The 144,179-nt window shown below is 39.5% G+C and overlaps 1 protein-coding gene across 1 annotated transcript; it reads left to right on the plus strand.

Moving 5' to 3' along the window:
* Window positions 1-58,437: 58,437 nt before the first annotated feature.
* On the plus strand, window positions 58,438-118,363 carry SLC7A11 (solute carrier family 7 member 11). Its single transcript, XM_005144424.3, has 12 exons — window positions 58,438-59,469; window positions 60,903-61,029; window positions 65,030-65,145; window positions 73,075-73,200; window positions 75,431-75,530; window positions 78,639-78,683; window positions 104,106-104,229; window positions 105,402-105,505; window positions 105,997-106,093; window positions 109,047-109,196; window positions 110,890-111,067; window positions 116,112-118,363. Exons 1-12 carry the CDS (start codon window positions 59,193-59,195, stop codon window positions 116,177-116,179), a joined length of 1,512 nt encoding a protein of 503 aa, XP_005144481.1. The 5' UTR covers window positions 58,438-59,192; the 3' UTR covers window positions 116,180-118,363.
* Window positions 118,364-144,179: the final 25,816 nt, after the last annotated feature.

Genomic DNA, 144,179 nt, shown 5'->3' on the forward strand with positions numbered 1-144,179 from the left:
CCATTTTGGGTTCCTTTGCTGTATTTGCTCTTTGCAAGCGCTAAGGCACTGGAAGCGAAAGAAATTATTTTGGCAAGATGGAGAACTTGTGAGGACAAACTTGTGCTGTAAGGTGCCCTAGATTTCTTTTTGTTTTTCTTGTGAAGGTTTCAAGAATGTATTTGATGTGTAGAGGGAAGAGGCTATTTTTGCTTTTCAGGTGTAATTCTTAAGCTAATGTTAAAATGCTGTCCTTACAAAATGTAATCAAAGATAGGAATGTTTTATTCATGGCTGGGATATAATTTGGGGCCAAAAGGGACTATTATGATCATCTTAGCTAACCTCCTTAATTATTATTTGCTCTTGTGGAAAGAAAATAAAAGAAAAAAAAAGAAAGGAAAAAAAAAAAGAAAAGCAAACTGTACTTTTTTTCTCAGAAAAATCAGTATAAGCCAAGTGCAAGTTAAACTAATTTTAATGCCTTGCCCTATAATTACTGATTTATATATCATCGATTACAATGAAATTTGTATTCCATAATAAAGAAGGAAGTGCCAGGGGATAATTTGCAAGAGTATCATGTACACATAGTGTAAAGAAGCATAGATTGAATTTACATGCATGCAGCGGAATGCATGAAGTAATGCAGTGTCACTATATAAAATTAGGATAAAGATTTATTCTACACTACCATCTTCTCTTGCAGTGTTTTCAGTGAGATGATTTTCATTAAAGTAAGATTTTTGGCTAGGTCCTCTGAATTTGAGGAATACGGTGATTTGTTATTTCTTGCTATCCGTATAAACTACTTAGCTTTTAGCGCAGCTTTAAATGGCTGTTTTCTGACAAATGCAATAAAGGTGCATTTGTTCACTTCCCACAAGATCTATGAATACGAGTTGCATTTGTGGGCAGGAAGTTTCAAGTAGAAATATAACAAGAAAATATGAGATTTTGGTGGTTATCTGAAGATGCAGTGTGAAAGAAATCTTTCTCTGTGAAGTTAATACCCAGGTGAAAGGTAGGTGGTGTCTGCACTAGGAACTGTGTTTTGTAGAAATTAGTTGAACAGTTCCTTTTCAGATGCAAATCTTCATATAGCAACATCACCCATGGTAGGAAATTGTATATGGGTAGGGTTGCTATCAGCCCACTTTTTCTGGAGCTCTGTTCAGGCAGATTTATGGGACATTTGGTGCTTCATAAATGGGTGTTCCACAGTTCTTGCCAAAGGAAGGAACCAAGCTAGAGCTTCTGCAGAGATAGCCAGAAAGCTTTCAGGCTGTGGTGCCCAACATGAGGATGAGTGTTCAGCAGAAGGCTGCTGTTGTGTATGTAGAATATACTGAGCAGAAAGTACCTTTGGGAGGTCTCAATTGAGAGGCATGGTGGGGAACAAGGAGAGAAGTAAGAGAGCTCTGTACTGAATGAAGTGCTCATTACAACCTGATTGACAGGGAAATCTCAATTTTCCAACCTTTTTGGTTTACCTTTGTGAAGTCCAGTACTCACCTATTGTTCCTTCAGTTCTTGAAGCTCCCTGTCTCAGGTGAACCAATGCTGGGTTTCATACACCCGTTCTTGGACATGGTAATTCTGACCAGTGTTCCCAGGCTATGTCATGTACCAGGCCACCCATCACTCTCCATCTACCAAAGCTCGCTATGGACCTGGTGAGAGGGTGAAGATGGAGGTAGGATGTGGTCAGTCATGGAAATTGTCACAGATGGGAGTGTGACAGTAAGGACAAAGGAGCTGTTTCCACCAGACTTCTTACATCTTGCTCCTCACGGGAGGGGGAGGGGAAGAAAAAGTTATAACCATGTGATCAAGGGAATAAAATCACAGATAATGTGATCACAGAGGGGAAAAATGCAGAAGATTAGGAGCCAACACTGTGCTCAGAAGAGCAGAAGCTGAGGAACATCATGAGATACTACAGGAAGGGTTGATTCATCGGGATCCCATTTAAGAGGTGATTTGCCTTGGCAGTCTAAGAATTAGTTGTATTAGATAAGTTGACATTTTCAGATCCAAGTAAGAAGTTGTTCGTCCTAGTTCCATTCAGTTTGTTGTAAGGATGTCTTTTGAAAGGTAGCTTAAAAAGTGAGTCTTTTTTTACCTGCTGATGGTTTCCACCTCTCTTATAAAGGCCCACCTGATCAATAGCTGGCTTGTGTTTTTGTGTGCAATTGCCTCAGTCAAAGACAGAACCCTGGCAGCCTTCAAATCCTTTCTTTCCTGAGCTGTCTCTGGTGAAATTATTGAAATCTTGACAACTGTAAGCCTGACCCAAAGCCTCTTGCAAAGGCTGAGAGTCAATAACCTTGAAATCAGTATCCTAAGAATATCATTTCAGAAACTCTTAGGTTGGCTTATCTCCTAACTGTGACTCTACAGTTTAAAAGAGAGTTGTACGTCTAGGTTTAGTTATCCCAAATGCAATCCATTATAAATCATACAGATAGAAGCTTAAATGATATAACTCAAATTATATTCAAGGTTGAAATACACTGCAAATGGATCCACACAACCTTAATTCTGCTCCTTGGTGGCAACAGAAATAGCCACAATGTGCTTGTGCTGTGTTGTGCAAGTGCTTGTGATCCTTTAAAGAACTTGCAAGCAAAGGTGCACAATCAAACAATCACCCTGTAACCCCTGTGCATGGTTCTCTGTGAAAGGGAAGCTTCTGGGATCATTTCATTCACCCAAACAGCATCATCTGCCAGCATTCAGGACAATAAGCATGAACTGGTATATGCATCACTTAACATGTTTAAAAAACCCCATACATTAAACAGCAAGTAGTTTTGTATATCATGTTATCATGTCTATCTCTTCATCTGTTCTGCAGCCTGAAATTAATTTTCCTTTCAATGTCATCACAAGATTTATTTTGCGGGTATATATTTGTGTATGTGGGCACACAGTTTAAGAAAATATTTCTCCCTGGAAATTAAACTATTGAATGCTTGCAAAATGTACAGTCAAGTACCTGAAAAGCAGTGATATTTTTGACTTATTTATTAGAGAAATTGATTGAGTGCTAGCAAAGCATTTTATCTTAAGCAGTCTCTTTATCACTGAAATGTGAACAAAGTAGTACTCATTGCACTTGAATTCTGCTTCTAGGTGTTAACAAGAATTGGAATTAGCCTCTGTCGTGCTTTTTGATATCACTGAAGAGCAGAGGATTTTATTTTAAAAATAAAAATAAAAAAAACAAAAAACAAACCAACCCAACAAAAAACCAGATCCACAAACCTCTCTTTCCTGTGGAGATCTACACATAGGATTTCTGACAAGCTTTACTCCTGCAGTAATAGTCTGAGGCACTGCCATAGTGTCTGCAAATATGCCTTGCTCTAGGAAACAAGCCAGGAACTAATTTACAAGGTCCATGAGAAATTCAGCATCTTTGGCATTTGTGTTTCTAACGGCTGAAATGACACAGAGGAGGGAGCAGAGGAGGCAGAGCAGAGGAAGGAATGGAGTGGAGGGCATGGTACACTGCTTGTGCTTTCTTTGAAAAGTTATTTACACCAACTGTACATTAGTTTGGTTAGATGAGAAACTAAACAGACTGCGGAGAAATCTGTGCAGCAGTGGAATTTGCTTGAATCTTTCCTGGAAAGGTTGGAAATGCAGGACAAAGTGATCTCAAGAGCTACTGAGTAAAATTTCCTCTCATCACCAGCTCTGTCACTTAATCCTTCCTAAGCCCATAATTAGTGTTCTTTTCTATTTAGAGGTTTCATTTTTCCACTAACTTGCTTAATTCATTGTTTGTCTCCCTGTCGCTAACTTTAATTTAACCTGTCCCTAGTTTGAATTTCATAGACACAGTTGTAATGGGCATTAGGCTGCTGGACTTTATCCTTGAAGACCTACAGTTGATTTTTAATCAGTATTTTTATTTCTTCAGCATAGCAGTCATTCCTGGGAAATATATAGAAAAGAATTCTGATGTCAAATGGAAAACCTAATTCAAACAGGAGTTCTTTGTGCTCTATAAGTTCTATATATTAAGAAGCAATTCTATATGCCTTGGGTGATATGGTTTAGTGTGAGGTGTCCCTGCCCATGGCAGAGGAGTTGAGACTAAATGATCTTAAGGTTTTTTCCAACCCTAACTATGCTATGATTCTATGATTGTATGATTCTATTTTTGATTTGCTGAATTGCTTTAGTGAAAATTAAAATGCATAACATTTACTCTTGATATTTAGAGCTTGTATATTATATCTGCCAGTGACTGATTCATGACTATCACAAAGTAGTGTGTACTTTCCAAACTTTTATTCTGTTGGTTGTCACTTTGTCACTTTAAAGGCACTTAGCCACAAAGCTATAACATGTAAGACAGTATGGAGAAACTCTTCTCTTTTTTTTCCTTTTTACTTAGCAGAAATAATTGGCCTTTGATAACAAGGGCTGTAGTCACACAGCAGTGCAGGAAGGAAAGCTGCCTGCAGCAGAAGATGAAGCAAAGGAATCGGTAACTACAGTTTGTCCTTTTGTGATGGGTCAGGGATGCTGTCAAGACTTGGAACCACAGATACTGTTTCCCTTGCAGTAACCTCTCTGTTCTACCAGGGAGCTGCTGTTGAGCAACATTTGTGACACTATTTCGACTTATGTGATTATTATTTAGGAGGCAAAGATTATTTCAGTTTTTTGCTACTTGAAACTTAAAGTTGTGTCCTGGCTGCTTTTCTACTCAGCCTGCACTGGTTTTGATACTGTAATGAGTTCAGAGTATGAGCAGAAAAATATCCCTCTTGAAAGCTCTTTTATGTTTTGGCTTTTTTGTTCTTCAGTCAGTGAGCAGGGTGGCACTAATTATTTGATGATGGTTGATGACTGGTAGGACAGCTTTCAAAAGGAGCAGAATATCACAGGAAATTGTCCACCAATAAAGAAAAAGAGGAGAGAAGTGGTGAGGCTGATGCAGCTTCAGAAGGGTAAACTGTAATCTGAACTGGCTGAGGCAAGGTCAGACGTCTCTGCTTAGCAATGTCCTAATTAGTGAAGCTACTGATGAACGATGAGAGCAAAACTGCCTGTCTAATGTTAATCACATGAACCTAACTCACTTAATTGGATTGTGTTTTGGCACTTTGCAAATCCTAATTATACAAAGAGGCTATTTAGCAGCAAGCAGGCTTTAACTCTACAAAAGATTCATTTTTTTCCTTTTTTCCTGTCATACTGTTCTTCATTAAAAAAAGTCTCTTTCAAGAAGTATACTTGTGCTCAAGTTAGATGGCTTAAATGATGATGGCTATTGGGACTTTATTTTTTCACCTTAAGTAAATAGTTACTGGTAAATTCTGGCCAGTGGAGTGTTTCGACAGTTTCTAAAGAGTTGAGGTGTAAATGGAAGAATGCTGTCACAAGGCAATGATCTCCTGCCAGTTTAGAGAAACCAAGGCAAAGCAAAGTTATTGATTGCAAAGCAGGGGGAAATTGATTGTATGACAGTGTTTTCTTACAACGAGGTTGTAAGATACTCTTTATTTCTGTTAGTTCAAATGAATAATATAGATTTACCCATATAGTTATAGGGGTGTTTGTGCAGAAGTGATTACTGCACTATTACTATTTGTATTCTCTTTGGGCTATGAAATTGGTTGATTTGGGTTTGTAAAGGTAGAGGACCTAAGACTCTTCATTTCCATTGTGTCATTCAGCAAATCAGGCTATCTCCTGCATAAAGTTGTGTTAAGAAAAAGACTATCATCTTATCTCTTTAGGTGCTATATTTTTGTGATATTGAAGGATCAGAGGAAGTTTAGTGGACTTTGTTTCTTCTGGATTCCAAAGCTGAATTTCTCTCTTGTTTTTGCTTTCTTATCCATGTGTGTATCTTGACTTATAGTTTCTGGTCATCTTGCCCAGTACCTCTTACATGGCAACCAGCCCAGAGACAGGGTATGAAATTACTCTTCTTGATGGTATATAAAACAATCTGGAGAGTGCCTGCTGTATAGATGTGATTACCTTCCTGACAGCCAACGTGAAATCTTATCTTTTAAATTACTGCAATTGTTTGTTCAAACAAATGTCCTGCCTGGTTGTAGCTACCTGCAGGGTCACTGAGCTGGGGTTGTCCTTTCCACCATCTATTTAGTTTTAAACTTTTTTTGCTTATGTTGAGTGTTCGGCCCTAAATGTTTGTGTTTGTATGGTGGACTGATTAAAAGCTGCAAGTATTGGCACAAACTGGTTCCCACATGAAGATTGCTCTTGTCGAGCCTGGCCTTTGAACACTGAGAGGGATGGGCGCTCACAGCTTCCTTGGGCAGTGTGTTACAGTGTCTCTCCACCCTCACAGTAAAGAATTTCTTCCTTATATCTGACCTAAATTTCCCCTGTTTAAGTTTAAACCCCTTGTCCTATCCCTACAGTCCCTAATGAAGAGTCCCTCTCCAGAACCCTTAGAAGCCCCCCTTCAGATACTGCAAGGCTGCTATGAGGTCTCCATGCAGCCTTCTCTTCTCCAGGCTGAACAGTCCCAACTTTCTCAGCCTGTCTTCATATGGGAGGTGCTCCAGTCCCCTGATCATCCTCGTGGCCCTTCTCTGGACTTGTTCCAACAGTTGCATGTCCTTTTTATGTTGAGGGCACCAGAACTGCACACAATACTCCAGGTGAGGTCTCACAAGTATGAGATTCAGTGCCGTGTGAATCTGCCCTGGAAAGCTAGGTTTCATCACTTTGATAGCTGCTGTTTCTAGATGCAACTGTTTGCTTATTTCTACAAAAGGTAAAGGTCTTTTTTTTTTTTCTTTTCCAGGAACAAAACCGAAGATGACAGCTGCCATAGACAGCACTTCTGGTAGGCTTCTTATGTTCTCGGGAGTATCCAAATCTGTTTCTTTCACACACAAACCCCAGAATTTCTCTCTTAGATCTACAAAGAGGACTTTAAAGGACTGTGAATATTTATGAAAGAAAACCAGCCACAGTCAGCCAGTAAAGAACCACAAAAACACTTCTGTGGGTTTTTTAATTTTATTTTTTTGTTCAACACACTTATTTATTTTATCATTTTGGTTTTTCCCCCACAGAAGAAAAAGGGTTCTAGGAGTTCAAAAACTTTTTCTTGTATTTCAAAACAAAAACGATAAATAATCTGAGGATTTTTCCAGAACAGATATTGCAAAAGTTCTGCATAAAAGCAATACAAGTTAACTAAACAAACAAACAAAAAATTAAGAATTCTACCATTTCCTTTTTTAATGGTTTAACTTAATTCTTTCTTTTGGATTTTTGAAAAAGGACAGAAATTCTGCTTTTCAGTGTGGATTTTTTTTTTCTGTAAAGAAAGTAGCCCTAAATATACCTGCCTGCTGTTTCTTAGGTTCCTCTTTATCCTGGTTGTTGCTCACTGAGCTGCTTCTAATGGGATTGTTCATCTTTTACTACTGGAGATTTATAGCCTCAGAGGCATACCTAACTGTACCCTCCAAGTGCCTTAGGCGAAAACAAAATTGTAAGTAATCTAAGGGAAGACGGTGAAAATCCGTAAATGGTAGATTTCCAGTGAACTCTGAAATCCTTTTCTCTTTCCTGACCATGTGCATTGCCAGTCTAGCCAGGGAGTGCCACTGCTCATTCCTAATCCAAGTGCCTTGGTTTCCTGTCCCTGAAACCTGAGCAAAGTGAGGGTGTAGGAGAGTAGAAAAGTGCCTTTTTGGTACAGTAAGCTATCCATATCTTATCCTGATGAAGGGGTTTAGATGTTCTCTTGCTGTCTACTGTCCCAGTTGTAAATGCCCTTAGTCCTCAGACAGCTGCCAGGCATCTGTGTCTAATTGCATTTTCTTCTCTTTTGGTATCTACCTTTAATTTTTCATCACATACTACCAATCTAATCCAGTTTATGATATTTCAGAAGAATTTCTCACTGAAACGTTTGAAATACCTTACAAAACCAGATGTGAAGAGGGGTAATGAGAGGTAATAATGAATGAGGTCAATTACTTTGTCCTTCCTTTTCTCTTTTTTTTTCTTGTTATATTCAGCTTGTTATTTCTATAGAAGGTTTCCTCAAAAATAGTATGTGGATTTTGGTATCTGAGAATTAAGTACAACAGAGCTAAGTGTGATCTCCCTTGGCAGGTTGCTCCATATCTTATTTCCTGTTTTTTCAAATGATGTTATCAGATTAGGAACAAATGACCCTCTCCAGTTGTGGCATCTCCAAGATGTATAATGATGTGTCTGAAATGCAGTGGATTAGTCGCTTTTGTGTTATTGATGAGCAATCACACCAGAGTAACACTCCCCCCCCAATAGATCCCCCACATTCCCTCCTAAAGAGAGGAGTTAAAAAGAAGAGAAAATAGAAATGAAAATTGTAAGGTACATACCTGTACGTTACAGTTCTATTAGAATGTTGCTTAGGAAATCTTCTGGCATTTTGAGAACTGGCCAGTTTCAAGGAGTTTCAAGCCCACATGTACCAGAAAAGACCAGCCATGAATTCACTGGGCAGGCTTTGGGGCAGCTGCTACTGCTGACACCATTTCGACCCTCAAGTTTAGCGCTGGGCTTGCTGCTAGAAGTCAGTATGAGATAGGCCTTACTGACCCTTTAGTCTGTGTCTGAAACTGCAGGTTTAAGGGCAGTGGTGGTTTAAGGCCTGAATGTGAATAGCATTATCATAACATGTTTTGCAAAGGCCAGCAGAGGAGTTAAACATAGCATACTATATGTATTTCTGCATTTATCTACCCGTGCTGTGGGAAGTGAGATATGGATCAAAAACAAATAAAAAATTCAAACACCTTGAAAAAGCAGTGTGTTAACCTAAAATTAATCACTCCTAAATAAATCTGTAAATACTTCTGCATTTTTTAATACTGTTAGAGTATTGGGTTTTGGTTTTTTTATATAAATCCTGTGTTGAAGACTACCGACACGACTGTAGGCTGCTTCCTCATTAGGTAAACAACCCTTTCCTCCTGCCCTCAAAGCAAACAGGCATTTGAGAGCAATAAATAATTTATGGCAAAGAAGCTGTAATTGTAGGTAGAATTTTTGCCTTGTTAGTGTAAAAAAGGTAACCTCTGTGTTAAGAGAAGTGGGCACCCACATGACAAAAATAGCCAGTACCTTAGGAAGTGATGCAAATAGGTCTGATGCTAAATAGTGAGCATAGGAACAGGTAGTTCAAAATTGTGGAATAGAAATAATTACTACCCTCAGGCTTCTGGATACTTGTTTAACTTAATTCTTATGAACATGTATGTGTAGAAGCACTTATTTAGGCAGTGTCTGGGTTTCCAGTGCCTATAGGGTGAAGTGTTTGACAGTATTTGTATGGTGATGCATAATGACCACAGCCAGAGCCATGGGTTCTCTGTGGGTGGGAAAACATGAGCTGTAGAAAACAGTCCGAGCTGGAGTGTTTTGTTGTTAAGTTTTCATCTCTCAATTTAATTCACTAAAATACGTTGGCTTTTGGAAGTATGACATAGGGTTATGAGGCACTTATTGTCAGTTCGGTAGGATTGGACAGGTTTTGCAGTAGCAATCAGAGAAAGTGAAGTAGTGGGATATATCAGACAATAACACAAAATAACACAGGAAATATTTAATTTGTGTTATCGAAACAGAGACATATCTTTCTCCTAACCTTGAATTAGTTGCATTACAGCAGAGGGATATGGCAGAAATAGAAGTGATTCAGAAGGCAAAGGGAATTATTAGAGGCAGAGGGGCTACTAAGCAGAGGTATTTTGTAAGGCTTGCCTGACCTAGTTAAGGAAGGAGGACACAGTAAAACGTATTAGGAGTGTATGAAATATGAAATGGTATGGAGAAGCTCAATCAAATGCTTAGCTTTTTCACATAACAAAAGTACAAAGGGATATTGAAATTAAAAGGCAACAAATTTAAAACAGATGAAGAAACACATTTTCATGCAACATTTATTTAATCCATAGAAATTGCTGAGGCAGGATGATGTTGCCAATAGCTTATTTAGGTAATAAAAATGACGAGACACACAAGAAAAGGAATTCAGTTACACAAGCAGGAAAAAAGTTACATTATATGAGCAATTAATCAGACTTCAAGGGAAAAATCATGATCAACTGCTGGGTGAAGGAAGAAATATCTGAGCCTTGAGTTCTTAAAAAGGAAGAAATTCTCTTAAATTCAGTAGAATTTGGGCTAATTAAGGCCTTTGTGATTGGCTTCATCATTCCGTCCTCTCCACATGATTGTATAATTAGGAAAAAGTATATTTAAATAAATACCACTTGGTGCCTAAACACGGGATTTAATGCTAACATCTGTCTGTTTAGCTTCCATTGTTTAGGAAAATGTTATTGTGAAAAAGTCAGCTAATACTTGTCTTAACATACCATAGTTATCCTGCCTTGTGATGTTAAAGCCAGCTTGCACTAATAGTTTCAACTGGGCCATACTTTTACAGAACAGTCTTAGGCAAGGATCTGGGCATAAAGTCCTGTGTGGAGTCATGCTAATGGCTGAGGCTTCCTGCAAGAATGCAAAGCCACAGGGGTTGTAAGTAGGAGGAGAATATTTATTAGCTTATTTTTGCTTCTGGGCTACACAAGCTCTGTCATGTTGATATGATACCAACATTTTAATTAGAAAATTCCAGAATGAAGGCTTTTAGCAGGTATATGCTGCAGTATTATCCTTTTATTCATATAAAAGCCCCCTACCTTTACCTACCCATGATGCAAAATCCAGTGAAATTACACTGGAGGAATATAGATCTACCTGCATTGTGTTAGTAATAGCTGGTGTTAAAAAATATTTGAAATATTTAAATTATTTTGAAGGGAATTCCATAATATTCCAGTTTTTCACAGTATTATTTGAATGAACCGTTAAATAAAAAAGATTCTGTCTCTTATTGTCTCAGGTCTCCTTTATATTACCCTGCCTAAATTTTTTTAAAACATAGTTGGTTTATATGGGAAGTATTTTTGAAGCTGATCTTGTATCTTTAAATCCTCTTTTAAGTTTTCAAAGCATTTCTCTCGTGAGGATGTCATGCTGGCCGTTTTGTATCCCATGATGGTCAGTAGCAATTTAGCTTTCTACCTCTAAAAAGACTTTTCAGGACCTCATTTTGTATAGACTTGTGAAATGAATGGGTGTGAAAATTGATGTGATTGCATGTATGAGAGTATATATCAAAGATAAAATAGTCACCACTGGATTTCTTCTGTCTGTAAAACAAGAAGGTCTCAGATTTGACAGGCTGCTCACTTATATCTGATAACTGACAATTTCTTCTCCCTGTTCGGTCATACTGTGAAGCCTTTATTATCCTGCTATTGTCTTATAGGTCAGAGGCTGCAGAACAAATTATTGTGATAAATGTCAATAGTTAATTTAACTCCCATTAAAATTTTCTGTGTCGTAAACCTTAAATTAAAGACTAATGGCATCTCTTTTATTATTCTCCATGGCAGTAAAAACAGTGTTACATCTGGCTTCGGCTTGCAGGCAAAAGATGAAGTGACTTGAAGCACTGTTGCAAAAAATATAGGGGCAGAGAGTGATGGCCTACTGCTTTTCATGATTACCTGACACTCTGCCCAGCACTTTTGATAAGAAGGTGGCTGATCTGCTCAGCCAGATCTTGACCCTGCCCAGTGGCCCCGCAGCACAGCTTGTGTCCTTTGGCACAGGGAGTTGTGCAGGCACTCAGACCTGTCAGAGCTGTTTGAAATTCCTGAAGGTGTTGCTATTAACTGTAGTCAGCCATAATGAGCCACACAGAAAGTTTTCTCCCTTGTTCCCACAATAAGATGGAAAGAGAACTAATTTTTGCTTGGATTTTTGTTTATGACATGGCCAAGCAGAATGAGCATCTCATTTTACAGATAACACAAACCCTTAAATTCGTCCTGGAGCCACTTTAATTCTTCTTGAAATTCTAACTCCATTTGCTGAGGCTGGACTGGAACAAGGTTTTAAATCATTTTTATCTATTGCCTTTGTGCAGTGTCTGTCTCTGTTTTGAAGAACTGTATTTTCAAACTCTATCCTTCTTAAAAATAAATGTGCTCTAAGAGGGTGATCCCCCCAAACTCTAGAATGCAGACTGGGATGCTTGTGTGGAGGGAAAAGGTCTATGAAGAAAAAACCCAACCAAAACTAAGGTAGCTGGACAGGGATCCTACTTTCTCATTGGCACTTCTGATTTTGTGGCCTCCCTGTGACTTGGAGTTTCCAGCAGAATGGGAGGTGCTTTTCTCAGTTTAATAAGTAGCATTTTAAATCTTAATGTTAGGGTCTGTCTTGGTTTTAATGTAGCCACTTAGAAAATATGAGTCTAAGCATGTGAGCAAGGCATTGCCTAGTAATATCCACCTATTTTTCACTTACAGTTTCACTCAGTATGGAAGAGCCATAAGGCCATGATTCAAACTGAAGACATTAGGTAGGTCACTTTGCTTCATTGGGAAAATGCAAGCATGTAGCAATGGATATTTGTTGTTGACTTGTCCTCTCACAGACTGCATGTAATGAGGCCGACAATGCTGTTAGCAGGTGCAGTCAGATCTTAATATTCTTGATTATAAGCATGTAAAAACCCATAGAAAATACAACAACAACAACAACAACAAAACACAAAGAAAAAAATCATGGAAATGAAAGGTTTATGAAAGACCAACAGAGGCATTCGCTTTCTTTGCAGATGACAAACCCTGACCTGGCATTAGGTGTCACAGCAAGGAGATTGTGTGTCAAAGTTTTTAACATTAAAACTTTGTGACATTAAACACAGAAATCTTAAGGTAATCTCAGCTATACGTAATGTTTAGTTTTCAAGATAGGCAGAAAATTAAACCACAAAATAACCAGCTAGACCTTGAGCCAGTGCAGGTAACCTAAAGCCTTTAATGAAAAAAAAAATCCTAAAATAACCTTCACATTAAAAAAAATAACTTTAAGTTAACTTTAAATTTCCTTTCGAAGGGTAGTTAATTACTAACAAATTATCTGCACCTGTTAACAACAGTAACTGAATATAAGTTCTCAAAAACTTAATTACAAGATACTTCATCTCTAACGTAGTAACATAAACAAGAGATGATGGAGAAACACTTGCATGAACCAGTCATTTTGTCCTTGAACCCATAAGGGTGACAGACGACCACCACTGGAGACCACGGTGGCAAAAGATAATTTGATAGTTATGTCATAACAAGACACAACAGTATCACACAATGTTGATTTTTCTTCTCTGTAAGCTATCTCTGCGGTAACTTACTCGATAAAGCACGTGAACTTGGAGATAAAGGCTAAGCAAAAGGGAAGGAATACTGTTGTGAATGGTTTTAATGTCACAGCTTTGCAATAACTGATGTTATATCATTTTCTCATTGCCTCTCCAAGGGCCCTGTGATGATGCAAGGTTTCATTTTTCTGTTCTCCAGCCCCATAAGTTCTTTTTTGTCAGACTGCAGCATGTTTGTTAAACAAGGATGAAGCTCTCAGTGGAGTGTTAGAGCAAATTTGTTCTGTGAATCTGAAAGGTCTGAAATAGAGGAGGTCTATTTGGCTTCCTCCAATGTGTCTCTATTGAGTTGCCAGCAGGTCTTTCGTTAGTGTTTTTCCATCTTTTTCCACCTTCAGTCTGTTCAGAGGTTCAGAGTGACCAGAGTGCTCCGCTGCTGTAACCAATTTGTTGTCAAGTCCAGAAGGAGTTGAAGAAAATAAAGTGAAGATCCATTCAAGAAAAATAATCAAAGGATTTGGATGAAACAGGTAGGGGACCCCATTCCCTGTATGTGTGCATCCCGCTGGCACATCTGCTTTCTGTGTTTTCCCTGCTATAAGGGGAGATCCTCATTGGCACTTTAACTTTTAGAAAGTTTGAGTTCTAAATTACTTGTGTAGCCCTTGTGTTATGCTTCATGCAGACCTCATAGCAGCCTCCCAATATCTGAAGGGAGCCTACAAGGATACTGAGGACGGGTTCATCATCAGGGACTGTAGTGATAGGACAAGGAGTAATGGGTTCAAACTTAAACAGGGGAGATTTAGGTTAGATATAAGGAAGAAATTCATTGCTGTGAGGGTGGTGAGGCACTAGAGCAGGTTGACCAAAGAAGTTGTGAATGCCAATCTCTGGCAGTGTTCAAGGCCAGGTTGGATGGGACTTTAAGCAACCCTCTTGTGGGAGGTGTCCCTTGGCAGGGGTTCTCTTCCAACCCAAACCATCCTATGATTCTATGTACTGATCTCAACCTGGTAACCTGGGCAGTTGTCTGTGGATTTGTTTTTTTAAGTTGTTATGTAGGAAGAATTTTAAAAGGTGGAAATATGCCAGTAGGTTCAACTGTGTGGGTTTTATGTGTTTGTTTTAAAATGCAGCATTTATGGCAGTATTAAATTTTCAGGAGACTTGGAATGTTTGATCTGAAAATGAGAAAACCTCCCAGACTTTGGAGTCAAAGTAACTGATACTGGAAGAGGATGAAAAAATAAATACTACTGAATTTTTGTAAAATATTTTGATATTGTGGATGAAATATTTCTGTGAATAATAACTAGGGCTAGAGTTTTCTCAGCGTTTGAGCTTTTTGTTTCTAATGCATACATTCTCCTTTTGAAATATACATAGAAAGTACTAAGGTAGTCACCTTACTCCACAATCTATTATTTGAAAATGGGCAATTAGGAGAGCAAATAATTTAATATTACTTGACAGATCGTTAGCCTGTAAGCCTGTAATACAAAAAGGAAGAAACGGCAGCAGCCTAAGGAAGCAGCAGATATATTTGGACATAAGGAAGAAAAAATATCCTAATAGTGAAGCTTGGTAACAGCCACAGCATACGCACAAGAAAGCAGAAAATTGCTGGTACACGTAAAATTTGGACTGTGTGTTGCCACTGAATCTGAGTCAGCTTGAACCTGAACACTAATTGGCACTCATAGGTTGCTCTCTGTACTTCTCCTTCATGACCTGAACTTGTCTCAGGTGATGGCATGTGCTGAGTATCTGAGTGAATGACAGTTGTGATGGGCAAATTTGGGCCTCATTTCCCAGAAAGCTGGACCTTTATTGGGAAAATGTGCTTTGAATGACTGAAAATAGATTCAAGTTCTGGTGAAGACAAAATAGCTTGAAGATTTAATGTGCTAAGATTAGACTCAAACATCCTCCCATTTCAGGAGGAAGAAAATGGATGTGTGATGCAGGGGGTACAGCCTGGAAGGTGAGAATGAGTCAGACATTTCATGAGATTCAAATAGGAAGCTGCACTGTCCCTTGAGTAGCCTTGTTAAAATAGAGATTTTCTTTTAAAGAGTAATTTAGGACTATCCCAAATCTGTAATTAAACTCCTTGGATTTCTAGATCACATAATTAATACTATGGGAACAAACCTTATATCAAACCTTTCATAATGAAGAAGGAAAGGTATAGGAAATACCTACCCATGTCAAAATTCTGCCAGACCTGCGAATGGTAATACATGCCCTAACTGTGTGAAAACCATTCCAGTATATAACAGCAGTAGCAGCAACCAGAGATGGATGTCCGAAGGCAGGGAATAGCACTTTCAGCAAGAAAAAAAGGATATGTGTTTTTCTTGCAGGGATTTACAATGATGTCACAGTAAAGTCTGGGCTGGAACTAATAACTAATCATTTACTCTAAGCAAGTCAGTAAAATGCAATCTATTGTCAGTTTTGGGGGGGGTAATTTTATGTATGATAAACCTCCAACTGAACAGTCACTACCTGAAATACAATTTGCTAAATATTACATTGTGATTTTGGATGGCTTTTAATTATAACTAGCTATAGTCAAAATAATAAATGTCCAAAGTATTTTTCTTTTCTTTTCGCTTTTCTAAGAAGAAAGCAAAAACTTTTTAATTAAATTAAAATAGAAAAAAAGTTTGTTCTTCCTCTTTTAGTGCTCATTCAGAACACTAATCTTTGGTTAGATTTTCTCCTCTTCTCTTTTGTCCCAGTATTAATGGTTATCTTTAATTAATTTCCTTTTCTTCATGGCAAATTATTAGCAAGTAAAATCTGTAGTAGTGATTGATATAAATGTGAAGTCTCCTATATTCTCCTGGAAACTTGGATTCTGAACAGCTTAGAATAATATGCTACTCTTGAATATTATCTACTTATATATATGGATTTTTGGGGGTTTTGGTTTGTTTTTTTGTTGTTTTTTTTTTTTTAACAAATCCCTAGGAGAATAGAATCACTCATCTATTTATAGTTTAAAAGTTCTCATCCTGCAGATGTTTGCGTAACAGTTTAGTAGCTACTAACGGTTTATGAACTATATACACTTCTGAGTTTCAAGTTCTTTTTCAGAGAGGCCATTTAAGATGTCTTCCAGATTGCTAGTTGGATATTTAGTTATGTGAGAATCTTCTGTGGACACAGTTTAGTATAGATGTCATTAAAAATTGTAAATATATATACATATACATGAAGCATATCCTTCATTTAAAGTAAGGAATGGAATTTCAATTACATGTTTGGACTGACTTTGCATAGAAAAATGGAGATGAATAATAAACATAGATTTATGGATGAAAGATATTTAAGCTGGAGAACAGGAGAAACAAATTTGATTAATAACAGTATATCTGTTCAAAATCTGAATGGACTGTAAATATAATGCAACATTTGTGGAAAAAAATGGGAGATCTTCTGAGCCATATGGTATCTGACAAGGCTAAGACCTCTCGGTAAGACTTTTATTCTGATTTTTTCCTTCTGTTTCATATTCTCCATGTGTATATTTAAGATTGATGAAATCCGAGACTTCTGTGCTGCAACACCTTCTGGCAAGGTTCTCCTTCAGTTGCTTACCTGTGCCTCCTCTCAGTTGGAAGAGGTCTCTGCCTGGGGAGTGCTTACAGGTGCTGGGATTCATCTTACCTGACTACAGGGGTCAACACCTGAATCAGAGGCAATCACATGAAAATCCCTGTGTATTCAAAAGAGAGAAACATGTATTTTTGTTATGTGATTCCCCCGACCACTTTTCAGTTCTTTCTGACCTGTGCACGTTTATTGACTGTAATGGAAGTCCAGGAGGGTATGGGATACCACATGTAGGTATATCCCACTTGCCAGAGGCATAACATGTTTCTGTATAGTAATTTGCATTTTTAAAGTGTGTTGTCTATGTGTACTACTGTCATTAATAGAGGACAGCAGAGAAGGTGAGGGATCTTTTAACACCTATTTTGTAGGTAGGTAAACAAATAATTTCCCCTAGAATTTAATTTGAAATTAATGTTTTTGAACACACATATCTCAGCTTGTGATGCTTTTTTTGTGCACATGTACAGGGTTTTTAATGAATAATAAATGGTTTAGGCCAAATGAAATCCTACAAATTTGTCCTACAACTTTGTTTCCTATGTGTTTGTGGGGGACAGATTTTCTAAATTATTTTGGGTTTGCTCAGGTGCAAAATACAGGTTCAGAGAAGTATTGAAGTTCAAGGTACCCTACAACTATAGACTATAGCCACAAAACAGCTGACTGAGTTGGGATTACAGATGACTGAAGTCTTCTAGTGAGTGGAGATGGACAAGGATGGTCTGTACTTTTACTTTCAATTAAGGATAATTAAAACTTCCTTGTCTGTTAACTTGTGAGCTATAGAATTATCTTAAATTCAAAAAATGTAAATCAGACAACTTTGCTGAAATGTGGCCTCAGTGCTGGAACCTCCTGAGCTAGTCTTAATGGAGACCATTAATCAGTCTTTTTGTATTTAGAGAACTGATATTTCAGGCTGCAGAGGTTTACCCTTTGTGCCTAGAGTGAGCCTAATAATTTATGCTTGAATTAGAGACACCTGCTTTGTTACAAAAGCCTGTTGTGACTGGTTCTGACTGGCTTATGGCAGTCTCTTAAAGATGCAGTTCTCCACAATTCTCCACTTCTGTCACACATAAAAATGAATTTCTTGTGTTTTAATTGTATCATGGATTCATATAAAAATTTTACAAAACTACAAGCTAATTTAATGCCTATTGTAAATGTCATTCATCATGACGCTTTCGTGTCAATATTAGTTTCACCACTGGTTTCTCTCCATGATGTCAGAGAAGTACATGAGCTGTTAACTAGTGCCAGTATTTCATCAGGGACCTCTGCAGTTCTCTGGAAGCCCTGACTTCTGGAGGAGAGACCCTCATTTTTTATTAGAGAAAGAGGAGAGTGTGTGTTAGATCTCTTGGCTCAGCTGTTCTGCAGGGAAATGCCTGAAAATAAGAGCATAATTCCTCCTCAGTGTCCAGACACCACAAGACAAAGGATCCATCATGAGAAAGATGTTTTTAAAAGGCATTTGAGGAAGGGTGTTGTTTCAGAAGGAGTAAAGGCTGACTGATGAACTTATAATGCCTAGAACTGGCAAGACTGCCTATGTTATGGAACTGAGTTCAGCCTGTACAACTGGAGACACAGGAATGACTTCTCCCTTTTATCTTGTGTATGACAGCTAACAATTCAATCTTCTCTGTTTGTTGTGCAGGTTGGATGTACTTCCCGGTTAGTGGATTACAACAGGAGAGAAAAGTGCCTGTGCTTGCAAAACAATTACTCTGATCCTCCAATTGTTTATGTGTTATAAAGCAAGGTAATCTTTCAGATATTATATAGATGCATTTAGATTTTGAATTACTTGATGCTCAGCAGTGTGCTGGGTGTTCTGATCACTCAGTTTTAGACCTGCATTTCATTTAGATGTCACCTTAACAGAAGGAGATGTCATATGAGCAATAACTTGTTGTGCCTCTTTATCAGTTGCTTCTGCAAAGTTACTTTCATTCCCTTTCAAATAAAGTTCTTGCTGACATACAAGATATGAGGTTTGCAGGAGTCTTGTCTAATTCAGTGTTGGCTATTGTGTAAAATAGTGTTGGCCATGACTACAGCCTGTTCTGATGCTTATACCTCCTCTACCAGTTTGTATAACTTGAACAGAAACGTGTGAGCAGGGATGAATTGACTGGAAAGGATTGGAGCTGGATTTTCTTCAGTGCCTTTTTGTCCCAAGTGCAATGACTGCAAAATGAGCACATCTTCTGCCCTCTGACAAATGGGGAGAAGATAACTCTTTCTGTAACATTTGTTTCCTTTGAGCTCATCTTGTTTGTCAGTTCAGTTGCCTCCTTCTCATCATGTCCATCGTTTTAAAACAGTTTTGATTCAGTTTGGTTGTTGGTGGACAAAGAAGGGAAATAAGATGTCATGTTGGTGAGGGAGGACTGAGCTGGCAGAATTGCAGCACTGCTGGCTGTGCAGGTTGTCCAGGAACCGTCAGCTGATGCTGGCACTGCCAGAAGTTTTAGAGAAGTCGATGCTGGTGGCATTTTACTTTAGTCCAGATGGAGACTGAATTCTCATATAGATGCATGTCACGATGGCAGCTGAGGTTGTTCCTGGCCTGCCGTCCTCCTTCCTGAAGAGCCCTAGTGGCTATTGCCCTCTGAACCAAATCCTTCCCCAATTACCCACACAACTCCCTAATAAGCCAGTACAGAACAGCTATCACATTGGCTTGCACAGATGTGTGCTTGCAATGGAGTGCAGGCCTCCTTCATAACCTATCCACTCTGTTTGGGTCAGGTTCTTTAAAGGTAGGTGCTTCAGTAGTCATTTACTGTCTTGTCCTCTCTGCATCTCCTTTTCTTGCTTTTTGAAGGGTATCAGCTTATACGAGGAGATGAAATAGACATCTGGCCCCATTAGAATTGCCACACAAATTGGCACTGTATCATTTCCTTGTTTATGCCCAGATAAACTTTCTGTCAGACAGGGTGAATAAAATCTGACAGTGTAACAGAGCACTTGAGACATGAATAGTACGCTTTAACACTAGGTTGAATTCACTGGTTCATTAAATAGATGAAAAGCGTGTGCCAGTCCAAAATCAGATTGTCATGTTTGCAGTGACTTGGATGCTCTGATGCCTCTGTGTCTCTGTGCTTTTCAGGGAGTGTTTAAGCCACAGGAAAACCACTTTTACTTGAGCACACCCTGGCTTCCCCATTGCTTTGGATGTCTAACCCCCAGTAGTTGAAGCTTATATACTCAAAGTCTAGCAAAACTCATTGTCTTTGTAGTTTCATTTGTTCTCATTAGTATGTCTCTGATATAGAGATTAGATATCCACATGATTAGAAAAAGGCTCAGCTCTGTGCAAAACTATTCCTTCCCCTTGAAGGGTGGTGGATTAGTGTTGTCTAGTTCCTTGGCTGGCACTCTCTTTTTCTTCATCTTTTCTCCTTAGATACTGCACTGTCAGAAGAGGGACTTCAGGGAAAACATCACTGGCTGAGGGCACTTAGTCCAGATAATTTTGATTTTGTGGCTTAACATAGTTTTTTAGGGCTATGCATAAAACCAGTGATGGTTTTATAGATGGTTGGAGGTCCCAAAGGTTTATATGGGATATGGTTTAATTTTTCTGGAAATGAATCAGTTGGGATAGGAGTGTGACTATTTCTTCTCATCAATCTCTGTGCTAAAGTCCTCATGCTTCTGAGGAAAATGTTTGACGTTTCAGAGAAGGAACTAGAAATGCAAGAGAGTTTGTTCTTTTGGTCATCTGGGACAATCCAGCAACACAATTAACTGATTTGTGCATGTTGTCATATTCATGTGAATTTGTTATAATTTTTAGGTGGTATGATTCTTAAAATAATTATAGTTGTTTCTAATCAGTTTATTTTTAAAAAGCTGTGTTCAGTTCCTCTCTTTAGCTTTTATGCTGACACCACAGACAAGCTGTAATGAAGAAACTTGGTTTGTTCTTCCATATATGATCAGTTATAGACGGGGTAGGCTTCTGACTTACCTCTGTGTGTGTGTGTATATATATATATGTACAACATATATATTCTTGATGAAATAGGTAACTCTTCGTTGTTTTCAGTAAGCCTCACTCATAGTCCCATTAAGTCTTTATTTCAGTAGCCTGCAATAAGGACTAGCTGAAATCACAAGACTGGGATCAGAATTAGAAAGAGTATTAGGAAACTGAAAACTTTTGTTACTTCCCTCTCTCATACTGAGCTCACAAGGGAAAGCTATCCTGTTGAGGCTTGTTTTCCTACTACCTCACCAAAAGCAGCTCTGAAATCATTTTTATTGTGTTGTACCTGAAGACAGTGATTAAAAGCCTCTTTGCAAGTACATTGTGTTAAGCAGACAAAAGACAGTGCAAAGACTCTGAAACTACTTTCCATTTTGCCATTGGTAGGAGATGGGTTTGTTTAGCCATAAAGATTACTAAATGTGCAACTCACACACTGTCTTCGTCTTCTCACTACAATTACATACTCTTACACACATGCCATCTTGTATAGAAGACCTGTTTCCTTACTAATAAACTGCAAAACCCCTTCCAAAGCTACTGTATGCAAGGAAAACTGTTAGTGATTTATCTGTAATTCCTTCATATCGATCACTTGCTTGTATCTCATATTTATTATTCCTACGAGGGGATGTAAGGTGGGTCATCTTTCCTTTTTTTTATGCAGGATGGGTTAATTTTCTGGTCATGGAGTATAGATATGAAGGGCTTTTGTTTATAAACCCATTATGTAAACTCTTCTGCCTGCTTATAGTTTATGGAGCATAGACAGCATGATTCTCTTCCCACTTACATATAAGCCTTTGACTGCTGTAACTCACAGGAATTCACTTAAGTTATTCATGGTTTACAGTACTGTAAGAGCTAGAGAATACTTAACTTGAAGAAAATGGAACATGTTTGCTGTTCCCTAATACCTGGCATTATACACTTCTAAAACCTTAAAATTACATGTGTGTTATAAGAAGGTGGGGTTGTTTTTTTTTCTTTCTGTCAGAATGCTGCTAATGGCATTTAGTTTGAAATCAAGAATCCACACCATTCAAATAGTAAGCTTCCAAGTCTCCCACCTTTGATCTGAAGTGCAACAAAGTCTGAAGAAGAGTACATTTATTTTCTCAGCCTGTACTGCTTACTTTTGGAGCTTTTGGATTTCTGCTAGCAAGGTTTGCATCCTGGTGTCCATAGACAGGAAAAAGATGTGCAGACTTTATCAAAGTTAAAAGCAAATTTGTTATGTGCTGATATTGCTTTTATGAATGCTGCTATGAAATTGCCTGTGTTTTGTACAGGACTCAGGTCTTCATAGGTCTGGAAATGGTGGAATATGGAGACTTCTCAGCTGCTACTAAGCTGACTTGGTTAACGGACACAAATCTTTTTGGTATTATCAATATCTGTTGCACCAAAGTTTGAGTTAGTGTGTAGACTGTTAGGGGTGACTGTGTGAGTTGGGTGGCATCATCTGAGTAACCCACCACCACTTGTGCAGTCATTGCCATGGGCAAGGAATCTTCTACTCCAGATCTGGCAGAACATCATCATTCACATTCTCCCCTTCTTTTTCTCTGTTTTTCTTGAGTTACCTGTTTTGACTGCACAAATCAGGGGTCCTTCAGGAAAGCCACCTAGCAAGATCATCAAAGCACTGACTTGTGTTAATAATAAAGTGAGATTGTTAGTAAGTCTGTATTTTCTACAGGAAATGCATAGAGAGCATAAGTTTCTGAACACCTGGAAGGATGTTTAACTAATAACATTACATCATTTTCAGAAAATCACTTCTTTGACTAGTGTGTAGTCATTTCATGCATGACCCCTGTATCCTACTGGTCTTCTTGATATGTTTTTCCACCATTACTTGTGCACACAGTGCTTTTCTGTTGCATTATTAATGGTAACCTTTTCCCTACAGGCTGTCTTGTTAGTCAGCCATTGTTTTGACCTCCTGGCCTGAGTTATCCAGGAAGAAAATGTCAGTGGACAAACTTGTAGCCTTTTTGGTGTCCCTTCAAGAATACTTTTGTTGTTTTGTGAGGTTTTTTTCCTAGCTGTGGTAATATATAGCAACTGCCACCCTCAAAAGTGCAGAGCACAAAGGTGAGCTGATAATTATGGCTAAAGGCAGACCCCTGAAAGCGCTGAGTTCTGCCTGAGTGCTGTGGTTTGCATCAGAATTTAAAACAAGGCAAGTCTGTCATCTAGGAGAAACAAAGCAGCAGCAGGAGCCCATAACCAACTAAACAACTGACCAACACAAACCCGCACTTGACCCAACTCATTTTCAGAGACATGCAAATACAAAAGCTTTCTTTGGAGAAGTATTTGTGGATGGTAGCTATCATTTGTCTTGTGTCATTGTATATAAGCATAACTGGTTGATTGAGGTTTGCTTTTTGTGCCCACAGGAAGCGTGTGATTGCCTGATGGTCACCAGTGTTTCTTGCATGGTAGCTGTTCACCTGCTGGGCATTCCAGGTCAGAATAATACTTGCAGGATTATCCCAGCTCTCCTGGACAATGTTACTTTCCTAACACTTCCCTGAGATTTGTTTGAAGTCTTTTGTGAATCTTTTCCTTAGAAATCAAAAGAAATACTTGTTTTGCTCTTTCAGGAATCCCTTGATAGGAGAAGAGGTATGAACATCAAAGTTTCTACCTGAACATATTTTCAATCATTTACTTTTGCCATTTTCCAATAGACACTTTGTTGTAATATTAGTGAAGGCTTAGGCATATGATGACAGGAAGTGGCAATAAATATCTGGAACTTAATGTTGAGCTGGTCCAGAAGACAGTGTTTCTTCTTGACTCTGGTAGCTTTGAATCATGACCTAAGTGCTCTCTCAGGCTTTCAATGTCTGCTCATCTTTCCAGTAAAATCTGATGACCTTAGAGTAACAGAAAGGCCGAGAGTATCTGAAGAATAGGAATAAAAGGAGGAACTGAATTATTTGACAGTAGATCTGATGGAGAAGGAAAAGAAGAATGTTGTAGGAAAGAAGATGTAATCTTAAATATTTACTGCTCTGTTGTTGATGTCTCTGGACTGATTTAATACAGCATTATAAAAAAAGTAAATTGTGCCAGACACACTTTCATTTTATATGAAAAAATAAATTTAGCTGCAATTCAGTAAATGTTTAGGAAAGTAACAGATATTGTCTTGTATAAAGAACCTAAGATCAATAGCACTAACTTTTTAAAAGGACCTAAAGTTGCACTTTTATTATATGTTATAAATAATCTTGTCCTTAGTATTGTGTCCCCAAGCAAACAGATCAGGAACTCTTTAAGGAGGAGATTGGAGTTCAATGTACTCAGGTTTTCAGTACCTCTAGATTCCACAAACTTACATGTTCTTATTGTGTCTGGGTTTTTTCCCTAAAAAAATTTACCTTCTTTTTTCGGGATGATTGTTTATTCCACGGTTGCTACTTTGGCCCTGGTTCAGATAGATATAGCTAAAACCAAAACAATGCCTTCAGGATATTCCTTTTAGGGCTAAGCAAGGATACAGTGCCTGGGATATTATATGGAAATTAGGCCTTGTCCTGCTAAGCACACAGCTGTTTAAATAAATGGGTAGGTTGTGATTTCTGTACTGCTCAGATGCTTATTGGGCTGCAATTGATATGTAGATACAGATCAGTAAATATTAAGTTTATTTCTTCTTGTTCTTCTTAGAAACTCACCATAACACTGAATTATAGCATAAAAGGACATGTGTTTTGAGTCAAGTATGTGCTTAAAGCAGAGGCTCAGCATTGGTGCAGTCTAAATCTCCCTGCCCCTGTGAATTCTTTCCCAAATCACTGTCATTTTTGGAGCCCGGAGAGATTTACTGATAAGGCACAAATTGGTGCTTAGGCAAAGAAAGTCAAAACGCCCTCCTCTGCTGGGGCTTGTTTCCAGGGGGGGACCACTGCCATCCTGGTCCTCCTGCACAGCTGGCCGCTCGGTAGGGCCAGCGGCTTTGTCAGGAAGATGGCTGTGAATTAGCATCAGACAGCTAAAGCTGTTACTGCCCGTAGCTGTCTGCTCCACCCCGCTGGTGGTAAACCCACTTTGATGTCAGGTTAACTCAGAATGCCGGGCTGAAAAGTGGTGTGAGTTAGGAGTTGATTCATGAGTGGATCAGACATCCCTGCCTTGGGGGCAGCAACATCTGTTAGGCAGGTGGGGAGGAAGGCAGGGAGTGGTATCAGCTTCAGCTGTCCAATTTTCATCTGCTGCTGCATGTCCATCAGAGCCCTGCGGTCACAGGTTGCCCTTGATTAAAATGTCCTTCCCAGCCTGAGCTATGCTGCTCCTTGTTCTCAATGGGAGTGAGGTTTACAGGATCAAAAGTTCTGGCTTTTCTTGACATATGGCCACAAGCTTATTGCAAAAGCAAACTCTTCCAACCATATGAGCTAGAGCTGTGTGATGCTTTCTCCAGCGCTCAGCATGGGGATAGGGAAGACTGCAGTTTGAAACTCCAGCAGCTGCCTTTTCCTTCTGCTTCTTCAGTTTTTCTTTGCTGGATTTGCCAAAACCTGCACTCAATTTTGCAAATCACAGTAATTTTCTCTGTTTACATTGCACTACATTTTTCTAACATGTTTCAGGAAATCTTTTTCCCTATTCAGACCTTAAAGGCAGCTGCAGTTAACAGCCATGCAAATACCATAGGGTTAGCCTGGACAACAGTGTGCTTTCTTTTAGGGTATCCCAGTTGTTCTCCATCTAAGGACTACCTGTTATGGACAAAAATCCATGGTCAGTCCTGGACAATGTAGGCAAATACTTAACTTTAAAAACTTGTGTGTAATTTGTTGTTTGTGTTTGTTTGTTTGTTTTCTGCTTTGTTTTGTGGCTTGCTTTTATCTGTAGGAACCTCTATATGGTTTTATTAAAAATGATGATCCCATTTATGAATGATTTCCTGATGTCTTGCAGGCTGAGCTCTGCTGACCATCTGAAAAGTCTCGCCAGCCCCTGAGAAATTTCATAGACAAAGTCTTTATTAGTAAAGCAGAAATTGCTGAAAGTTGACAATTAATCTTGTATTTTTTTAGACCAGTCTCCCAAATTCAAGATGGAAGAAGTTGTTTTGCCTGATTAAATTTATCTTGTGGTGTGTCAAAGGACTTTACATAAACTGCACCTAGACAATGTTCTGGGGTCACCTATGGAGTATACAGGTGCCCTTAGTGAAGAAGCTATATTTCAGGAGTGGCTTGGGACACATGGAGATGCAGAACTCCTGCTTTGGAGTGCATGCCAAGCTTGGTAGTACAGATGTAGCTCAAACCTCTTCTGTTTCTGCTTACGATGACAAAAATGGTATTGCTAGATAGTCCTACCTTTCTTTCTGGCATGAAATCCATTAAAAATAAATGAAAAGCACTTGTTCTTATCTTTAATGCAGAAGAAGCTAGTTGCATTGGAAGCAGTGCTGAAAGAAGTAACCTCACTGTAGGTTCTTCTGGCAGTACTTGCTCAGCAGATATGAATAAGGAAGGAGAACACCAGAATGCAGAGGACATATGGGTGAGTGGGATGTGCCATGTCATGAAAACTTTCATTAGAAAATGGATTTATTCTTCTGGGTTCTTTTAATATCTTTTGTTTATTGTTTTCTAATAAACAAAAAAGATGTCTCTCATTTATATGTATTAGTGAGAAGCACGGGAGTAGTACTGCTGTACTCAGCCCATGCAGAAGTGTAAAAGCTGAGGTGGAGCTGTTTTTAACTCCCATTCACTCTGAGAGCTGGAAAAATAAAAATACAGACGCCCAGAACAGGCAGAAAAAGAAAATTAAAAAATGAATAAATCTGTAGTTCTGCAGTCCCAGTGAAACTCACCCTTGTACTCGCAGAAACTTTGTTCTGTCAAAATCCCCATGCTTTTCCTATGGCCAGTTAATATCCCATTATTTTACACTTATGAGATTATTATTCTTCTAAGGTATCAAATCAGATATATACATTAGAATAGGAAAATATTAGGAATTATGTATCCTTTCACTCCTTTTTAGTTTGCTGATAATGAGCCAAAATTGACTTGGCTCTGTAGAAGTACAGGTCCGGATTCAGATTAGTTATATGCTAAACACACTTTTGCCATAAGAAAAAGTCAATGCGAAACTCCTGAAAGACGTTGCTAGTCCTCTGAAATAAAATGTTCCTCATCTATATTTTCATTTGCTCCTTTTTTTATTTCTTTTCTCCTTTTGCAGACCCCCTAAATGAATGTGGGATTGTTTGTTTTTTGTTAATTAAAACTATTAACTAAATTATTTCATTATCCTAAGTTTATTGAATCACTCTGATTAGGAGTGAGTAAGAAAGATTTGATCAGGTAAATATATATAGCTGAGGAAAGTATGTGTTTAATGTGGGAGTTGGCATGGGTTTGTGCCAAATGTTATTTTGGTTTTATTTTTTTTAATACAAAAGGTGGTGAATAAAGATAGTTATTTAATCTGTTTCTGTTTCTCTGAAGTGAGTGCTAGTGTTGCATTGGTCAGGTACAGGGTTGAGTGTGTTCTTGCTCCTTCCATTGTTTTTCTTACTCCTTTCCTTCCAATCAGGGTGTCTCTCTTGTTCTGCCTCAGATTAGTGGATGAAGGAAACTAAAGCAGCTTCTGTCTCCTGTGCGCTTGTGTACAGTTTAGTGTGGAAAGGGGATTACAGCCACAGAAAGACTTGCATTAGACCTTTAGCAGGCTCCCTTGAACCTCTTTGCCTTGCTACACAGTACATCTCAAAGTGTCTACTCGCAGTATAACCTGGGATTAAAAAAACACAACTGTGACCTGCCTCAGAAACAGACCAGGGAAGAGGGAAAGTGTTGCCAGTCCCAAAGTGCCCTGTGTTTCTGAATCATATCCTCCTAGGCAGTGTTCTCCAGCTCCTGTTTTCTTACATTCAGCTCAGTATTTTCAGCTTCCATTGTGAAAACTGATACAGAGGGGATGTAAGTGAAGTTGTCAAGCAACTGTTTTCATTATTATCTTTGAAGTTTTGCTATTTCTTACCCTCTACCGTTTTTCTTTCAAATTTCTTACTCTAAGCACATGCCTCAGGAAAGCATTAAAATAACATATTGAGTCCTGCAGCTCCTGCCTCTCTTCTTTCTCTAACAAACATTTATGCAGATTGGAGACCAACACAGGGTACATGGAGCCATCACACCGATGGCTGTTGAGCTCGGTTCAACTCCTAGACTTTTGTCTGCTAGAGCCTGCTCTCAGACTCTGCCTTGCTCTGACTCTTGCACTCTCAGGAATGCCCAGGCTGCAGGCAGAGACTGATGTCTACCCACACACCTCTGCCTTACCTCTGGTCTTGGTAATCTGTTTCCATCATGCTCTTGGTTTCCTTCCTAGTAATTCCTGGTTTCAAGCATTTTCTGTTTGAAACAGAAAATGTTTCACTTTGCTGTCTTCTCTGTTCTCAGATTTCTGATTTATGCAGATTCTGGGGATGCAGAATAGAGTGTAACACAGACCCTGCTGGCAGTCTCCCTCTGCTGCAAAAACTGGCCCTTTCTTTTAACTGGTTATTAATCTAGGAAGGGATTTTCGCTCTCTCCTGGGTATTTTTGTATTTTTTTATTTGTTTGAAGTTAACTGGAAGTTCAGGTGTAATTGAAGGTAAACCTTGGGGCCAGAGGAGGAACTTAAAGAGGACTGAGGGCTGAGAGAGTTGTGATCGCTCACCTTGGAAAAGACAAGGCTCTGGGGAGACCTCTTATTGTGACCTTTCAAGGCTTATAGGAAAGATGAGGACAGACTTTTTAGTAGGGCCAATAATGATAGGACAAGGAACGAAAGTTTTAAACCAAAGGAGGGGAGATTTAGACTAGGTATTAGGAAGACATTTTTTTACTATCAGGGTGGTGAAACACTGGAACAGGTTGCCCAGAGGTGGTGGAAGCCCCATCCCTGGGAACATTCAAGGTCAGGCAGGACAGAGTTCTGAGCAGCCTGATCTAGTTGAAGATGTCCCTGGTCATTGCAGGGGAGTTGGAACTAGATGATCTTTAAAGGTCCCTTCCAACTCTAAACTATTCCATGATTCTAAATCAGTTAAGAAAAAGGAATCTGGATTGTACTTGTCTTTTCTTCTTCAGGATAGAAGTTGTGAATGGGGTAGAGCTTTCCAAAATCATGAAGGAACAAGATGATAGCCTGCGCAGGCAGAAGAGCATACCTCTTTCAGACGATTCAGTCTTTGTTGTGGTGTCTTGGAAATAGCATGCGTAATTCTGCTAAGCACACTGAATCATTAAATACTGTAAGCTCTTTCCATTATTAATTGTTCTCACATTCTATAAAGCAGGAAAATAGCCAAAGGTGCATAATCTTAATTCCCAGTCTCCTTATATAAGTTAACTAGTGTTCAGTGACCTTTAGCTAGAGAATGATTTTCCAAAAGCCTTTTCAAAATCTATTTTTTTACATGACGTCCATACTTTCAGCTACTTTCAGCCTGAGTTTTTTTGCCAAGCATAGGGGAAGGTCAGGGTATTATATGAAATGGATCATCTTGCTTCTAGCCATGCTCCAATAAAGAAATAAAAGAGATCAATAAAGCGTGTTGAAGCCATGATAATCCAGATTTTGGAAATTCCTGTTAGCAGAGCACTTGTGGGTATTAATAGAATATATACTTTCTTTAAGGATGAGTACCTGCAATAGCTGCTGTCACTGAGTGACCGAGAGCTTTCTGTGCATGCAGATATCATGCCCAGCTCACAAAAGCATTGTTCATGTGGCAGTCTTGATATGTGCCTTTTTATGGTCAGATCAGTAAAAGGAGAAGTATGTCAAAACTCTGATCACCATTCAAACTACATTAACCTTTGTTTTGGAAGCTGGGAGATATTTTCACTGAGAAATTTGCATCTGCTTAGTTCTGTTTGGGCAACCACCTTTCCCACCTGTCTGTTAAGATAAAATGTGAACCTCTTTAAACTTTCTTTGCTTAAAGATACTGGTGAACAAATAACAAATACCTAAATAATAACAAAATCATCAAATTCAGTAATATGCCACCAGAGATTCAAACAGCAGAATTCACTGCTCATTTTCAATAAAAGTAAACCAAAATCCTTTGTGTATTCCAGGGTAAGGTATTCCTCAGGGAAAAATAAAATCTAGGGAGTGCATAATGCTTGATGTGCTATGGCATATATCCTATTATAATAATGAAAAGTTCCACTTGTCACCTGCTGTATTTCCTATCTGTTCACATTTTATATACAGAAGGCTTCAAGGGCAAGTTCAGGAAATTAAGATAGAAGAAACAGAAAGAGATCTATATTTGCTATCTTTTGTTTAAAAAATAAGTTTTACTTGGATTGAAGAGATGCTGTTATGAGGTATGTCCGTATGTTGTACATTTTGAGCTACATCCTAGGCTGATCATACATATTTCAAAGAAATGTGTAGAAATATGGGCAAGAGAGATTGATTTATTAATTTTTTAGGGGAACTATTCTATCATACATTGTTCATATAAGAAAGAAGACCCCAAGTGTGAATCAGTTGCAATACAGTGAAATTTTCTACCAAAAAAAAAAAGTTTAAATCAGCATTATTTTTGCATAGAAGGTATTGTTCAAATTCCTGTCCTGGTGTTGCTCATAGAAATGGAGGCAAAATTGTATTACTCTGTTGTGAGAAAGCCAGCACTGGGTAGTAAGCAAAACAAATTACTGATTTCTGATTAATTCTAAAGTAACAGAGATAAAGCTGCTATAGAACTATGTGTTTATTTGTTTATAATGTTCCTGGTCATAGTGTTTCGCTGAGCACTGACATGTTGGGTAACTAGTGTTGTAGGTCATGTGTTACTTTCTATAGTGCTGGTAATTATAGGTTTAAGAGGCATATAAAGCATTAAAATTAACTCCTCCTGCCAGGTGAGGATTGTTTTCCAGAGCAGACTAACTACTTTGTTATGGTATTTAATATCTTAAGGGTTCAAGCTTCTAGAAGAGCATTCGAGTCTATAACTGTGAGAGCAGAAGAAACCTGGCAAAACAAAGAAGTCAAGCATCACCCCTTGAGCACATGAGCTGTGGGCAGGAAATATAGTGCATTTTCCTGTTCTCTATTTCATCCCATTATTCTCAGCCTTGTTTCACGTTAGTTCTTGAAATTTAATCCTTACACATACAGGTAGTTAATCCTAATGGGCATCTGAAGGGTGAAGCATTATTTACTAAAATGTGGTGTCAGACCTTGAGGGTATAAAGTGGGAGTATCATTCTGTTCTTCCTCAGGAGACAATGGGCAAAGGCAGTCCTATTTTAGTGTTCTGCTGGGAGCAAAGTACATGACTTTCATGTTTCTGTTCTAATGCCAAAGGCTAAATTTATAGGTAGGACTGACAGTTGCTATAGATGTAGCGTTTGTGGAGTGATCAGATTTGTTCTGGAAACTGCTGACAGGGATCTCTAGCTCAACAGTTTCTGAAGTTAATTTTTTGAGTGAAGTCTCAACATAACTGCTGGAGATTTTAACTTGCAATGGATTTGTCACAGGTTGGAGACATTCCTAAGAGAAATGCCCTCTAGATTTTACATGATGTCACATCCAAAACATATTCCCTGAAAATGAACACACTCTAACTTAGAGGAAACAAATGCAGAGAACAGACATTTTTTACTATTTATTAATAATTTTAACTTCAAAACTCAAGTACATTTGAAAGAGTAAAACATGTGCTGCTGCAATAAAGATCCTCAAATAAGTCCTTCTTAATAACTAATGTTCATACTCCCATTAGCACTTAAAGCAGATAGAAATGAATCTTTTAAGTGCCAGAGAGAGAAGATTAGGAAAACCTTTTCTGTTGAAGTCACCAGTTACAAAATGTTTCCTTTTTAAAGCACGTCCAAGCATAACAGCAGTTTCTTTCTCAGTAGATTAAGTAATCTTTTTATTTGAAAGACTTTATTTAATTGTGTACTGTTACGGGTGATTTACTGTTATCCACTATTTATAGGGACTTTCATTGCAGGAAAGTTTTTAGTTGTTGGGTTTTTTTGGTAGGATTTTTTTTTTACTTCAATTCCAGAAATCTTTAAGTGTGGGGTCTTGTAAACTAACCTGTGTTTTCATGAAGAGATATGTAGACAGATACATAAACAGACCTGTCTTGTAGAAATGAGATACAATGATCTACAGCTGTGAAGTTAACACTCTGTCAAGCATTAGGCATTTAAAAAAAATAAGTTGTTTGCCCTTAAATATCCAGAGGTACTGAAATACAGGTTTTGCACCAATTTAAAAGTCCAGTTCTGCAGTACAAGTGGTGTTTATTTACTTTTCCTTGTCACATATACTTTAGGATTATGAATAGTATCTTTTTTTCTAGACATGTAAAATATAAATGAACCTTGAATACATGTCTGAAAGCATTCTGACAGCAAGCAGTCATTGTAAATAGTGCATTAGTGGGCCTCACTTGAAGCTGAATAGTATCCGACTGTTTATATTCAACAAATAAAATTAAGGTACTATTTCCTGATATAGAGGAGCATTCTTTGTGAATGTGGCTTTGCAAGCAGAGCTGTCTGGAAAGCAGAACTTAGTGCTCTGAGTGCAGCACTCTGCTGCTCCTGTGTCCCAGACTAATTTTGCTGTGTGGCTCTCTGCTGCTGTCTGTCCATATGCCAGCTCCATCACCACTAGCTCAGGGATCTTCACCCAGCCCTCCACTGCGAAGTGGGAACTTGCCCTTTGCCTCTTTGAGGGGGATTCATTTGCTCAAATGTAGACCTTTATGGAGTGTCTCTATCTGAGGAAACTGCTAAACTCCATTTGCAGGGAATGGAGCAAGGATGAATGATCCTGAGGCCCTAAAAATGCCTCTTTCTTTGTCATTAACAGAGCCTATGGTGCAATCTATAGTTGAATGTTATGAAGCATACCTTACGTGACCCATTAAAGCTTAGTCATCTGAACCTAAATGTTGGCAGTTAAATATATGTTTTGGGGAAATTCAGACTAATCATAAACCCAGGAGCAGTAGTAGCCTGAGGAGCATAAATCTGTAAATTTTCACCTACTGGAGGTCAAGGCTGGCTTGAAAGTGTTGGCCTTTCTCAGTTGCCATCTTATAAAGTATAATAATACCGATTTTTAATTCCAAATGATCTTATGCTCTCCATAAAGTGAACCAGGCCTAAAGCCACAGTCGTATAAGAAGTACACCACCAAGGTATGACAAGTCTTACTCTCTTTGCACTGGCCTTCAAAGATAACTTGATACAATACCTGATGTGTTAATCCTGTTTTTGTTGTGTGTTACGGTCTATACATCCAAGAAAATAGGATACTAATTACCTAACAGCTATTTCTGAAAGCAGAGTAAGTAAAACTAATATTTGGTATCTCTTTCCCTTCCCTTTCTTTCAAAATGTATGTATGGAATTCGTCCTAAATGGCTCCACCTAAGGAAAAAGCCTGAGGGGTACTCTGTTTCAGGATGTGTCTATGGAATAAGATTTGCATCTGTGTGATATTTGCATTATAATGCAGCTCTCTTGAATTGACCTTTTGGGTCTGGGCAATGTTAAAAGTGCTGAATTGCCTCTTAGATGCAAAACAGCAGCAGTGTCTCAAAAACAAGCTAAAAGCATATCACTAATAAACAACTGTTCTCTGTTAACAGAAGCAGTCTGAAGCCCTTCATCCAATTTAAGTGATACCTGTAATAGAAGTTCTCAGTTTGACCATTGGAATCTAAATCACACAGGATGAAAGCACATTAAAATGGAGAACTAATATAGCTGCTTGAGAGTGCGAGAAGGAAAAATTAATAAGAGACCATGGGATCAAGGTTGGCTAGCTGTGATTGAAAATTAGAAGTGTTGAGCACTGTGTGATTTCTTTGGTGTAAATGGAATGAAAGCAATTTTGAAAGCTTAACAAGTCTGTCTCCCTGTTGCTCTTTGTAATTCAAAGCAAGTGTCTTTGCTGGTAATTTCCGCCAGTCTCCTGAAACCCCAATAGTTAAGGAGAATAATTCTGTTTGTTTTCTAAATGCTAAATTTTCTTATTCCTTCTGCATATGGAGTTCAGGGTTAATTTTAGAAAGGAAATGCATGTTGAATGTTACAAATAGTGGCATCTAGGTAAGTGCAGAGGAGCTCTACAGCATTCCCCAGAGTCATGGATCCCCTTGCAAGATGCCTGGGAGAGCTTGCCAAAGCTTCTGGCAAGTCTGGGTGCCTAGATATCCTTTTTGGTAGAGTTGGGATGCAGTTGGCCCATGAGCATGAAAGCTGCGATTTGATTCTTAAAATTATGCCTTGTTCTGAAGCACCTTGCAATGCAATCTGTCCCAGTCTGATACATAAATTTGATAATAAAATATATTCTTGATCTCCAGGGCAGTCTAACTTCCACCTGTTTAAATCCTGCATGCCTTTTTGGTATCTCATATTATACCAATAATAATAATAATAATAATAATAATAATAATAAATATGACCTTTTTATGAAATGGAATGTTGAATATCCCAGTGTCCATGGATTGTGTTGGACAATGCAGTATCAGTAGTACTGATACGAGGAATGTTTTTACAAGCTTACAGCTCGCAGGCAGTGAAAGACAGATAAAAATGATTCAGATGCTTAACTGTGATAGACACCTGTACCTGCTGATGCAACCTCTGTATGGTTGGCTGTTGTGATATAGGATCTATGGGATACCCATGACCAGGTTGAATGTCAGCTGAGGTGGAAAGATACCTGAAGGCATTTCAAATGAATAAGTGTCTATGCATGTGAATTCTTCCTAAAGCTGTGAGAATTCAACAGTGACCTCCTGGGGCCCTTTATTAAGCTCCTTAGTATGAAAGGTTCTGATCTACTTTTCCCTTACTGGCAGAGTAATATTTTATGTCTGCTAGCACTTGTTTTAGAAAGTCAGCTAGGCCAAATTTGAGGGTAATATTTTGGCTATAATCATCATAAGGGAACGATAGTTGGGTTGACACATTTTAACTGTAGCACAATTAATACTTGGAACTCATGATTTCTGTAATAGATAGATTTTCATGTTGCATTGGTTTTTAGTTCACAAAGAGGGGCTATATGATCTTTAAAATTGTCCTATGTTTTTTCATAAGATGAATGGAAATAAATAAATAAGAAAACATTTAGATGTGTGAGGAAATTTTGATGTTTGAGGGCCTCATTAAAATAGAAGCAGAAACTTGTTTCCAGACCTAGTGAGGAAAGGCAGAACTACTCGGGTAGGAGACTACTACTTGGAATAATACCTTGATAATTCTGTTTGCTAATTATGTGTGCATTTATTGGCAATTGTTGTTATGATGCTCCCCCACCTTGCCCTGAACCTTCTTTGTCCTTCCCAGTTTTTCTTTTTAATTAGTTCTGTTCTTTGGTCCTAACATGTAGGAGAATTAAACAAGGCTCTCCAGGCTGCTAGTAAGATCAAAATCTGTAAAATGAAATGGAAGATAGAAATGAAACTTTGTTTGAACATTAAACAAAGAAAAATAATTATGATGAAGATCATAATAAGAAGATGAGTCTTCAATTACCACGGCAGTCTGTTCATGAAACTATAAAAAGGAGAAAAAAAAATCTACCCTAGCATCTCTCATTTTAATTAAACTGTGTCATTTTTAAGTGCTGCCATAAATTTTACTGCCAGGTTTATAAATCCTGACTTTAGGCCGAATTCTGATTGCAGATCAGGAGGTGCTATGTCCACACAGGTTTCCATGGATTTATTTCAGAATAACTTTGATGTAGGGAAGGACTTTTGCTTTTTGTGTAGACCAAAACAAATATAATACAAATAAAGCAGTAGTTGAAAGAAAGTCTCTGCAGAACAGCAAAATATCAGGAGCCTGGATTTTAGGTGATACAATTAAAGTTTTTCAGTTTATGTGCCTCTCTTCAGCATGTCTATGGTGATGTTTAGTTGCTAGATAGGAGGGGGGTGTATAGAAATGAATAATCTGTGAAACCCACTGGAACTGGGATGTGCTAGGAGCTCATAAGTTCTTCTGCCTGGAGCCCGAAAAAGGCTATTTGTAAAATAAGATAGGCAATATTAAGAAAAAAAACACAGTAAAATTTGCTGCAAGTTATCCTGTTGGAGATTTTTCTATTTTTATTGAAAAGTTTTGAGTTAAGAAAGAGAAAAGTTGTCCCCAGGGCAGTGTAAAGATAACAAAGTCATTCCTCCAAGTGTTTATGGTGTCTTCTGAGAGAAAAACTTCATATTGGTGTGCTTATTTGGTCTTACTGAGTTTCCACATCACATGGGAAGACTGAGCTATACAAATTTAACTTGGACAACTGCTGAAATGCAGATAGTCTCTTAAGATTGTGCTACTGTATTGACAAGTTTCACAGGGGAAATGGAGAAGGTGGGAAGGGAGGGGATCAGGGACATCACAGGAGCTGCTGGTCATTGACCTGAGCAGAAAATTATTAGGATGCTCTCACTGACACAGTTGATTTTATAAAGTTCCTACCTGATCTTTATTGCCCCTAACTGGACTCTGAATTTATCCTTGCTTTGAAAGACCAGCTCTTTTGTGTAATGACTGTGATGTGTATTTTGGAATAGTCCTAAGTGGTGGCTTTGGGATGGGGAAATGCTCCTAAAGCATATGATCATTCTGTGTCATTTGTACAGACAATAGATGGCTTCAGTTTTCTCTCTTAATCAGATATCATCCTTTCTTTTGTTTTCATGCTAGAAAACTGCCTCTGTGACAGTGTAGAGTTGTTGCTGGTAGCTCTACAATAGGTTAGCGGAACACCATAAAGTTATCTTTTGGCTCATCACATCCTTCAGGTATGCAGGTAGTAGTTTTTCAAACATTGCTCCTGTGTTGCAGTCAGCATGTTTGCAGCCTTGCAAAATGAAAGAAGGCATGCACACTTGTTCATCTTCAACAGGCTTTCATCTTTGTGGTAAGAACAACAGCCTTGCTGGATCTGGATTACCATAGAATCATAGGATAGTTAGGGTTGGAAAGGACCTTAAGATCATCTAGTTCCAACCCCTCTGCCATGGGCAGGGACACCTCACACTAAACCATGTCCCCCAAGGCTCTGTCCAACCTGGCCTTGAACACTGCCAGGGATGGAGCATTCACAACCTCCCTGGGCAACCCATTCCAGCCCCTCACCACCGTAACAGTAAAGAATTTCTTCCTTATAACCATCTATGGACACCATAAAAAACCCTGAGATTCACTTGTTAAATCAGATCTTCAATACATAGAGGTCACTTCTTTTTCTGCAAGTAAGAGACTAGCACACCGCTGTAGGGCCAATGAGATATCTTTGTTTTAGGAGTATTCTTATTCTCCTCAGGGATTTTTTATATTTATGCAGGGATTTTTACTCACATAAAGATAAATTTAATTTTAAGCTTTTTATATTTTTGTCATCTTATAAGCCTTCTAATGGAAACTTCAGATCTGTACAGCCTTCTCTCTTTTTGTGCATTTGGGATTAATTGGAGTTTTTCCATCTTTCTCTGTTGGAATTTCAAAGTGACACCATCTTTCCCTTGCATCAGTGCTGAAAAAGCGTGTTACAACTGCAGACTTGAGTAATGACTCAGTACCCACCCTCATCTCCTGTTGTGTTACCAGAAGAATAATGTAATTGAACTATAACATCATTCTGGAAACTTATCAGTGGGATTAAAGAGAGATCAGGCATATTTTGTCTAGTGTGTGACTTTCAGAGATACTTCATACATTGCAGAAAGTTATTAACAGGTTGTAGCAGCTATGGAATGTATTTTAAAGGAAAGCTAACTGTATAATTACTTGGCTTTTATGAAGCTCCTACTGGTGTCAGCTAGCACTGAACTCAATGCTACATGGAAGCAGAATGTAGATGGTTTACAATCTTCTGTAGCCCCACAGCTAGAAGTGCTGATGCCATTGTAGCCTGATATCACTTAACACACAAAAAATCACTGTCTGTTGTAGTAAAAATAACAATAATTAATTAAAAAACAAATAAAAAAAGTGCAGTCAAGTGTATTAGAGACTTCACTGCCAAAAGCTGCCCACAGGACAGAAGATCAAAAGTACTTATTGCCATTTCCTCATTGCAAAGGTTGAGCTTTACCACTTACCTCTCCAGCAAAAAAAACTAGCTTTGGCATCCCCTGCCACAGAAGCAAGGCAATTTCACAGCTTAGCTTTTTGCTCTGGTTGTTCATATGTGACTAAATATTCCCTTGCATGATGGATTTTTCCATCTCTTACTGTAGTTACTACAATTTTAGAGTTGCTAAACGTTTTTACCTCAGTTACCACCTAAGCTAATCCTCTTTGCTTGTATTCTAGTTTGATTTTAAGTACCCAAAGATAAAGAGCTGGGAACATGACTATGACAATTAAATGTTCTTAAGATTTCCTCCTGCTATGCTATAAATTAGTGAGGACATGTATATGAAAAAGAAAATATTAACATTAACATGAAGTGGAGGTAAAACAATCAAAAAAGTACAGTATTATTTAACTACCTATAAAGATGATGAATAATTCTGTAACATCTTCATCTGGATTTGGAGTGTGCTGAGTGTTTGATGGACAAAGAAGTGCTAACAGCGAAGTTGGAACAGGTAGAAATGCTTCCTCATGGACCTCAAACATTTCTGAATTGACATGCTGTGATATGCAGTTTCCAGAAAGAAGACCAGAGTATGAGGTATCTGTCAGGGGAAAGTGAGGAATGTAGGCATGTATTGTGTTATGCTCTAACCTTATAAAATGTCCATCTCCCACACTTATTCACACAGAGTTTTCAGCAGAGGAGGTGTACAGAAGCTATGCATTGAAATGTAGGCTTTCAGTGAAAAGCATCTTCTGGCCTGTTTTATGTGTTGTTGTTAAAGTAGACCTTTAACAAAGAAAGAGCCAAGCTTTAAGCAGAAGAGCTATCCTGCAAAGAAATTCTGTAAAAACCTGAGTAATAAGGTGCTAAAGTTGTCTCAGCTTCTCTTAAGTATTTGGAGCATATGTCCTTAGAGTTAAAAATCAGCATTTTTAACATAAAATCCTGCTAGCCCTGAACAAATGACATGACTCTGGAAGATGTGCTGTGTTGTGTGGTCAGGTAGTCAACACATTTGTTTAACTCAGTGCTACTTGCTGTCCACATACCACTGTTGTCTCAGATGCTATGTGCGTTCTGTTAATTCCTCCAAAGTCAGTGATGACTTTGGGGCTCATCATTGACTTCTGATGTAATTGGTGGCTTTCTTTGAGGGCAATGGCTGGGGAGAACAGAACTGCTAAAAGAAACAAAGCCAAGAACTCTTTGCAAAACTGGGAGCTGTTGTTGGATTGCATAAACAACATCAAAATCTTAGATGTAGAGTAAAAATGGATCTCCAGTTCTTCATAAAGCCGCAAATGGTAATAAAAAGTATATTTCTGGAGATGTTCAGAAAGGGTATTCTAAAGTTTGTAATTGAGTATTCTTCCTCCGACTTTTTTCATGCATTGACAGTTCTTGACTTTTGCTCTTCCTCAGTAACTGTGGTAATTCACAAGACATGTCTGTTAACAGATGGTCTTTGCCTAGGCTCAGTTCCATGTTGCTCCATACTTAAATATTACTATGACTTCAGAATTTATTTCTCAGAATTCTTAGTACTTCTGTGCTGTCATTAATTTCTCCCCTTTTTACCTCATTTCCCATTTCATAAATGAACACAGCAAAGAACATTAATGCTATTACAATTCCCTCAAGTATACTGCAACTCAATGATCTTTTGCCTTAAACCCCACTCTTAAGTTTTTTAATCTGTAACTGAACTTTATTTTTCCAAGTTACTTACTTTATTGCATTGAATGCAAAAAAGATCTGTAGAAGTCTTTTTGAAGTGCTAAATCTACCTTCCAGCTTCTGTTTCTCTTTTGGGAATTCCTTGCACTTGTCTACAGGAGGAGGACATCTCATGCTCAAAAATTTCTAGCAAATATTGTTGTGTATGCATTTTCATGCTGTCTACAGGTCAAGTGGTTGTCATCCTACTAATGTGAAGTAGTGTGCAGTTGTGTGTTTATACTTATATATTCTATATAAAGTACCAAGAATCAAACATTTAGGAATTTTGCGCACATGTTGGGTTTATACTCTAAAAACACAGAGAAAACTGACTGCAATAAATCTATTATCTCAGGGTCTACCCACAGTGGTAAAGACTCTACGATTTTCTGATCCATTACAGTGTTTCTCATTGTCACCTCTTGTATTCTGGATACATCCATGCACTATTATGAAACTAATTAGAAAGCTGGGCTGTTTTTTGAAGCTAGCTGTTCCCTTGCTTAACTATGGCAGAGTCATGCAGCAATAATTGTATCTTCTTGTGATTTTTCTTGTGTTCCCAGGGTCTGCTAGCCCCAAGTATGAGAAAATTGTTCCTAGCCATGATTATTTGTGTCCTGATACTTTATTTATTATTTTTTCCCCTTCTTAGGCAGCTTCTTGCATTTTTATGTCTTAACATTTTCTGCCAAATTTTGTCCATCACTGTGTCATAACAATATATAGTGTTAGCTCTGTGTACCTAGAGAGAAGTTTGCTGTAGATTTGTGTTTAGCATAATAATGTCTTGATGTATTGTAGAGTACATACAATTACTTTAACTAATAGGTAACATCCATGGGAAAAGATTTTCCTAGAGAGATAGAACTTAAAAATAACCAGTGACCTCTGAATCTCTGCGTGGCTGCACCTGATTTATAGCTGGGCTGGGTAATGCTAGATAAGCAGAGGAAGTACACCACCTTTTGTTGTGAGGGCCTTTTGTAGCTCAGAAGGATTATATGGACGTGTCTGAAAAGCAGAGATGCTCAGGGACAGGTCAGAATGACAAGCCCAGGGATGGGAAATGATGCAGTCTTTTCAGGTGGTTCTTTATAGTAGATAGGTGTGCCCTCCAAACCCTCTTTTTTTCCTAATGTTGTTTCCTCAGTTATCAACATTTTCTCTGTCCAGAGATATGTCCATGCCAGTATATTTGGTAGACTACTGGCTTTACTTTAATGCTGGGTATTGTTATGTTGATGGGTGGCCTTGCTTCTTGTTTTTGTTATGCTGCCATTATCTGACCCTGGAGAACTGTAAAGCAGATGTACTCTGTGAGCTTACCTCGCCTAGATGACTCCTTTTACAGTTCTCAAGTGTTATGGGATAGTTCACCTGGTAAAAACCTCATTTTGCCACCTCCTCTTCTGAAGGCAATTTATCCCTCTTGTTGATGCACATACACACACGTCTTAAATGGGTTCGTAGGTAGTCATTATCTTGAAGTAGCAAGCGGTAATTTCTGTATTAAAATTCTATGTAGCTTGTTTGCTGTGCAGGATTGCAGCAGTCATATGTACCTTTGCCAGCAAGTTGATTAGAAATGCCTTAGGCATCATCTTTCCCAATTATAAAATATTAATCACACGTAGTTTTCATATGAACTTAGAACAGGGAAGGGAGGAAAATGAGATGGTTCTGGGATTCTTGCAGCAGTATGCATTTTCTGTGTCTTTTTGTGAGCCCAATCTAACCCCTGTCTACCTCTGATGACCCATACCTGAAACAAAACAAGGAGAAGTCTTGCAATGAATCCACCTTCTCCAGGCAGGGTTTCTATTCCTCTTAGAAAAGATAGCAAAAAATATTGGAGTTGCTGAGCATTTGTGTTGACCTTGCCAGCACTGGAAAGGCTTTAGTAACATATGTCACAACGTTAACACGGTGAAGGTGGAGGCACTGTCTAGCAGAACTGCAGAGTGTTTGCATAGTACAAAAAATGACAAATAACATAACCTAAGCCTGCAATAGTACTCAGCAGGGTGTTTTTATTTGGGTTGACAAAGTGATTTATTCTCCTTTCCCCTGTCAGTGGGTGTAGTTGTAAACCTCATATAGACAGTGTCCTCTTGGAAGAATAGGAATTGCTCTCGAAAGTGTAGGAATTACAGCAGTTTAGTAGGCTGGTTTTGTATATCTAAATATTGGGGGACAGAGAGGATTCCCGTGTTATGAGGAAGTCTTTGATTTGGGTCCATCAGTAGAGATGGATAAGGTAACTTGTTGTACCATGTGGCTTTATTTGCCATAGCATTGGGTCCATCTGGGTTTCAAGAACTGACTCTTCTTGATGTGTTTATATTACAGCTGGGAGAGATGCCTCCCATGTTAATGGATTGGTGTGGCCAGACAGTGGCACTGGAGTAAACCATGGCAGCATGAATACCTGGGATGAGACAATACCTGCAAATGCCCATGTACAGAGTGATCTGAGGAACTTCTGTTGTGCAGTCATTCTGTTCTGTGTTTCTTCTGCGTAACTGCCCCCAGTTTATATAGTGGGCATGATGTGCTGTGGTATGGGATACCTCTCTGGCTAGTTTGGGTCAGGTGTCCTGTCTCTGCTTCCTTCCAGCTTCCCCTCCTCCCTGGCAAGGCATGAGACTGAGAAAGTCCTTGGTCAGAGTAAACATTACTGAGCAGCAACTAAAGACATTGGTGTTATCAGCACTGTTCCCAGGCTGAATGTCAAAACCACAGCACTGCACCAGCTACTAAGAAGGAGAAAAATGACTGCTACTGCTGAACCCAGGACAGTTGATTCACATTTGTAAATGAAAACCTAATCCCTGCCTTAAAGGATTTGCAGCCTAAATCCTACTGAAATGCATGGGAGTCACTGGTAGGCAGTGGGACTTGTGATGTTAGCTGTAAATACAAGAAAGTGGAGGTGGCAGGTGGTAAAAGCAGAAGTCACACTATTCTCCTGTGGCCCACAGTCACTTGGAGGCTATATGTTTTCCTCATTTTAAAAGCAGAGTGAAAATTCCCTTTTGTTATTAGCGTGGGGGGAATTTTTGCAAAAATTACCAAAAAGTTATGTTAGAAAAAACAATGTGCTCTAAAATAAGCTGACTTTGCTGTTTATAATTCACTACTCTGTAAAGATTTTCACGGCAAACAGTGATACCACCAGCATAAGATTTTGATGAAAGTTATGAAAAAAGCAATAAAAGCGAATTACATATTAATAATGAATACTGAAACCAACAGAAAAAGGAGAGTGGACTACTTTTATTTAAAACAAAACAAATTGCCTGATAACCATGTAAAAATAAAATGATCATTACCATCAGCATCTCTGTAGTTACATGCTGAGATTAGCTGATGATTACTTCATTGGTCATGATTCTGCAATAAGTGTAGTCAAATCACATAGATTCAGTCATGCATTTCTTTCTGCACTGCTGTGCTTCCCTTTTCTTTCATGCAGCTTGTGTAGTATGATAAATAAATTTATTGTGTTCTTGACTACTACTGCCAGCTGGAAGAGTTACTTTTGCAGTGGAGGGGGTTTATTTCAAGGTTCAGCATTTTCTTCATGGTTCATGACAGAGGTTTTTGTGCAGTCAATGCACAATTCTTTGAACAACTGGATAAAAGAAGTTGCACGTGGACTGTCACCTCCACCTCCTTCCAGGAGAACAGGAAGCTAATTTTTGTCTTCCTTTTAATTTGATTTCTCTGGTTTTCAAGGGTAAGGTAAGTACCAAGAGTAATAAAGTTACCAATTTCAGTGTTGTCCTGGTCTAACCCCAGCTAGTGACTAAGGACCGTGCAGCCACTCTCTCAATCCCAACCCCATGCGCCTGGTAAGATGGGGAGGAGAATCACAAAAAGGTAAAACCTGAGGGTTGAGATAAGAAAAGTTGACATAAAGTAAAATAATAATAATAATTATTATTATTATAAAGATGATGAAATAGACAGAAATAACCCCCCAAAGACAAGTGTTGCACAGCACAGTTTTTCACTACCCACTGACCAATGCCCAGCCTGTTCCTGAGCAGTGATCAATGGCTCCTGGCCAACTACTCCGAAAACTCCCCAGTTTCTATACTTATCATGATGTGCTGTGGTATGGAGTACCCCTTTGGCTCCTTTGGGTCAGGTGTCCTGTCTTGGCTCCCTCCTGGTTTCCTTTGCCCTTCCTCACTGTGACAGAGCATGAGAGACTGAAAAGTCCTTGATCAGGGTAAACCCTGCTGAGCAACAGCTAAAACATTGGTGTGTTATCAGCACTATTCTCAGACTAAAGCCAAAACATAGCACTGCTCCCAGCCAAAGCCAGGGCAATGTACAAATGTTATTTGCTTCAAAATGAAGATCTGCAAACTTTAAACCATGAAATCTGTCCAGATGCCTTTTTAAAAAAATTAAAAAAAAATTAAAAAAATTGCTGTTGGATATACATTGAAAAAGTTCATGGTGATAATCTGCTAGAGTGGTGATTTTTATGTTTAGAAAACTACCTCAGTAAGCAGGAGTTTAAGATCTCTGTGAGAACTGAATAGCGTTTAAATAGTTAATGCCTTAAGTACAGCAAACAGATATATCTTGAAGGGTATTATGTGCTCATTAAGGTCTGAAACATAGATAGACTCTCTGGTGACAAGTAGTTGAACCAAGAATATATGAACTGTAAGAAATTAAACAACTATGGTGGGAAGAAATCCCACAGACTTTATTCTGACATCTAAATTACCCCAGGTTTTGCACCCCTATCTGAGGGCAGTGTTGGCTCAAATCAAGTTCATTTGCAAAAGGGCATGAGAAGATATTACACTAAAGCAATACTCTGTTGGTTTGTAAGTACAGTGAAATCAGTCTCTCACTGTTGTAATGTGCCACTTCTTATGTGAAGCTCAGCCAACTTTGTACTTCAAGTTTTACTAAAAAAGTGAAATACTACTTGTTTGAGGTTTTCTAGGGGTATTAGTTTGACATATTGAGGCACTACAAAGGTCTCTGACCTAAATGAATGGTGTAAGAGACCCAGGGGTCTCTTTTACCTTTGGCTTTTTTTTCCACCAGGAGATAGCTTAATGTAATAGATACAATATGTTATAGTCTATCTCTTGGAGGTCCCATGCAGAAATCTATCTTCCTCATCTCTGGCATTTAAATCTGACCACTACTTCCCAAGGAATTTAAAAGGGAAATGTTGAGATGTTTATAGTTGAAGTTCCTACAGGTGTCAAATTGCTTTGTGAATGATGTTCAACAATGTAAATGAAAAAAGAAAAAACAAAGTCCTATGAGAGAAATTAGTGAAAATTAAGATTTGTTGGTTTGGGTTTTTTTTTACATGTGTCCTGAAAGTTGCTGAAAAATACATCTTAGAAAACTGCCCTCTAAAGCAAGACATTTAAAGAGCACAGTCCCTTGGGGGTTTTATTGGTGTGGTAGTTTGGTCTTTTATGTTATTTGTTTATTTGTATGAGTCAGTGGTCTAAAAGAAAAGGAAAACTTTCAAGCAAAATTAAAGAAAATGTTGGGTGGTGTTTGCTTGGTTGGTTGTTTTTATTGTTTCTCCAGACTTGAATTATGTCTGAAAAACTTGTGCAAATTCATGCTGGAGGTGTATTCTGGCAATTAAAATAGTTGTAATTCAGATGCAACTTTTATGTCAAGAGGTATTGGAACTGCAGCTGTAGTCAACACTTTGTGGCCTGCAGATGGATGGTGGTTGTTGGGAAACCTGGTTTACCAGGACTTGAAGAACTGCGGTAGTGGTGGCGTTGAGCCAGTATACAGCAGTTACTGAGGTAACCAGAAATTACTTCTTTGTTGTGAAAAGAAGTGTTCCTACAAGAGAAAGGTGGATAACATTGAGTCAGTATCAGCCACAGACCTCTGGACTCACTCTTTTTCCACTAGAAAAAAAAACCAACAGCTAACCTTAGTATCTTTCTTTTCTTTCCCTTAAGTTTTAGTTGAGAGCACACCAAGGGAACACATCCATTCATCATGGCAACACTTCAACATGAAGAAGTATACAGCTAATTGATTAAACTATTCAAACCTGGGGAAAATGATGAGATCTGTTAGTTACAATGTTTGTTTCTCCAATTTTCTTTCCATACTCAACCAACCTACTGTGTGTGAATAGTAATTCTAGAACTGGGCCAAACTGTGATATCATTAATGCGTTGGAGACATCGATGAAGTTGAAAGCTGGCCAGATGATGGGGTGAGGCTCTGCAGCATCCAAAAGCCTTATTGGATGTGTCCTTAGTGTGATTCACCCAAAGCGTTTTTATTTTCTTTCTGTCTGCAATGGCTTTGGATGCTAACCCAAAGGTGGTTTTCTGATTGAACAGGTTTTGCTGATATATACACAGGGGATAGGAGAGAAGGCAGAGATAAGCATGCAACAACTGAATTGTGTAAATGAACAGTTGCAACCCTCAGTTGTTCCATTGGTTCTCTGATTTAATACACTCTGCTTTGAGTGAAATTTACTACACAGTCTGTATCATCAGTCTGTAGCACAGAATTTCATTCTGCTAGATGCATGTGTTAAATGACTTCCTGCTTCCTTTATGGGTTATTCCAAAAAGGGGAACATATATAGAACTGGGGGGGGGGGGGGGGGGGGGAAGGGGGAAGAGAGGGTAGTTTATTGTAGGATAGAAAGAAAGGAGGATTAAAAATTGGAAAGAAAGAAACTGGCATTTGCTAGTTGGCTGTTCATGTTAATCCTCTTTAACACACACGTGACTTCAGCTGGAAAACCTCTCATTTTTCAATCTGCTGTGGTGCAGCGAGCTTAGTGACAGTCATAAGAACCTTTAGAAATCTCTAAGCAGTTTGTAGCCCCTCTCAGTGTCACTCTGTAGGCTGGCAGACTGACACTGCTCAGAGATGTACGACCAAATGATAAACACTATTGCCGTTTCTCCATATTCAAAATAGTTTGTAACATGAGTAGTGGTTCAAAATGACATGTCAGAAATTGATGTGTGGACTTTAATGCCATTTTTGAAAAAAGAGACTTAAACAGAACTTTTAATTTCAAAGTGGAAATTAATAATTTGTAGTGTGTGTCATAAAAAACATACTCTGGAATTCCCAGATTTCTGTAGTTGGGATAGTTCAGAGCACAAGTCCCAGAAGGACAAAGCATAGAATAAGTATGAAGATTTCCCTCTTGAATGACCATAGTGGCAATAATAAAGATGCAGTGCAATAGATAATTTTCTCTCTTGTGTTGTCAAAGTTGAAGTATGTTTATATGTTTTCATTCACAGTACTTATCCAGATTAATTTTGGATGTCACGAGGAGCTGGATTTTACTGCCATATATGCCCAGAGATTTCAGTTATTTTTCTTTACTGGGAGATATCTTAAATGGATTATCAGGAAATATGGGCTGAGAACACTTCCACAAATAATTATGGCTTCCACAAACAATGTGTGACCTGACAGTATGGAGAAACTGTATGACAGTGGTTTTAGAGTTAAAAATTAAAGTTTGGCCTTTGACAATTTGGGAGAAAGGCCAAAAAGCTAGAAGGGAAAGTAAGTTATCAGGCTTGATTGTTGGTTGGGGTTTTTTTTTCTACATCATACTTTTTTCTGTATTATTGAAGTGTAAGAACTGAAAAGAAGAGCTGACTGCCTGAAATGCTACTGTATGCTGAGCTCAAGTGGAGTTTCTCTCTTTGGTGGCATCATACTGTCTTTATTTTGCCTAAATTTTTAACACAGTGATACTGTTGAACTTTACTGCTGGTTCTTTTCATATCGTAAGAAATGAGATATGTAACTGTCTGGAAACACAAAACAAGTCATTATTTCACTCTTCACAGATTTAATCATTTACAAGAGCTTGGATTTTGCTGTAGGTGCTTCAGTTAGATTGGTTGCCAATAAACATTATGAACCCATAGAAACTGAACGAACGGTGAAACATGAAGAATATTTCTGAAAAGTTCTATTTTGCATTATGATTGTAGGATGAAATGTCATGAATATGTGCAAGGATGTAATTTATCATAGCGAGGTATTATCCTTAAATCAAATTTTGATTAATTGATGCTGACAGACTCTTCTGCTACTTGATTTCCAGGTCCTAGCTGCTATTAATGGGTGCCATGACAATTTTAGTACTAATGTTATATAAATGTGTGTCAGTTATGATTTCCTGCACAGCTTCTTCATTGCCTCAAAAGCCCATCTGTAAAAGTCACATGTGCATGTAAATATAAAAGAAACTATTTTTTTCTTCATAAAATGATGCAGTGAGAGTTATTAAAAAGCATCCTGGAAAGTAAGATGTCATAAACCGAGGGAAAACCTTTTGGGAATGCGATCCTGAGAAATCTGGGAACCTGATCCACATGATCCACGAAAATTCCAATGGCAGGTAGTAAAATTCAGTGTAAATATTGAATTGTTTTAAATTCTTTTTAATGAAATAATAGTAAAACAATGTATGTCTGCACCTAGATAAAATTTGTGCTAGGTGATATTTGAAAAATAAAACTAAAAAGGAACAATATATGAATGGAAACAGCCAGGCAGGCTGGGGGAGTGGCCATCAATTTATGCACACAACTGCATTTTCAACATAATTAGCTGTCTAATTGAGCATTATAATTTAACTGACACATTTAAACATGTAATTTATTTGAATGCACACTGCTTATAATCTATTTATTATGTTTTGCTCTTCAGGATATGTGTCAGATTCTAGAAGATAAGAACATCCTTCTGATGAACACAAAAAGGACTAAAAAGTATATATTGAGGAGCCCGGAATGCAAATAAATTTTTGTAATTTTAAGTCAGAAGAGGAGTATGGAAGCAGAACATCCATGCAGGTGAAGTTAAGTACTGAGCATACCTGTAAGCAGAATCTTAATTTAAATACCAGAGGTGTTGTACTGCACTACATGCTACCAGGTTATCATGCAAATCTGACTAGTTTAGCTAACAGCTAGGTAGGAAGGAGATTTTAGTATAAACCAGAGGTTTAAACTGCACATCTCTTTTGGCTGGAGGAAGGAAGCACCCCTTTCTCGATGTGATAGATGTTGCCAAAATGTCAATGTTTATGCAGGGGCAGGCTCTGAACCTAAAGTTGACAAACTACAAGGTGACTACGGTTCTGCACTGATTGTGCTGGAGTGGTCCAGGTGCCTGCCTGCCATTTTGGCTGCTGTTTGTTGTCTTGCAGTCTTTACAGCAATGCCTCAGATATGTTTGGCTCTTTTCATACCTAGCAGGGACAAGGTCTTGTAGTCCCTAGGCTCTGTTAAAATACATACAGAGAGTACCCTGTCAACTGGTTGCAGAGGAAGGATCCAGAAATCCTTTTGTTCATGCTTGCATACTCCCTGGTGTGCCAAAATGTTCACTTTCTGGGTGATAGCTTAGCACCTGGGCATTTATTTTTTTTTCAAGGAAAGAAACAAACTGATGTATGTTTAGGTTTGTTCCCAGAATTTATTTATTTTTATTTTTTACTTTCAGGCTTTATTTGCTGTACAAAATAGTTGCAGGTTTCCTTTTAACCCACTAAACTTTTGTACTGTTGCACCTCATTACATATTTGGTGGTGCTGAGTTTTGAATCTGCTGCTTCAATTACAGAAACTGCCAACTGATATATGAACATCCAGAATACAGAGGCTGAAGCATTCCTGCTTTTTAGCTTTGGAATGACTTTTGCATGCTCTGACAATTTCCCCTTGTAAACTAAGTCAGTGATAGCTACAGTTATGGAATGCAAGAAAACTAATACAAAATTTTGCTGCTGAAATAGAGAAGAAAGCAACATTTTCCGAAATAGGTTGACACAATCCTTGGCTTTTCCCCCCACCTGTCTCTCTGCTCTCTGCTTTCCCAAGTCACTCATTATCAGAAGTGGAGAAGAAGGAAATACAAGCCCATGCAAGAGGACATGAAAATGCACGGGTATTTTACCCTAAGGAGTTGCAGCTTGCTTTCCAACAAGACATATTGTGATTTCATGTCATTTGAGTTTATTATGCTCAGCATAGCATGAGAGGTGATGGAAGAAGTTCTGCCCCTGGTGTGTGTGAGGTGAGGAGTTTTTGCTTCAGTTTTTTAGCCTAAGAGATTGAAAATTGCATCTGTGTTGTTTGTTTAAATCAAAAGAGAATGTATGAAACAGATTATACATTGGGCTGTTTGGAGTGGGAAGATTAATTCATTTTCAAATTGAACACGATGAATTCACTTGCTAGGAGATCCTGAAGCTTACAGAGGTGATTTTTGTATATCTGGATAGATAAGGCTGGGATAGAATAAGCTCACAAGATAAAATTAAAACAGGGCATGTAAAAGGGTCTCCAAAACCTTGGAGAAAGTTGCCTATGGCTGTGGCTTGGCTTTGCTGGTGCAAAGGTTCCCAAATACATGTTTGTATGTGCTTGCCATGCAGAAGGCAAGAGGAAAGGGAACTCTTCCAGGAAAACTGGACTTCATACCCTCTATGGGATGATGAAGGTAGAGTTAGGAAGACAAACTGTGGCTCAGAGAGTTTTTTCCTCATTTCCAGTTCTCTGACAGAATAATTGTCAGGAGGTTGAATTTCTGTTTTGTCATCCAGTGTGTTCAGAATAGCTTTTGTCAGGAGAAGCAATATTAGAAATATAATGTGAAATACATTCTGTAACATAAAATTCTTTACTACTTTGACCTTTCAAGACTTTGCACTGTACTTCATGGTGATATCCTCCATTCTGAAGATTAGCAAGGCTGTCCATATGAAGAGGAAGGCCTATAAAAAAGAGAAATCTTTGCTCTGCCTGCAGGATCTGTTGGTATTCGTTAGTATTTTGACTGTTAGCACCTATTCTGTTCTTCCTTGATGATAAAGGAGCAATGAAGCCTTTTCCATTTGGAAGGGGAGGACTACTGGAATTATTCCCAAATGACCTATAATAGAGTAATTCCTATTTTACTGATACTGCTTTTTCTTTCTGTGTTGTCTAGAGAAAACCAGAAATTCCTGTCTTTGTATCCTGAGTAGAGTTCACTCTGCACTGAATGGAAGTGGATGTGGCAGACCCCAGACTAGCTAAAGAAATTGCATCAATGCCAAAAGACAATCTGGTAACTGCTGTTTCCTCACTAAGGTTTCTGCTGGGTTGTGCCCTAGTGTGCACAAGGCTGGCTCAACCGACTGGTTAAATCCTCCTCTAGTTTGTAAGGTTAGCATAGCCTGAGGGGCAGGCAGGATGACAAGAAACTCTGGATTAAACTGCTTGGCTTGTTGGAGGCTTACCTGAGACATCTGGGATGATAGGTACCTGGATCAAAGAGTAAATTCTATATTATTCCTGGAGATTTACTGAGAGTGGTTATTCATTTCCTCCTGGAAAATAAGAGGAAATTCTGAATATCTCCTACTTTAGTGTAGAATTTACAGAGTGGCCTTTAATTTGGAGAAAAAGTGAGAAATAAAGGCGAAAAATTAAAATAAAGCAATAACTAATGGCAACATGTCTCTCATGTACCATACTCATTACTGTTATGTTTGAGGAGGTACCTTTAAATTGTCATTGTTTTCAGAGAAAGGCAGTTTGGGACATGTTCCCTAGTTTCTCTGAAAGGGTTTAATTATTTGAAGTTAATTAATTATTAATAAAAAGTATACTGAAATGATAAGTAGGATCTCTCCTCTTGGAGTATACTCCTGTCCAGATTCCAATTTTTTGTTTAAATTAGGAATAAATAAAAGCATGCATTGTGTAACCTGAATAGAAATTGATACAGGCTGTTTTCCCTGATTTAAATTTCTGTGTTACTTTTGACCTATTCTCCTGTAAGTGCTCACAAGTTTTACAGTGCAACATCTTTCTGTACTCCCTCTTCAAGCCTTCTGTGTGAAAAATTAGTACCTTTTACAGGAAGGTGTTGTGCTACTTCGAAATGACCATAGTTTCTTTATGTACTGTTTTCACCAAGTTTGTACTTTCAATAAAGCTGACGGGGTACTCATCAAATAATGGAGATATCGATATACTCAAGGGAAGATCCCTCCTGTGTGGGACAGGTTATGCAGTGGGTAGGATTTGCTTTTGCTGTAAAGGTGGCTGACTGTATACATTTTCTACTGCATGTATTAGCTCCAAATTTCAGCAGTGTGCAAGGGAGAGAGGAGTGTGGGAGTCTTTTGTCCTGCTGAACCCCTCTCTGCCACCCTCCCTACCGTGGCCTGAAACCTCTGGAAAAGTGTGAGCACTATTGACTATATCAATTTATTTTAAGGCTGGAGTCATGAAAGTGTGCTCTTATAGGGTCATCTCAACTCTCCTCCTTGAAGTGCAAGTGAGATACTAACAAAGAAGTATAAAACATTCTAGATGGTGTCCATTTTGTTGTAAAAGAGCCTATGATAAAAGTAGAGGTATTTGGTAAAAAAGCTTTCTCTCTTAACCTTTGGACTAGATGAAACATGGAAGGGATAGTAAAAGGCTAGAATTGGTGCATTATACACAGAAGGGGTTGAGCTGTTGGCTGTTTGCAAGCTTATATGTGAAACACGAATTTAAAATGTACTTAGAAATCCATGCCACTACTTTTTGTTGTCTCGGAGACTTGACATTTGATGATCTGGATAACCTCTGCACCCCTGCAAAGGTGGTAAGGGGGAAGAGGGCAGATTTCTGACATGATGGCTGTTTTGTACAAAAGTACAAACTCTAGAGTAGACAAGGAGGAAATACTCGTATCATGCCCACGCGCTGCACACATCTGCTGTACGTTGGTTTCATAATCTTCTTACCAAAAGTCACAAAACCATTATAAAATTACTATGCTTGAATAAGCAGCATCTTTGAAGAATCTATTGTAAAAAATGGAAAAGGGGGACTTTGTTTTCAAAGGAGAAAGAGAGGCTGACTTCAGCACTAAGATGCTCCTCTCTGCTGAAATGTGGGAATAATATATGGAGCTGCACTAGTACAAACTGCTGAAGCACCTTGGCTGTGCTCCAAATGAATGCCCTTTCTGACGGGGTTTTTAATACTTCAAGAAGACATAGTATGTGCGTTTAGATGCCAATAAAATGATTCCCTGTGGGACCTCTAGGCTGCATTTCAATGCTAAATTACAATGACAGTGTAAATGATTGACCACCAATCACTAGTGAAGCATTTCTGCACACACGTGCTTTTTCTTTTGCTTTTCTGCAATTTAATCCCTTCTTGTGGTAAACTCTGTCACCACTTCAATCCCTAATTGAGATGCTTCTTTCCATGTGTCTCAATGCACGTGTTGTGCCATTGCCTCTGATGCTAAAGCAGCCCTAACCACCTGGCAGTTTATTGACTGGAGCGTGACCTAGTTGCATTCGTGACCTGCAAGAGGCCATAGCCAAGAAATGTTTGGTCTCCAGACAAAAAACTACATTAAATGAACCAAAAGAGAAATCCACAGATGAAACTTTTGACGCATCTGGCAATTGAGAGAGGAATGAGAACTAAATGGGAACTAAAAATCCCATTGCAACTATTCTTGGGTACAAGTGTAGTTTTCTGTTTCAGAAAAATCAACTAACTTTGAGTGTGTGCTCCATCTAGTCTGTTTTATGCAGCAGGAGGGGAATGAGCTTGCTAAACCTGACAGGAAAGAAGGGTAACCACTGTTAAGGGTCTGGAAGTTCAGGAACTGGTGTTCAGACTAAGAGAAGTGATCTGAAAAGTTTCCCCATGAAGTGGCCAGTAAATTAATCCTTTAAGTTCTTGAAATTCTCTTTTTTAAGATTTTGGATAGATTATTTTGGTAAATGAAGTCAGTGGCTGAATCTGTCACACCTGTGATTTGGGGAAGTATCATTAACCCTCTTTAAAAAAGAAATATTTGATTTATACTGGAAAAACATGATTCACATAAAGTACAGTACCTGGACAAATAGAGGAGTAAGGCAAATACTCCACAATCCTGTTTCTTGTACACATAATACTGTGTAAATCTTATGAAAAATACAGTAAAAGTGAGTAAGGAGTAGCTAAATAACGGGACCTAAATTTGATAATCTGAGCTGCTGTCGAGTGATTTCTTCACATTACCAGCTTTTTATCTAGTGTGAAGAATTCTCATCAGGAAAATTGAGAAGGGAGCTATGAAAGAAAACATTCTCGGTGCTAATTCTGTCTCTATCTTTTCTTGTTTTGAATTAGAAATCCTAATTTTTTTCTGATGTGCTGATTAATTCTGTTCACATGCCTAGCCTAGCCTGAGAGAGCTCAAGTAAAATCCTCATTCCCTGAAGCCGACAGCAATCTTGCCATTGTGCCAGGTATCTGGCACATGCAGTTTTGATGGAAATTTACCCTGAGGACTTGATTTCTTGAAAGCTGTGGGGTACCTCAGTGTTTGCATCCAAAAGCTGAGGAACAATAACATAGTGACTCTGGAATTTGTTGTCTCATTCTGCTGATGAGAAATGCAAACACAGAAAACTCAAGAATAATATTTATGTGCAGCATTGCTTAGGTTATAATTGCATATATTCTCAATAAGAAAAAGGAGGTGGTATGAAGCACAATCATGTTTTCACATACACAGGGTTTCAGTAAGAACTGACTTCTTACATGTGGAGCTTTCTTGTGTGGTACCAATGATTGTTGTCCACTTAAAAAAAAATAACTAAAATGTCACAGTATTCAATAGAAATCCTGGTACCCTTTGGAATATAGCTCTAATAATGAGAAAAAGAGGAGTTATTTCTGAATATTCTATTTTTTTTCCCAGCTGGAAATTGACTGGCAGCTATCAGCAAATTGGAGACAGGGAAAATTTCAGTAGTATTTGCTTTCTAAACTGCTATCATTGCCTGCAGTCTTCTTGGAACCAGATTTCTATTTGCTGACTGCATAGGCATTTTGTAGGAAGCTTTTTACTGAAAATACAAAAACCTAACGTTTGAATTGCTTTTGGATTTCTTATAGGATCTTGTCTTATTTTGAAAGCCTCTGAGCTGGACGTGTATTTCATTCCTTTGACTTTTTTTCTTCTTTTTTCTTTTTTTTTTGTTTTTCTTTTAAATATCTTCTTTGTATCCTGCACCAAATGGAATGCAAAATAATTAAGCAAGTAATTTGTGAATCTCTGACTACAAAATAACACTTCCCCCCCACATTCTCAGTAATTCCATTTTTAACTAAAGTTTGGCCTGTAGTAGAGACAGTAACAACTTGTTTTCATCTTCTTAAAGTTCTAGGTTTGCATTATAACTTCAAAACCTAGTCTCAATCTAGAGGTTTTTGTAAACTTCATGATACTATTCACACTTAATTCTTGATGACACCTTAATTCTTAAATTGCTTACAGATTTTTTTCCTCAATGCTAGTTAAATTCTTTCTTAACACTACAAAAGGAGCAGAAAATTCCCAGTCAGAACTTTTCAGTGTTAGATTGCCTACATGAATCAAATACTTTTAGGTATTTTTGCCCTTCTTTGACATTTGAAACCAGACTACTGCCTTCTTACAGGGCTGCTTTCTGAGTCTCACAAACAGCTCGGCATTATACAGAGAAGACTCAGCTCAGTTTCCCAAACAACATTTTCATGCCATGCTACCCACACAAAAGAGTTTGGGGCTTTCCTCGCCTCTTCAGTGTTGATACACTTCCTTTCTTATTCCCGAGTCTCGAGTCTGTGTGGCAATGTGTGGCCTGGAGGCTTGGCTTGTGACTCTTTGGGTTTGCTGGATTCAATAAGCTGATACACAAATGCCTGGAAGGACTGTTAAGGTATGCTCGCTACACCTAGAAATTATGGAGTTTTTGTGGGCTTGAGAAGTGGAAACTCAAGTCCAGGCTTGAATTTCAGGTGCTTCACTTTGCTCTGTGTGTGTTGTAGTGTTCCCATAGAATGCTCTGTGTGTGTGTGTGTTTTGTAGCACTCCCCAGGGGGAATACCAAAACTGTACCTTTGGAATCAGAGATTCGGCTGTGCCCCAGGTATGTGGTACGATCTCTACTAGTATGAAAAATGGGGGTAGCCCTGTGTCAGGCATGTTCATCCTGCGAATCACTGTGGTATTGTTGTTTCTCTGTGATGCTTGGGTATTTCATTTGCTGGAGTAGTGCAGTGCAGGTTCCCAAAAGTTATGTGAAAGGTCCCATCAACGCAGCCAGTCCTGGTTGTCAGAGCCCTCTGGCAACCAGCATTGATGGGAAGCTGACCCCTTCAGCTGGTGGTTTAGCTGTTTGCTAAGAGTGTGAGAGTAGGAGGACTTAGAAGCTAGTGAGAATTTCAGTTTGAAGCAGACAGTGGATGGTTCAGTGAATGGTGAGATTCAAAATGGAACCATTTCACAGTTACCATCTCAGTTATGTTTTAAAATGTCTGGGAGAAAATGTCTATGGATTTGGAAAAAACCCCAACCCACTAGCTAGAGAAAACAAAAAGTTGTGCACAATGCTAGCTGCCATTGAAGGCTGAATGTTTCTTTTCAGAGCATTGTTTTTAGAAACATTGCTTCAAATAATTTCATCAATCTAGAGAAAATTGCTCCTTGTATCTTTTTCTGTTTTCAGAGTGGATTTTTATGGAAGAACAGGGCTGTGCTGAGTCTTGGACAGGTTAAGCCCTTTGCTTTCAGAGGAGCTCTCTGAAAAGGCACAGAGCATTTTATGTTGCAGTTGCATAGTGATACCCAGTCCTTGCTTTGTAATGAATAATTCAAATGAAAGCGGCTGTTGCGCTGCAAAAAAAGCCAGAACAGATTTTGTGAGTATGCTGTATAATGGGGGACAGCAAACAGTGGTGGCCCTTTTCCAGTTTTGTGCTCTCCTCAGGAACAGATTCAACTTATAGAGAATTCTATAAATTTCCAGAATACAACAAATAATCCCCCAACACCAAATAATTATTCCCTATCCTGGGTGGAAGTAAGGCTTGAACTCAAAGGAGAAAAAGTGCTCTTCTTTCTTTGTTTATTCTTAGGGGATAGTGTTGAGAAGCAGTATAACAACAGTACTCACCAGGAAGGCTACAAATAGCGTGGTCACTAGTAAGCTGCCAGTTTTTAGGAACAAGAGCTTTCTGCATCCAGCTTTCCTTAGTTCCCAACTTAGAAATTTCACTGGGATTTTTACATGGTCCTAAGCTTTGCATCTGTGTTATCCCTATACCACAGAATAAGCAAGCACCCTTTTCCTTGCATGGGAGAGCATTAATAGCTATGTCCAATGGGCAAACATGCATTCTTCTAGTGAGTGGTCAAATGAAATTTGAAAACCATTATACTGTTCAGTGTTTCTACTGAATAGCTGGATTACTGGGAGCTGCCTCAGGATCATCTGCGAGGTTACTGAGCTTTTCGTTTGATCTTGGACCCATCTTCCTATCTAAATAGGGTAAGCATTAGTTAAGAATGATTAAAGTATTAGATATTTTAAGTTGTCATGTGTTTCTTCATTAAACAGCCTTTGAAAATTAGAAGAGAAGTCATCAGCCCAAGCAGAGTTCTGTGGTTAATGCTTTTTTCCTGTTTTGATTTCATCTAGTTATTCCCTTCAGGCATTTATAATCTTATTGGGGGACAGCCTATGAAATGTACTACCAAGGGAAAACAATTCTGCATAGCACACCACCTACTTGTGGGTTTACCTGTAACTGCTGCTGTGAAAACTGGCTTGGTTTGGACTGTGTGGTGACCAGAGGAGGTCCTGCCCATGGTCAGTCATCTGCAGCACCTGCTGGAGGGGCAATTGCTTCCCCAAAAGGTTGGGCACATGGGGCAGCAACAATGGGAGTGTGAGCTGTGCAGGGAAGTGAGGGATCAGCAAACAGGGAGAAGTAGGATGTGCTCAGAAAATAGACAAGCGCTACCTGTATGCAGTCAAAACCTGTAATCACTTTTTTTCCTACTTGTATGCATTTAAACCAAATAAGCTTTTTTAAATGCCTTCTTTTATCTCAGTGCAAATTACTAGGGGTGAGTTATGACTGCAAATAGGAGGCTTTAAAAACACTGACGGTTTACAGCTGCAGAGTGTTGATATTCCAGGATCTCTTTCTCACATAAGTTTGAAAGCAGGGTAGTGCTCTGAGCTTGGTGCCTGCTTTTGAAGTGATAAAATGTTTTAACTGTGATTCCCCCCACCTCAATCCTAGGTCCTAATTAAGGAGTAAGAGCAGTAACTGCAGTAATAATTTCTCTTTGCACTGATCTAATCTGAAGTCACGAGCAGCTGCAGTATTTATGCTACGAAGGATTTTTCCCCTTTGGCATATATTGCACAGGCTGTCCCTTTATTCAGTTACAAGTGCTTGAAGGCTATTGATTTTTACTCTGTTTTATGAGAATGCTCCTTTTTAATTCCTCAGGTTTGAATTTGATTGATCAAGTCATGCAATAAAAGTATTTATGCATCTGATTACCTGTTTATCTGGTCAGAGAAGAACTAGGTATAATACAAACCCTACTTTCTGATTCCTGAGCTGCTGAAGATCCTGGGCTCTGGGGTATTCTCCTCCTCCTCCTGCCAGATCACACTCATGAGGTGGCTGTAAACACGAATGATATTTCTTAAGGGGAAGTGTTGTAGCGGCATTGCTTAATGACATCCTAGAAACGCACAGCATGTGTGAAAATTACTGTACCACGGAAATAACCCCGGGTGTTCATTAGGCTGATTTGGGTGTGTTGCTAGGCAACTCGGGGCAACAAGGGGGATTTTATGTATTCCTTTGGTAGGTACAGGTCCCTGTAGAGATTTCCAGGTAAGAAGCAGAGCTGTGGGAGAAGCTGATCAGTTAAGCCCTGCAAACTCAACTTTCGTTAAGAGGAGTTTTTCAAGGAAGAACCTGGATTAGACCCAGAGATGACGTACCCTGTTTGATTTCTTTTCTCCTTGCACTCTGACCAGCTTTGTGTTTAGGCAGGCTTTTGTTTCTGGCTCCGAGTGTGTCTCGGGGTGTTAAGGGTGATGTGCTTAGCTTGATTGGCTCGGCTTGCTTGGGAGTGCTTTGTTCTTCCCACCACCCTCAGGTCAGTTGTGCAACATGCCCCTACTGCTCAGGAAACAAAAAAAAAGGAGAAAGGAAAAAAAAAGAAAGAAATGCTGAGTAATGCCAGAGGTTTCTCAAATGGCTGATGCAAACCTGGAGAATTTGCATCATCATTCAGCTGGAGTAACTTGGTATGACAAGAGCTTAAATACAAGTCCATGCGGAAGCTGAGCTGGTTCCCAATGATAGGGCAGTACCAGCTCGCAGTGTGAAAGTGCAGGTGTTCCTGAGCAGTGCTCTGATTGCAGTAAAGGCTCAAATACACTTCAGGAGCTCTCTACCTGTGTGTAGGAGCAGCTGGAAAGATAAGAGAGGGCAGAGGAAGAGACCAAGTGGTTGGCTACACAGAGGGGGAAAAAAAAGTCTTGAGTTTCTGCCGAAAACTTTTTTCCCTGTGCTTGCCGTCGGTGTGCTGGTGGCACTGTAGCATGTATAGGAAAGCTGCTGTAACCACGGTCTCTAATGGAAGCTACTTTCAGGGGCAAGCTAATGGCAGGTTGCCCTCTATGGACAGCGAACAGCCAGCCCAGGAGGGAAAAGTTGTGCTGAAGAAGAAAGTGACACTTTTGAGAGGGATATCCATCATAATTGGCACTATCATTGGAGCTGGCATCTTCATCTCTCCCAAAGGCATCCTAAAGAACACGGGCAGCGTGGGCATGTCCTTGACTGTCTGGACAGTGTGTGGTATCCTCTCGCTCTTCGGTAAGTCCCTTAAAAGTTTCTAATTAGTCCAGAGGGGGGGTTGGTGGATTATTGCTATTATTTGTCTGATTTTGTCATTGGATGTCAAGGAACGGACTGGAACTTAAGGACCAATAGGGCTACAGAAGGTTTTTTGCTGTGTGATAGGTTGTGTGGAGGGCGCAGAGGTACGCAACCACTGTCCCACTAGTGCCTGGTCAGTCAAGTTGGAAGCATAAATTCTTGTTCCTTAGGGTCCCCAAAGGAACAGGAAAAGTAAATGTCCAGTTTATGCCATGCATCATGCTGTATGTATAGTGGGTTTTTTTTCTGGATGGAAAAGGTAGTTTACAATTTGCCTGTAAGGCCCCCAGCAGCTGGGGATGGGGGTCACTCCACTCAAACACCAGGTGAATGTTTAGCCATCTAAATCTAGTTCCCTGAAGGCTAGAGCAAGGTCTGAGAGGAAAAATCCCCTCTGGACCTAAGCTGTATAGGCATAAAAAGGAACACGATAGTAGTAACACTAATAAACCCCTCTTGCCAGTCTTTACTTAGTTCCTTCCTCATGATGTAGCTTTGAAAGACTGAGCTGCAAAAAACAGCATGATGGAAACAGGTTTGTAATGCAAGTTTTTTTGCTGACCTGCTTACCGTGACAGGCCAACAATTATCGTATTTTACTAATTTTGTGTACTTTTGAAGAGTGTTAAATTCTGAAGAATGCCAGTTTATTTGTTCTGTACACAAAGCCTCCATTCAGAGTGGCAAACCGTACCTTGGCCTCAGTGGGACAGAGGGGTCCGCTGACCTACTTAATGAGCTAATCTCAAAGAGGCTGAAGAACTAGCAGGAATATCTGCTTTATCTAAAACAGAAATGACTTGTTTTCTGGCAGGAGGTAAAGAGGGCAAAGACTGGCTAACATCTGTCTGCTCAATAGCTGGAACATGCAAATGCCACCCTGCGTAAATTCGCTCTGAGCTTAAAAGAAACATGGGCTGTTTGTAAGCTGAGCCCACCTGAATCAGATGGACTGAGTTTAGGACCTGTTTTGGTCACATGTTAAATGTACTGGTACAATGTGCAACGTAACCTGTTGATCATCATTTGATAAGGCTTTCACTTAGAGGTGGCTGGGTGGGGAGTTGGGGTAGCTGGCATGACACAGCATTTTGTTGTCCCTCTTCATGAGATATGAATGAGTAATGAAATGTGTTGATAGCAAACACTTTCTCCAGTGGCTTTTCACCTAAGTGTAACCACATACATGTACAGTTTGGTTAACTGCAAGCCTACCTGAATGAATTAAAACTTACCTAATTGCTTGAAAAAAGTTATTAAACTATATCTAAAGTAGTTGTGATACCACAGCAGCTCTGTTGTTTTGCTTATACAAGTTTTGAAAGGTATTTCTGGATATCTCTTGTGATGCTAAAGTTTAATACTCACAGGTGCCCTCTGCTATGCTGAATTAGGAACATGTATTAAGAAATCTGGTGGTCACTACACCTACATCCTGGAGGCCTTTGGCCCCTTGCCTGCTTTTGTGAGAGTCTGGGTTGAGTTACTCATCATTCGGTAAGTTTATTGTGGTTTTTCTGTGTTCTTTTTCTGACAGCAACACATTTCTCAGTCATAAAGAAAAACCTCCACTATGTGGTGGGCAAAACAAGTCAAATATACCTTGATCAATGAGCTGCTTTATTTTAGTATGGTTATTTCAGATAACACAACAACACTATTTTGCTTGTCAGCATTGAAGCAGTCAAGGAGACATATGTACATGTATGGGGGAGAAAAAAATGATGGAAAGAAAACTGCCTGCCACACAAATTCAGCTACTTGCATTAATTTTTCTAAGCTTACTGTATCCATTAATGTCAAAAATAATGTCAATATCTGTGTCTATGTATCATATAGTGGAAGAGGGAAGTCACCTTTATATTTTCTCAGTCTTGCCACTTTGGTCTGTGGACACAGGAATAACTCCTGATGAAGCTATTGCCCAGTAGTTTTCAGATTTGGGTGCCATGTGTTCTTCATATGTCAGTTCAGGTCCCCATCTTCTGGTTTTGTGGGATGTTAGAAAGCTTAAATCCTGATGACTATGAAAAGCTCTAAATGGCCAAATAAAGCAGTGCTAATTCTTTACATATCTAGAATGCCCAAAGTATTGTTTTGGTATGAAAGCCTGTGACTGCTGCAGCTCTTGACACTGTATAGGTGAATTACAATATGAAGATGCCAAATCATGTCAAATATATTTTTGTAATTTAAATGGATCTTTGCAGAAAACTCAAATGTGGCCCTTTGAATTATTTTCCTTTTTTATGGTGTCACTGAGGCTGGAGGGCTTGTTACAGGTAGAACAGGGGCAACTCACTTATAAAATAACTTTGGGAGTGCTCCAGCCCTGCCTCAGGCTAGTTAGCACTCCTTTCCCCTCTCTTCCGCAATCAGCAAATTAGTCACAAAAGTGCACACCTCATTTCAAATCACAACTATGTTTACATAATATCAACAAGTTCTAGCATAGACTGGGGTTTAAAAGCACTGACAGTGCTGAGTCATTATGAATCTAAGGATCTTTATCTTGTTTTCAGAGGAAGTAATCTTGTATGTCAGACGGTCTCTTACATCCTCAACCCCCATAAGTAAACTTTACATTTACTCTGTAACTTCCATCAAATGTGATGAAAGAGCAGATGCCTTAACCCTATTAACTCTTGGACAAAAGAAAAACCAGACAGGAAGCATATCTATTTTTAAACTGTGAGAATCACAGTGCTGAAATCATGGCTATGTCATTACCCATCCCAGGATCAACAAAAGAGTCTGAAATATCTCCCTCTTAACCTGCACCTTTCTAGGCAGGCAGGCCTTATGAACATAGGCACAAACACCAATGAGAAACCAGGCTTCATAAGTTCCTCTCCTTGCAAAATTATTGCTTTTTTACATATGACAGTGTCCCAGGAATGTCACAAAAACACTCTTAGTCACCATGATCTGCCCCACACCCAGTAAATAATCATCTTGCATGGGAAGGAACATCAGTGAATTCTTTAATCATCAAATGTGAGAGGCAGCAAGCGAGGTGTACTTGTTAAAACTTGTGATGATCAGAGCAGCTCTGCTGGTGCTCTGTGTAGGGTTTTACATCTGACTCCTGCATTGGTAAACTAATTGGCTGCTGCTATCAAAGAAGTTAAGGACTAATATGTATCTAGGGTTTTCTTTCAGTGGATGAAGTTGCAGACACTTCTCAGTTAAGCCATTTTTGACTCTGAAAGATCACAGGGTTATCACACCCACAGGCTGGCAAAGAAGCCACAACCAAACTCAGCATATCCTGCTCTCAAATATCTTTTCAGCCACTATTTTACAGTCTAGGGCACACTTAAACTCTGCCCATGTGCTGATTAAACTGTGCAAGAATTACCTGCGGTTTAGATGTACCTTACACTGTGTTGCTCCTCATCCAGCACAAGTAGGAACTTCTTTTTTCCCCAGAAGTCAGGTTGCAGGTATATTACATGCCTAAAAAAGAAAAAGGAGGCTGGTTTTCAAACAAGTGAGTAAGACTATGTGAATGCATTGGCTGTAGTGATTAACTATACTCGTTGCTACATACAGGTTGGGTAGAGCAAGCTACCAAGCGACTGACTCACCTGTGGTATGTGCGGGGGCACTATACCTGCTCCTTAGCTGGTGTTTTTTGTGCTCCTTGCCCTACAAAGAAACGAGCTGTTGCCCTTCCTGTCCACTCCTGAACACACAGTAGTTAGGGGGCTGCTAGCCTGTCCTTAGGATTGTGAACAAAAGGAAAATGTCCCATTCCTTCAACTTCCACCTCCACTGGCTAACTAAGCTGCCAGCAACATCTCCCCCCAAACATGTGAATGTGAGACACAGCTATGAGAAGTACAATTTAAGAGCTATGTTTTTAAAAGCATAGTGGTGTGGATAACAGCATCTGCCTCTTTAAAAAGGTGTGTCTTAAAATGAGAGGGAAAAATCCAATTTCTGGAAAAAGGAGCAGGGACTGAGGGGAAAAAAGCCTGGGAAAGCTCCAAAGATCTGAACTTTCATCTGATCTAGGACACTTCAAACTACTTTTGGCAGCCTGAAGTGTTGAAAAGCTGGAAGGAAGCCTGGTGATCTTATGTAAATTAGAAATATTGCACCCAGGTAAAGTCATAAAATGTCTGTGTAAATCCAACACAGAGGGCATTTGGTCCCTGAACAAAGGCAAACACTGCAAAGCCAGCTGCTGGCCAGTGAGAGGAATAGTCCTCATGCGTGGGGGATGCACAAACCACAGCCCTGATTTGTCCACACAGAAACTTTCAGAGGAAGAAACTTCTGGTTTTTGCCACTCTGCAGTTTGATTCAATGCAATGTGTGACATTTTGGTTGAGTCATAACACTAAGAAAGTCGGTTCTGTTTCAATGGTAAATCTCTTCTGTGGAAAATTCCTTTATTGTCTGATGGAGACTAATAACTTCTCTGCAGAATTTTTACATTGTTCCATAGCATATTTAGCAACTATATTTCTATTCAAATTCCGTAAGATGAGGCATTACTTTATTAAATGCTCTGGATCTTCTTTTCCACAATAAATTTGCATGAACTCTTGTTTAACACAAAAATCTTTTAAGACAGAGTCATATTCCCTTTTTGCCCTTATTGTGTGTATGTGACGAAGCACAGAAGCCACCAGCTGTTGTGAGAAGGGTGAAAGTGTCCTCCCATACCAAACGTGAGCAGGTCACTGGAACTGTTGTATGCAGACAATGTCTGATGTGAGACATGGGGTAATTTGTTGTTAATATGTGCCAGTGCCAAAGCTTCTGGCAGACATTTAGCTCATCTCAAAGGGAAAGGCTGTGTGAACATTGTGTATTTCAAATTTGTAAAGGTGACAGCTGCATGCCTTCACATTTCTCCCTTTCATGGTAGGTGCTTTCTGTGCTTCAAGGAACTTTGATTTCACTTGCAGTGCTAGGAAGTTGTCAGTCAATAAAAGAAACAAATGCTGTTTGCATTTTTGGAAATACCATTTTCATTCCTTTGTTGCATGGTCTCAGATTTTAATAACAGCTTTGAGTAGGTTTGAGATACTTATTTCAATATAGCAGAATTCTCAGCTTGATTGGAATTAATTTGCTTGTGTCTGAGGGGTGGTGAGATATAACTGGCCACTAAGATTCACTCCTCAATGACTTTTACTTGGAGTTTTGCCCATGTAATCTAATTCTGGCCATGTTCACTTTGAATAAGTGAATGAAGATTTTTATTGATACCTTTCTTTTCTGTTTACGGCTGCTTTACAACATGGAATTTGCAAGAATAATTCTGGTAAGAAGTGCTGCTGTCAAGATCAGAACAGCTGAGCAAAACTAAACTGCTTATGGTTCCCTGATACATTCAGAGATCACAGTACGTGACAGCAGGTTACAAGCACCCACCAATATTAAGTATGATTCACAGTTCTGTGATAATAAAGCATGATCCCATAAGGATATTATCTATTGCAGATTAACTTTGTGATTTTTCTTGTTGTTTTTACTCTAGCCCTGCTGCCACAGCAGTGATATCATTGGCCTTTGGACGTTACATTTTGGAACCTTTCTTTATGCAGTGTGAAATCCCAGAACTTGCAATTAAACTTATTACAGCTGTTGGCATCAGTAAGTATCTAATTTTAGGTTTAAGGGAAGGGTAAAAATGATATAAAGTGAGGGAGGGGGAAGTAATTGCACACTGAACAGTTATTTACAGGAGGATTGTGCTTCCAGTGTCAAGGGCATTGGTGTGACATTTTGCCTGGGTATGTGTGTTAGTGAACATACACAGTAGTAAAGAGAATAGCAGCCTTTATTAACGGCAAGCCAAATCTATTGCCAAGGCTGATCCTGTTGCCCCTTGAATTAATGGCAGAACCCTCATTACTTTTGCGTAAGCAATTACGGTCCCTAAGAGATGGTGAGCCAGTGCCAGAGATATGGAAGAATGACTGCCTGATTTTAAGTGCTTTGCTCTACCTCTGTTTTAGGAGGCAATAGAGTGCCAAGTGTGATGCCATGAAGAAATGTAGTTCCGAGTGGTGCACAGGCAACAGGAGCTCATCAACCCTAGTGCCACTCTGTCCTTCATAGCAATACAATTTATTGGGGTGCTTGCAATTTGGGAAGCAGAAACACAACTGATGACTTTGGGAGAAAGGTGTGAAGCTTGGTGGAAATGCATATCTGTTACCAGCAGCTCTTCTTACTCTTGCTGACTTTGAAATTAGTGTGAAAAGGACCTTGTAGGGCTACAGACAATCAGTAATTGCCAGTGGAAGGATGCAGGCTACCCCGAGACCAGGAACTTTACGGTATACCTGGGCTGGTGTGGGTATGAAACAAGAAAGCTCAAATCATGATGCAAATGGGACTCTGGAGCACTTTGCCTTTAGCACTAGAGGCTTTTTTTCGTGTTCTGTCTGGTCCCTGGCTGTGATGTTCCTTGCACAAGTATGCACACAGTCGTATTCAGCTGTGTTGGGAGAAGAGTGCTGAGTTGACCTGAGTAATTAGTAAGGGATCGTTCCATTCAATTTGGTCAGTGCACATCTCAGAAACAAAAGGACCGGAAAAAGGAATTAAGACACACAAGATGATCAAAGGCACACAGGAGACTCCTTCAGTTTTCCACAATAATAGTTTCAGATGCCTTTTTCTTTCTTTGGGGTGGGGAGTTCAATTGACATTGAAATTTCCAGCCTCCAGGTTACGGTGGGTTTTTTGTAGGCACTCTCTTAAGAAGAGTTCCCTTCTGCCCAGAGTGTTAAAAAAATCATTATGTGACCATATTTCTTTCTAACTTAATTATGCACAAACTATAGGTTTCATAGGAATAATTGAATTAAGGGCTTAAATTTTGAGGTCAATGACTTTTTATAGCTACATCTGTCTAAAATATTTCAGTGCAAGATAAGGGTGAAACAGATGTTCAGCAACTTCAAGATCACTGAGACAGAAGGAATGTTAAGTGAGGACCCCATCAAAGCATTTTGTTAAGTGCATGTGATTCGAGCACAATAAGTGAACAATTCAAAATAGGTTTTTATTGCTTTTAATTTAATTGAAAATCCGTGTGATAAGCCAGGGCATTGCAAAGTAATTAAACATAGAAGTAGCACTGGGGGGTGGGGGGGCTGGCCAGGGTGGGGCTGTAGAGGAGTTGTACTGAAATAATTAGAGCATAAAGGGAGAGAGGAGTTCACAGTACAGCGCTTCTATGGTGAGCGCAGGTCTGTATAGCACAGGTAGGGTGAGCTGCCATGACACTGAAAGAAGGGATTCTTGTATAAAGTTTGTAGTGATGAATGGGACAGCGCTGAGGAAGAGAGTGGCATGTCAGAGACTTGATTGTTATTATTTGCTGTATACTCTACAGTGGACTTTCGTTCAGGACAGTTTTTGATTATATGCTACACTCATAGGGTTACTCTCATAGGGTAAGAATTAGTTGCTGTGGTGATAATCGTAGAACCATAGAATAGTTAGGGTTGGAAAGGGCCTCAAGATCATCTAGTTCCAACCCCCCCGCCATGGGCAGGGACACCTCACACTAAACCATGTCACCCAAGGCTTCATCCAACCTGACCTTGAACACTGCCAGGGATGGAGGATTCACAACTTCCCTGGGCAACCCATTCCAGTGCTTCACCACCCTTACACTGAAGAACTTCCTTTAATTAAGGTGGTGTTGAGCTGAGTAGACACATTGGAGCCCTGAATAATCCAATTTAATGGTGCTAAAGGTAGTCTTTGCTTCCACTGAAAAGTGCAAGTTAATCAGGAAGTGAACTGCCTTTTGTCTTCTTATCCTCTCTTTGTCTCTTTTCCTTCTTGTTCCTCATGACAGAGTGCTCATTGCATATCTGTCTTTATTGCATGAGGGAAAGGTAGTGGGAAGCAACATTAAACTCTGCCCTTGGCTGAGACTTTGTTCTGTAGTTTTTACCTTGTCATTTCTGACCATACTAGAAAGTGCAGGAAGAGATTCTGAAAAATATACAGGTGATCTCCTGCCCCCCAACACAACCAGTGTATCTAAAAGGTTTCTGAGAGATCTTTGTCTAACCTGGTCTTAAAACTTCCAGTGCAGGAGCTTCTAAAGCCTCATCTAATATTGTGGCTTGATTTTTTTCTGTCCTTATCATAAGGCATCTTTCCCCCTGCCCTTCCTTTTCTCCAACTTAATCCTATTACTAAAAGGTTACCCAAGATAGATACAACCAAAATTATGATGGAGAATGGCAAATACTGTTGCTCCTCTGCAAGCTGCAAACAAGTACTTCTCATAGAGGGGCTACAACTTGTTCTGATCCCCACCACTCCACCTCAGTGTCTTTGTGGTGCAAAAGGAACAGTGGTGCTGCAGAGAAGATGTAGATCAGATGAGACCTAAAATGGACCTTTTGGAGAGGGTAACCTTTAAAAACCCCCTCATTCTTGGTTTTGTATTTATAGGGAAAAAAGTATACACTGGGCACAAAATTCCCCTCAAAATCATTTCTGTTCTGAGCAATTTTGAACAATCCTTATTCTGTTCCACAGTATGATGCTTGCTTTTCTTTTTTTTTTTTTTTTTTAATATAATTATTAAACCAACCAACCAAAAAGTCCAGGAATTTCAGGGGCTTGGTAGAGAAAAGGATGCTTGTGTGGAGGTTCTCTGCAGATACGCCAGCTTTCTGAATCTCTGAAGCAAAGGCTGCCTGTTCTTTTCAACCTTAGAAATTGCTTTTATTCACTTGGTATTTCTCAAGTGTACCCCTGCAAGGAGAAAAACCTAGGCAAACGCTGGATATGAGTATCTTGGTCAGTACTGGAGAGAAGAACAAACAGCTCAAAGACATCTAATTACTATAATTTTTATGAAAATAAGTGGCCAGGTAGAAGAGAGAGAACCTGGATGCGCCCCAGCATAAGGAAGGACAGCTGAAGAAAATACAAGCAGGAGGAGAGGCCTTTTAAATGCCAGCTTTGCTTGAGTTGGACACAACAGCCCCAGAACACAAGGCGGAAGGGATAATGTTCACATTTGTTCTGATGCTGGAGATGGTCTGTTTAGAAGAAGAGATAAAATTCATTTTTCTATCTATGTGAAAGCTGGTAGACTGCATATTTATTGTTTCTTCCAATGAAGAAACATCCTATCATGATTGCAAAGCATGGTGACCGACAGTGCAAAACCTCCCTATTCATATATTGCTTTATCTATACCTTCAGTTCTTCTGCTAATGGTAAACTTAAATACATTGGTAACAGGAAGGGGTAAGTTATACTGTGCAAAGTTATTGAACTGTACTATCAATATATACCCTGAAGAGATAAGCAATCTTAACTATTATAATCTTTATATCAGAAAGCAGATAAACAGGTTTCAGCTATTAAAAACTGAGACAACTTGCACATGCTTTTAAAGTTTTAACACTCATTCATGTGTATTTTGGGCATTTTACACTACAATAATATAAAATACACCCCCCTTTTTCTGGAGGTCTGCCAAACCCCCTCAAATATAAGGTTGTTAAAAACTATGGCTGTTAGAGGCAGTGTTATGCTTGAAAACAAAGTTCAGCTGTACACATCTATCAGTGCCTGCTAGCAAATACTCCATCCCAAAGCTTTATTGGCATGAATTTGGTGTGTATGTGAGTCTATAGTTAGTTGCTTTTTTTTTCCCCATCATGGCCAATGTTGCTCTCTACTGCTGACAGTTTTCAGACAAGCAGTTCAAATTAAGACATCTCTTGGCTTGCAGGGATAGCACAAGCAGCTCTGGTGGGTGCTTTTGTGCCTCCTGTGACTGTTTTAATTGACACATTAGGATCTGCAAATTGAGGGTATTTTCTTTTTTTTTTTGCTATGTGTGAATGTCTTGACCCTAAAAGCCTGACTAGTGAGGGGAGGGCAGTTACTCTGGTTTCCTGCTGAGGCAATGGTACATATAGTCTTGAAAAGTAGGCCAGAATGTCATGCCTACTGTTAGTTCTCCCATTAGATTTCGTTATCCAGCTATAGCTGTGGCTGTGTGAAAGAAAGGGATTTCGAAAAGCAATATGTATCTTATTACCACTGTGTTTGGCTGCTCATGAACCCCATTTTATTTTCCCTCCCTATTCTGATTGGTCAGGATTCATTTTCTGCTTTTAGTTAGGTGTTTAGTTTAAGGTACTTTTCTATGCTCCCTGTAGTGGATAAAGAGGGGAAGAGACGCTTCCTGAAGACAACCCACCTCATCTGAAATGGGTGTCTGAAAGAAGTGTTATTAATCCTCTGGAGGTAACTGTATCCTCATTGGAGATGCAGTCATGCTAGATGCCTGACTTCTAGTTAGCAAAATTAGACATGAGTCCTCCTTTCGCTGTCCTTTTGTCTGGGGAGTTGCTGCTTCCTTCTGATCTTTGATGTGATTCTGTATCAGAGTGTCTGCAATCAGTTTCTTGAAGTATCTCCATAATGCCCTATTCATAGAAGTGATGTGCTCAATAATCATAGAAACACAGAATAGTTAGGGCTGGAAAGGACCTCAAGATCATCTAGTTCCAATCCCCCTGCCATGGGCAGGGACAACTCACACTAAACCATATCACCCAAGGCTTCATCTAACCTGGCCTTGAACACTGCCAGGGATGGAGCATTCACAACCTCCCTGGGCAACCCGTTCTTGCACCTCACCACCCTAACAGTAAAGAATTTCTTCCTTATATCCAGTCTAAACCTTTCCTGTTTAAGTTTCAGCCCCGTTACCCCTTCCCAAGATACAGTTTCCCTCTTGAATCCTGGCACAGCTGTCATTCTCTTTTCCTGGTCTTTAGCAGCTTTCTTCATGACTCTTCTGTTTCCTTTTGCTATCCAGTTGCTATTACAACCAGTATGGTGCTGATACATGATAACAGTATAAGCCCTATATCTCTGTATGTCTGTTATGCGCATACAACTGCTAAGACTAAATAAGTAGGCTGTAAATTCCTGTAGCCTATGAAGTCCAATAAAATGATATTCCCCAAAATACCAAATCAGTCTAAACCCTGCAACCTGAATTGCTATATTTGTGTAATTGTCCAACACTGCAAAGGGCTTACTCTTACAGAGGACCATCAAAACTAAGGGCATGTGCACTGGACTGTGCAGGTGTATGGTTCCTTCAGCTTCCCAATTAAATGAAGGTTCTTGCAGTGCCCATCTTGCATTCACTATTTCATTAGAAAGCCTCAGATGAAACATTTGGCTGGCTTGAGCTCACGGTTGGGAATGGAGAAGTTTTAACACTGCTTGTGATCAGACTGCCTTCATGAAAATACCAGCCTGCATTTTATTTTCAAGCTAGTGTAGGTCTCCAACAGATCAGGGGCTGTGATCTGTGGGTGGCTGGCCAGCAAGGAAGGTTCTGAGTTTCTGTGTGAGTTGACCTTAGTTTTTATACTAGTTTTCTATGCAGTGACATTCTTGTATGTGTATCAGAAAGGTGAAGCAGATGCATTAGAAAACCTTGAGGGGGGGGCTCTCAGCAGGGAGGTTGCTCATGCTACCTATTCTGACCTGTGTAATTTAACAGACAGCTACAGTCAGCTTGAATGCTGAATAAGCTAGATGTCAATATCTGATACTTTATTACACTTAAAACTCTTCCTTGATATCTTCTTGTAGCCTGGTTTCTGACTGGGCTTCGTCTTCTGTGAAAGAAAGGTATGATATCCTGAACTTTCTAGGAAATTTGAAATGAGCCAGTGCTTGTTTATGGCATTGGATTGTCTTTATACGTCCTTCATAAATAAACACTGTTGGTCTAATGAATATTTTGAATACATTTTGCTTAAATAGCAATTGTTAACCTTCCTGGTAACCAGGCCCTGAGAAAAAAGGAGGACCCTCAATCAGTGCTAATATTCAGCAGCAACCAAAAAAGATCTTTTGGCATTTAAAAGTGAAGGTATGTCAGAGACATCAAAGTATCAGGCCCCTGGGTTTTTCTTTTTCCTGGCAAGTATAGGAATACATGGAAGTAATAAAGCAAAAAATAAGTATTTGGATCTCAAGTGGAACTTTGCAGAAGTTTAAGTGACTACTTTGTGACTTAAATAAGAATGCCTCAGTTCCAAAATATGGTGAAATACAGAACTGAAAAAGCATTTTGACCTTTAAGATAATTTTTGGTGAAAAATTCGCATTAAGTGATGCTGCAAATATATGTTGACTTTTGTAAATTGTACATTTGAGAGTGAGGCCATCTCCTCCCAGATAAAAATTCCAGGAAACACTGTTATATTTTTCCTGGAATTTTTATTTGATTAATAATATCTAAAAAGTACATTGCAATACAGATTACTTGGAATTTTCTTCTTTTTCCGTTAAGCTTTTGTTTAAACTGAGAAGTTTTTATGATATGTATGTTTTGGCTTTGCTGGTGAACATAATCTGTATAAAAGACTTGGGATAAATCAGTACGGTTTGCTGCCAGAAAGTTTGTACTATGCCAGATTTACAATGCCAGCTTGTACAAACTAACTCCCAGACTCTGGCAGGAGATAGCAATTTGTGTTTTTATGTGCCCCAGGATGTGTTGATATGGCTGATGATATAGGTGAATTAGTGCTCTTGAAAGAGTTTGAAGTATGGGAGGACTCTGGTGAGGAGCTAATTCATTAGCTCCATATGATGGCAAGAAAGAGGAGATAAGTCAGCAGGCTTGTTTGACTATGTTCTCCTTTCCCAGCAGCAGACGGGGAGCAGGACTTTTTATCTAGTGAAATGACTCATATTTTCCATTCTTTAGTCACTTTTAGAAAACCCATAATGTAAACTCCTTTATTGATTATGTTTTTCCAGGGTAATAGTTTAAATAAGCTAGAATAACTGGCACTCAAATGGTAAGACTTACAGTCCTTCTGTCAGTCAGTGCTGTAGTGAAGGCCAGAAGATGCCCTCCCTGACCCAGAAGGAGATGTGAGCCAAGCAGACAGGATGTAAAAGTCCTTATCACTTACCTCTCTACATGTTGCAGACCTGGGCTTTGTTTCCAAACGTTAAAACTCTCTATTTCTTCACCAATTACCAGCAAGGATGGGCATGCTACTTGCACTCTTGCCTTCCTGTATATCTGGTGGTACAGCAGTAAGAGAGAAGAAAAAGTGGAAAAGAGGAGCAGAGGTAAATAAGGTAGTGAGTGAGTGACCAATTTATGTGGGGGCTAAATGTGGGTGTGAAAATTTAATATGATCATTAATTGTTGTTGTTTTCTGAAAATACAAATCTCTACCCAAAGTGGCACTGATACAGAAATCTGAATGACAAGGGTTGGGCAATAAGTTTCTTTTATTGAAGGCAGTCCCCTGCCAGCCAGTTGTTTGCCAGCAGGCAACAATTCTGGGTAAAGGAAGCTGTAATTTGATGTGGAGGGAGCAAGGCAGAGAACAGCAGAAGCTGGAGAAGGTTATCAGGATGTGTTTCCTTTAATGCATCAGGATGGAGGGAGTGTGCAGCCTCTCTGCTGGTGAAGAATTTTGTGACGATTTCAGCAGCATGACTATTTCTTTGTGATTTTTCCTTTTCCCCTTGCAGCGCTGGTGATGGTCCTGAACAGCACAAGTGTCAGCTGGAGTGCCCGCATACAGATATTCCTTACCTTTTGCAAGCTTGTAGCAATTCTGATAATTATAGTCCCTGGAGTTATCCAGCTAATTAGAGGTATGAAATGAAATGTAAATGCTTTTAAAGTGCTTTTATCTTTACCCTCCCCAGTCTTTCCCCACCTGCTTCCACCAAATAATGCTTATAGCAGCAAAATCTCTTAATTAGTCTGTGCTTGCTTAAACTGAAGCTCTGTACTGTCGTGTAATTGATTAGAAGTGGAACTACACTGGGATGAACTGGTATTTCCTTCAGCATGCCAATGAGTCTATTTAGATCAGAGTCATGTTTTAAATATGCAACAGGATTGTTCTTCTCTGTAATTTGCCTTTGGTGTGAACTTTGTGGCAGGGGCAGGATGGGTTTTAATGACAGATGGGTATATCCCTCCCCAGAGCACATTCCTATTTGGGGCAGAGTATGTCTCCTTTAACTAAGCTAGTGCCTAGTTTGTTTGGTACTGGCTATGTGGTGGTGCAGGAGGCCCAGTATTGGGGAATATATGAAAGAAACAGTATCATGGATGAGGTTCTACCACTTTGGTGTTGTAAATTGTGAAGTTAAAGGTGCTGTACTGGCAAGAGAAACTGTAGTCAGAGAGTGCTCTCATGGGCTTCCTGCTCACAAGTACTGGATGCTTGTGCTGCAGGCACGCTTTACTTCTTCCAAGTGAAAAACTAAAGCATACAGCTAAATGAAATAGTCTGAGGCTAAACCAAGCATAGGAAAAGAGATCAGAAGTGTTTGGAAGGACAGAATGACTCTACAGACTTTATCAATGTTGCTGTATAAGCAAGGAGTGTGAAAACACACCTTTGTTCTCCCCAGCAGCACCCAGCATGAACACAGCTGTGGAGGCCTTTCCTTGGCTCCCTGGACGTTGTCTGGGTAAAGCCATGTCTGCAGGGAAACTCTTCTCACTGTTTTTACGCTCAGCTACCTGAAAAGGCTTTTCCATTCGATGCCTGTCAGCAGTGGCTGTGAGATGGGGAGAAGCCCTAGCTCGCTCTCTAACGTTACAATAACACTAGAAAGTAACTACAGGGATCCCAAGAAGCCATTCAGCGCACAGGACCAGAATGGGGAGCTCTTTGTAATTAATTGGTGGCAGATTTCATCTAACAAAACCTGCCACGGCTGTTGGCTCTGTCGCTGGGATGCTCTTCTGCGATGCTGTGCAAACCCTCCTGCCCGAGTCAACAGCGCAGCGCTGGGCTCTGGTGAGCTCAGCTGCTCAGGGACAGGCGGATCTCTGTGGTTAGCAACAGCCTCTGAAATAAAAGTGTTCCTGTGTAGCACTCCACTGAGTCACTGTTTCTGTTTTCGTGTTTTTCACTTCCTTTCTGGCAGCTGCGGTGCCTCTTGCCTTACCTCCTTTCATGTGCAAAATGCCCCTCTGTTCCCATCTGCCCCATTTTTCCTAGACCTTTGAAGCAGGCCAGACCCAGGCTTGGATGGGGCTTGCTGCCCTTAAGTAGCTTGGATAGTGTTCCTGACTCCCCACTGGGGTCCTACCTCTGGCTGCAGCTCTTTCCTTACCCAGAAAGCCCCTTCTTTGGTGGGAATTTAGACTGAGGGTTCAGTAAAAACTGAGTAAAGGGTAGAGGATTTGACCTATTGTTAATTTAAGTCTGAATGAATTCTGTTTCTTCCTGTTCCTTTTCATTGGAGCATCATTGCTTCTCAGGAAATCTGGGATATTGTAGGGGGCTCTTAGAAACCATACCAGACTTTGTAAACGAGTAAAAATACAATATAACTCTTACATGTTTGCATTTATAGGTCTGTAATTCTTACTTAGTGTAATATTAACACAATATTAATTATAAAAGGAATTACTAATCTTTCACTGGTATATATATTGGGTTTATTTGCCTTAAAAATGGTTAAAAATGAGTGAAATATTAGCAATGTTCCTTCTGATTAAGATGTTAAACAAGTGAGATTTTCCACAGCATAAAACAACAGAGCTCATTCTGCTCTTCCATGTTATAAGTCACTGCTGGAGATGACAGTGAAATGAGTGTTATCAAGCTCAGAATGCTTTGAAAAGAAACTAATAGGTCAAATTCTGGTGTTGCATGACTTAGTGACACCACAAAACCTTTACAGTCAGTGGCAGCTTACAGCTGCAAGGGTTGGGTCAGAAATTAAGGTCAAGGGCAGAGCTGGGAGTTAGTGAACCACTGGGTGATTGAATGTTGCATGGTGTGATATACTTATTTGTTATAAAGCAGGAGATGACAAAAGAGCTTATTTTTCAATATGGTTCTTGTTGATGTTGCAGGAGAAACACAGCACTTTAAAAATGCCTTTGCGGGGAATGATGCCAGTGTTATGGGATTACCACTTGCTTTCTATTCAGGAATGTATGCCTATTCAGGCTGGTAAGTTGCTGAAACCTGTGAGTATTTATCCTGAAAACAAACACTACATATGCTCTAATGAAGAGGTTTATTTATATGAAGAAATGAGCATCATATTCGAGCTGCATCATGTAGTAAGGGTAGATCTCACCACTGTTCCATATGCTCAGTAGTTATTCTGCAGGCAGCTCTGCAAAGGATTTTTTCTTCTCCAGTGTGCAGTAAGTAACCATGCACTGAACACTAAAGAAACCCCCCTAAACAAACCCTCAGACTTTTATTCCTGTTCTTAAGATCAGGAATAAAGGCAACAAGAAAGGGACGTTTCTAAATTTTCATCAGGTAACTGCATAAAAGGATAAAAGAGATAATGAAGATTTAATTTTTGTTGAGCAAGTAAGTAATTACATGAAAAAGTAATTCTAGAGACTGTTACAAAGTTGTGTGGACATCAGCCTTTGCTTTGTAAAAGCAGCATTTGAAGGATGATAACATCAGTATAGACCACAAAACAAGATAAAATGACAGATTCTTATGCCTTTTGCTCTGGGAGAACTGGACCTCACTTCACAAGAAAAGCAACTGGCTTCTGTGGAAGTCAAGTGCTATTGACTGTAAGCAAAGATCTGAGAATCTGTCTTCAAGTGCCCTACTCAGAACTTCATTTCAAGCTCTTTCCCTCTCCCCACCAAAGTACACAGCAACTGGTTTGAAAGATACTGCTGCTTCGAATCTGCCTTACGATTTATTCATGCTTAGTGAGGGCTCCACACTACACAGCGCCAACATACTCTTGCAGCAGCAGTGTGGGGGGAAAAAAGACAACTACAATGATCAGAGTGGGCTTATTCTGAAGCAGCTTTGTCTGCAGGTCTTCCTTTTCCTTTCCATAGCTTCACAGGCAGCCAAGTCCCTTCAACTTATATAAAGAGGTGAGGGCAGAGAGATAAGGGATTTATATATTTAATTTGGACAGACAATGGACTGAGCATTTGAGTTCTCTCTCTGTCTGCAACTCCCAGATTGCAGGAGTATTATAAACATGCATGCTGAAATACTGAACAGAGCTTGTATGTTAAATGGTGATGGTGAGGGAATCCAAGAGAGTCTAAACCCTTTATCTGTGAGATATATATATATATATATATATATATATGTGTGTTAACTACATATAGATGGGAGCCTGGTATTTTGAAGCCTCAAGGAAATTGGACTCATTATGCAGACAGTCTCTACCTTCTTCCCTCTCTCTCACACAACTGCCTTTGTTTCTCACATCCATACATGTGATGGTTTCTCACTTTTAAAATTTTAACGTAACTGTACATTTCTGTATGATGGCAATTCTAAAAGCACTTTAATATTGTTCATCACTGAGGTATGGTTTGTTTGCTGTAAAATGCTACATTAAAAATACTGTTATTCTGTTGCTTTTTCCCCATTTCTTTTCATTTTCCACCAAACATTCCAAATCCCTACAATAAAAATAATCTCTGTTTTTCCTTTGCACCTTCTGACTTTTATTTCAGGGTTCTTATTTGCTACTTATAAAAGAAATTAGCAGGAAAAGACCTAATTTGGCTAGTGGTTCTTCCCAGCTGCCTATTTGTCTTTGTCACCAGCTCAAATTGATTGCCTCAGAGCATAGGAGAGCAGACCATTAAGTGGAGTGTCAATACCCTTGCACTAACAGTTTCATGGGGCTAAATCAATCCAATAAGCTGAATGTGAAGGAGTGTTACAAGTGTTGGGGTTATGTCTGACGATATAGGCAAAGTTTTATGCATAGCCTATGAGGCTATTAACTTGTAATGACACAGCTTTAAAGAACAAACCAAAGGTGTTATCTCTTATATATCTGTGGGCTCATTCATGTGAAGAGCAAGTGTAGACTATCTGATATATAAAATGCTAGGTGAAAAAGGACAAGTAGAGAAAAGAATGCAAGGAAGCATGTCTCTGCATCACTGATGCCAGGCTGTCAGGTTATTTCTGTCTAGAGAAGGACTAAGACTAGAAAAAAGTAGCTGAATATCTTACTCTTTGAAAGCCATTTCTCCTTTGAACTACCCTAACGTCTTCTTTTGTGCTCTGTGCAATATTAAGTTTAGAAACAAGTACTGAGGTGGTTCTATAAATGGCAAATCTAGTTTTTACAGCATTTGGTGCTCAGTCACAAAATCATATTTTTTCAAAACCACAAGCCAGTGCTAAATTGTTATGCTAACCCAGATCTGCTCCAAGACCTGTGATGGAGAAAAGAGCCACAGACTTTCTGCCAGCTCAGGTACCATCTCTTTATCCTGCATAAAAGCAGAAAGCCAGCATAAGCACTGTATTGACTGCTCTGTTTAATTAGCCAGGATGTGACTTTGTGTCCACATCTGAGCCAGGCATATCTGTATGATCCAGTGATGGGCAGACCTAGTGCTAATAAATGCAGAACAGAGGGTTCAGTGACCTTGAGGCTTACAGTTGTTTTGTATGCAGGGCTGTGCCCAGTGAACAGTTCCTATGAATTCCCATACATAGCTATTTCTTGTATGCTGTTGGAATATGACCAGAGAGCAACTTGTACAGGAGGCTATGCAAGAGCACACAGGATTAGCAGCCTGGGTTTGTGATCGCATATGACACAGTAGCATCAAAATACTGGGTTTAGGAGGGTTTTTTTGAAGCCTCATTATTTTATTGTAAAGAAGTCCTTGCTGAGTACCTTGCTGAGAATTTTGGCCAATACAACCTGATATTGTACAAGGCCACAACCACAAATGGAATATGATGCTTTAGGGTATGCATGTGCATTTGTGTATAAGACTAGGGTAAACCATAATATGCCTAGTATGCCAGGGGAAAAAAATTAATTCCACACTGGCACTGGAGAGCTTTTGTCTTTTTTTTCTACTTTATCTTTTCTAAGAATTCCCTTCCTGGGCATGGGGCTGAGGGAATGTGAAATCTCACACTCTCCTTAATCCAGTCATAGGTCTGCAAAGTTGGCTATAATAAACAGTGGTGCTATAATAAACAGTGGTGCTTAACTAGAAGCATCTTCTTCATTCTTCGGGAAAGAAATACAGAATCAAAATCTACCAAGCCCTTCTAATAGATTTTATAATTCTTTTCTAGGTTTTACCTCAATTTTGTTACTGAAGAAGTGGAAAACCCTGAGAAGTATGTACCTAATGTTTTTCTTGACTTTTGAGAAATAGTTGTAAATTTAAAATGCTTATAAAAGCACTGATCTTCAAAAATTCTGCATTCTGGTCAAGTTGCTTGCTTTCCAGCAGATCTGCTATCTATTTGAATTGCAACTGCTTGAAGATTTGCTATTTTCGGCCTGTCATGACCTTGTTCTGTATTCTGCTTTTATGTGCACAGAAAGCAGAAAACTAAGTAGATCTCCAGGGCTCTGATTCACCCCCTCAGGATACAAGTAACTATCAGTGGCTCCTTTCAGTGGAAGTTACTGGTATCCTGTCAGGGAAATCTTGCTCAAGAAACTTATCCCCTGCAATATTTGGCAGTTTTACTATGTTTAAATATTAATCAAATACTTAGTTCTACTTGTTTTTAAGCGTCTCAGAGTTGCAGGATCTTGAATACATGTAGCACAGCATCCAATCCAATTAAGTGCAGAGGGGATATTGGTGGGAGTTTGTTTCAAAGCAGAAACAAATACACTCACAGTGTCTGTAAAATATGGCAAGAAAAGCTGTCCTGTTAGGGAGAGTTTGATTTGGCAGACCTATTTTGGTAGATATGTTTTCATACAGACAGCCAGTAATAATATTAAGCTTCTCTAGAAATTATATAAAATACTCTTTGTCAAGTCAAATTGTGTTCTTTGAGGAAATTAACAATGTACTTGATTAAAAATTAATGGGTAGATGACATTTTCTTAGATGTTTAAAATAAAATGCCTGACTGGGTACCAAAGAACTTACTGTTTAAAACACCCTGAGCTCTGTACACACGGAGAATGTGAAGCTATGTATCTGAGACATGTAAAGAAAGAACAGGGAGCATGCAGAAGATTTGTAGCTGGTTCCTCAAAGTCTGAACCAAGCCCAATGTTGTTTGGTGTTTTCTTCAGAAACCTGAAAATAATTATAAAGACATTGGTGATTAAACATTGAGGATGGCAGAATGACTGGCAGATTTCTATTGTTTCATTGCCTTTGAGAGGGCTTGAGTGTTAGCAGGCTCTTTAATGTGATCAGGATATGTATACAAAGGAATTTATGACTGGAAGCTGAAACTAGACAAATGCAGGTAGATAGAACATTAATATTTAACACTGTGTTTGGCAATCATTAACATAGATACCAGTGTACAATTGAGATTTTCATTGGCAGCCTTCAGACAGAACACCTTTTTAGGAGCTGTGCTTTAGTAAAACACAAGTAATTTGCCTCAGTGGAGAGCATCTGGTTAATGCTTTCTAGGCCTGGGACACACAGCAACTCAGGCTAGATGATCTAGTAGCAAATTTGGGGTTAGCTACCAAGGATCTGTGTGCTTTATAAAGCCATGGGAAGGCAGACATTTAAAAAACCCAAACTTTTTTTTTAATTATTATTTATTTATTTATTTACTTACTTACTTTTGAGAAATCTTTGTATGGTAAATGGGCTTAGAAGGAAATATGAAACTAAGAAAAGGAGTGAAGTGATTCTGGTCCAAGTCTTCTACTGCTTCAGGAAATTCTGCAGAGATAGGTTAGGACCCAAAGACTTGGTGATGTGATCAAAAGTATTTGCTAGAAGCAATATAATTTGTAAATTATCACGTGGTTACCATCAATACTATGTAATATTAAGTGTGCACATGCCTATCACCCTTTGGGACTTTTCATACACTGATGTGTCTCTGCAGTGCCTTTAACTGTATGACAATTAACTGAAATTAATGGTAATATTTATTACAGCTATTGTGGTTTATGCTGACTTTTGCCTTGTGGTTTAAGTCGTATTTTTGAATGTTTTGTGCCCTCTGCTGTGTAGGACAAAAAGGCATAGTTCCTTTTTTTGTATGTCTTTAACTAAGCACCCGTTGAAGCATGTTGTATGACAGCTAAGAAAAGTTATATGGATTTGGGGTTTTTTTCATTGCAGATGGGATGTGAAGTAGAAAGACACTGTCTTTTCTGCCTACCATCTTGGGAGAGATTCTCTGCTCTCCAGGTTACCTTAGATTGCTGCTGAAGTTAATAATGTTGCTAGTGAGGATGCAGGACTGCAAGCCACATAGCCTGCCTGGTTCAGGGTATTCCAGGATGGCTCTGGAAAAAACAGCTCAATGTTACATGTGCAGTGTTGTGGTAAAGCTGTTAAAGCTTCTCTTCATCACTCTTCCTCCCGGGGCTGCAGTTTGAGAAGATTATGAGGGAAGATGTCCAGGTTTTACAGCAGTGTGCCTGGGATCACAAACCATGTAAAGGCATAAATATATAGTAGAAGTTGGGATTTTAAACATTGCTCAATAAGTAGCAGGTGATGGCAGGGCAACTGGATTGCTACCAGCTGGGCTGGTGGAGCCTTTTGCACCACCCATGAATAGGAATTCTGGACTCTGTTAACCCAAACCAAGCAATTAAATTAAACAGAATATTGTTTTTATCCAGTTGCCATCTGTGAATGGCTCTCTTGGAAAGACTTCCTGCTGAACAGAGACCTGTTCCACCATCATTCCTAAAGATCCAAGACAAGGGAATAGTGTAGACCAATCCCAGACACAACTGCTTCAGCTCCTGCCAAACAATGCATATGTTAGATGAGCCACTATTGTTCTGCTGTTGTAGGCATTCATTAGAACTCAACTGCTTTTTTATTTGTTTTTTTTTTAATTTATTTTTATTTATATTTTTACCATAGATCACAGGATTTTAGGATCTTTTATGCTGAAAGACTTCTAAGATAATTGGCCCTAAATATTAACCGAGCACTGCCAAGGCCACCACTAAACCATACCCCTAAGTGCCAGATCCATATGTCTTTTAAATACCTCCAGGGATGGTGACTCAACTACTTCACTGGACAGCCTGTTGCAATACTTCATAACCCTTTTGGTAAAGAAATCTTTCCTAATGGCCAATCTCAACCTCCCCTGGTGCAACTTGGGGCCGTTTCCTGTCTTTCATTCCTCTTGTATGCCTTATGTGAAAGGCTGATTATAGTGCTGCAGAGCTATTATGTAGCTGTTTTTAAAAGAAGAGGGAAGTATAGGCTTGAACTACGTAGAGTCTGTAACAGCTCCAGGTGCGCAATTTGTAATGTTTGTCAGTGGTTAGGGACACAAATTACTTACAGTGACTGAGGTGAGCGCGGTAATGCCTTCTGTACTGAGTGTGCCAAGGTAAATGTTTTCCTGAGAATCAGTCACAGTTGCGTATTTCCAGGTGTGTGGCAGCTTTTGGAGTAACTGACAGGTGGTGCTGAGATGAATGATCAGCATTGTCCCCACATTAACCAGCCTGCAGCAAACTGTCCTGGGTTCAGCAGTAGCAGTCAATTTTCTCCTTCTTAGTAGCTGGTGCAGTGCTGTGTTTTTGACTTTCAGCCTGGGAATAGCGCTGATAACATCGATGTTTTTAGTTGTTACTATGTAACGTTTACTCTGACCAAGGACTTTCTGAGTCTCATGCTCTGCCAGGGAGGAGGGGAAGCCAGGAGGAAGCAGAGACAGGACACCTGACCCAAACTAGCCAAAGAGGTATTCCATACCACAGCATGTCATGCCCAGTATATAAACTGGGAGCAGTTACCCGGAAGGGCTAGATCACTGTTCAGGTTGGGCAGGGTATCAGTTGGCAGGTGGTGAGTGGTTACATTCTCTTCCCTTGTCTTTCCCTTATCATCATTATTGGTGGCAGCAGCAGTGGTTTGTGTTATACCTTAGTTACTGGACTGTTCTTATCCCAAACCGTGGGAGTTACATTCTTTTGATTCTCCTCCCCATCCCTCTGGGAGCATGGGGAGGAAGAAGGGTGGGAGTGAACAAGTGGCTGTGTGGTTCTGAGTTATCAGCTGGGCTTAAACCACAACACAAGCACAATAATGTGGTGTATCCCAAGAGCTGTGGGGAGGATAGATTCTTAGAACCATAAAATGGTTGAGTTGGAAGGGACCTGAAAGATCATTTAATCTAGCTCCAACCCCTTCCACTAGACCAGGTTGCTCAAAGGCCCATCCAGCCTGGCCTTGAATAACACAGTTGCAACAGGGGGAAAGGAGAAATGATGTAGCAGGGAGAGGAGTTACAGCAGAGGTGCCAAGGACCTGCATTCGGGTAGACCTGGCTTTAAGCCCCTCTTTATGTGGTGAATTCTTGACTCCCTCTCTGTGGTATTGTGGAGGGTGAGAGAAAGATGGGTCAGGGTCCTAGGATGTATCCTGAAATACACAGGAAGGTGGAAACATACACTTTTATATATTAAAGTTTTTCAGATAAGGTTTGCTTTGTTTGCTCTTGTGTGTGCAACACCAAGAGAGCTTGCTAGAGTACAGCGAATGCCATTGGAAATGTAGGAGAGAGACAAGGGAGGGGGGGGTATGTTCATGACCTTGCCCAGCTGAAAGCCGCCTTTGTGTTCCAGCAGAGCTGCTGTTTGTACTGGCAGAAAGGGCTCCTGAAAGCTATGGAAGTCTGTGTAGGTGCAGCAGTCTGTCCAGGTGCAACAAACTGCAGATTTAGGTCTATAAATAAGATGAATACTATGGGCCTGAGGCACTGAGATAGCTAGGTGATATGAAATCCTGGAGAGAGAGCTGAGAGTGAAAATGAGCCAAGTGGAGAGGAAGAGCCCTTTAAATTATAGAAGGGAGAGTGGAAAAGGGGGGGGGGGGAATCTGAAAGTGAATACCATTATTTTTCTAACAGATTTTTGGAACTAGTGCTGAATTCTCACTTTGGAAACCTCAGTCTCTTTTGTATAAAAAAAAAGGACATTATTATGACCCCAATTATCATAAGAAGTAAAAGTAGCTGCTTCAGTCTCCTGCTAATCTCCCTTTTGGTGTCTCATTTTTAAACCTGGACTCATTTCTTTATTCCTCTTTGTGAAAGTGTTTCCTTCATGCAGCATTATTAGGACCTGAAGCAACACAGTGTTGATGTTTGTTTTACAAGGAGCTGTGGTTGCAGTGTTCAGCTGCTTTAAAGTACAGTCTTTTTTGAAAAGAGCCTGAAATAATTTTATTATTAAGAATATGTGGAACAAAGTTGAAGTGCAACAGATTGCTTTTACTTTTGAACATGATGCTTTGTGCATGTGTGCTGGGTCATTAGTGATTGCTGTTTGAAATATTCCTTAAGGTCTTTTCCAGACCTAACCATCCTATGATTCCATGAATACTCCTTGAAGCAAAATTTCACCAAAATAACCTCATGCAGCCACATCACATGCAGCTTTGATCTTTTTGATTTTCTTACATTATAAGGATCAGCCCTACCCAAACTGAGGTCGTATTGTATTGTCTATATGATAAGTGAATGAAGGAACTGACGGGTCTCTGAGAGAGAATTTGTCACCTGAAAATTGACAGGAGCTGTGTTGCCTGGAGCAGTAAATTTAGAGGACTGGAAACCAAGCATGTTGAACTTTCAAACTCATTTCTTATGCATAGTGTTTGAGCTCATCTGTATTCTCAAGCATCCACTCTGTACTCTCAAGATGAAGTTTTCTCAATAAAGACCCTAAAAGCAGCTCATGTCCAAGCAGTACTTCCCTCCTCCTTTCCCAAGAAAAGCAGAGCAGAGCCTACGATCAGTGCTCAAGTTTGCCAGGAATTTCAGTGGACTCCATATGAGAAAATTACACAGGAATATTTTTGCATTACAGCAATGTCTTCAGAGCCTTGTCAAAATCAGGGCCAGACTGCATCAGATGCTGGCCAAAAAGAATCCTACTTTAAAAAAATGATGTTCTTCATCCTCAGGATGAGCAGATGATGAACCCAAACATTTCACCTAAAGATAAGGCTCTTGTTGGAAGAGAAAGAAAATATTATTTCACTTTAAGGGAAAGGAAACTGAGACTTGAACTCGATTATGACATCGAGGCAGTCTGTGATCAAGTGGACAGCTAGGGGTATTGATGCACAGTCCTTCTTTAAATCAGTCATATTATTTCTTTGGCAATGCAAGTTTTTGTTTTGCTGAACTTACAAAATATTTTTCCTTTAGTGGTCTTCTATTTCAGTTGTACAAAATGATAGATAGGAGATATTTAAAGGGCATGTTTTCTGAATATATTTTATAGCAAAAAGTTAGATTCCTTTACAGTTACATAGCAGTATAACTGCTGTGTGGCATAATATTTTCCTCCTTTTTTTATGTTTCCTTCTTTTTCCTTCCCTTCCCTTATTGGTTCATTTCATTTGTATATATTCTGTTTCTGTTTGTAAAATAACTTTGGTTCAGCCCAGGCAATCGATCATTGTTTAAAAAGTTACACAGTGCAAAGAACATATTATTGAGATGTATAATGTTTATAAGCCTGGTCTCAGATTGATAAATCATGTCTTGTGCTGTTGAAAAGCCAAGAAATGAATTGCTTTGCTATGACCTTGGGGTCTGAGATTAGTCAGTTTGTCTATTAAATTTTTCCAGTGTTCTTCTCACTTCATTTATTCCTTCTTTTCCAAGGAACTGAGAAGCAGTAGATGTATAGCATGTCACCGAAGCTTGATGTCATTGGACGTTTTGTAAAATCAGGATATCAAAATGCTTGATAGAAACTGGTTTTATATTGGGTTTAAATAATGTGAGTGTCATGTCTAATTAATCTAATGTGTACCACCCATTTGTATTAATTAAAGTTTAAAGTCACACTTGGCATGTATGAGGACTGAGAGAAATATGGTATTAGTGATTTTTTATTTTTTTAAGGTTTTTATGCATTATAGTGGTGCAGATGAATGGGAGGGGAATGGTGGCTAAGACACTAAAACTCTTGCAGCTCCCTAGCTGTTTAAGATTATATGATTTTGGCACTTCACATTAGGATGGATCCCTCCACTCCCTTCCAATATCAATCAGAAACTTGTATTGTACTGTTTCTCACTTACCAGCCTAGACCCTGACTACTCATTCCCAGTAATCATAACACTGAAATTTTTTATGTTAACTGGGAGAATGGAAGCCTTTGCCTTTTCTGCCTCTCTGCCCCTTTGTTGTTTTTTTGTTATTTTAGAATTTAATGACAAACTCTATTCTAAAGAGGAACATTAATGTTGATATTGATTATCTTAGGCATCAGAAAAGGAGTAAAGTCAGAAGTTTATCTCCCTGCAGTGATGCTGTCAATCATTTCAAACACACCTCATCACTGCTTTCTATTCAGGAAACACAGATGATGTAGTTGAAGCAATGAACAGGGACTCAGGATAACGGGCTCAGACACAAACTTATTGTGAAAATGGAGGGCAGGTTACTTTATCTTTTGTGTTTCCCTCCTTTCTCTGCTCCCCTTCTTTTCTCTGTTCACTTTATGGAGTGGGGGGTATCACTTCCTGGCTTCATTTTTGGGGTATTTATGTCCTTCTAAGGTCAGGGGTAAGCCATGGGCTATGGGGAACCAAAAAAAGTTTATTTGGATTTAAAACTCTACACAACTATTTCTTAAACTGTAGCCTTTAGCAGATTTATCAAACCCTAGGTGTAGGTTCTGTAGGTCCTGTAAAGTCTCTCATAGTATCAGTGGAACAAGGAAGTATGTGTAGGTGCCTACACAAGTAACTAGCACCTGGGGGTGTTCCCCATGGGATTGCAATCTAGTTTTTAAATAAGCTTTGGACAAGCCTTTCACACAAAAAATGTGGGCATAAGTACAGTTTCTTCCTTTCAAGTGTAACATTGGATACAGGTGTCCTGCCTAGACATAAGCAGAATATGTTTGGTACCTGGAGTTTGAAATCTTTCTTACATTATTCTGTTTCACATACCTGTAAAAGATACATTTGACTCCAATTCATTTTCTTCATGTCAGGCTACAGTGCCAAATATTAGGTGCAGAAGCTACAGGATTATGTTGTGATATTTTATCTGAAGATAATATAAAGAAACAAATGCTAAACTGTCAAACATTTTGTAAAGCCCATTTGCTCATGCAAATTCATCGGATTACCTTAAAGGGAAAGCCAGTCTGTTAGGTGAGAATTTGCATTTTTTTTCTTCAGTATATTATTTGTGTCTTGGGTTATTCTTTTATTTGAATACTTATTCTCCATGATAGAATAAGGATGTTCTAATTACCCTCCCCTCAACTATTTTTGTGTGTCACTTCAGTAGAAATCTTATTCTCTCTAAATTTTATTCTATCTAACAGTATAACAGGCTCTCTGAATTCCCCTCAATTATCTGCTAAGCATCTCAGAAGATAAGGTGTCCAGACACTGGTGAATCCAACATAATTTCCCACAGTTTAATTGCACCCTGTGTGAGGGATAAAGCAATAGATTCACAATCACGTCTTCAGAACTATAAAATCCTTTAATGTAGAGATGAATCTGCTAAATAAAGAAAATAAATTAATTTACTAGGCCAAATACACTTAACAAAACCAAGCATGGGTTTTGCTGTTTGTAAAGTGTATGAAGAAGCATTTAATTAAGAATGTAATTCAGTAGTATTTGTGTGTATTTGAGAGGGAGAAGCAATTAGTAGCTCATAGGGGAGATGTCTCACCAGAATGAAACTGTTCTTGATAAAATGAACTTGCCTTTACTTTTGCTTTCTCACTAACTTTGTTAGCTACTTACTGCTTAAATGCCCCACCTGGTCAACACATTCATTATAGTTTTCTATAAAGGACTGATAATTTCTAAAACGAAGCATTTCAGTCTTGAATACATGCTTTTGGTGGGTTCAGGTTTCTGAAATCTCAGTATAGAAACTGATTTTTTGCTCTTCATGAATTATTTATTTTAATTAAAGGATATTGTCTCTTGCTGCAAGCTAAAAATTCTCTTATGAGTGGGATACAAATATTCCGAGTTGCTTTGCTTTCATTTATTTCTTCTTTTTCACTAAAACTCCTACTTTGGGAGACTTTAATCATCCTATAGTTTGGTATACAGGGGTCTCCCAGACTGTGTCACTTGAAGACCAAGACTACAAAATCAGGCTCAGAATTGCTTGACGGAATATTATGTGGGAGGCAATACAGGCGTTAGCTGTGACATGATACGCTTCATAGATACAACTTGCTGGTAGGAAATAATAATTATTACTTTATCTTGCACCTGATCTCAGCTGATTTTTGGTAATAGTTTGAGTCAACTTGGATTCAAAACTAATTACAAAGCCAGGAAGAAGTATTGAAAATACAGCTATGATCTCATCTTAGACACAATAGTATTGCAGTCAGATTTTCTTGCAATGCCTCTTAATTCCTACTGGAGATACTGATCAATCAATAAGGAATAATATGCATTTATATAAAGCCAACAGACTTCCTTCAGGGCATATTGCTTTTGCTGCTACACTGTCCTGCATGTCAGTGAGTGGAACTTTTAGAGACACAGGTAAAATGATCTTGAAGGAAAAGTCTGTGCTGGAGCAGGAGGCACTGTGGCAAGTCCAGTTCTCTTCCCTTCTCCCCTTTTCATTCCACCCCCTATGAGACATGCTGTAAATGCTATAAATGCTCTAACCTTGACAGTCTGTTGGTTCTGCCAAGGATGGATGCGATTAAGTAAGATATGAGACATGCAAATGTTTCAGGGGCTGCAACTTGCTTGTGAGCCATGCTTGTTCTGTCTGTCTGTGATAGGATTTAGTGAGGGGTCACTGAATGCACAAAAGATTTGCAACCAGCTGGAGTGAAGAAGCAAAACTGTGATTTTAACTGGGTTAACAGCTTCAGTTAAAACAGGGAAAATATTAGGGTTCTATTTGAATTGGTAACATAAATTAAAATCCAGGTAGCTGGGTTCTTTTTTTTTTTTCTCTTGTTTCTTTTTTTTTTTTTAGATTTGGTAATGTGGATTATCCTGTTGTCTTGTAAAAACTTTTCTTTGGACCTAGCACACTAGCTACCATACATAATATCTCATAAGTACCTGAGGATGCAGATTCAGTCCTTGAGTTCTTGTTTTCCCTGTTAGAGGCTGTTGAACACACATTCATTCTACCAAACTTGGAAGTCCCTTGCCCTGTGGGTGCAGTGTGTCCTCCTCAAAAGCAGTGCTGTGCCATAAGAGGGAGAAAACAGAGAGCACAGCTGTAAAATATGGTGTACCATGTAGTTTGAGTCCAGATGTATGCAGAAAGACATTCTGTAAACCTAAATCCCCCGCCTTGCTTTTGACACATGCACTTCATGTCTAAGCAGTGCTTTGAATTCACCAGAGCAATATATGCAGACAGCAGAGGGGCTGGGGAGATGACTTGCTGCATGAATTCACCTGTCATCTGGAATGGGGATCTCAGAGAGCAAAGGCTTCCCTGCAGGGATAACTAAAAGGCTGCAGATTTCATTGGGTATTCTTTGTCTTCCTTACCTCTGCAATCAGTCAGAGATAGCGGCTGTACTGTTGTGTGTGTGTACTTTTTTTCCAGAGCTTGCATGCTTTCCTTAAGCATGCAGTTAGGGACTGACTTAATGGATACCTTTACAGTCTGTATGTTCAGGAATGTGTACATGGCATGCATTCAACATATGCCATTATTACTTCTTCCTTTTCTCTTGTGCAGTTTCATGATTGTTTTTTGTTTTTTCTACACCCCGTGTTTTTCGATGCTTAGTGCAGAGTCCGGTGGAGCAATTCCACACCAGGAGAGAGAGAGATGACCTTAGGGTGCAGCTTTTAGGCAGCAGAACCTTGTCATTGGCAGCTGCTTTCTAAACATCAAGTTAGCATTTAAATTGGTTCAGCTGATCTCCAATCTTCCTGTCTCCTACTCCCACTTTATAATCCTTCTATTTTAATGTAAAAAAAAGAAATGTGATTGTTCTGTTTAGCAACTGATTGAAGTGAAGAGCTACCTGTTTAAACTGATATGCCAGTCAATATGTGTAAATTAGAAAAGAGACCGATGTAATCTATAGTCTGTAAAGGTTTCAAAGATGTACCTTGATCATTAATTAAGACAAAAAGGATGCCTCATAAAATTACAGTTGAGGAGACTAATAATGAAGAAATGCAAGGTCACTTGTTTAATTACCTTTTGGAACATTTATATTCCTTTATAAAATGTTTCTACTGGCACAGAAGTTGAGCTGATGAGCTGATGGCCATGGAAACATTCAGGACTAGGAAATGCAGACTTCATACCTAAGCTTTAAGGTAAAAAAACCCACCAAAAGTGTAGTTGCATTTTTCTATCTAATTTCTGTTTGATTTTGATTTTGTAGTATAGTTTACTATTTCATACAGTCAAAGTTAACTTACAGCACATCTGGTGTGGGTATTCAGGAAGAGTTATTATAAAAAAGGAAGAACAGAAATGAATGCTGTAGATGCAGGGTTAAATCAGTATCATTGTGCTGGGTTTTAGCTATGGATATGTGTATTAAAATAAATAGTGCTACTGCTATTCTTTTTCCCCTAATTATCTAAGATCTGATTTCAATTTGTTTGTCTGATTTCAATTCCTTTTATTTCTCAAGAATGTAATAAAGGTATTGCAAAGATTTTAGTACAGAAATCAGGAAAGTATTCACCCACCTGAAAAATCAAAGGTATTCAGCATAGCTGGAGAATGGAAGGAAAAAGAAAGGAAAAAGATAAATTGTAAAGGCAAAGGCCATAATGCCACACTGATATATGTCAGGACACAGGGTTAGTAGTGGTTCTGTTCCTGCATAACAGTTTTTGTGTGTGTGCTGTTAGGGGGGTGAGGCAGAATGTGAGAGCTGCTTGACTGCAGGATGGTCTCCCTGCTAAGGCAGCACCTACATTAAGGCAATACTTCAGAAGCCATTGCTTTGATATGTTTGTTTCTGTTTCTGTAGACCCTGTGGTTTAAGATAAAAGGCCTAACCTGAAATGAAAATGAGTGCACTAAATCCTTCAGAATTCTGGAGACACTTGAAACTTTTTGAGGATTATTTATAGTTCTGAAAAGGCATCATTTGGGCAGGCTCCCACCGAAGGAGAGGTGTCTGCTGGATGGGAGAGGTTCCTGTGTGCTGGCTGGTGGGATGAGTGGACAAGCAGGTGCCTGGGCTGCTGTGATGCAGAAGCTTATTTTTTCTGATCCAAGAGTAGTGGAGAAAGGAGTCCAGGGTAATCACTTCTTCAGGGGATGAGCATATTTCAGTACTTTGATTTTTACAGGTGACTGCCTTTGTCAATTTGACACTGATGATGTAGGGTGTCATGACTGGGTGTGGGTAAAGCTGTTGTGTGGAGCATACACAGAAGAGGCAAACATCTACACGGAAGTGGACACTTAAGAGGCAAACCCTCAATCAGGTTTTTCATCCTCTGCCAACCCTGTGGCACCTCTTTCGAAGAAGCAAAGTTCAGGGAACTGAGCTGGATCTTCCTGCCCTTCCTCCTCCTCCACACTGGCTGAGGTGTCTCCACAGAGTGCCTCAAGTGCCCCAGGTTTGCAGGAGCTGGCTGGCTGCCTTGCAGTGCCTCTGGCTCAGTTTCATGGAGCTTTGGTGGCTCTGAGGTGTAAGGATGTGATAAGCCACATGCTGGCTCTGGCTGTCGCTGTGGTGGATGTTTAATTTGTGTTGTGTCACCGTCGCTAGAGAGCGGGTCTCTCCTGCCCAGTCTTTGTGACCCTTCTGTGCTTGCTGATGTGATAACCTGCTGAGTGCAAGGTGTGTTTGCTTTGTTTGCTTTTTTTTCCTTTTCTTTTTTGTTTGTTTATATGAATCATTGTTACTCTGCATCAGCCCAGCTAAAGAAGTAGAACAAATGTTTATTCACGGTGTCCCTGGGGTAGCTGGCAAAATCCTAATCTCTTTTACCAGCAGGGTAATGTAATGTGACGACAAAACTACGTAACCTTCGAAGTTTCCACTGCCCTGTGTTTTCCTTCATCCTCACCTCCATAAATACATGCCAGACTATTTTAACGTCTCTTTCTCTCGCATAAAGGAACATAGCAGCACCTGTGCATAAGGATGACAGTATCCTCTTTATAGAATCAGAGAACCACAGAATGATTAGGGTTAGAAAGACCTTAAGATAATTCAGTTCCAACCCTTCTGCCATGGGCAGGGACACCTCACACTAAACCAGGTTGCTCAAAGCTCTGTCCAGCTTGGACTTGAACACTGCCAGGGATGAGGCAGTCACAGCTTCTCTGGGCAACCTGTGCCAGTGTCTCATCACTCTTGTGAGAGTAAAAAACTTCTTCCTTATATCTAGCCTAAATCTCCCCTGTTTAAGTTTGATCCCATTGCCCCTTGCCCTGTCGTTGCAGTTCCTGATGAAGAGTTCCTCTCCAGCATCCTTGTAGGCCCCCTTCAGTTATTGGAAGGCTGCTATGAGGTCTGCATGCAGCCTTCTCAAGGTTGAACATCCCAAATATTCTTAGCCTTCAAGGGAACCCTGAGCTGCTCAGCAGGATATCCACTGCAGGAATAAAAATCTCTTGCAAGACTGATGTATAGCTAATGCTCCAGAGCTGCAAATCATGCTGCATTTTACTGGAGAGATCATAGGTCTCCCAGGACTAAGCTAGCTCTTCTCTTGGCTGCAGTGAAGGTCCCAGGCTCTCATCAGATGTTTTCATTACTTTTAGTGGTCCATAAGCAGGTCGCTTGACTGAATTTAGTGGAAAAGAGGTGAGGCATCAGAGCATTGATGGTAAATAGAAAAGTGACTGAACTTACTAAATCAATTAGAACCAGATGAGACAAAAAAAAGATAGAATTGTCCAAGTAGGGATCAGATAAATCTGTATCTATACACTTAACGTCAGCCACAGCACTGAGTCCTTTGTGCCAAACATACCCAGCCAAGTCAGCAAATACTTCATCTACGTAAGAATTACTGGATCAAGAAGTGTTTTTTCATTTAACTATGACATATTGCCCTTTTGTATGCTAACAAGATGCCTAAAAACCCTGATTGTGCTGGCTGAGAACCTCTAATAGACTGCTTTGGGTTAACAACTGGGTAGCGTGGCAAAGTGTGTGTCGAAGTGAGGTTGGTCAGAGCTTGGTTTTAACACAGAGAGCAGTCCCTATGACTCCTCCATGGCCTCCACATTTATCATCTTGGGCCCTGTGTGAAAGAAAGCAAGTGTGATTTTTATAATGTTTGTTGTTGATCTTGGTCTGCAGTGGAGGCAAACCTCTCCTGGGTTTTCCCCTTCCCACTATAAAATAGGAGCCTGCTTTTCTCTGATGCTGTTGCTCTTATTTCCTTATTTACCAATTGTGTTGGCCACTGGGGAGACAATCTGAGTACTTGCCTTAATGTTTTTGTCTGAGGTTTAAGTCTGTGTTTCAAGGAACTGAAAGATCTCTGATCCTATAGCACTGAAATCTCACTGTAAAACCCACCAGTTGCAAAGACATTCCTCATGAAATTGCATAGGTGTAGAGCAGTTCGCTCATGGGTACTTTCAGTGTCAGTTACATCCTCTGCATATTAAAAAGGGAAGTCTTTCAGCTATTTTTCCTGTTAATTGTAAAAGCAAGCCAACACACTACCTATGGGTTGTTACCTATGGCAGGGACAGCTAGTTTAACTCACAGAGTGATGTTCTTATCTCTACAGTGGTACATCCTGGCTGCAGAAGAGGATGAGCCTCTTTGTGTCCCTTTTGTTTCATTTTCCCTTTAATGATGAGTCTCAAAACTGTTAGAGTGTTAAGCCGGTGTTAGGTGAGAGTGGTGTTATACTGGAAACTATAGCATCATCTTTCATGTCATTAGCAGTAACTCTTCTATTAGAATATCATCTAAATCTACTATAGGCTGATGCTGGCAACTAACTGACAGAGAAAGTGAGATAGCTTGTTTTACTGGTATAAAAAACAAATGTGAGAATAAAACAAAGAAATAAACTACTAAAATTGCAAGGGTGGTATGTTCTTTGTTGTACTTACGTGCATCAGACTGAAGTTTTACAACTGCACAGTCATGCACAGACATGCACAGTGCCATGTCATCAAGACTACTTATCCTTTAGAACAGCATCATCAAAACATCAGTAGCAATGGTATTATCATACGCAATAAAAGGAATATAATCCACCTGGTTCAGGCAGCAGAATAACTTACTTAACTTTGACATGGTCATGTTGGATGGGACATTCAGTGGGATTGTCGTTTTTGATTGTTCTGCTTCAATAAGTAGTGAAAATGCTGGCTTGTATTTGATATGTAATAGTTGTATCAAAACAAGACAATCCAACTTCGTGCATCTTTCCTGTGGGTGACATACCCCTTTCTGTGTGGTCACAGAATTGCCATCAGAAGAGGCTTTAGGTTGTTCATAGTCAGTTAGTGCTCAGATTCCTATTCCCATGCACACCAATTCCCTACGTGTAGCTGTTTTATGTGTGTGCTTATGGGTATACTGGTGTTCTGCAAACAGGTCTCTTACAGTGCAGCTTATACTTTGATATTTGGCTGTATGTTGGAATTTTAAATGCACAGTGACAATGATACTTTATTTAAGAAAAGAATATTGTTAACTAACAACCCATAAGGGTTTTCAATCGTTTAAATTACAGTACAGCCTACATTCATGAACTGTAAACTAAGAGGATTTATATAAGATTATAATGGCTCCAGAGGAGTTGTGAAGTGAATAATTTGCATTTTACAAGTTGCACTGCTGAGGTCTATTATGTCAATCCTCATTCACATGTAACAGTTGTTTGTGAGCAAGTACTGTTATTTGCATCTTCACCTGGTCATTACGTTTAGTTCATTGTAACAAAATTGGCTATATAATAACACTTTATTTTTTTGAAGTATGGTGGAATGAAATGTCCCTTAGAAGTCTAGTTTCGATATCAGAATTTGAAAAGGTCTAACAGTGATGGAAAGTCCTCCTCCATAGATCATGAGAATGAATAGAGAATAAGAGCACCCTAGTATGACAAGAAGTTTAACTTCTGTGTGGGTTATTTTAGAGAAAAGAAGAATTAGATTCATCCTACAGTGAAGGAATGACAGGTGCTTCTGACTTTCATATCTGTTTATTACAGCAAAAAAACTACTGCTAAGAAAAAACAGAAGAAAATAAATATTCATCCACAAAGAGCATAGAAGACCATGCAATTCCTTTTCATTGGGTAAAATTCCATTAGATGATGAGCTTCTTGTGGTTCTTAGGAAAAAATATTTCTATAGATGTGAAAAATAAACAGAATATCTTTGGGATTCTTGTTTGGTGCTTGTGGTCATGAGGAGAGTCTTTTTCTTAGTTGCAGGTTATCCCAGACATAAGTGGGTCCCAACTGTAGGCCACCTGGGCATGAGGTTGACCGTTGTCATAGTCGAGATGCTGTCCTAGAGGATCTACCCTGGCGTTCAATGAATTCCATAGTTTTACTGCTCTTAAGAAAGTAATTTCTCCCACAGTGGCCCAAATCATGCCATCTGCTTTGTTACTGAAACAAGCCCCTGCAAGCTTGCTTTTGCTAAACTAACACATAAACTTGTCGTGCTCTACAGAGGTAGTGTTTTCTCCAAGCTTGCTTTCAAATGCAGATATCAGGGAGGCTGGTACTGTACTGTGAGCTATGGAGTGCCAGAATGTAGGGCTTTTCAATAGCACCAGTATATGGGCTTTAATGTGTTGATTTTGAGTCAGAATAAGAGATGCAGTAAATTCTGTGTAAACTGTGATTATCACTTTCATTTTATGACTATCATGGAAGAGTAGTGCAATGTGGACAGAGGGTACACTGAACAGTGTGCAAGAGCAAAGATAAGTCATCCTTAAAATCCCAAGTCTCATTGACCATCTTGTCCATGATTCTTGAAAAAGATTGAGAATTCTGGCTATTTCTTGTCACTATCCAAACTAGCAGGAACTTGATTTGCAGAAGGGTTTCAGTACTAATTCTCTAAGGGTTAGATTTAGGATTTTTCAGGTTGGACACAAAACCATCAGCATTTTTTTTTAAAAAAAAATAATTTGAAGACTTTGTATATTTCTTTTCATGACATTACTTCAACACTCCTTAAAGGAAACCAGAAACCAAAAGCACAACCCGCCAAAACTGGATATGGTCATCTATGCATGCCATGGTAGTTCAAGCATTATGAAGTTTTAGCAAAAGTATTTCAGCTCACTGATATTTCCCTTTGTCAAAGCACTGAAGGTAATAAAGGGGGAAAGTTCCCATCTGAGCTCCATTCGAGTGCCTCTGGTTATGACATGTTACAAAGGTGTATTTCAGCTCATACTTGGAGTTTTCTAGATTTCTGTGTCAGAACCTAGTCATTTCTTACAGAGTTATTTCCGTGTGCTATATGGGCTGTCCCATAGCTGTAGCCAGTCTGCTAGGCTCCCCTTAGCAAAAGCCTTTTTTCCATGCTTTCTGTTGAGAAAACTGTTTTCCTGCCAGACAGCCCTCTTCATGGCAGTGCAGTAATGTTAAGACATCTCCTTTTAATTTCATTTAAAGCCTTTTATATATTTTAAAATGCTAATGCTTCAAGGCAACTGCCATTACCATTTTTCTCATTCTGAATTCCTTCAGAAGAAGAATCTTTCTTAGTAAATGATATTTCAGTTTCCATGGTGCTCCTTATTACAAGTAGCTGCTCTTTTCATCACCGAATGGTGCCGTTTTCATTCATGCTGAAATATCAATGATAACATACAGCAACAAATTGTTCCTTTATGATCCTTTGCATTGTGGAACCTCTCTTGTTCAAAATTAAATGTCAGGGAAATTAACAAGTATAAAAAATCTGACTCCTTTCATGCACACACAGACGCAGGCTCCTGCCTTCATCCCTTTATCCACCTACGAATATGTCTTCTCTTGATACTGTAAAGAATCATTAATATGCTACCAGCAGTGCTTCCTAAGACGTTCAGCTGTGGGGCTGTACCCTTCTGTACCCTCTACCAGAGCTGAGTGAGGTGTTTTCTATTTATGCTATTTGCTCTCAAGCTCCAAAGTTGAGCACCTCCTTTTTGGAATGATAGCAGCCTTGCCAGCCTGCTCCCTTGCGTTACTTAAAGTGTCGCTTAGTCATGTAGGCAAAAATGGCAAATAAATAAAGGGGGGATGTCAAATGGCTGACGTTGGGTAAAAGCATGCAAGTCATTCTTCAGATCCAGGAGTGACAATAGATTTGCATTTGAATCCTCTGGATTTAGACTGTGCTGCATTTTAAAAGCAAGCTTTTATTAAAGAGTGTGGCAGACACTGTTCAAGTTACAGGTCCAGCCTAAACCACACCTTTATTGCAATGCCCTACATAAATGAGCATCTTTATCTGAACATCTTCACTGTCAAGTCAGGTTCTGAAGTGCTAAATGCAGATCTTTTGCTACAGATCCTGCTCAGCTGGTGCCTATATTTCCAGGCACCTGGCTGTTCCCCAGTTAAACCTCTTAAACTCCCTGATAATAAGCATGCTGGAGTTCTCTGGGGCAAGTCCAGCTGCAGGAAGGGGTGACTAGGCCTGACTATTTCCATGGGAAAGAAAAGCCAGCTTAGGTCCTTGGGACCTTTAGGTCCTGGGGAGGAATGTGGCTTGGGGACAAGTTACTGTGCAAAATAAAAGCCAGGTTTGATGATATGTCTTTGGGTAATGGTCATAAACTTTGTACAGTTATTTTACAAATGAGGTAATGTGAAGATGTTGAATGTTGGCACTTGATGGACATATGGAAGTGGTTTATCAGAGACTTGACTGAGAAGTCACAGGGGATAATTTAAATCATACGATTCAAGTCTGCATTCTATTTCTTTTCAAAAAAGCTACTATTAAAAATTAGGCCCCCATTTAATTTGCACTTCATATTTTCCCAGCAGCTCTGTGTGTTGCCTCTTGTGCTTGCTTTCTGGCTCCTAACAGTGCTCACATGCTTGCTGTACAAGAAATATGCATGGCCAAGCAGAGACAGAGTGAGTAACACAGTGTTGTGACCTTGAGAGTCCTTTGTGGATTTAGCTGCCATCTTTTGTGTTTGTTCTGTTGGCTTAGTTTTCTTTGGGAAAGCCAGGAATGCTATGCACTCCATGTGAAAAGATTCAGGATCCTGCTTAAACATGAGAGGTCTCTCTAGCTGGTAGTCCAAGTTTCAGAGGAATCCATTCTGCTCTTTGAAGAAAGGTGCCTCAGAAAAAGCATTGGCTTAACAAGTTAGGGCTTGGGCTATGATGTAAATCAATATGGCACTCTGGGGAGATCTGTCTTGCCAACTTGACTTGGTACACAACGTGAACACAACCAGGTTTAAATCTTCATTAAATTAAAGCAAATTACACCTCGTGAGTGTAACAGTTATCCTCAGTCTCTCAAGAGCTGTTGACAGATCTGCTTCTGCTTGAGACTTCAGCTGGGAGGATTTGCCTAGAAGGAGAAAGTTTTAGACCAGAGGGAGTCAGAAAAATGCAAGAAATTTACTTTGAGATTTTGATTCATTGAAGCTAAAACTTCTGATGAAAAACTTGACCCATTTCAGTATGGCATTTCTTAGGAAAAATATTTTAGAATCAGGACGTAAATCTTGTCCAACTGGTAAAGACTCCAGAATGGCCAATTGCTTAAAATCCATAGCGCTATAGGTGTTCCAATACATCCTTTTTTTTGTATCAGAGATTGCAATGTTTTATTTACCTAAAGCAGACCCAGGACTTGAACTCTCATTGAAGTGGCTACTGGTTACTGCAGGTCAGGTCTTTCCTTTTGCATTTCCTCTTGGAATGTAATCTCAACAGTTTTCAAAGTGGAGAAATCTCTTTTCAAATCAGTTGGTCTTGAGTAAATTTTGAGGTGCTGATATTAGACCCAAACTTGTACAATGATTTGTAATTGTCTCGTGCGTTACTGCCAAGATGATATGCAAGCAGGCTGCTTCTTGGGTTGAAGGGGAAGCCACTGCCATGAAAGTCTTTTGCAATATTCATCTTTTCCCCAGAACTTTGAAGAAAATCAGTATCAGAATGGAAAAAAAGTAATTGAGGTAAACCTGCATCAGGAAAATAGCAATGCAATTAAAAAGTCTTAATAAAATCAGATGAGAGACAGCTAGGGTAGCTTATAAACCTCTGAATGTTGATTAAAATCGAATCTCCATACTTTTTAAGATTTCACTACAATTCGAAACCAAATATTCCCCTTCCTCCCAATATACAAAGCAATTGTAATGAAGAAGTGCAACAGCTTAAAGAAAGAGTACACCTACCTTGTGCTTCCCCGAAAGAATCACTGAGGTGTCTACCATCACAAAGAAATTCACCATTAGGAACACAGCTAGTCCATCCCATGGCTATACAGGGATGAAATGCACTGCCAAGCTCTGCTGAATACAGCTTTGAAGCAAATTTCCTTCTTCTAGAGCCTGCCCAGAGCTAGGGCACAGGGTTCAGTTAATCAGGATAATCCACTGGGTTTTGGATTTGACCTTTGGTGTTTCAGAATCATAAGTTTTCTGATAATCTGCTCTGAGACTGCTCTACCTCCTACAGACATTTCTGAGAGAAAAAACAAAGCAGACCAAGGGATGGGGGAGGGCAGGAAGGAAGAAAGCAAGCAAGCCAGAGTGAGAACCTGGGGATAAGAACAACAACGCCAATAAATCAGCTGAGGAACATTCCCAGATGTCTACAGCTCATATCCCAGCTTAATGACAACTTTTATAACAACAGTGAGCTCTAAGAGCTGTGACAACTGTGGGCTGTTCTTTCTGTGAAACGACAAGCACACAGTCAAATATGCCCCACTGAGTTCACAAGGAGGAAACGTATTGCCACGGCATCCTTTGTTGTTTAGAGGCTGTGCCAAAATAGTTTCCTTGCATCCACTTCAAAGCCAGGTTTTACAAATGTTTAGTCTGAGTTGACTGTACCTGAAAAAGCTGTGCCAGTGGGACCCAGATGGGAAACATAAGTAAGAAGGTCTAAACAAATCAGTTAATTACTGGTAACATTAAGTGAGATAAGCCACATCTTTACTGTGCTATGGAAATTTTAAGATACTTTGTCATAATTAAAATTAAAGAAAAAAAGAGAGAAAAGGTCCTAATTACTTCACATGGTTTCCAGGCAAGGATTTGCTTGGTTTGTGTGAGCATGGATCTGTATATGCTGTAGTTCCTTAGTTGCAAATTTACCACCAAAGGAGTTTTAAGATTCTTTTCAAAAGTTCCCTTCTGTGATAATTTGTTCACCATTTGCAATCTGTTAAACAGTTTTCAGTGAACTCCTTCCAGATTTGGGCACTCTTAAGAAAATCCACTGGGCAGAAGAATTCACAAGTGCAAATTTATCCAAATAACCTGACACTGGAAAAAAACAAACAAACAAATACAATACAGGAAGCAGCAAGAGAGACCTGGTACTTGAATATTCCCAGGACCTCATTGCAAGAACAGAAGACGTATAGGCTTGGCTTAGTAAGTGCCTCATTCCAGAGCCTGACCTACATCTCTCACCGTTCCTAGCTAGTCACTCTGTGAGCTGTAGCAGTCCTGAAACCTGGAGAGCAAAGCAGTATGTTCTGATATAAATTTACTTGTATGGAATGCATGTTTTCCATGTAAAAAGCAGCATACAGGACAGCCCATTATACTGAAGGGATCAAATGGCTCTCACCATGTCAACATGTGAAAAAATTACAATCTAGCCTATCTGTTAAGGGAAAAGGAGGATTCAAAACTTGAAAGGAAGCCACCTGCCAGACAGAATCAAAATCAGGAATAGAGGCAAAAAGGGTAGGATTCATCACAGCACCTCTTGATTCCATGTATTTGTAAATGCTAATATGAGTCTTGGCAATGGCTGACTTCAGCAATGAGCAATTATTATTTTGTTTATTGCAGCGAAGGTTCTCAGTAGACCACTTCTTCCCCCTTCCTCTGCCTCCCAATACGTTCCAGCCTCATGTTCTGGACTGAGCTGCTATTTGTGGGCTTGCAGCTCAGACACTATCAAATTACATGACTCTGCTTCATCTTCTGATTGTGATTTTCAGGGGAGAAATGAAGAAAGAGAAAAAAGGAAGACTAGCTATTAAGCTGCACTGTCATTTACGCCACCACACACTCCATGAATGTTACTGCTGCAGTGAGCATTAAAAAGGGCTCCCTCCTCTGTTTCAATGCATTGGTTCTGTACCTCTGACATCTGCAGACACCCAGCAGCACGACACTGGGATAATAGAGTGAAGAATCATGCCACAGTCTGTATTTAGAAACCTTCTTGCTTTCTGTCACCTAGCAAGAGAAGAAAAGATTCCACAGTGCCTAATTACTTGGTTTCTTCCTGGTGTTTGACTTCACTAGTTTGGAATATAATTGCTTACTGTTCATAAAACGGGTCTTCTATGACCAGCTGACTTTAAAGGGTCAAACTGTGTTAAAAAGCATGTTAGGAAGGGCAGTAGCTTTTATTAACTTCTTGTCCTGTTTTCAGCTGGGATGGAGTTAATTTTCTCCCTAGTAGCTGGTGCAGTGCTGTGTTTTGGCTTTAGTCTGGGAACAATGCTGGTAACACACCAATGGTTTAGTTGTTGCTCTGTAGCACTTAACCCTGGTCAAGGACTTTTCAGTCTCTCATGCTCTGCCAGTGAGGAAGGGCATAGGAAGCCAGGAGAAAGCAGAGACAGGACACCTGACCCAGACTAGCCAAAGGGGTATTCCATACCACAGCACATCATGCCCAGGATATAAACTGGGGGGAGTCACACAGAAGGGACTGATTGTTGCTTGGGTATGGCTGGATATCCATCAGTGGGTGTTGAGCAGCTGTATTGTGCTTGGGTTTTATTCCTCTTTTCTTCTTACTCATTATTATTATTAGTAGTGGTATTTGTATTATTATTATATTTTACTTTGGCTTATTTTGATTGTTAAACAGTTTCAGTCCGCAAAGTTTACTTTTCCTTTTTCCCAGTCCTCCTACCCATCTCACCAGGAAGGAGTTAGCATGAGCAAGCAGCTGCATGGTGCTTAGTTGCTGGCCAGGATTAAACCACATCACCTCTCAAATGCTTTCATTACCCTTTCCAGTAGGGTTTCCTAAAAACCAAATTAGAATAAATACACTCTAGGCTAAAGCTTCAGACCTAGAAAGGTACTGGTTGCACAGAGTAATGCTGTTCTCCATAACATCTCCTGTCTAGCTGTGTGGCAGTTGTGAATTTGCATTATATCAGAAACATGGCTTATGTGTGCTAACATCTTATGTTGTGTTTGATTCATAGGATACAGAAGTGAAAAGTTTAAATATGCATCAATAGAGACAGTTTAATGGAGAATAGAAGTTTGGTATGATTTTTCCTGATTTGGAGAAAAGATTTGGAAGTTTAGGAAAATATCCAAAATACAAAAAAATTGGTACAGTGGTCCTCGAAGGAAGGAAAGGAAGTAATCTTTATTGGTTATAGCATTACAGGTTTTATTCCAGTGCAAGCAGCTGTTAGGTAAGAGTCAGAATAGGAAAATTTTGTTAAATTCAGCAGTGTGGTTTCAGTCATTCAAACAGTATTTGTGAAAATAGTATAAGTTTGACATCTTTGACTGGAAATATTTTTTTAAGGCTGATTTATCCAATAGCTTCATGGTTGAAGCTATGATGCAGAAGATGTAATTAAAACCTCTGTTCTGAGAGGCTTTAAAACCCTGTATCCATACCTTGAATCAGATGCCAAGTGGATTTAATTTAATTTATAGCCAGGTCAAGTAATGAGCTTAGCCAAACTAATTGCAAAATATCTGGCAACTGACCTCCAAAAACTCTTTCTGCAGATATATCAACATGCAGTTCTGCAATGCTGCTTGAGCCAGAAACTCTGTGCTTTTCCTAGAAACACAGCACTTGTGTTCTGGGCTGTTTGCTGTGGTCCTTGCTGTTGCCTTTTCCGTCAACAAGCACATCCTACAAGCTGACTGGCTTCCCTCCTTCCAGCTTCATCTAAGACTGTGTGAGGTAGCAATGGGTTAATGCAGAATCATCCTGTCTACCCAGATTTAGTGCTGCAATATGGTATGATCCTCTTACCTACCTGTGGGTCTGGGTTAATGACAGTATTTGACATTGTGGTTTCATAGGCAAGGTGTGTAATGGCGTTACTGTCCCGCTTTATTTATTTTAGTCTCCATTTAGCATTGCTTTTCAGCTCTGTACATGCATAATAAGAATTGTGTTGAGAAATAAGGACTGATAGTCAAGAGAATCCTTAAATTCAGACCCAGCTGTGTTTCCTTGAGAAAAATACCAAAAAATAACACATCTTTGGTTGGATTTCAAAACACCTTTTCCTTTGTGATAATTGCAATAGTCCTTTAGGACTGTGCTTGCAGCCCCTTCTGGGATACCAGAATTCTTCATTCTATCTCTCCTCCCACCTGATGGGGTGACCTTCACAATAAAGTTCTTTACATATGGCAACCTCTCCATCACTTCAAAAGCCGACTTAATGTAGATAGCCAGAGGGAACCAGCTGTGAAGCAGGAGCGATCAGCTCTCCTCAGAGGGAGTGCACATGCTGCGTCTTTCCAACCACATCTCTCAGCCTTGGAATTAAAGGACTGAACATTGGTTTCAGATCTGAGTCTCTTCTTGGTACAATGCAGGTATCAATGATATCAAGCAATGATATCAAGGGAAAAGAGACTAGCGTAACCCTTGAAGCATCTGGGTTTTTTTTTCCCCTTAACTCAAACATTTGCTGGCAGTGTGGCTTTGGATGAATTCAGTGTGTCTCTGTTCCTCTTTCTGAAAATAGAAATCTGCTTTTCTGCTTTGCTGACTGGGAGGATGTGCTCTATACAAGTTCAACATTATTATTTATTTGTTTATTATTGTTTTTTAGCTAAAATCTTAGTTTTGTGCTGTTCAGTAATGTTTGTGATGTACTAGCAGTACAAATTTGTGCTTTTCCTATTTCTGTGTCATATTCTGCCCTCATGTATCCCTAAATAGTAATAGAGATATTTGAGATATGGTAAGGTATGCAAGGGTGGAATTGCACAGAAGAAGAAAGAGCAGAATTCCAAATCTTAGACGTTTTGGCTTTCAGTGAAAGGTGTTGAACCACCTCCAAGTGGGCACTCAGTGGTAGTAGGTTTTTGTAGATGCTACTGTGATTGCTCTCCTGATAGAGAGCTGGATCACCTGTGTCTGTAATCTGCTTTATTGCTGGTTCAAGCACTGATGCCTGCTGCCTTCCCATTGGAAGTAGGCAGTTCAAATGGGCAATACTTCTTGCATGGGAAGCATGGGGACCACAACCTCTTGGTGTCCCCAAAGGACTCTTTCCTCAAACGGTTTCTCACCTCTTCATTATAAACCTATTTGCTCTACATAGATGGTTTTGTTTAGATGTGTTATTTTTTTTGCTGGTGCTTTTCAATTATGGTATTTCAGGATCACCAAATGTGCATTCACCATCATTAGTGGCTTCTTCTCATGTTATTTGTTTCATGTTCAGGGAATAGCAACCAGATTGCAAAATAATGAGCTACCTTGTGTATTTCAGAAACATACCCCTCGCAATATGCATTTCAATGATTATCGTCACAGTTGGCTATGTGTTAACAAACGTGGCTTATTTCACTACAATCAGTGCTGGGGAATTGCTCCTTTCAAAAGCTGTAGCAGTGGTAAGTTACAGAAGAAAAATACAAAGCTATATCCCTGCTGCAGTTGTGTTTGTTGATGTATTCTTATTTCTTGGGGAAAAAAATGTGGGGAAGGATACAATCAGGCTTTTCTGTGCCTCCTCTTTTACACCATATAGTAGCATCCTGGCGAAATTAGTCTGATTTTTGGCTGAGTGGGATTGCACTTAAGGCCATAGATAGCATTCATAGTATAATGTTAGATCATATTTATTTACCTGATAAAACAGAGTCATTAGGACTTACCTTTTATAGTCAAGTGTATGCTTGAATAATTCTGTGCTAAACTGTAGGCCAAACTACTGGGAAGTGGAAAACACAGATACTTGTGGAACTGGGAGTTCTGAACTATTTTTTGTAGCAAGAAGCTGTCTTGCTTCTTATAAGTCTCTGCACAATATGCATCTGGAGTACTTAGGAAGGGACTTGCTGTGAACACTGAAGTTCATCTGGGAAGGAGTTGCAAAGCAGCCTGGCTTGGCAATACTGCTTTGATTGTTCTTGTTGAATTGTGGTGATGACACTGATATTTATATTTACGGTATCTAACTCACAATGAGGAAATACAAATTTCCTTTTACTTTCCAGTAGTGGTAATGCCTGTGGCTATTTCAATGGCATTTAAAAATGACCAAATTCTGTAGCTCATGGGAGATTTAGAAAGAAAACATTTTGCAAACCTGAAGAAATTTGTGCATGTCTCCTGTGGTGCCTCAAACTCCAGTTAAGGCTCTTCTGGTAATCTAGAGAAAAAAAAACCATGAATGGAAGTACTATACCACTTGGTAGTATCACCTAAGTAAAGTGAAGACTGTAGGAAAAAATTATTAGGTAAGCAGATCAGGCCATGACCCATTCAGATTAAGCCTTCTCTTTTTTTTTGTCATAATGGTCTAAACTGACAAAAAAAAGGACCACCACAGCATTGCTTCAACTGACGATTTTCCACACACAGTCAGGAGTAAGGGTGGGAGACCTCATCCACAGTAGTGTTGGTGTCATAAAATAAGAGGTAACAAATTCACAGCACAACTTCCAGTAAGGGATATAGAAAAGGTGTATGACTAGAACTGATCATACTTATTAGTGATTAGTTAATAGATAAAAATTACTCTCGTGTTTTAGGAAAAATCACTGTGTTCCTCCTCTAACAGACCTTTGCTGAACGGCTGATGGGAAACTTTTCTTTAGCTGTACCAGTATTTGTTGCTCTCTCCTGCTTTGGATCTATGAATGGCGGCATTTTCGCAGTCTCCAGGTGAGCATTGTTAATATTACTGACGGTGAAGGGCATAGGTTATATGCTTGAAGCAAGGAAGCAAGAGGGTAGGAGAGTAGGATTCATTCCTTTAGCAGGAAGTGAAAAATGACTGCAATGTTTACTAGGTGTGAGTCTATTTCTTACCTTTGTTCCTGTTGAGTTTAGATTCTTATTGTTAAAACCCTTTGAAATGTTTGGAAGTGGATCCCTCTGAGCATAGCACTTAATGGCTGCTTTGTTTCATATGAAGGAGGGAAATTGGAGGAAAAATGTTAATTCCAAACACTGATCATAGAGTAAAGTAAGGAGGGGACACCTTCAGAGATGACTTTGATTTCTGCTTATAGGCTTCTCCTGCTAGTCTTTTCATTCAGAATGCCTCAAACAAGCCTAAGAAGTGATGCTGTGTTCTGTGACTTTCATGAGCTGCTTTGCCTAGTGGCAGTAATGAGCACATTTAAAGTCTGTCCACATTTATTTCCCACCAGGATGTTCTTCGTTGCATCCCGTGAGGGTCACCTTCCGGAAATTCTCTCCATGATTCATGTCCGCAAGCACACTCCTCTGCCAGCTGTCATTGTTTTGGTAAATCATACAAACAAATGTTCCTGCACAAGAATTCATATTATAGCCTTGCTCTGGAGGATTCGAACAGAATTTGGGCACTGCTTGAGTCTCATTTATTAATGTGTACGTGGGCTTTGGGCAGGGCAGAGGACAGTACAGAGAGGAATGAGATTTGGGAGTTGTTCTTATTCTATTCTCTCCTCCTTGCTATCTTGGTAGCACTTGTCTGCTTATCTCCACAACCTCATTCATGTCTTATTGCCCTTTGTTTCTAAGGACCTGCTAGTGATGAGCTAGCTCCCTTTCAGAGGAACAAATTCCACTTAAGTAAACAAACAAAAAAGGGATTCATTTAACTGAAAATGCAGCTAAACACCAGCATCTGGGAGCACCCTAAAGGCTCATTATACTACCTTATAGTGAAAAATGCAAACAATTATGCATTAAGATAATGGAAGGGGAACCCTCAGCAGTGCAGTGTAGCGGTGATTAAAAAATGAGAGAACGTGTGCCTGGGCAATAGTCTGTGAATTGTCTAAGGAAAAACACCAGCATTATAGTAAAAATCCTATTACTGACTTCTAAAATAGCAGCAGAGCTAAATGTTGGCCATGTGTTTGCATTGCAGACTAATTTGTATGGTAAAATGTTAGGACAAAATGTCAAAATACTGACCTCAAACCTCAGTTTGCAAAGTGCTTTGAAGATTTTCACTAAACTTGCAGTCTTTGTAACCATGGGTGTTTAGCCCTTCTTTTGGGACTAATGACTGTAATGTATCTGGACAGAACCTCTCACTTCTGTGGGGAGATTTAGCTATGGCAGAAGACACATGTGCCCTTATGAGTCTGTGATAGTAAGATCAGATGCTTATGCTGGAATTTAAATCAGTTTTTGAGCTACATGCTTATAAGCTCACTTCTGAAGTGCCAGCTAAAGTGTTGAATTTTATATGTGCACATACAACTGCAGGCTTCCACATTTTAAATATTAGGCAATGTGATTATGGTGAAAAGTTTTATGGAATTCATTTTACATAAGCATTTACTTTTCATCTTATTGCTTTGGGTGAGTAGTAATATCTTTCATTTAAATGCATTGTTTTCTGTAGAATGAAATATTTATTTTTTTTCAGAAATATGTTTTCTGCTATTGCATCTGGTTCTGTTACACCAATGCATTGATTTCCTTTGAAAAAGTCATATTCTCACATGAAGATGTCTTTCCTTTAGAGGCAGTAATTTTTTTTCTTGCCTTACTGCAAATAGAGTAGTTGCAGAACATATTCTGCATCAATAGTCTGCATTTTAGCATTTTCCTGGTTTATTTCACCTGCCAAGGTCTCCACACTGTAAGAAAAGAAAGCTCTTGAGGATAAACAGAAAATGAGAATGTTCAGTGTTTGAGGCTTGCTAAATAAAAAACCATTCTTAGTAATTAAGAGATCCGTTCATGTATGTATGTTCTGGTATTTGATAGGTGTGTGTGAAACAGCTCCAGGAAATCATGCAATCACAGTTATTCTTTTATTTCTTGATGCCTCTTCTTCATTGTCTGTGGCCTTTTCTAGCTTTATCATGCTTATAACTGAGGTTTTAAACATTTAGGGGCTGAGTCTATATGGAAGAAATCTTGCCCAATATAATGCAGTGGTAAAATTTCCTTTGACCTTTACAGAGGAGTTTGCTTAATATCAGCCTAAAGGACCAAGAACTTTGTAAGTCATTAGGGGCTGGAATCCAGAGACCCACATTTGAAATATTGATTCTTTTGGTCCAAAATCCTTGCTGTCTTCACTGTTTAAAAGGCAGAGAGAGGGAGAGAGAGAGAGAGAGAAAGAGACTGTGAATCTAGACAACTAATAAAAGTTAGTTTTCCTTACATTAAGATTTAGCCCAGTGTTTTACTGCATCTGCAGTTGATTTCACCTGTTGCCTCATTAGATACCTGGAGAGGCTGCCAGGATCATCCCTCTTGCTGAATAATAAGGGCTGTGTTAGATTTGATTAATTTGTTCATCCCCAAATCCAAGGACTGTGTTGTTGTGGGCATAGGTGCCTCATGGGAAGTACAGATTACCCTGGAGAGTTAATCCAAGCTACAGAAATTCTGCTTTTGTCCAGACATTACCCTAAAATAGATTCCTGTAGCCTATGCTAATAATCTAACCCAAGCCACAGCACTAGTTTATACATCAGCTTTTGCCTGCCTCAGAGAAACCTTGTCTCTCAGAACAGCTTTATAATGAGGAAATGTATTTATTCTAGTGTCCTCTTTCTTTCTTGCTCTTCAGTAGTTGCCTGAGTGACAACTCAGTGCTTTTCCCTGCTTAGAAATGTTTGCATTTCTGATGTGTAGTCAGTCCACCCTGCAAGATGAAAGGCACAGTGAAAGTACAAGCTGGTGGCAAACCAGTGTGCCCAGCTGTCACCCTGTAGTGTGTAGCTACCACTTACTGTGCTCTCTTTGCAGACTTCACCTGTTACAGCTTGCAGGACTGTAAGACTTTTTCCTTCCACAAGACACGTGGAAACCTCTGCTTTCATGTGATCAGATGTGACCAAGACTCAGCTCTTCTTGTCATCTGCATCAGTGATGGGAGAGTAAAACAGTGGGCTAATATATTTGTCAGGTCCCATGAGAACAATGCCCAGGATCCTCAAGCATTTTGGTGATGCAGAGGGCTGTGTGCCTGTGTGTGTTTTTCTGTGACACAATGGACAGATATGTATTGGTCATAGATATGTGGCCACATAAGACAGATATATATTGATCAGATGTGATCTCAGGGGACAGCTGGATCAATTACACACCTGACTGTATGACAAAGGAAGGCCCCACATCTGTGGCCCTCAGGTGTCTCTGCACAAGGCTGTGCTACTTGTCCCTGTGGAAAAAATTGACATCATGGCTGTAAAATAATAGAGAACAATCCACTAACCCCCTCTTATGCTCTGAATCTCTTTTGCAGCATCCTCTCACAATGATAATGTTATTCACCGGGGATCTCTACAGCCTCCTGAATTTCCTCAGTTTTGCCAGGTGGCTTTTTATTGGATTGGTAGTTGCTGGGTTGATTTATCTCAGATATAAACGTCCTGATATGCCTCGTCCTTTCAAGGTAACCTCTGCTTTCTACTGTTTTACATGAACCCTTCTCCCTCTTAGCCATTGTGTGGTCAGACAGTAAAGGAGAATTTTCTGATATAGAAAGCTAAGCTCTTTTTTGAGAAAAGTAGAGTTAATAGAAAATAGACTTTTGCACTGAAAGGTCTCTGAGTGTTTTCCTGCAAGCTCCCCAGTGCTTCTTCAGCTATGTTCACTTCTGAAAGGTAATTCTTGTCTATTCTGCGGTGCTTGGGCGGCAGCAACTGGAGCTGCGGTGCCAAAGGGAAGGTATTTGCTCAGTTTTGCCTACCTGCTTCATTGAGGCAGTGTGATTCAGGCTGTGTGAAAATGTCTCTAGTCCTGTGTAGTCCATAGCATTCAAACTGCAAATCTTAGGGTTACATGTGACAACTTGATTTTCAGCCAGTCCTCTATTTAATCTCTTCTTTGATAAAGGCCTGAGTAATTTTGCCACCGGAATTCATGTTAAGCATAAGCATTAATATTAAACATTTATTTCATTGGCTATCCAATATGCCAATTTGATGCACAAATGAGTTGTTAATGCTATTAATATTATGCCTGGGACTTGCAGTGTATTTGCAAACACAGTTATTGTGAACCCTGAAAGTGCTAATAGTCTGGCCCATTGAACAGTAGCTACTTTAGCTTTGGTTCTACCATTTTTCTTGCTTATTTGAAGTAACATCTTACAAAGTAAGTTGTCCTGTTATGTATTTGGAAAGATAATGTCCATCATGAAAAATTGGAGGAATCTATCCCTGTTTCTGTATTGCCAAAGAAGCTTATTTTGTGAAGAACTAAGAGTGTGCAGTGTTGCATTCCTGTATGTATATCTGTAAATAAGGTCAAAAGCACAAGCTGTTTTACTTTGATTAAAAAGAAGAAAAAAATGCTTTGACAATCCACAAAAGAGGAACAGTAATGCTTCAAGGTGTGAAAGGAGGAGAATAATCTCCAAGGAATTCTCCAGCTCTCCATTACACCAAACAGCCGTGCCTCTAGGTGTTTCCTTCAGAGAGGTGCTACCACAGTGATTGTAGTGATGGTCTTGAAAACTGAAAGAATTAATCTGGTATTTTTATTTTTTCTATTTTCAACACTGGCAATACTACCAGTCATACAGTCAGAAAGTGCTTTTTCAGTAGCTACCACTTGCATAAGGTTATCAAATATCTTTATCGCCAGTCAAATTAGTGTTTAATTTGCTCTCTTCTTTCTAGATTTTAATTTTTACCTTAGGAAGAAAATCGATATGTTCTTAATAGTTTTAAAAGGTGACTTGAGCTCCTGGTTGTGTTTTAAAGTGTTTTCTAATAGGTAATTATCAAAGAGGATATCTTTACTGAGGTTAGACCTGCTTACTTATCTACTGGGGGATTAGAGAAAGGCCTTTTGCAAAGTAACTTATTTACAGCTCTTACATTTTAGAGGGTGTAAAACACTGCAGTGTTTTAGTGTGTAATTAAAAGACTTGTGTGGTACTTACTGCATAACACTCTGCATAGCTTGGTTTCTGCAATCACCGACATTTTGCGTCCATGTTCTAGACACCTGTATATCTCCAGAACTATCCTGTACTGCTGGGTTTTATCCAATTTACATTTCATGGAACATTAAATGCCACAGTCATTCAGCAGCAAGGTCAATGTAAAGTAACAGTTCTTTGTGTGGTTATGTTTCAGGTACCTCTATTTATTCCAGCGTTGTTTTCCTTCACCTGCCTCTTCATGGTTGCATTGTCACTTTACTCTGATCCAGTGAATACAGGGATTGGATTTGCAATAACCCTGACAGGAGTTCCTGCCTACTACCTCTTTATTGTATGGGACAAGAAGCCAAAGTGGTTCAGAAACCTCCTAGGTAAGCCCTGGTGGACTCCTCTCCTTCATGCTGCCTCCAGGAATTTCTCTGGGCTCCCTGTGTCGTGAAATACTTCCCAATTCATCCTCTCACCTGCTCTTAGTTGGTGATGCCAATGCAAGTTTCTTTTTGGCACATGCTATGGCATTGCACTGCTGGTTACAATCAGTGTCCACTAACTAGCGAGATACATCTACAGCAAGGCTATTCTTCACCTAGTGATTGACTTTAAATGACTAGTTGCCTCTCCCTCTGTCCTCTTCATCTCTCGCTCTCTTACAAACATCTGATTCTTTTTAAACCACTCATCTCCCTACCCTGGTTGTTGGCCTATGCTAATAGAGACAGTGTTACCCTCTCAGGAGAATCAGTTTGGAAACTTGAAAATCACAGCTGGGAATGACAGGATAGGCTTGGTGCGATCTACTGAGACCATGAATCTGTAGAGTATTAGGAATGGGACAGGTGCAGGAGGGCTTGCTATGAGGACACTGTCCTTAGCAGTGGCTCCTGACAAAATAATAACAAAAGATACTGGGTTTGATACACCTCTGTGGAAAATTGTTTCTGTGCTTCATGAAAAACAACTTTTGTGTAACTTGGCTGTAGTATTTCACATCTGAAATACCCTAAGAATAATCTTTATACCATTTCTGAAAGTTTTTGTAAGCATTTGTGGATGTTCTGCTGTATTGGAGAAAGGTTATTTGGAGCATTTACATTAGAAAGAAGTCAGTATCATTTATTACAGCTCCCCATTATTCTGGTTTTTGTTGCTCAGTATGATAGGTTTTCCAAGTGGAGGTAATTTTCAAAACATGAAACAGGAATATAGACAAAATATTTCAGAGATGTTGGGTATTTTATTAAACCAAACTGAGAGAAAATCTCTTTTGATGCAAAAGAAAAAGTCAAGCCATGGAAGTCTTCAACTAAACATAGTTTCTTGTATAGGTGCTGAATCAGAAATGCATATCGTCTTCTGTGCTTCTGTCCTGAAGGATGATTGAGCTGTTCAGAATAAAAGAATGGGGGATTCATATGTATGTTATTATACTATAACCTTTTATATGTATTTTCTCTCTATAAATATAGGCAGCATAATTATGTGCTGTCTATTGCAGGATCTATGAATTTCCCTCTGAAGTTATGCTGGGAAGTCCATAGACAATAGGGCAGAAAGTATTTACAGAAAAAGATGTTATCTTAAGGCTAGCACAATCCGGTCATCTTAATTTCTTATCCATAGGGTTATAAAATCCCTCCAATGTCCTGGGAATGGGTAGAAAGCTCCAGTGCAAAGGAAAACAGTTATATGCAAAAGGACATCGTATTAAATAGTTGGGATTTTGTCCGTTTATAATTTCTCAGACCTGACATTTAGGAAATATTCCCTTATCAAACCCAGGAGATTTCTGGTATTTTCTGTGAAGTCTGAGAGGTTTTGAATCGTTGCTTGAATCTCTGGCCACAGGATGCCAGTGTTGAACCACATTACATGGGTGATGGAAAAAATATTCTCTTTAAGGTAGACTGGGTAGATGTGAAGCTTTTTCTGCCAGCTGTGACGAAGAAGGTGAATCATCAGCTTTTCAGATAACACAAAATTCCCCTCCTAGAAAGAAGGCCTGTTGCCTGTGTAATACGTATGGAGGGACACAGTTTACTGGCTCAAAAGGGAAAGCAGTGAGTGCCAGTCAGTGGGTGAAACAGCTTGTTTGCTTTCAATTATTATTCCCAAAATAACAACAGTAATGACTGAAAACTGATGCTGACGGTTTTGAGGTGGAGCAGAGTGGATATTTACTTGTTAAATATAAAGATTCCTCGGAAGAAGCAATAAACCTTCTGTGTGGACTCATTAAATTGGTATTATTTTGTGAGTGTTAAGGGAGTTCCATTGCATAGCCTGAGAGCATTCTTCAAAGGCATTGAGTGAGGATAAATTCACTTAAGGTACCTCTGTGAGATATAGAAAAGTCATTGGGCAGCTGCAAGCTTAATATTCTAACCTTGAAACAATATACATTAGGTGTATATAATCATGAAAGAGTAAGGCCAGAAATGAGGTAAAGGACAGCAGGAAAAAGTGGAATTGTAATTTAAGAGGTAGATTTTTGCCAGATGAACTGGGTAACTTTAAAAAGGTAACTGATTTTTCTAGACAAAGGGGAATGTGATAGATTCAATCTACTTAGACTTCAACAAAGCATTTTGTGTAGTACCATTGGGAGACTCAAAGCCTGTTAGTCTGAACATGGCACTGTGCTAACAAGACTATTCCCAATTTGCTTCATCTATGCAGCTCAGTGCATGAACAGAGCACTGTGGGGCTCTCTACCTATTTGCAAAGCTACCTTGTGGGGAACTTGATTTGTTCAGCTACCCAGACATGGGTGCAAGAAATGACTGCTGCTCTTAAAACTCATGTGGAACACATGCTATTTAAGTAAAGGACAACACTGGTGCAAGGACACATGGGTACAAACTAGCCCCAGATAAGATTACACTGTATATTCAGAAGAGGTTTTGCTAGGATCAGAGGAAAGGGATGTTGAACAGCCAGAATGAGTAGTGGGATAAAAGACCCAGCCTGAAGATGAGTATATTTGTTAAAGGGGTTTCAGGCTGGTTGCAGTAGCCCTCAAATGGATTACTCACAAAATCCTCTCCCAGGCTGAACATCTTTCATTCTGACTGTCCTTAATGGCATTTATGTTGCCCATTCCCCTTACCAAATTACTGTATTGAACAAAAGGTAACATCACAGTTTGTGGGCTTAATAGGGTTTGGGTGGTATTTTGTAGTGAGAATAACATTTTGTTCTCCTCTCTTCCAAAAAAAATTTTGCTGTAGCACCAGATGTGTTGGGACAAATAATTTCCAGCTAGTACAGGTTTCATTTGACCTCCACTTTCTCGCTTTTTATAGAACTAATGCAAAAATGAAAAGAAAGTGAAGCCTAGCAAATCCTACAAAGCAGATCAGTGCGTAAAAGGATGCAGCACCAGCATGAGAATGCTTCTATTTGGACTTCCTCCTTTGAAAACCCAACCTTAGACTCATATTTAAAGCATCTATTTCTTTACAGTGGATTGAATTGCAAGGAGCTTAAAAGTTGAATCCTGCTTACTTCATAGCTTGAGCCCATACTGGAAAAGAGATCTGTCTATGCAACAAAATGTCTCTTTCAGGGTTATTTACAAACACCAAGAGATGACACTTTCTCACTCAGGACATAGTGCTATAAGCTTGGTTTGCTTATCTTTGTCAAGTTTATTATGTTGGGTTCTGCAGGAAATCATCTCAGGGTTTTGCTGTTGCAGATTTCATGTCTAGCCCTATGCAGATGCAGTAAATTACTGCTTTCTTTCCCCACCCAAGTTTTATGGGGTGCTTATGCAGATACCAGGTCTATTTTTTTTTCTAGAGGCAGTCTCCTGGGACCCATTTACTGTGAATTCTCCTCTTGAAAGGGAAAATTAAGGTTTACAGGTGGGGGAGATGGGAAGCTGTAGTTCCTGCCATGATATGTTGTCTTGTTGCAAATATGAAACTAGTCATGTAAACCTATGTACTGATCAAAGCATACAATATAGATATACTGGCTGAATACAGATTGGAATATTTTTTGGGGTGAAATACTCCTTATGCTGTGTTATCCTGAGTATGTTACAACCAATTGAAACACCAAGCAAGCACTGCAACCCCTCCCACCCCCCTCCTTGTCTGATTGCTCCTCCATGGCTTCATCCCAGCACAGAAGCATCGGTGGAAGAGTGGCAGCCACCTCCCGCTGCAGCAAGGGCAAGGTCTTGCTGCAGGTGGCTCTGTCCATTTTGTCAAACAGGATACTAATATCGCAGACAGCTCTTGAGATGCCCAGGCTTCCCCTCTGCTGCTGTGCCCTTTTCCAAGAGCTGTTGCAGCACAGCTCAGCTTGACAGAAAGTCTGTTTTGCTTCTTCCCTTGCTCAGGCTCAGACCTGGCAGGGGTGGGATGTCTGGGGCAAAGCCCTGCTGGATTCCTGCAGCTGGCTTTCCTCCTGCCCTTCACCCCGGCCATGCTCAGCCCAGCTCCAAAGTCTCTGCTGTAAGTAGGGGAGGGAGATGGGAGGAAAATGCAGTCCCTGTTGACTCTCAGCCTCCCTGACCCCATCAGTTTATAGTTTAAGGGCAACCTGGCTTAGCACTGAACTGGTGACCTTCAGAGAGAAGAGCAAAAGGTGGTAGAGTATGCCTTAGACAAGAGAGCAGGAAAGTAGTTTTGGTTCGTATCTTCTGTGAGTTGCTCTGTGTTATCCTCCTTGCTTTACTCTGATGATGAACTAGACAAGGAATGTCAGAACTTTGTCTTACAACAACTCCTGCTTGTTTAAAATGAGTTACTAAAATAAAAGGGGCAAGTGAAAGGAGTGGTAAGGCAATGCCAGTTTCCTATTCTGTAGGTAAATTAACTGTGCCATTTATGAATCAGTGCCCTAAAAAACCTCCACCAAAACCACCAGAAGGAAATGAATGTCCAGAGTGACAAAAAGACAGTGTGAAGTGGCTTCGGATGTGTGACATTGTTAGGCCTGGGAAGCTTTGTAATCAGAATTTTCTGTATTATTTTTCTTTGTTTCTTCTTTTCTTTCTTATTTTTTTTCCTGAGGCAGATTTTGGCACACCTGAATTAACTTGTTTGAACTCTTCCAGACTTTTATTCCAACACTTCAACTTTGTTAAAGCTAAGCAGTTGTGCAGACTGGTTAGGCTTTAAGGAAGCTTTTGAATACATGAAGACTTTTTCTGAACAAGTTTATACATCTATACTCTTCCATTATTATAGTACATGTGTAGGCTTGGACAAGAGGCAAAAAAACCCCCATAGTTAGAAGAAAAAATCAAAACAGACTTTTAAATTGATATATTCACCTGGTATATATAACTACTATGAACCACATGTGCAGTAGGCTATAGAGCAAATAAGATAATTTTCCTAGCTGCTTCTGCCTTCTCCATCCCCACCACAGTTTCCCATGAGTATGCTTTTATCTTTGCAGACAAGCTAACTGTGACATTGCAAATCCTCTTGGAAGTTGTCCCATCAGAGGAAGACCAGAAATCATGATCATCATGTACAGCTTTTGGCTTGGTGTTTCATCTCTACCTGAAGAGGGCAGAGGGATTTATCCCCTTACCTTACCCTTGTTCTGCAAACTGGAGGAACAAGTAGCAGCTGAGATGGATACTGAGAGAGTCAATTACCAGAACTACATTTTATGATGTTGCAAATTTTTGTTTTAATATGATGGGTTTATGCATAGAAAGCAAGAACTTGTGCTACGAGGGAGCTAATCTCTTCCCTATTTCTTTTGTTACAGTGTCATATTTTAACAAACCTTAGGTTCTTCAGGCTAGGATTTTGGATGCATTGTCACTGAAAATAGGTTTAAGTAATGTGTAAGTAGTAGTCACGTGTACTGTGAAGAATGTATCCTGCTTGCTGTCCCTGAAGAACCTGACTCTCCTCAGAGAAAGGGTGAGATAAAGCTGCTGAGTTTCACTTACTAGTGTTCTTCCCGTCAGTCCACTTGTTAGCCTGATCTGATGACTTCTGGCTCACCAGGAGCACCAACATGCTGATGCAAAAGCACAACTGTTTCCACACCTTTGTGGTGGCAAAGGTTTCTTCATTCCAGAGTTGTTATACTATAGCTATATATACTATACTATATAGTTATACTATATACTGTACTATAGGAACATCTCCTGAGAATTAGTATTCCTGACAGTGAGGCAGGAAGATTTTAGCCTGGGGACTAATTTTATACATGTTAAAGTTTCTACCAGTCTGGAATTGGTTACTGTTTCAGCCAATGTTTCTCTGTGTACATAGGTATAGGAAATACAGCAACTGAGTAATCACCTCCAAATGAGCGAAAGCATTTAGATGCAGCCTCCGTTGCTGTATGAGTATTTTCTATCTGGAGGCTTGTGGACCTGCAGTTATCAGTCAGGCAAAACTGATTTTAGAGTTTTATATCGTTGTCAGTGGGCAGAAATCAATAATAGTTACTACTAAGAATACTGTATAGACAAGGCAATAAATGAAATACCTTTTTATGAAAGGTATAAGGCACGCTACAACAGATCTGTTGATTTGAGCAGGATATTTGCCTAATCTCTGGGCTTGAGATTCAAGCACACTCCAATTAACTGGGCTCTGAAACACCAAGGAAAAGGTGCTCTGCCGATGTCTTCTTCCCAGTTTTATCTCAGCAGAAACAGAGAAAGGCCATGAAAACTGATAAACGAAATTCATCTTTGGAATGATGTTCAAGCTGAAATTTGGCTCAAACCTGAGCTCATTTTACCTTTTTTAAAAACAGTTGTAGATGAAAAGATTTTTAATGCTTAGAAATTCAGTTTTATATTGTTAGACTACTCAACCTTAAGATTAAGGTTTGTTATCACTCAATCAAGAATACAATGCTTAAATATTGAATGCACTACTGTTTTAGCTGTATGCTGTCAGCAAGTCATATGTTTCAAGGAAACTTTTATGGAACTAAGCAACATTAAACTTCCTAAATTGGGAGAAAAGTACAACTGGTAGCCATACCACTACAATAGAGGGAGACTGTGTATTGTATATATGTTGTATATATCCAGAATATCAACTGTTTTAAGGGTGTACAGTAAAATGCCTTAAATTTATACATGTTTTTCTTTCTTGTATTTCTGTGGTGGAATTTCATAGAAGTAGAGAAATGTGAGCAATTAATTCTGTAGAAGAGTGGTAATTTAAGACACAGAAAACATCTTGCAAATACTTTTTTCTTAAAATGTTTTCTGTTTGCAGTAACTTAAAATGTTATTTGAAACTTTTTTAGGCAAACCTTTTGAGAGCGATTTTTATACTGACAGTGCATGTGTTTCATTAGTATTTGCATTTGGGTCAAAATTCTGCTTTTGATGCCATCTCCTGCCATCCCAGTCCTCCAGAGTTTAGCCTGTGTCATTGTGGAGCATCTTCAGAGTATACAAACTGCACTTCTCTCTGATAAAAATAGACTACATGATGCCCTCCAGGACTGCAACTAACACACTCCTCTGCTGATGGATGCTGAGTGCACAGGATCCCACCAGGGCTAGTCCAAAGCGAAAACACCTGAACACTGGTAGTGTGGGTGCCAGGTTTTCAGCATCAACTGTTTAATTCCAAGCATTCACTCCTGTTGTGCCACATTACTTGAAAGTTTAAATGGAGGCAATGTTAACTTATGGAAATAAATGGGCTCTGTAGATATAACCAAGTGTTGCTTTATTTTCCTGTCGTGGACATTAAAGTTTAGAAATGCTTCTGAAACCTGATTCAAAGACCACAATTTGACAAGGTTTATTCCATGTAAGGGAAATCCTAAGACTCATTGACTGTGATATGCACAGGGATTCTAACTTCAGGTATAGTTTCTTTAGCACACAGAATGGCAATGCAAAATATTGTAGCTGGGTTTCCACTGTGTTATAAAAGCCAGTCCTTGTGCTTTGCATGTTTTTGTCAACTGGACTCAGTCAAAATATGTCTTTCTTTTTCTTAAGATTTGCACTGCTTTTTTTCTCCTTTGAATTTGTTGCTCTTTTGGGCTATGTGCAAAAGTGTCACCAGTGACAGCAGCAATGTGCAGGGCTTGTTTTTGTGAGCAGCAAATACTGAAGAGGTTTGGTAGAGCATCTCTTAGAGAAGCAGTTCAGCATCTGAAGCCTCCAAAGATGCTAATCTATCTTTGTACCTCCTGATCTCAACTGCGATGTTGCCTAAGGCATAATTTAATCAGAGAGGCATGATTTGATTTCTGAAGGCTGCTCCCAGCTCTGCATGGGCACAGTGTGGCTGATCTTTTCTATGGTGCCACGTGCTGCAAGTCTGTCCCTGCCATCCCCTCCCAGCCTAGGGGTCCTATGGCTTTTGAGAGGCTATGGGATGTGAGCTAGAGGGTCCTCTCTTCTTTCTGTACATCAGCAATACATTCTTTTCTGGATCTAGAGTTTTCATGCTTTGTTTCTGCTACCCCAGGTAATCTCCTTTATACACAGGAATCAAAGCAGGTAAGAGAGAATCTAATATTTTAAACGAGGTGCCTGTCATCTGATTAAATCTGAATTGTACTTGTTGTGTGATGCTTCCAGATCCACTCTATAGAGCTTTTCATAGTGCCCTTTTTATGTTGCCGTACATGAACATTTTTGGTACAGGACAAAATATATTGAGGTCTTTAATGTGACTGGCAGCTGCAGTGTTTTAGGGGTGCTTTTGTTCTGATGGCGTGTGATTTGTGAAGCAGTAGTGTCAACATGCTGATGACAGGCGACACCCTTCCTGGGACACCATGGCCTCCAGATGTGGCCAAGGAGCAAAGATGCTTCAGCACAATGTTTGTTCCCAGCTCCTCACGCCGTCAGTCAGCTCCCAGGCTGCCACAGTTTGCTGTGTAGTGATTTCAGTCAATCTGCACTGATTTTGGTCTGCGTTAAAATGCTGCACCATTGATCATGGTGTTTTAGGAGCATGTGTGTATATACATATTGTATATATTGCCATAATACATGTTCAGGCTATGTTTTTATGAAAAAACTTCCAAGTACTTTTGGAAAAGCCATTACAAATGAAACACTGTTGTAATTTTCATGCTTATTTTTGGTACACTTTTAACTTTTTACAGAAATTGTTGCTTATTTTTATTCTCACTTGTGCATTTCTAAAACGGTCTTTTAATACTAGTGTATAGTAACAAAGACATTTAATCTGATCTGATATAAATATGTATCAGATTGGTATTATAAACTAATGGCCATGCTGGCTTAATGACAGACAAGCCTAAAAAAACTAAGCTGCGTGAAGGTGTGATGCATCCCATGCTAAGATAGGTATTTAACGTAAATTACATGAACTGATCTCTGGAACTGCTTATAGCTCTGTTTTTCTTAAAGGAGGAGGTGGGAAGACTAGTTTAGGCATGCTTAACATGTCAGATAGCTGAGCAGGAGTGAAATGAACCCTAAATTACTACAGCTGGTATAATATAATTACTAAAAGCCCTTATTTTCTAAACTGATACTGAGGATTACAGTTACCCCCTAAGAATTACTTATTTTCAGTTCAAATTGCCATAGAGGTGTTTTGGAGTAGAACACACTCTGCTTTCCAGATTTTCCAATTTGAATAAAAACCAAAAAAGCCCAACTTGGCTTGTAAGAAGTTCATCTGCCTTTGACTGTGTAGATACAATTTTTGGCTGAACATGTACGCTCCTGCTTTTTGATTTTCAGAGGAAAATCAGCTTTCAATTTAAGAATATTTTTCAAACATTCTTCTACAGAAAGATATAGATGTTACCTATATTCGCAAGGCAGGTAGCTAATTGTGTTGATGGAACAAGATGAAAAGGACTTTTCATAACTTTCAGTACCTCCAGAACTTTTGGTTCAAGCTTTAAACATATATCGGAATCCAGGCAGATTTTAATCAGTACAGATCTTAGGAAAATGGGTGTTGATTTTTCTTCAGGAGAAAGTAGACATTTGATTTTTGCAGCATACCTATCAAACATTGTGTTTAATGACCATCAAAGCACAGATGGCTCATACAGCAGACCCTGTAGCAGGGGACATGCTGAAATCCAGTGCTGAAAGGGTACTCATGTCTGGGAAGGATGCAAAGGACAAAAACTGACATTTTGAACCCCTGTTTGGTTATAGGGCTGCTTCCAAAGACCAGAGTCCTTTTGTAGTGGCTGCAATGTCTGTGTGACTGCTGGCACATAAAAGGCCAGTGCCAAATGCCAGTTCAGGAACATCACTGGACCTTCAAGCATTTGAACTTACAGTCTTAAGCCTACTCAGACTCTATATATAGTCTGTAAAGGTGTTTTTTGTGCAAGCCTTGTAACAGTGGTGAGGACAAGCATCCTAAGAAAGGAGCTCTTGTTTGCAGAAGATGGCAATTGTGATTTCTTTCCTCTTGTACATTTCCCTCCCCACCCCACTGTGCTCTTTTATCCATTTCTCTGTGGTGGGGAGTCTGGAGTGACTCAGGAAAGTCTCCTTGTATTAAACACCTACTGGTGACTTGCTGAGACTTGGCAAACTGATGTTTCTGTTTGCCTTCAGAAGTCTCTGTATTTTTCTTGCATGTTAGTCCACGTTTAATTTAATTTCTGTTATTGTTTTTTTTACCAAGGAACTACTGGGGAGCATGTCTACAATTGACACACCAATTCTGTCTACATTTGCTTTCTTGTTTCCTTTTTATTCAAGGAAACTTTTCAAATAAGGTTTTTTTTTTGCTTGAAATGCAAAGACCCACATGGATAAAATACCTTTTTCAACAAAGGCTTGACTTTATCAAGAGAGAGTTTGGATGCTCTTTACATTCCCTGTTACAGGAATGTCTACAGTGCTGTGATCTAAACCACAGCTTTGATATTTTCTAAATATCATATTGATGATGATCCAACATGGTTATATAACTGTGGTTACAGTCAGTTTGCTGCTTCTATAGCTCATACTTTTCTCACGAGGCAAGCTACAAAACTTTCCCATTGCTAACCTTTTCTGCAGGCCTCTCTCTGCTCCCAGGAATTTGGCTAGATCCCCTTTGAAAGAGAAATACCATCCTTTCCTTTACGGTGCACCTCACCACCTGACTCGCAGCTTTGGCTGTTAAGTGAGTGTAGCTGCAGACAGGCACCTTGCTGAGCCCAAAGCTTGCTCTCTTCAAGGTTTTGTAAAGTAGCTGGTTTTCCACCAGCACTCATACGTGTGCTTACAATGTTTTACAAAATTGCTATTTTTGGTGGGGTTTTTGTTTCTCCCCCCCTGTTTGTTATGAGAAGTCTAAATGTTATGGGGCAGTTTTCTAATTTTACCCCATACTGTTGGCTCTGCCTCAAGAAAGACATTTGATTCAGCTTTAGCTGCCAATATCTCTTTGCCACTCAGTCATTACAGTGTAATTGGATCTAAAGTATGTGTATAATTTGCTGCTAGCAATGCTGGCTTCTCTTAATTATGACATCCAGCTGATTTCTAAAGGATACTAATCAATGTGCAGCATAGTAGACAGACACAGATGAATGGGTAAGTCTTTACAAGAACTTGAGTTTTCACAGTACCTGCATATCAAGCTGTTTAAAAGCATTGAGGCAGGATCTCTGGTTGGAAGTGGATGAGGGCTTTTCAAAGGGCTTGTGACACATCCCAGGACACAGTGTGTGCAAAGCCCGAGGTGTTTTAGATTGTATATACATATGCATTCTGCTTCACTCTGTAAAATTTCTGGGAAGCAATGAGGAAAATCTTAGAGGTATAGATATGAACTCCGAGGCACATGATGGCTCTTACCATTCCCCTAGTACTTTCTCTTACATACACCCTGATTGAATGTTACAAATAACTTTTCACTGAAAGCATTTCCTTTCGGTGTCTCCTCTGCAAGCCAGCTTTGAAATATCTGTATTTAATTTTAAGCTCGGTGCTATTCTTGCCCATATAGTTTTGATTTTTTTTAAGCCTTGTATTTTTCTTCATCTGTCATGTCATAGAAAACCTGTTTTCCAGGCTGAAACAGTGCTTTTAAGAAGTAACATGATCATGAGTTATGGTCACATAAGGCTCTAAAGCCTTTCCAAGCAGCTCCTTCCTCACAGGCTCATATAGTTTTGTTTGCAGACTGCAACTGGAGGATCTTAAGGCTTTATCACGTCAAATACTCGGCTCCTCTAGGGTATCTCAGATGTGCTGCAGTGGTTTAATAGAATCCTTGTGTTCCAACACCTTATTAAAGGTCCTGACACAGCCAACTTGTGTTAGAAAATTTGGCTACATGACAAACCCTGCTAGAGGTTATGAAAACTCTGTGGGGATGTTGATAGATTTGGACAAACTGAAAGACTATGTGCACAGCAGTGAATCTTGTGATTAGCTGTCTATATATATACTTAATTACTTCAATATTTTCAGTTACCAACATCTTAATTAAAAAAATATCTGCTTTCCATTTCTTTTTTTATTTTTTCTTAAATTTGGTGATTTAGAACATTACATTCAGTGCAGCTCACTCAGGTGTTCTGATTACCAGAAAGCTGGGACATGCAAAGAATCTTTTAAAGGAATTCTTTCTGTATTTTTACATGACATACTGCACAGTGCAAGTCAATATTCATAAATTACTTCTGGCTGCTGTTAGTATTCCACAGCTCTGCTAATTCATGTGCCAGATATATTTAAAATGAATCATTAAATGCCAGGAGATTTGATGCTTGTTCCACATGCAACAGCTCACTATTGAACAAAACTCCAGCACTATGTACTGGTGCTAAACTTTGGCAACCTTTGATTTTATAATAAATATGTGAGTCAGAGGCAGGATAAATCAGATTCTGTGCTGTCAGCTTGGCAGAGATGATTGATCATACCTTTCTGACAGCACTGCATTTGACTACAAGCTTCATGCAGCCTTACTTTAGATCATACAAAGGCATCCGGATGATGAAAAGCACACTAGCTTAGAAGATAGCATACAGTGCTGTGCCAGTGTCATATTTATCCAGCGGCATGCGTACACTAAAATGCTTCAGGCTGTAGCTCATGCTAATAATTATCTCTTATGTTGAATCCACCTTAACGCATTTTTATTCCTTTACCTATATTTTAAACAAAAATTGTTTTCAAAATCCTTTCCAAAATGGAAATGTAAACCCATTATCTAAAGCAGACACATGGGGGTAATAAAATACCTAGTTCCTAAGCTCACTTAGACTTACTTCTTTTAGAAATTAAATCATTGTATGTTAGGTTAGGTGGTTAGGTGGTCATGCAAATGTTGTTCTTATTTCTGCTTTAGAAAAAACCTGGCTAATTGTGTATCAGAAACAATCTAGTGCTACATATCTGGGTTTGATTTGTTGCTGTTTGGCTCTTGATGATGGATGCCTGCATTAAAACTCTGTTCTTGAAATATGGTCTGAAACCCAACAGCTTTCCTGGGCAGAGGCATGAGGGGAGCAGCACGTGGCTGTCTCCCCTTCTTGGCCTTGCTGGTGAGCAGCTTGTGTAGCTATTGTAACAGTGTGGCTCATTTGAAAGCTATGCTCATGGAGAAATGGTATTTCATTCATGTTATAAATGTGCCTTCATACAAAGCACAGGCTCATGCAGTACAATGTTGGGAATATTTTCCCTCACAGTTTTTCAATATGTCATTTGAAATATACTTATGTTCAACCTATATGGCTTTCATCTGGCTTTGTCTATTATACATATGGTTTTCTGTATATGCGTATATGTGTATACATATGATTTAGAGCTAGGTGCATTCCTGTGTTTCAAGTTTAAGAAAATCAATAAAGTATTATTTAATGCATGCCAACTTAATTTTTAATATTATTTCTAAAGTAAATGGCAGAAAGCATATAACCATCCACCATGGAATAATAAATTGATACAGAATGTGTGGGGAAAAGACAATAAGCCAGATTCATTAGAAAGCTCAGTACACCACTCCAGCAACACAAAGCAGTCATAAACCCAAGGTTGGAATTGCATACAGCAAATGGTGTACACCAGTAAATCTGGCCCTAGTAATTTTATTGCAAATGATATACAAGCCAGAAAAACATTTAGATATTGAAATTAACACTTTTAACAATGATGTATAAGGCAGTGAATAATAATTAGGAAGTTCTTTCAAGATCTCTGTAATAATTCTGGAGTAATTCAGAGTCTATTTTTCCCCTATATATATGAGATAAAATGAGATAGACTCTCTTTTCCTTATGTATGTAACATCTTTACTGGTAAGGTATCATACCAGCTCCCAATTTGCCAAATGTTACAACTGTGCATGAAGCAAAGGCTTTTGAACTTGGAACAAAGCTGGATAGAAATGGAAAAGATAATAAAATAAAAGGGAGTTGCTGGATAAACATAACACAGTTTTTGGTTTTGTGTTTTTTGGTTTTTGGGTTTTTTTGATTGATGCAAATCTGCATCTGTGTTTACCTGTATCAAAGTGGCTGTGTTTATCAGGTCATGTGAAGATAGCTCTTGGATAGATACAAATGCTGATGCAACCTTTGAAGATTTTTGGAGGATGTAGCCGCTATTGTAAGGTTTTGGATAGTCTCTTCTGATGCCCAAAGAAAGAAAAGGTTTTTTATTTCGTATTTCATCTATACCATATTTTTCAACATTGCTTTTAAAATGCAACCGGTTCCTTTCTTTCTAACTAAACTGATGAAAGAGAATATTGAATCTGTCAGGTAATATATCAGCTTTTTGTTGTTGGATCAGTTTTTTGAATCACTGTTTGACCATATTATTGGTCACTGTCTGTCTTTATGCTGCCTCCCAAGGTACCAAATGCAGAGCTGGATCTCCAATAGAGCTCCATCCAGGAAAGAAATCTTTACAATAAGCCTGGGAAGAAGTCTGGGTGTCAGTGCCAACATTGCCTTGCATGACATTGTGCACATGGGGGAAAGATTTCCATGCAGATTAGAACCAAACCCTCAGATGAACCTCTTTAAAAACTGAACTTCTTCAAGCAGTTATTGCAGCAGGTCTGAAATAAGTTTTGCTGCCTGGGTTCTGCATGGAAATCAGGCCATTGCTTTCCAAGCTATCAGTCTGAGCTCTTTCATGAATACCAAATTCATTTAAAAAAAATCAGATTCAATAAAACAATTTCTGTAGGGGAAGAAGCAGCGTTAGGAGAGTGACTGAAATATGGGTTTGCATTAAATTCCCTTTTTTGCCAGATGATAGGCATGCTTCAGAAGTACTACTGCAAGCATTTTAAAAATAAACCCCAGTCCTCCAGACTTATATAAAACCTTTTTGCTCTAATAAAAGTTGGCTAGCTGTGTGTGTGAGAGAGGGAATGAAACATTAGTGGTCGAAGCAGCACATAAGAGCAATGCTCTGTGTACCAACACTGAGCTGTCAGCCACCAGCTGCGGGGAAGGAGCAAGCCCTGCAGTGGGAGAGTTGTGCTGCTGCAGTTCTGGGATGCCCCTCTGATATTCCCATCTCTCCTCCCAGGCACTTTCAACGCCAGCTTTTCAGGTGCTGACACCATAGAGAAATTTGGCTGGAGCCTTTTTTTCCTGGAAATGGGAGGCATGAGGGACAGAGTGTTAGTAGGAGCAAGCGCTTGGGAAGTGCCATTAGCCTCCATGGAGAGGTGGCCCATGACCTACGCCGCTTGGTTCCTGCTCTTGCCATACCCAGGGAGAATGTCGTATTTAACGAGAGTCTGGGGGAAACAGCTGGCTTTTGAGAGCCCATCCAAAACCTATTATTTTTGACAAATACAGGCTATGTGAAGTTTGCAATAAAATCTATTATACCAAGCTACAATAGACTGTATAGAAGAAATAGACCCCAAAACTGAACATATCAGTGCTGTCAGTGTTGTGTGCATTCCTGTGCTTCTGTGTCCATAGGAGATAATTAATTGAACACACTGGAGAGACAAGCACATCTTACAGAAAAAAGAAAAAAAAGTCTCATTTCCTGAGGGCAGTTGCAAAAACTGGAATATTTCTTATTTTGGGTAGCTGGAGAGAAGAGGGAGACAGACCAAATTGCGGATCAGGGCAATACAGTCACAGAGTCATCATCAGCAACAATGAATGGGCAGAGTTTTGTCTCCATGAATTTCAAGTCAAGGTGACTCAAAGAGGTAACTGCAGGCTTAAAAGCCTCTTAAAGAAGACTGCCAGAGAGACAGACCTATCTCTCCCAGCCAGAGAAAACTGATGGCTGATATATGAAACCTGAGGGCAGATAAGAGATTTCTTGGACAAGTTATATTGACTAGGACTGAGCTGAAAAAGATCCAGACTGTTGTGGCCTCCATTTGTACAAATACAGAAGCAACATTCATATAAACCTTTCAAGCTCTCTGAATTGCCTTCCATATTTTTCTCCATATTTATGTTCAGATAACAAATGCACGAGTTTGGGCAACTTCCACAGTAAGCCCTGATTCAGCTGTATGTGTGTGTCCCAAGACTTTCCAGCCACCAGATGGGACTGAAACAAGCAGAAAATTGAGACCCAGGAGTTTCTTTGTATTCTGTACAATCTAACATGATTATTTATTTATTTTAATAATGTAAATGGTTGAAACAGATCTATGTACATAAAAGTTGCTGAACTGGCTGAGAGCAAAGGTCCATGTAATGTCCCTGCCAGTGGCTTTTCTGCTGAGAACAAAAGCTATCAGAAAGAGGGAGAGACATAGCTTCTCTGGCTTGCTTCCCAGCAACCTGGGGCACAAAGGACTGCATCTGGACTAGGGTGTTTAACAGCTGTGAGGAGCACATCCCCAAAAAATGTGTTCTCTCTCCTTTTGAGCCTATCTAGGAAGGAAGGTAGCTAGGAAGGAAGATAGCCATGTGTAGTTTAAAGGATAGTAGTTTGGGGTTTTGGGTTGCAATTTTTTCCATTCTGTTTTCTTTAATTGTCTTCCAGGTCAGAACTAATCATTAGAACAAATAACATATTTCCAAGTTTCATGAAAGGCAGCAATGCTTTTTAACGACTTGTGTAACACGTGCTATTTTGGCCCTGGTTAATGGAGAGACACTTAACAGAGAGCTGTGCCATATACAAAGCTCTGTAAAGAAATAACTGAGCATTGATGAGCTCCCACTGAAACATTAGCATCAAAATATTCCTCTTCAGACTCCAAAATGCTGTGCCAAACCTCATGAAATTCTTGTCCACATCGGGTCCCCCTTCCTGCAGCCATGACCAGTGTCAGTCACTTCATCTTGTGAAGGGTTCAGGCAAGAGATTATTCAAGTCAATAGGTGGACTTGAACCTCCAGCAGGTGCTCACACAAATCAGTTGACACATGGCCCAGGACAGGCTGTTTGTTGGTCAGGCACCCCTCATATTCCTATGCAGGTGCTTCTGAACTGGTGCACAATAACCTCTCTTCACTTATGAAAGTGCACTGCCTACCCTAGGGGTAAGTGTCCCTGCAGCACTGTTTATTTGAACTTCTGTCCTGCTTTTCTTCACCATGAAGATTTATTCTGGTAAGGTTTGTGGCTCCCCAGCAATGTCTGTGCATCTAATAGAAATTTGTTTCTTGATTTAGTTTCTTACTAATACATGGATAATGCATTTTTAATAGGTTTTTGCCAGTTGCATCTCCTTTTTCTCATAGTATTATATCAATCAACAAATTGTGGTTCCCTGAGGGTCACTTGACATTCAAACGTATTCTAGAAATAGTTTTGAATTCTTTAGTCTACAATTGAGGAATTTTATCCATAAACCAATTGTGATTGGCTCAGACAGACACATAATATTGTTTCAGTTCAGCTAGGGCACCAATTCCAAACATTTCAGTTCAAATGCTAATGGAAAGGACATGCACAAAGGGCTTCAGTTGCAATTATGTCTTTTAAGTAAGACAAAAAAACATTGAAATACAGCAACAGATTTTGGTTTTCTGTGTTTCAGAGCATCTAGTTTGGTAAACTTTGAGTTTAATTTTCAGACTTTCAGAGCCTTAAATTAGAAGCTGGGGACTCTATTTGGAGCAGTAAATGTAATCTCCGAACAGTGTGCATATCACCTATTGTGTTCCAGAAGTGCTTCAGATTTTTTTTGCCTGCAAAACCTGTAATTCAAGTCCATTACTAGAAGATTTTGTTCACTAAAAAAAAAAAAAGAAAAAAAAAATAAAGGTTTTAGCTTTATTGTCTGCACTCTGGATACAGTTTACATTCTTGTATTCTTGGCAATGCTAAGAGCAGATCAGGAGCTATCATTCCAGAGACAACTATCTGAAGCCTAGGTAGAGTTATGGATTTTACATTAACAGCCTATTTTGTAGAAATCCTTTATTTCTCATTAACAAAATACAGGCCCAATGTGTATCATGATAATGTTGCTCTCTTATTTATGTTTCTGTTGTTTCAAAAATTGATTGTAACTCCACTTTAGTTGGTTTTATCATTTATTATGATATGCCATATTCAACATGCTTCTTTCAGATAATAATTCATGTTCAGAAGTTTTGGTCCAGGAAATGTCACCTTTCTTCAGTTCTGCCTGGTTTTCAGTAAGTTTACTTGTAGTGACTGGTAATGCTGAGAGTTCTCTCGTTTGGTATCATGTATCATACCTGCATTTGGTATCCTGTTGTTTTACTGTCAGAAATCTTTGATATCATTCCGCTTTCCTTGATAGACAGTGTATCTATATTGCTCTTGTATATTGCTACAGAGTTTCTTTACAAAGCAGTTATTACCTTTCATAAATGTATTTATTGAAGAAGTCCATTTTTTTAATGGTATATAGCTGGTACTACAATTAAAAAGGAAGAATGGTCCTGTTAAATATCCCTTTATATTAAAAAAAATAATCCAACAAACCCAAAAAACTAATATCCCTCCCCCCAGAAAAACCCCAGCAACCAAACAAAGACTTCAAACCATTAGGAAAAGCATGTTATTATGCTATGCTATAATTTCATCCCTATTTTTCCTGTAAATTGTTTTAAATTTACAGGAAATATAAACCTTGGGATAAAAATATTTAGCCATCTTTCATCTCTTGCACTGAATCTTCTGGATCCTTTAAGCTTAGAGCATACTAAGCTCCTTACTGAATATCTCTGTATCAAAACAATTTGTATCACTTCACAGATTGTATATTAGCCTCAGAAAGGGTTACAACAAAACTCTGTATCCCATACCCAATGGGTCAGAAATTGCTGCTATAGAGAGTACCTCTTAACATTACCAAAACTTTACATAATCAAAATCCTTGTTTGTTTTTTATCTATATACTTTATTGTGTCTATTTTTATTTTCTTTTCATGTCCTATAACACAAGAAGATTTCTCTTAGCAATTCCTTTCATTTTCTCTCTTTATATTTTAGGAGTCAGACAGAGAAAGGTAGAACTGTGCAAAGGCTGTGTCCTTTTTGAACGTATTTATTTACATGTATGTAGCTAAAATGGGAAGGCAAGTGTTTTCTCTTGTCCCTTTTTTTGTCCTCCTTTAAATGGATCAACCTGCAGTAAACAAGTTATATTCCAGCTGCATGAACAGCCTTCCAGAAAAAAATTGAATCAGATTAAGAGCTAACTTCACAGCTGTGGTTGCTGGATCTTCAAAGGTGTATTTGATTCACTTGCCTCTAACCATCTGAAAACTAAGCATTTAGTTAGTGCAAGTGTTGAAGATCTCTAGTCACTGGAGAAAAACTGGTCCTTCCAGGAGCTGATATGAGCCATTCTGCTGTAAGCAGGATGAATTTCTATCTGCCTGGCTTCTGCTTCTAGTGGAGTTGCACTTTCTTGTATCTCCAGTACTGTTGGACTTTGCTGCCTTTTACACTGACACTCTTTGACACAGCTCACAGCCATTTGAGTATGGTGGGTTTTCCCATCACTCCCTCTGGAGTAGTCTGTTTTCCCCCACTGACCATGGAGCTATATGAGAACAAACACACTGGACTTTTGGGCAGTTGAAAATAGATGAGGTAAATCCCACTCTTTGAAGTAGTAGTGATAAACCCAATGAGATTATCCATCCAGCTAGCAGTACAGATGCCTGTGTGAACAGCCAGGATAATGTACTGAGGGAGGAGAGCAACTCATTAGCTGTGGAGAATAAAGAGAAGGAGGTGCTTCACTGGATAACATGGCTTTATGCCTGTTGCTGCAGCAGAGGGAGTGATGTGCCTTTTGCGGATTTCATAATCAAGGAGTTAGGGTAAAAGTAGTTTTTTCTTTCCTGTAGAAAATCTCAAAATTGAAAATTTAAGGCAAAAGGTGCCAAATATCCAGTGGTCAGCACCAGCCATGGGAGCCTCCAGTTCAGATCTCTCCTCTTCTTCAGTGCTGCTGGGCATTCTCCATCCCTTCTCCTGAGGTTGTTCCACTTTATCCAACCTCACTATTTGGACATTGAAGGCAGGGGTAGCAAGGAAGGCTGTGAGAGGTGTGCTCTTACACTCATGACAATAATTTTACTCCCAGATTCTTTGTCTCAGGTACCATTCAGTGCAAAATGGTGCCGGTGATGAACTGACAGTTTGTTTTCTGAAACAAATAAGCACTTCAGAGAGAAATCTACTGGTTTGTGCAGAAGACAGCATTAAAAATATGCAATCAGTAAAGATAAGAGGAAAATCTACTGTTTGTATAGAAGAAGAATGCTTTACAGCCCTAATCTGTTACTAAAGGTTCCCATTCATCCTTGGCAATGAGATCAATTTGTGCTGAAAATTTAGTCCTATATGTGTGAATTGGAAGTGATCTTATTAGTGTTTTACTACATCAGGTCTGATAAACTCCACTATCTATTTCAGTTAAGCTTCTATTGATCCACTTAGGAGATCAATTTGGTTTTCATTATTTTTAGAGGGGTGGTTTAATTTGTCTCAGACTGAAGTTATTAGAAAAAATGTAATTTAGCAACTTTTTGGGGGGATGAGCATGTACTATCTATCTCACGTGCACACACAGACACACACAAAGGTACATATTTATGTAGCAGGTCTGCCTGTATGATGCTTTCAGTTTGTCCTCTTGCTTCTTCAGTTCCTGTTACTGTAGGTGAATCAGCCTTCAGTGGCTGAGCTGCAATATAGCTATAGAAAGAAAAAGTTAATGGGTAACAGGGACTTTTCTAAGTCCATCTGCAGCCAAAGCTCCAGCTGCAAGTCAGAAAGGGCAGTACAAGTGAAAGGTCTCATGTTTCAAAAAGAGGGTGGATGTGGCTGAAGAAAGCAACAGATAGGTGTGATGTCTAAACCCTGGGTAAATGTCAACTTCAAATAAAGTCCTTGCTTTGAGAAGGGAGGATGTTTTCCTGTTTCTGTAAAAAAATGATCGGAAGGATGGAATGCTTCTATAAGGAAGGGTTGAGAGAGCTGGATTTGTTCAGCCTGGAGAGGAGAAAGCTCTGGGGAGACCTTAGTAAAAGTGGAACATGTTGCCCAGAGAGGTGGTGAATGCCCCATCCCTAGAAACAGGCAGGGTCAGGCTGGATGGAGTTCTGAGCAACCTGTTCCAGCTGAAGATGCCCCTGGTCATTGCAGGGGGGGCTGGAACTAGATGATCTTTGAAGGTCCCTTCCAACACAAACCATTCTATGATTTTATCAGGTACATTCGGCAATGCCCATAAGTGGATTGGAACAGGGAGGGAAGGGCTGTGAGAAAAGCCCCTTTCTCTAAAGTATCTGCTAGTGGTTTTGGTCTACTGTACACCAGGGAAAGCAGAAAAGGCTCCTTGAGGTGAGCAATAAAGACAAGACCCAAGACTTTGGCCTACATGAAGATTCACATCTTGCAATTATATGGTGTAAATACTCCCCTCCCCATTTCCTGTCAACAATGCAGGGATCCAGGGCTGTGCCTCTTGTGGGCACCAAACCAGGCAAACTGTGCAGGGAAAAGGCTACACTCATGGTGAATTTGAAACAGTTTTTAGTACTGTCATGGTAACTAGGCATCGCTGCACTTCATCCCTGAAGTGCATGAAGTTGAAATGGAAAATCACAAAAAGAGGTGTGAGAAAGGCCATAAGAAGTACCCCTGCTGCTTCATTTTTCTCTGTAGAGATGTCATAGACCAGCCCTGTTTATTTATAGCTGTGTTAGCATAAATCCAACTTCAATTTTTCAAAAGCTGGTTTGCTATAAGACTACTCTGTGTCTTTACCGCTGTTCACACTTCACAGTCAGATGAAGTTATTAGCGGAAGGCCTATAAATCCAAATTATTAAACTGAGTATCTCCCATTCAACTGAAACAAACTCAGGGTAATAAATTGAAAACATAAAAAACCTTTCCAAATTGAGAGATAGACCTCTTGAACAGAGAGCTGAAAACTGAGTCATCTAGCAAAGACAACTGGCACTATGCATGCACTGTCTTGCTTTGTGAAGTAAAACCTGTGAACATATTTGTCATGGTTTCCTCTGAGGCAAAAGAAGACTGGTGCTGAATCTGATCTGATGTACAAGACTCGCAAAAATTTCTAAGTGACTTGGGAAGTCAGTGTGCTCCTTGGGCACATCTCTACATTTACGTGGATGCATGTATCCAGCCTGTGCAATTAGGCTGAGTTGATATCATTGTCCTGTTTCTAAGAGGCAGCAGATGTTACAGTCTTGCAACCTGTCTTCTCATCAGGGGGAAGTTGCGGATGTAAAGGCCAAAGTTTCCTTGTGAAGCAAACTTGTTTACGTCCACAGTCTCTGCTGCAAAACTTGTACAACAGCATACGGAAACCTGCTTTTTCAGAACCTGATGCTGAAGCTACTTATTCATCTCAGTAGCTGTCAATAGATGAGGACGCTAAGTCAGAGCATGCAGTATCTTGCTTTTCCAGCACCCTTAGTCCACTTGGAGAGACCCTTAGTAGCAGACCCGAGCACAGTCAGTACTGCTGCAAGGAACAGATACTGATTCATAGGGAGCAGAAGACCCTCTTGTGTGGGACCTAGCAATGCCTGCTGTAAGGCCCTGCAAAATGATGCTTGAATGAGCCTCTATTGAAACATCCTGATGTTTAGAGCTCTTTAAAACATGGCATTAAGCTTAACTTCCTTTGTGAAATATTGCCCTTTATAGTGCAAACTTTTGTGAAACTCCTAACCTCAGAAAAAACCTTTCAAATCTAAACACTGGAATACATCATTACTGGTTACTCATCATTTCTATAGATTACAATACTAGTAATAGTAATTATCATTACCACTCCATATATTTTCTTTCTGGGAGTATGGTAATTTCTGCACCATGTGTGTGCTATTCAGGCAGTTCCTTTTACAATACTTACTCAGATTGCTGATAAGTGTGCAATTTGCAAATGCGGTCCCCAGCTGAGTAGTCCATTCCTGGTTTGCAAACTACTTCTGCCACCTATAAATAGGTATGTGCTTAAGTGCTTTTCCAGGTGTGACTTTAACACAGTATTGGACAGTGTGGGCCTAGTAGAAGGCAAAACATTTTAACATGCTTTACAGTAAGCCGCCATTTATCTCTCTTGCATGTAACTTTTTTACTGAGGGCTGGATTTTTGTTTAGTTTAATGGACAAAGCACGTTAAGCAAAAGAATAATGTTTCCATCTTGCACTCCTGCTCCATTTAAACTTTGCAAAATTGTTTTTTTGGTTATCAGATTAGGAAAAGGAAAGTCAAGAAAGAACTGTTGTAGGACTGTGTAAAGATAAGTCCCACAGCTGCTATGAAAGAAGAGCTCTCTTGCTGGAATGTCAAATAAAAAAAAAAGAAAACTAATGGAATCAATTCTAAAAACCATCTGGTCCCTATATGGGAGGAATTAGTGTGTAAATGCAACTATGTCCCTCAACCTTTCATCCCTGGGAAAGGTGAAATTTTAAGCCATGATATCCTCCATTACTCATCTCATTAGTCATCTTACTATTATAATTAGTATTGCTAGGCTAGATGCCTGCATTTCAGCTCTTAACCTACCCCCAGTGAACAGGGAGTGGAATTAATCAGCTCTCTCACGGCTGGCTGTCCCTCTGTGAAATGTCATCAAAAAACACATTTGGTGAGAGGGGGAAAGATGTTGCTCTGGAAGAGTTGTTTCAATGTCAACACATTTTATAAATGTGCCTCAGGAACTGGACATTTCCCTAGTTATGTTTATGAAATAATTTACAGTTTCAAAGGATGGAGAAATTCAGGTCAGGATTAAAATTGCTCTGGTTTCCTACATTTCTCCGCACCTCTGCCTGTTGATTTACACATTGCTCCATTTCATCATAGTGGTCTTAAATGTGCAGACAAGAAAAAATGGGTTGGAAGGGACCTCTACAGCTTGTTTGGTCCAGCCTCCTTATTTAAGATGGGCACCTTCTACGTTGGACTAAGCTGTGGCGTTTTGAATGCCTCTAAGGATGCAGATGGCACAGCCTTTCTGGGCAGTCTGCTCCAGTGTTGGACCACCCTTGTGGGAAACTCTGCTCCTTGGCTCAACTGATGTCCTTTGCCTCTTGTCCTTTCACTGTTACTCCTCCAGAAAGCATCTGGCTTTTCCATAAAACCTGTTACTGGACAGCTGAGGACTTACTTGTTTACACTGAGTGTCTCCCTTGGCATCTTCTCACAGATCCCCACCCAGCTTCATGGCCCTTTGCTGGACTTGCTCCAGTATGTCCATGTCTTGACGGTATCAGGGAGCCCAAAACTGGGAACACTACTCCAAACATGGTCTCAGAAGTGCTAAAAAGAGGAGCATAATAATTTTCTTGAGCTGCTGCCTCCAGTCTTACCAGTACAGCCCAGCTTGTGGTCAACCTTCAACACTATAAGATCACAGTGAAGAGAAGTGAATATTTAAGAGAGAAATTAAATTGGAACTACTAATGGGGAATAAACATAATGCTGAACAAAGGAATGGCTTCCAGTACAACATCCCGGTTTCAGTTGTCTGCAATTGTTTGGAGCTTCTGCTTTAGGCAGAAACCTTGGAATAGTCATAAAGATTCACTTTAGACACTAATTGTAGACTTCGACAATTAATGTGTAGAAGTGGGGTTCAGAACAAGCAAGCAACCCCACCTACAGAGCCTGAGATATGATGCAGAAGGCGCATTTACAACCTTGGAGCTGAATCAGTGCCTTTGGGCTCAGTTCCTCATATTTACAGACAAAACAAAGATAACCTCTCACTGTGAAGTTAAATGTAAGATTCAGCATACCCATCCACACCTTCAGATAGAATATGTGAAACTGGGTGTATATTTTCTTCAGAATGTGTGTTTTGATTCTCAGTCTTTCCTCCAAGGCACTGCAGTATTTCCTTCAAGGTGTTATAGTCCTTCCTTCTTCAGGGCAGATATTCATGAGCCAAGGGAAATTTAGCCTTAAATCAGGTATCTTCAGGTATTTTTCTGTCTTACAAGTCTAACTTCACAAATGACATTTTAAGAGGAAAAACAGAGAGAAGGAAGGGACAGGATGCATTTAGCATTTGCTCAAATATATTAGAAATGTGGGATCATCTGACTATCACAGACAACTGTACTATTGATGTCTGGGTTAGAAAGGTCTACAAAACATCTACTCTACTTGTCACCAGCCTGCAGCAGTTGCAAATCAGTCTGATACCCAATAATCAGCATAAGATTTGTAGTAAGTGATTCAAAGGCAAAAATAATAATGAACCTCAGGAAGCAGCACTGGAGAGAAGCCAGAGAAAAAAGAGGAGAAAACTGAGATTAGGTCTTTTATATGCATATATATGTAAAGACCAGTGTCCTGTGTCCCTATGGCACAGCATTTTGTAGGGTAGAATGCCCATCTAAGCCTAGGGATCCCTTTGCACTCAACACAATGGAGAGCTAAAGCAACCATCTTTTTGTCCTTGCCAATTCAATAGGATATAAAATCTGTCTAGACATGAAATCTGGCTTATGGGCTGATACTGAGTGTGTGAGTAGAACAGGGAATTGGGGGCATTAGACGTTATTACCACTAAGAGTCTGTAAACCTTCAGACAGTGTTTGCAACACTCTGGGGGGAAAGCAAACCTCTCCCTCTGCATGGCACGGAACCACACATGCCAGGTAAATGAGGCCAGAAAATAGGAGAATTAAAATCACAGAAATAGCAATCCAGGCCCCTATCAGACTCAAGATAATAGTGAAATAAAATCTTTCTTTTAGGAAAGGTTTAGGCAGGTATAAGTATATAAGATATAAGCATCCTCTAATAAAATACCCAGGTGCTACAGCTGATGGAATAGTGAAGGCAAGTTTGGATCTGAAAACCAAAAGAGAGCATAGTTTCATTTGTAAATATAGCTCACAGCATCACCACCCATGCCCCAACTATAAGGCAAATTTTCACATCTCTTGAATTTTTAGCTTTAAGTGCTTTTTTCCTGACACAGACACATGTCTGTTCATACACATGGTTGCTTGTTTTTGAGGAAGAGTATTGGCCAGGAACAATTAATTACTTTTACCCGCAGGCACCACTGCAATGACCAAATCCAGCTCCATGGTTAAAGAAATGTAGACCTCAAACTTCTGGTTCTCCTAAGGAAGAAAAAGTATATATTTTATCACCAGTTGTTGAAATTTATGGCATTGAAATAAAGAGCTAGCTAGAGGCTGACTCAGCAGAATGTACTTGCTGGCAGAAGAATGCCTAAGTTATTTTTGAGGGGGAGAGCATGTCATCTAAATTAATGTAGAGGAATTGCCTCATAAGTCATCTCTACAGTTGTGCTGCACTACACTAGTGTGAAGACCAGAGTTCAATGCTATTCTCATTTTGCAGATGTAATACTGATTCATCTGGTTTGGATCTTTATGTCATTTTACACAGGCTAGTTGTAATGATACTCAGATGAGGCAGAGGAGTACACTAGCTGGACCATTAAACCTACTATTAAATCCAAGCTAACTGTTCAAGGAGTATACTTCCTGTACTATAAGGCTGCATAGTGCTGATCACTCCAGTGAAAAATTTGAAATATAGTGTATTTCATGAAAAAAGAAAGCAATACAAGAAACACTTAAGAGTGGGCAACACTGCATCATTATTACTGCATTTTTCCTCTACCTGTAGGGAAACCAAAGCAATTACATGTTAAAGCATATACTTACACCAAGTGTTGCATTGTGTAGACCTGCATATCAGATTTACTATGAGCTCTCTAAAGAAGTCAATATTTGAAAACAGAGGTAGTGGAAAGCAGAGATTTCTTTTCACAGTTTTAAGATACTCAGAAGCCCTGGGAGTTTGAATAGTTCTACTTAAAAAAAAGGAGGGGGGGGGGCATGGTGTTTGAAAAAGTATGTATATGAAACTTCCAGTGAAAAACTGGGGAAAACTTTGGGGATATATCCCTCCTTGAGTAGTTGGTAGAGCCCCTTACCTGTGCCAGCCTGCAAGTGGGATCTGCTGCTGGGCCATGCATCATGGAATAATTGCTGGGCTCTCAACAGAAAAGATGTTTCCAGTACAGACCTGGACAGTTTCTGAGGTTTGCTTCACCTGGCTGGAAACTAGTCATATTTCTCATGGTCTCTATCACCAAAATCAGCATGTTTGTATTTAGTAGTTTGTGCTTGAGAAACCTGATGTATTTCAATACAAGCTTATTTTGATGGAATTTTTCTGGCTTGCTTTATATGAGGCATTCTCTTGGACGAGCTTTGGCACTTATAAGACAATTCTCTGGTCTGGCTTCGCTCCAGCAAGGCATGGCCTCATTCCAGAATGCTACTAATGACAGTGCAAGAGTGACACGTACCAGTCTGCTCATTATTGTGCAGAAGAAGCAAACTCCACAAAATAGTCTATTTAACACTAGAGAAAATGTAAACCTGACAGGGTTTAGAAGTGGACTAAATATACTTAGGCACTGGCAACTGTAAGAGGCATTATGTAATCACACATTCACGCTTTTATTGAGTACAAAATTCATTTGGGAAGAAAAGTGGAGAATACTTCACTCATAAGTGGCATGGCTGGTAAGGAGATAGCTGATTTCTCTAGAGGGCTGATTGATGAGGGAGTGATATTTTGTTCCCTCAGCTTTATTTTAGCTTTTCAGAATAGAAACTCTTCCTGTTACAAATAATAACCTTCCTTTCCTAAGCAAACCTTTCAATCTTTTTGATAGCTATTCAAGGTTTTAGAGCTTTGTGACAACACTTTGAAAACTAAGGAAATGCCCTTTAGCTCCTGCATATCTATTTTGAAATTCATCCCTTGCACTGTTTGTATGCTGACTGTAACACTACCAAAACAGAACCGAGGTGCTGATGACACGCTCGAGCAAAAGGAAATTGTATAACCCAGGACACTCAGTAAAGCCCCGAAAATGACTGAAGTGTACCAGAGAAAGCAAAAAGCTGTAGCTCTCTTTTCAAAATGGCTTGCTTCTGAGGCTCCTTTTCTCAAAGGATTGAGCTGCCAGAAGACCAGCAAGAGCCTTGTTATGAGTCAAAGAAAACATCTCTACAGTGTCTCCAGGAATTGGAGTAATTTCTGTGTGCTGTTTCGTTGGATGATCTCATAACAAGAGTTTGAAAATAGTACTTAAATACTGTAGGAAGTGCAGAGAAGGGCAAAAAGTGTACTGTGGGGAATTAAATGAGCATGTTATGTATGAAAAGAGGCTTGAAAAGTACAGTATCTCTAGGCCTAGGAAGAAGGTGACAGAAGAGGATCTAATTGCGTTATATAGTCCCTAAGGAGGTTCATGTAATAATGTATGACAGAATGTGTTCACACTTGAAGGGAACAGATAAGCAATCCATAGACCTTGTTTGAAAAGAAGGAATGAAAAGTTCAGAATAACCATGAAATCCCTATTATTTTTCCAGAAGGCTCTTGACAGCATAACAGTAGGCTAACAAATGAACTAATTATACCAGAGGGAAAAAAAAAGACACATATATCCACACATACAGGTATATTTCAAGGATGGGATGTATTATATCACCAGAGATCAAAAACATCTGTTAATCACTCATAAATAACACGCAAACATAGGTATTTCTGCCTACTTTTTGTCTACATTTTTTCACTTCTATTGTGCATTGGACTGCCTTTCCTTCTTTCCCTTCTTTCATTTTCTTAAGCAAGGAAAAGGGCATAGGAGATGACCCTTTCCACATGACATAAGGTTTCATGAAGTGATGCTACGTAAGCCCCTCTTCCGTTCTGGTGCCTTGGAGATGCTGCTGGATTGCAAGAGAGAGGTGGCCCTTTCTGCTTCTGGAGAGAGGAACTCTGCACTTTGGCCCCAAAAAGTCTTCAGTGGAGGGTTCCCCATTGCCTTGAGCAGGAAGGGAGACCTTCTAGTCAGTGGTGAAAGTCTTTATAACAAAAGACCATACCTGTACTGTTCTTCCAGCACTACCAGGTGAAGGCCAGTGTCCAGGGCTTGCCTGGATGGGGAAGTTTACAAGGAGAAACCAGACCTGCCCTTTTGGAGCCAGTCCCTCTGAATGGAGACAGATATCAGCTTGGCTTTAGTAGCATGTTTGCCTTAAAGATGAAGGGCCTCAGGACTGGTGGAGGTTTTTGTTATATGCTTTTTTGTTTATTGTGACCAAGAGGGGAAAAAAGCCTTGAACAACAAAGCAAATTTGGCAAACATGCTATGTGGAAAAGAGAGCAACAAAGTCAAGACAGTTTGTGACAGTGGGTCACACCACTGAAAACTACACACTTTTTACAAAGCATAGACAAATTACTAATGTAATTATGTTCAGCTGCAACAATGACAGCTATGCTTACAGAAGAGATAACAACGATTGCTGCAGGCAAAGCAGTAATACAGTGGAGATTTTTGCACTGTGAGATTACCCTGACTTCGTACATACAGATGTACCCTCCAGTGTCCAGCTGAGACCTTGTGACCCACCAGTACATTGTGCTTCAGGCAAACCAATTGCCGTAGCCAGGGGCACATAAGGGGTGACAGAACTTTCTGTGGCTTTTGCTTGCATTTGCTTTCCATCTTAAATCACCTTGTAAACATAAACTATGTGAACCTTGCACACTACTGCTGCAACACCTGCTCCTCCATGAAGCACAGCAAAGCTCCTCAGCAGACTCCAGCCACCGGAGCTTGCTGCTCAACTGCTCTGGTGGCCAGCCACCAGTGTCTCAGACCTCTCACTGCTTGTGAGACGTGTACCTCAGCAATGCTTTTCATCAAGAAACTCAACATACTCATCTGGTGTGAGTAAGGTAGTTCTCACCAGCCTTCTCTGAGGGCTTGTCAGTATAGGAAAGGTAGAATAACAATACAACTGGAGAGCATTGCTATTCTTCCCTGAATGTTTTCCTAGGTTACTTTAAGATGATATCTGTGGCACAGTGACTCAGCTTACACAGCCCTCCAGCATCCCAAAGTGATAGGAATCCACCAGTCCACACTCCTCAGTTTTTTCTCCTGTGCTGTAAATAAGGACATGTAAATATGGACAATAAAGAGATATGTGGGAAGAAGAATAGGGAGAGATTGCTCATCTGGTCATTTGGATATCTGATATGTTGTGGTTGCACACCCATTATGAGAATTCTGTATATTGATCACATTCAGCAAAATCAAGCTGTTTGTGCAAATGTGTCTGTGTCAGCGAATTTGTTCCAATGTTATAAGGTTATATTTTCTGAACTATAAAGCACTTTGAAATACCTTGAATCTACAGCTGAGTTTTCTGTGCTAATGGGCAATGTACTTTTTTTCTCTTGAAGAGGTTTAACTGGTCCAAGCGGTAGAAATGACCTTGTCAGAACAATTGTTTGTTCCCAAATATCTTGAGAAATGCACAGAGTATGCTGTTAACTGTTAAATCTGAAAAGCTCAGAACCTGTTGACTGTGAATCATAGAGGATCACTCTTCCTGTGCTTCCAGGTTGTATAATACCAGCAGGCAGGAAATTAACTTTCCGTTACAAAGCTTTAAACGTCACTTTGAACTATATATCAAAAGAAACAGCATATAGTCTGTCATTGGTGTTCCTTTTCCATGGACTAGACTCCCATTGACTCAGAACTGTCACTGCTGAATTTTCCTGCACTAAATGAAGATCAACTCAGTGCCTGGCCACCAGTCCACTGATGGGGCTTGAAAGGTGGCACAGGAGCCACATGTTAGGTGGGTAGCTGCCAGGTTACACAGTTGGCAGGACTGGGAACTTTTAGGGGACTTTTAATATTCTTTTGCTATTAAATCTGAGCTGATGGACTGATTGGTGGTGGTTGGAAATGCAATGATTACTCTGAGTAACAAAAAGGAGGGACTCATTCATACTCTGAAAACACAATTCCCACATGCATAGCTGTGTTTTAAATCCAATTACATGTCCTTGGAGGTGAAAACCATCCCTGTTTAGATGCTGAAATCTTCAGATATTGCCTTGTTGAAAAAATGTGAGATAATTGAAGTGTCTGAGCACATGCAGAGAAGTACAAAAAAAAAGGGTGTTTTTCACATTTTTGGGGGGGAGTTGTATTTGCAGCACCAATTTTATGCCTTTATGTTTGTTCTTTGCATAACAGAGATCTCCACTATCTTAAGCAGAAACTTGGCATGGAAAAGGTCAGCAAGATGCCTAGAAACGAAGATAAGAGTGCCTGTTCATCATGGCAATACCCAGGTCCCTGCATGGGCCTGCTCTGACAGAGCCCTCTCTCTACTGCAGTGCCCCTGGTTTGAGCAAGAACCCAAAGTGGACAATGACTTCCAGAGGTTCTGGTAGGTAGAATCACCACTGGGGGGGATTTGTGTGGTGTGTTGGATGGCTAAGGTCACTCCCAGCATGGGAGCAGGCTGTCTGTCTTCAGTATTGGGATGTTCCTGGGACCTGTGATGGCCATGAGAATGAGCAGAGAGAAACCCAGAAAGGACACAGCCCAGTATCCACCATAGCCTCCACCCTACAGGCAGCTACATCCTCCTGCCTGCCCTTTGCCCTTAATTCCCCCTTGGGTCCCTGAGCCAGAATGCACTAGCTCCTTCATATATTTTTATATGACAGCATAGCTGGAAAACACACTAGAACATATGACTGAAACCCAGATAACAGAAAGCCAGATCATGCTGGGAAAAAGCCCCATTTAATATATTTTCAAACAAGTTATGCTGCTGTAAGTTTCCATTACTCAAAGTCACGTGATACCAAAAAAATGTACAGAATATTTAATTCTAATTTAGTAGAAACAGTTTTGATTGAGGTAGGCTGCAACCGTCTACTGAAAAAATAATTTATAGGCCTTAATTGTGAAAAGAAAAGGAGCCTTTTGCTTCAAAGAGCCCATCAGCAAGCTGTCTTTCCTGTTTTGTCAGTAAGCAAAGCTGAGAGCAAATAACAGATGGGTATGTCCCTTAGCGCCAGCAATGAATGTTCATGAAATATAGCACAATCTCCCTTCAGTGTGCTATGTTTTTTAACAGTAGTAGTAGGTGTGGGGCAGGATGAATAACGAGCTCAGATCAAAGATCCTTTTTTTTTGTACTGAGAAGATGGCAGCGCCTGGCATTTAGGCAACGGCTATTATTTTGCTGTGATTGTTGGAAGCAGAGATAAACAGCTTCGGCAGACATGTGGAATGGGTTTTAGGGGGGGGTAGGAGTATGAGGAAAGGTTTTAGGCCTGGATTTAGATTCCAAAAAGAGAACAAAAATTCCAGGTTTTTTATATACTGCGATGTCAATAAGCAAATAAGCCTGTTCTAGTCATGGAAAAACGTAAGATTAGATTCCCAAGTGGGTTTAGTGCTGCAATATGAGAATTGCAGGCCCAGGGCAGGGGCAGAGGGAGAGGCAGTTTGTCTTGCTCACATAGCTGGATGGAGTACTGCAGGGAGCATGGCTATGTTAGATCAACAACGCTCCTGGGCACACAGCCCAGCCTGGTTATCAATAGATGCTGTGCTAACGTAGCCTTTCTGATATTCCTGCTCACTTAAATACAACTTCCCAACTTTGTAGATATATCTTAAAGGCTAAGACCTGGGTTTGTAAAAGTCTGCACATTGAGTGGGGAGCTGACCAGCAGAAAGGAAAAGAAGGGTTTAGCTTCCTTTCTTAGCAATGAGGGACAGAAAGGTCTCTCTGTGTTCAGGGTGCACAGCTATCAAGGCTGGCTAGGAGACGAGTGAAGGCTGGCAGATGTCTCCCTGTCCAAACAAGCAAGTGAGCAGAAAAGTTCAATGAATGGTGGGCTTGGACCCCAGTCACTCCAAGCTCCTGAGGGTTTGAGGGGATTTTGGTTTCTACTGCTACCTTGATAAAGAGAGATGCTAACTCCCTCTCAGCACAGGGCTGGGTTCCTCATGGATTTAATATTGAATCAGTTTTCACAAGAGGAGACACTTCAGCAGGAGAAATTCTACATGTCCCTAGGTGGTGAGGGAAGAGCCTGCTGGTGAATGCCCCAGGGCATTTGCTATGGCACAGATGCTGAGTAGGTGTGTGCACGCCCAGCCTGCCATAGTGCTGCGTGCTAAAGCAGATTATAGCTCAGTATTTGCAGCATCTATATTCCAGGTGAAGGCACTTTCAGTACCAGAT

This window comes from Melopsittacus undulatus, chromosome 7 (genome assembly GCF_012275295.1).
Source record: "Melopsittacus undulatus isolate bMelUnd1 chromosome 7, bMelUnd1.mat.Z, whole genome shotgun sequence".
Classification (NCBI taxonomy): Eukaryota; Metazoa; Chordata; class Aves; order Psittaciformes; family Psittaculidae; genus Melopsittacus; species Melopsittacus undulatus.

Bases quoted from the DNA above. Each gene is read 5' to 3' on its own strand.
- SLC7A11 (XM_005144424.3), top strand. From the start codon at position 59,193: ATGTATAGGAAAGCTGCTGTAACCACGGTCTCTAATGGAAGCTACTTT. The intron at 73,201-75,430 runs GTATGAAATGAA...TTGATGTTGCAG, and splicing joins AGTTATCCAGCTAATTAGAG to GAGAAACACAGCACTTTAAA. The intron at 109,197-110,889 runs GTAACCTCTGCT...GTTATGTTTCAG, and splicing joins ATATGCCTCGTCCTTTCAAG to GTACCTCTATTTATTCCAGC.